The following is a 132,957-nucleotide window of genomic DNA, read 5'->3' as shown; positions in this document are numbered from 1 at the left end:
ATAAACAACATTTCAACTATTAATTTATAACATTTATGCCATTACTTTATAACATTTAAGCCATTAATTTATAACATTTTCGTATTCTAATAACGAACAGTATAGTTGTTGCAAACGAATGCATTACATTCACGGTATGCGTAAGCATTTATTTGAAAATTGAAAAACATCTCACAATTTTCAATTTATATTTTCATACTTGTTCCAATTTCTTAATAATAATTTGTAAGTGTAAAGGAATAGCGGTATTTTCTAAATAAACGTTCGATAAAGAAAGGAAGAAAATTTTCGAAACGATATTTAGCTTCTTCTCTACCACCCTCCACCACCCACCCCGCCCTTAAACAGTTTTATTTTCTGGGAATATTTGTAACCGCGCGCAATGCGGTTTGTAGAGTCAGTGTTTGCTACGCGATAGTTTTCTTTCAATATTTTAAAATCATAATAGTTTGATTAAAGTCGCGGAAACGTAGTCTTAATTTTAACAGACTACTTTTGAACATTCGTTTCCGGTATTAGAGTCAGTGCATCTCTCAAGAGGATAAAGACTCGCCAGTGGCTGAAGAAGGTAAGTAGTTTTATATAATATATTTCAATTTGTTCGCTTCTTTGTATTATTGAATTGAATTATTGTTAATTAGAAAATAAAAATGATCAATAATTTAAAAAGCTATAAATGCTTTTTTTTATAATTGGAATAAAGTGCTAAAGTGTTAACATTCGATTACAATAACATTGTCTCTGATATGCATCGAAAATCACTGAATTCTCAAATTTTTCATTTCAAACTTTTATATCACAGTTTCATTTTGCTACATACCTATTACGGTTTTTTAGAATTTCAATATCTATCATTACTAAAGATACAAATTTAATCAACTTCCATTTTTCATTATCTCCAATTTTTCAAACGATCACTCATCGAGTTATGTTCTGTAATAGATTTTTTGCAACATTCACTTCCACCATTGGACCTTCAATGGTTCCTGCCTGATATTAGTTAGTGTGGGAGATGGATGTTGCGTTGTGTATAATTTGTTTTACATTTGTAAAGATTCATGTAAGCGCAGCGTGGGAGATAGATGTTTCGCAGTTAGGATACAAAACAGCTATATCATTACGCAGGCCCATGGACAAATAGAGTCAGAACTTGACATTCTTGCCAATAGGTTGAACGTTGAGCTCGATGTGTAATGTTCAATAACTCGCCGGAGGGTCTCTTGCGTAGTCACCTCCTCGTGGTGAGACCTGGTAATTGGCATCGTTTTCCAAAAATTAATCAGTTGATTAATCATTGGAAAACGATACCAAGCTAAGAACTACGCAGCAGTCCGGTTTGAATCTCCAAATGCCGCGAACAGAATTTTGGATGATGCAGACTGGGCTGCACCGTAGGTCACCGTTGGACACCGTTGGACGACGTTGGACACCGTTGGACAACGTTGGACGACGTTGGACGACGTTGGACGACGTTGGACGACATTGGACGACGTTGGACGACGTTGGACGACGTTGGACGACGTTGGACACCGTTGGACACCGTTGGACACCGTTGGACACCGTTGGACGACGTTGGACGACGTTGGACGACGTTGGACGACGTTGGACGACGTTGGACGACGTTGGACGACGTTGGACGACGTTGGACGACGTTGGATACCTTGGAATGCGTGCGTTTTGGCGTTAATTAATAGTAAGATAGATACCTATGTTAAGTGCATTGTTAGCTCATTCTGTACAACGATACTTATCCATCTTGGAACGAAAAATTGTACCCGCGATTTGTCGGTTCGCGATCGCTCAGTTGTTTCAAACTGTCGCGTGGCGTACTCGCTCGTGCGTATTCCGGGTACGTGCGGGTCAACGTGCACTGGACAACTCTTCGGATTCGTAAGGTGGCCCAAGCACACCTCAGTCTTAGTGACTGCTCGACGACTGCTCGACGTTCGCACCGAATCGCGGGAGTTGTCGTCGCACCGCTGATGCTTGCGAATCTGTTGGGGATTCAGTCGTGGATCTGCACTCCTGTCCGATTGGTACTTCGGTACTCGGGCAGGGACCTGTAATTTCACGTCCTCCGTAATCCTGTTCGGGCCTGCGGGGGTGGGCCCCACTGTTCAGTTGAAGATCATGCCTTCGTAATCCTGTTCAGCGGCCCCTCCACAGGGGTGGGCCCCACTGTTCAGTTGAGGCCTCTGCTTTCGTAATCCTGTTCAGCGGCCCCTCCCCGGGTTCCACATGTTCAGTTGGAGTGTGTTAAGTTGCCGGCCTATGTGCTGGATCCACGGCTGGATCACCAGCGGATCACTGGCATCATCGGTCGGCGCCATCGACCGCGACTCGTATAAGTTTCGAACGGCGAAACAGGAATCGAGTTATGGTCAATACTTGGGCTTTCCGCTGATCCTTCGGGTTATCCGGTGCACCGGGGTACGACGCGTCAGTTTGTTAGTTCGTTCGTTAGCTTCATTTTTTTTCATTCGTTCCAAGTTAGATAAATGTGTCTTTGATACCGAATGCTGCCAATAGGGATGCCAATTATTGTACAATATATGTACGGATCTATGTAATCGTTGTGTGGGAGATAGATGTCGCGTTATGTATGTTTCGTTCTACGTTTGTAAAGATTCATGTAAGTGCTGCGTTGGAGATATGTGTTTCGTAGTTAGGGTACGAAACAACTATTTCTTTACGCAGGCCCATGGTCAAGTAGAGTCGTAACTCGACATTCTGCCAATGGGTTGAATGTCGAGATGGATGTATAAAGTTAAATAACCCATGGGCGGGTCTCTTGCGTAGTCACCTCCGCGTGGTGAGACCTGGTAATTGGCATCGTTTTCCAAAAATTGATCAGTTGATTAATATTTGGAAAACTATGCCAAGCTAAGAACTACGCAGCAGTCCGGTTTGAATCTCCAAATGCCGCGAACAGAATTTTGGATGATCCAGACTGGGCTGCACCGTAGGTCACCGTTGGACACCGTTGGACGACGTTGGACACCGTTGGACAACGTTGGACGACGTTGGACGACGTTGGACGACGTTGGACGACGTTGGACGACGTTGGACGACGTTGGACGACGTTGGACGACGTTGGACACCGTTGGACACCGTTGGACACCGTTGGACACCGTTGGACACCGTTGGACACCGTTGGACGACGTTGGACGACGTTGGACGACGTTGGACGACGTTGGACGACGTTGGACGACGTTGGACGACGTTGGATACCTTGGAATGCGTGCGTTTTGGCGTTAATTAATAGTAAGATAGATACCTATGTTAAGTGCATTGTTAGCTCATTCTGTACAACGATACTTATCCATCTTGGAACGAAAAATTGTACCCGCGATTTGTCGGTTCGCGATCGCTCAGTTGTTTCAAACTGTCGCGTGGCGTACTCGCTCGTGCGTATTCCGGGTACGTGCGGGTCAACGTGCACTGGACAACTCTTCGGATTCGTAAGGTGGCCCAAGCACACCTCAGTCTTAGTGACTGCTCGACGACTGCTCGACGTTCGCACCGAATCGCGGGAGTTGTCGTCGCACCGCTGATGCTTGCGAATCTGTTGGGGATTCAGTCGTGGATCTGCACTCCTGTCCGATTGGTACTTCGGTACTCGGGCAGGGACCTGTAATTTCACGTCCTCCGTAATCCTGTTCGGGCCCGCGGGGGTGGGCCCCACTGTTCAGTTGAAGATCATGCCTTCGTAATCCTGTTCAGCGGCCCCTCCACAGGGGTGGGCCCCACTGTTCAGTTGAGGCCTCTGCTTTCGTAATCCTGTTCAGCGGCCCCTCCCCGGGTTCCACATGTTCAGTTGGAGTGTGTTAAGTTGCCGGCCTATGTGCTGGATCCACGGCTGGATCACCAGCGGATCACTGGCATCATCGGTCGGCGCCATCGACCGCGACTCGTATAAGTTTCGAACGGCGAAACAGGAATCGAGTTATGGTCAATACTTGAGCTTTCCGCTGATCCTTCGGGTTATCCGGTGCACCGGGGTACGACGCGTCAGTTTGTTAGTTCGTTCGTTAGCTTCATTTTTTTTCATTCGTTCCAAGTTAGATAAATGTGTCTTTGATACCGAATGCTGCCAATAGGGATGCCAATTATTGTACAATATATGTACGGATCTATGTAATCGTTGTGTGGGAGATAGATGTCGCGTTATGTATGTTTCGTTCTACGTTTGTAAAGATTCATGTAAGTGCTGCGTTGGAGATATGTGTTTCGTAGTTAGGGTACGAAACAACTATTTCTTTACGCAGGCCCATGGTCAAGTAGAGTCGTAACTCGACATTCTGCCAATGGGTTGAATGTCGAGATGGATGTATAAAGTTAAATAACCCATGGGCGGGTCTCTTGCGTAGTCACCTCCGCGTGGTGAGACCTGGTAATTGGCATCGTTTTCCAAAAATTGATCAGTTGATTAATATTTGGAAAACTATGCCAAGCTAAGAACTACGCAGCAGTCCGGTTTGAATCTCCAAATGCCGCGAACAGAATTTTGGATGATCCAGACTGGGCTGCACCGTAGGTCACCGTTGGACACCGTTGGACGACGTTGGACACCGTTGGACAACGTTGGACGACGTTGGACGACGTTGGACGACGTTGGACGACGTTGGACGACGTTGGACGACGTTGGACGACGTTGGACGACGTTGGACACCGTTGGACACCGTTGGACACCGTTGGACACCGTTGGACGACGTTGGACGACGTTGGACGACGTTGGATACCTTGGAATGCGTGCGTTTTGGCGTTAATTAATAGTAAGATAGATACCTATGTTAAGTGCATTGTTAGCTCATTCTGTACAACGATACTTATCCATCTTGGAACGAAAAATTGTACCCGCGATTTGTCGGTTCGCGATCGCTCAGTTGTTTCAAACTGTCGCGTGGCGTACTCGCTCGTGCGTATTCCGGGTACGTGCGGGTCAACGTGCACTGGACAACTCTTCGGATTCGTAAGGTGGCCCAAGCACACCTCAATCTTAGTGACTGCTCGACGACTGCTCGACGTTCGCACCGAATCGCGGGAGTTGTCGTCGCACCGCTGATGCTTGCGAATCTGTTGGGGATTCAGTCGTGGATCTGCACTCCTGTCCGATTGGTACTTCGGTACTCGGGCAGGGACCTGTAATTTCACGTCCTCCGTAATCCTGTTCGGGCCCGCGGGGGTGGGCCCCACTGTTCAGTTGAAGATCATGCCTTCGTAATCCTGTTCAGCGGCGCCTCCACAGGGGTGGGCCCCACTGTTCAGTTGAGGCCTCTGCTTTCGTAATCCTGTTCAGCGGCCCCTCCCCGGGTTCCACATGTTCAGTTGGAGTGTGTTAAGTTGCCGGCCTATGTGCTGGATCCACGGCTGGATCACCAGCGGATCACTGGCATCATCGGTCGGCGCCATCGACCGCGACTCGTATAAGTTTCGAACGGCGAAACAGGAATCGAGTTATGGTCAATACTTGGGCTTTCCGCTGATCCTTCGGGTTATCCGGTGCACCGGGGTACGACGCGTCAGTTTGTTAGTTCGTTCGTTAGCTTCATTTTCTTTCATTCGTTCCAAGTTAGATAAATGTGTCTTTGATACCGAATGCTGCCAATAGGGATGCCAATTATTGTACAATATATGTACGGATCTATGTAATCGTTGTGTGGGAGATAGATGTCGCGTTATGTATGTTTCGTTCTACGTTTGTAAAGATTCATGTAAGTGCTGCGTTGGAGATATGTGTTTCGTAGTTAGGGTACGAAACAACTATTTCTTTACGCAGGCCCATGGTCAAGTAGAGTCGTAACTCGACATTCTGCCAATGGGTTGAATGTCGAGATGGATGTATACAGTTAAATAACCCATGGGCGGGTCTCTTGCGTAGTCACCTCCGCGTGGTGAGACCTGGTAATTGGCATCGTTTTCCAAAAATTGATCAGTTGATTAATATTTGGAAAACTATGCCAAGCTAAGAACTACGCAGCAGTCCGGTTTGAATCTCCAAATGCCGCGAACAGAATTTTGGATGATCCAGACTGGGCTGCACCGTAGGTCACCGTTGGACACCGTTGGACGACGTTGGACACCGTTGGACAACGTTGGACGACGTTGGACGACGTTGGACGACGTTGGACGACGTTGGACGACGTTGGACGACGTTGGACGACGTTGGACGACGTTGGACACCGTTGGACACCGTTGGACACCGTTGGACACCGTTGGACACCGTTGGACGACGTTGGACGACGTTGGACGACGTTGGACGACGTTGGATACCTTGGAATGCGTGCGTTTTGGCGTTAATTAATAGTAAGATAGATACCTATGTTAAGTGCATTGTTAGCTCATTCTGTACAACGATACTTATCCATCTTGGAACGAAAAATTGTACCCGCGATTTGTCGGTTCGCGATCGCTCAGTTGTTTCAAACTGTCGCGTGGCGTACTCGCTCGTGCGTATTCCGGGTACGTGCGGGTCAACGTGCACCGGACAACTCTTCGGATTCGTAAGGTGGCCCAAGCACACCTCAGTCTTAGTGACTGCTCGACGACTGCTCGACGTTCGCACCGAATCGCTTGAGTTGTCGTCGCACCTCTGATGCTTGCGAATCTGTTGGGGATTCAGTCGTGGATCTGCACTCCTGTCCGATTGGTACTTCGGTACTCGGGCAGGGACCTGTAATTTCACGTCCTCCGTAATCCTGTTCGGGCCCGCAGGGGTGGGCCCCACTGTTCAGTTGAAGATCATGCCTTCGTAATCCTGTTCAGCGGCCCCTCCACAGGGGTGGGCCCCACTGTTCAGTTGAGGCCTCTGCTTTCGTAATCCTGTTCAGCGTCCCCTCCCCGGGTTCCACATGTTCAGTTGGAGTGTGTTAAGTTGCCGGCCTATGTGCTGGATCCACGGCTGGATCACCAGCGGACCACTGGCATCATCGGTCGGCGCCATCGACCGCGACTCGTATAAGTTTCGAACGGCGAAACAGGAATCGAGTTATGGTCAATACTTGGGCTTTCCGCTGATCCTTCGGGTTATCCGGTGCACCGGGGTACGACGCGTCAGTTTGTTAGTTCGTTCGTTAGCTTCATTTTCTTTCATTCGTTCCAAGTTAGATAAATGTGTCTTTGATACCGAATGCTGCCAATAGGGATGCCAATTATTGTACAATATATGTACGGATCTATGTAATCGTTGTGTGGGAGATAGATGTCGCGTTATGTATGTTTCGTTCTACGTTTGTAAAGATTCATGTAAGTGCTGCGTTGGAGATATGTGTTTCGTAGTTAGGGTACGAAACAACTATTTCTTTACGCAGGCCCATGGTCAAGTAGAGTCGTAACTCGACATTCTGCCAATGGGTTGAATGTCGAGATGGATGTATAAAGTTAAATAACCCATGGGCGGGTCTCTTGCGTAGTCACCTCCGCGTGGTGAGACCTGGTAATTGGCATCGTTTTCCAAAAATTGATCAGTTGATTAATATTTGGAAAACTATGGCAAGCTAAGAACTACGCAGCAGTCCGGTTTGAATCTCCAAATGCCGCGAACAGAATTTTGGATGATCCAGACTGGGCTGCACCGTAGGTCACCGTTGGACACCGTTGGACGACGTTGGACACCGTTGGACAACGTTGGACGACGTTGGACGACGTTGGACGACGTTGGACGACGTTGGACGACGTTGGACGACGTTGGACGACGTTGGACGACGTTGGACGACGTTGGACGACGTTGGACGACGTTGGACGACGTTGGACACCGTTGGACACCGTTGGACACCGTTGGACACCGTTGGACGACGTTGGACGACGTTGGACGACGTTGGACGACGTTGGACGACGTTGGACGACGTTGGACGACGTTGGATACCTTGGAATGCGTGCGTTTTGGCGTTAATTAATAGTAAGATAGATACCTATGTTAAGTGCATTGTTAGCTCATTCTGTACAACGATACTTATCCATCTTGGAACGAAAAATTGTACCCGCGATTTGTCGGTTCGCGATCGCTCAGTTGTTTCAAACGGTCGCGTGGCGTACTCGCTCGTGCGTATTCCGGGTACGTGCGGGTCAACGTGCACTGGACAACTCTTCGGATTCGTAAGGTGTCCCAAGCACACCTCAGTCTTAGTGACTGCTCGACGACTGCTCGACGTTCGCACCGAATCGCGGGAGTTGTCGTCGCACCGCTGATGCTTGCGAATCTGTTGGGGATTCAGTCGTGGATCTGCACTCCTGTCCGATTGGTACTTCGGTACTCGGGCAGGGACCTGTAATTTCACGTCCTCCGTAATCCTGTTCGGGCCCGCGGGGGTGGGCCCCACTGTTCAGTTGAAGATCATGCCTTCGTAATCCTGTTCAGCGGCCCCTCCACAGGGGTGGGCCCCACTGTTCAGTTGAGGCCTCTGCTTTCGTAATCCTGTTCAGCGGCCCCTCCCCGGGTTCCACATGTTCAGTTGGAGTGTGTTAAGTTGCCGGCCTATGTGCTGGATCCACGGCTGGATCACCAGCGGATCACTGGCATCATCGGTCGGCGCCATCGACCGCGACTCGTATAAGTTTCGAACGGCGAAACAGGAATCGAGTTATGGTCAATACTTGGGCTTTCCGCTGATCCTTCGGGTTATCCGGTGCACCGGGGTACGACGCGTCAGTTTGTTAGTTCGTTCGTTAGCTTCATTTTCTTTCATTCGTTCCAAGTTAGATAAATGTGTCTTTGATACCGAATGCTGCCAATAGGGATGCCAATTATTGTACAATATATGTACGGATCTATGTAATCGTTGTGTGGGAGATAGATGTCGCGTTATGTATGTTTCGTTCTACGTTTGTAAAGATTCATGTAAGTGCTGCGTTGGAGATATGTGTTTCGTAGTTAGGGTACGAAACAACTATTTCTTTACGCAGGCCCATGGTCAAGTAGAGTCGTAACTCGACATTCTGCCAATGGGTTGAATGTCGAGATGGATGTATAAAGTTAAATAACCCATGGGCGGGTCTCTTGCGTAGTCACCTCCGCGTGGTGAGACCTGGTAATTGGCATCGTTTTCCAAAAATTGATCAGTTGATTAATATTTGGAAAACTATGCCAAGCTAAGAACTACGCAGCAGTCCGGTTTGATTCTCCAAATGCCGCGAACAGAATTTTGGATGATCCAGACTGGGCTGCACCGTAGGTCACCGTTGGACACCGTTGGACACCGTTGGACACCGTTGGACGACGTTGGACGACGTTGGACGACGTTGGACGACGTTGGATACCTTGGAATGCGTGCGTTTTGGCGTTAATTAATAGTAAGATAGATACCTATGTTAAGTGCATTGTTAGCTCATTCTGTACAACGATACTTATCCATCTTGGAACGAAAAATTGTACCCGCGATTTGTCGGTTCGCGATCGCTCAGTTGTTTCAAAGTGTCGCGTGGCGTACTCGCTCGTGCGTATTCCGGGTACGTGCGGGTCAACGTGCACTGGACAACTCTTCGGATTCGTAAGGTGGCCCAAGCACACCTCAGTCTTAGTGACTGCTCCACGACTCCTCGACGTTCGCACCGAATCGCGGGAGTTGTCGTCGCACCGCTGATGCTTGCGAATCTGTTGGGGATTCAGTCGTGGATCTGCACTCCTGTCCGATTGGTACTTCGGTACTCGGGCAGGGACCTGTAATTTCACGTCCTCCGTAATCCTGTTCGGGCCCGCGGGGGTGGGCCCCACTGTTCAGTTGAAGATCATGCCTTCGTAATCCTGTTCAGCGGCCCCTCCACAGGGGTGGGCCCCACTGTTCAGTTGAGGCCTCTGCTTTCGTAATCCTGTTCAGCGGCCCCTCCCCGGGTTCCACATGTTCAGTTGGAGTGTGTTAAGTTGCCGGCCTATGTGCTGGATCCACGGCTGGATCACCAGCGGATCACTGGCATCATCGGTCGGCGCCATCGACCGCGACTCGTATAAGTTTCGAACGGCGAAACAGGAATCGAGTTATGGTCAATACTTGGGCTTTCCGCTGATCCTTCGGGTTATCCGGTGCACCGGGGTACGACGCGTCAGTTTGTTAGTTCGTTCGTTAGCTTCATTTTCTTTCATTCGTTCCAAGTTAGATAAATGTGTCTTTGATACCGAATGCTGCCAATAGGGATGCCAATTATTGTACAATATATGTACGGATCTATGTAATCGTTGTGTGGGAGATAGATGTCGCGTTATGTATGTTTCGTTCTACGTTTGTAAAGATTCATGTAAGTGCTGCGTTGGAGATATGTGTTTCGTAGTTAGGGTACGAAACAACTATTTCTTTACGCAGGCCCATGGTCAAGTAGAGTCGTAACTCGACATTCTGCCAATGGGTTGAATGTCGAGATGGATGTATAAAGTTAAATAACCCATGGGCGGGTCTCTTGCGTAGTCACCTCCGCGTGGTGAGACCTGGTAATTGGCATCGTTTTCCAAAAATTGATCAGTTGATTAATATTTGGAAAACTATGGCAAGCTAAGAACTACGCAGCAGTCCGGTTTGAATCTCCAAATGCCGCGAACAGAATTTTGGATGATCCAGACTGGGCTGCACCGTAGGTCACCGTTGGACACCGTTGGACGACGTTGGACACCGTTGGACAACGTTGGACGACGTTGGACGACGTTGGACGACGTTGGACGACGTTGGACGACGTTGGACGACGTTGGACGACGTTGGACGACGTTGGACGACGTTGGACGACGTTGGACGACGTTGGACGACGTTGGACACCGTTGGACACCGTTGGACACCGTTGGACACCGTTGGACGACGTTGGACGACGTTGGACGACGTTGGACGACGTTGGACGACGTTGGACGACGTTGGACGACGTTGGATACCTTGGAATGCGTGCGTTTTGGCGTTAATTAATAGTAAGATAGATACCTATGTTAAGTGCATTGTTAGCTCATTCTGTACAACGATACTTATCCATCTTGGAACGAAAAATTGTACCCGCGATTTGTCGGTTCGCGATCGCTCAGTTGTTTCAAACTGTCGCGTGGCGTACTCGCTCGTGCGTATTCCGGGTACGTGCGGGTCAACGTGCACTGGACAACTCTTCGGATTCGTAAGGTGGCCCAAGCACACCTCAGTCTTAGTGACTGCTCGACGACTGCTCGACGTTCGCACCGAATCGCGGGAGTTGTCGTCGCACCGCTGATGCTTGCGAATCTGTTGGGGATTCAGTCGTGGATCTGCACTCCTGTCCGATTGGTACTTCGGTACTCGGGCAGGGACCTGTAATTTCACGTCCTCCGTAATCCTGTTCGGGCCCGCGGGGGTGGGCCCCACTGTTCAGTTGAAGATCATGCCTTCGTAATCCTGTTCAGCGGCCCCTCCACAGGGGTGGGCCCCACTGTTCAGTTGAGGCCTCTGCTTTCGTAATCCTGTTCAGCGGCCCCTCCCCGGGTTCCACATGTTCAGTTGGAGTGTGTTAAGTTGCCGGCCTATGTGCTGGATCCACGGCTGGATCACCAGCGGATCACTGGCATCATCGGTCGGCGCCATCGACCGCGACTCGTATAAGTTTCGAACGGCGAAACAGGAATCGAGTTATGGTCAATACTTGGGCTTTCCGCTGATCCTTCGGGTTATCCGGTGCACCGGGGTACGACGCGTCAGTTTGTTAGTTCGTTCGTTAGCTTCATTTTCTTTCATTCGTTCCAAGTTAGATAAATGTGTCTTTGATACCGAATGCTGCCAATAGGGATGCCAATTATTGTACAATATATGTACGGATCTATGTAATCGTTGTGTGGGAGATAGATGTCGCGTTATGTATGTTTCGTTCTACGTTTGTAAAGATTCATGTAAGTGCTGCGTTGGAGATATGTGTTTCGTAGTTAGGGTACGAAACAACTATTTCTTTACGCAGGCCCATGGTCAAGTAGAGTCGTAACTCGACATTCTGCCAATGGGTTGAATGTCGAGATGGATGTATAAAGTTAAATAACCCATGGGCGGGTCTCTTGCGTAGTCACCTCCGCGTGGTGAGACCTGGTAATTGGCATCGTTTTCCAAAAATTGATCAGTTGATTAATATTTGGAAAACTATGCCAAGCTAAGAACTACGCAGCAGTCCGGTTTGATTCTCCAAATGCCGCGAACAGAATTTTGGATGATCCAGACTGGGCTGCACCGTAGGTCACCGTTGGACACCGTTGGACACCGTTGGACACCGTTGGACGACGTTGGACGACGTTGGACGACGTTGGACGACGTTGGATACCTTGGAATGCGTGCGTTTTGGCGTTAATTAATAGTAAGATAGATACCTATGTTAAGTGCATTGTTAGCTCATTCTGTACAACGATACTTATCCATCTTGGAACGAAAAATTGTACCCGCGATTTGTCGGTTCGCGATCGCTCAGTTGTTTCAAAGTGTCGCGTGGCGTACTCGCTCGTGCGTATTCCGGGTACGTGCGGGTCAACGTGCACTGGACAACTCTTCGGATTCGTAAGGTGGCCCAAGCACACCTCAGTCTTAGTGACTGCTCCACGACTCCTCGACGTTCGCACCGAATCGCGGGAGTTGTCGTCGCACCGCTGATGCTTGCGAATCTGTTGGGGATTCAGTCGTGGATCTGCACTCCTGTCCGATTGGTACTTCGGTACTCGGGCAGGGACCTGTAATTTCACGTCCTCCGTAATCCTGTTCGGGCCCGCGGGGGTGGGCCCCACTGTTCAGTTGAAGATCATGCCTTCGTAATCCTGTTCAGCGGCCCCTCCACAGGGGTGGGCCCCACTGTTCAGTTGAGGCCTCTGCTTTCGTAATCCTGTTCAGCGGCCCCTCCCCGGGTTCCACATGTTCAGTTGGAGTGTGTTAAGTTGCCGGCCTATGTGCTGGATCCACGGCTGGATCACCAGCGGATCACTGGCATCATCGGTCGGCGCCATCGACCGCGACTCGTATAAGTTTCGAACGGCGAAACAGGAATCGAGTTATGGTCAATACTTGGGCTTTCCGCTGATCCTTCGGGTTATCCGGTGCACCGGGGTACGACGCGTCAGTTTGTTAGTTCGTTCGTTAGCTTCATTTTCTTTCATTCGTTCCAAGTTAGATAAATGTGTCTTTGATACCGAATGCTGCCAATAGGGATGCCAATTATTGTACAATATATGTACGGATCTATGTAATCGTTGTGTGGGAGATAGATGTCGCGTTATGTATGTTTCGTTCTACGTTTGTAAAGATTCATGTAAGTGCTGCGTTGGAGATATGTGTTTCGTAGTTAGGGTACGAAACAACTATTTCTTTACGCAGGCCCATGGTCAAGTAGAGTCGTAACTCGACATTCTGCCAATGGGTTGAATGTCGAGATGGATGTATAAAGTTAAATAACCCATGGGCGGGTCTCTTGCGTAGTCACCTCCGCGTGGTGAGACCTGGTAATTGGCATCGTTTTCCAAAAATTGATCAGTTGATTAATATTTGGAAAACTATGCCAAGCTAAGAACTACGCAGCAGTCCGGTTTGAATCTCCAAATGCCGCGAACAGAATTTTGGATGATCCAGACTGGGCTGCACCGTAGGTCACCGTTGGACACCGTTGGACAACGTTGGACGACGTTGGACGACGTTGGACGACGTTGGACGACGTTGGACGACGTTGGACGACGTTGGACGACGTTGGACGACGTTGGACGACGTTGGACGACGTTGGACGACGTTGGACGACGTTGGACGACGTTGGACACCGTTGGACACCGTTGGACACCGTTGGACACCGTTGGACGACGTTGGACGACGTTGGACGACGTTGGATACCTTGGAATGCGTGCGTTTTAGCGTTAATTAATAGTAAGATAGATACCTATGTTAAGTGCATTGTTAGCTCATTCTGTACAACGATACTTATCCATCTTGGAACGAAAAATTGTACCCGCGATTTGTCGGTTCGCGATCGCTCAGTTGTTTCATACTGTCGCGTGGCGTACTCGCTCGTGCGTATTCCGGGTACGTGCGGGTCAACGTGCACTGGACAACTCTTCGGATTCGTAAGGTGGCCCAAGCACACCTCAGTCTTAGTGACTGCTCAACGGCTGCTCGACGTTCGCACCGAATCGCGGGAGTTGTCGTCGCACCGCTGATGCTTGCGAATCTGTTGGGGATTCAGTCGTGGATCTGCACTCCTGTCCGATTGGTACTTCGGTACTCGGGCAGGGACCTGTAATTTCACGTCCTCCGTAATCCTGTTCGGGCCCGCGGGGGTGGGCCCCACTGTTCAGTTGAAGATCATGCCTTCGTAATCCTGTTCAGCGGCCCCTCCACAGGGGTGGGCCCCACTGTTCAGTTGAGGCCTCTGCTTTCGTAATCCTGTTCAGCGGCCCCTCCCCGGGTTCCACATGTTCAGTTGGAGTGTGTTAAGTTGCCGGCCTATGTGCTGGATCCACGGCTGGATCACCAGCGGATCACTGGCATCATTGGTCGGCGCCATCGACCGCGACTCGTATAAGTTTCGAACGGCGAAACAGGAATCGAGTTATGGTCAATACTTGGGCTTTCCGCTGATCCTTCGGGTTATCCGGTGCACCGGGGTACGACGCGTCAGTTTGTTAGTTCGTTCGTTAGCTTCATTTTCTTTCATTCGCTCCAAGTTAGATAAATGTGTCTTTGATACCGAATGCTGCCAATAGGGATGCCAATTATTGTACAATATATGTACGGATCTATGTAATCGTTGTGTGGGAGATAGATGTCGCGTTATGTATGTTTCGTTCTACGTTTGTAAAGATTCATGTAAGTGCTGCGTTGGAGATATGTGTTTCGTAGTTAGGGTACGAAACAACTATTTCTTTACGCAGGCCCATGGTCAAGTAGAGTCGTAACTCGACATTCTGCCAATGGGTTGAATGTCGAGATGGATGTATAAAGTTAAATAACCCATGGGCGGGTCTCTTGCGTAGTCACCTCCGCGTGGTGAGACCTGGTAATTGGCATCGTTTTCCAAAAATTGATCAGTTGATTAATATTTGGAAAACTATGCCAAGCTAAGAACTACGCAGCAGTCCGGTTTGAATCTCCAAATGCCGCGAACAGAATTTTGGATGATCCAGACTGGGCTGCACCGTAGGTCACCGTTGGACACCGTTGGACGACGTTGGACACCGTTGGACAACGTTGGACGACGTTGGACGACGTTGGACGACGTTGGACGACGTTGGACGACGTTGGACGACGTTGGACGACGTTGGACGACGTTGGACGACGTTGGACGACGTTGGACGACGTTGGACGACGTTGGACGACGTTGGACGACGTTGGACACCGTTGGACACCGTTGGACACCGTTGGACACCGTTGGACGACGTTGGACGACGTTGGACGACGTTGGACGACGTTGGACGACGTTGGACGACGTTGGACGACGTTGGACGACGTTGGATACCTTGGAATGCGTGCGTTTTGGCGTTAATTAATAGTAAGATAGATACCTATGTTAAGTGCATTGTTAGCTCATTCTGTACAACGATACTTATCCATCTTGGAACGAAAAATTGTACCCGCGATTTGTCGGTTCGCGATCGCTCAGTTGTTTCAAACTGTCGCGTGGCGTACTCGCTCGTGCGTATTCCGGGTACGTGCTGGTCAACGTGCACTGGACAACTCTTCGGATTCGTAAGGTGGCCCAAGCACACCTCAGTCTTAGTGACTGCTCGACGACTCCTCGACGTTCGCACCGAATCGCGGGAGTTGTCGTCGCACCGCTGATGCTTGCGAATCTGTTGGGGATTCAGTCGTGGATCTGCACTCCTGTCCGATTGGTACTTCGGTACTCGGGCAGGGACCTGTAATTTCACGTCCTCCGTAATCCTGTTCGGGCCCGCGGGGGTGGGCCCCACTGTTCAGTTGAAGATCATGCCTTCGTAATCCTGTTCAGCGGCCCCTCCACAGGGGTGGGCCCCACTGTTCAGTTGAGGCCTCTGCTTTCGTAATCCTGTTCAGCGGCCCCTCCCCGGGTTCCACATGTTCAGTTGGAGTGTGTTAAGTTGCCGGCCTATGTGCTGGATCCACGGCTGGATCACCAGCGGATCACTGGCATCATCGGTCGGCGCCATCGACCGCGACTCGTATAAGTTTCGAACGGCGAAACAGGAATCGAGTTATGGTCAATACTTGGGCTTTCCGCTGATCCTTCGGGTTATCCGGTGCACCGGGGTACGACGCGTCAGTTTGTTAGTTCGTTCGTTAGCTTCATTTTCTTTCATTCGTTCCAAGTTAGATAAATGTGTCTTTGATACCGAATGCTGCCAATAGGGATGCCAATTATTGTACAATATATGTACGGATCTATGTAATCGTTGTGTGGGAGATAGATGTCGCGTTATGTATGTTTCGTTCTACGTTTGTAAAGATTCATGTAAGTGCTGCGTTGGAGATATGTGTTTCGTAGTTAGGGTACGAAACAACTATTTCTTTACGCAGGCCCATGGTCAAGTAGAGTCGTAACTCGACATTCTGCCAATGGGTTGAATGTCGAGATGGATGTATAAAGTTAAATAACCCATGGGCGGGTCTCTTGCGTAGTCACCTCCGCGTGGTGAGACCTGGTAATTGGCATCGTTTTCCAAAAATTGATCAGTTGATTAATATTTGGAAAACTATGCCAAGCTAAGAACTACGCAGCAGTCCGGTTTGAATCTCCAAATGCCGCGAACAGAATTTTGGATGATCCAGACTGGGCTGCACCGTAGGTCACCGTTGGACACCGTTGGACGACGTTGGACACCGTTGGACAACGTTGGACGACGTTGGACGACGTTGGACGACGTTGGACGACGTTGGACGACGTTGGACGACGTTGGACGACGTTGGACGACGTTGGACGACGTTGGACGACGTTGGACACCGTTGGACACCGTTGGACACCGTTGGACGACGTTGGACGACGTTGGACGACGTTGGACGACGTTGGACGACGTTGGACGACGTTGGATACCTTGGAATGCGTGCGTTTTGGCGTTAATTAATAGTAAGATAGATACCTATGTTAAGTGCATTGTTAGCTCATTCTGTACAACGATACTTATCCATCTTGGAACGAAAAATTGTACCCGCGATTTGTCGGTTCGCGATCGCTCAGTTGTTTCAAAGTGTCGCGTGGCGTACTCGCTCGTGCGTATTCCGGGTACGTGCGGGTCAACGTGCACTGGACAACTCTTCGGATTCGTAAGGTGGCCCAAGCACACCTCAGTCTTAGTGACTGCTCAACGGCTGCTCGACGTTCGCACCGAATCGCGGGAGTTGTCGTCGCACCGCTGATGCTTGCGAATCTGTTGGGGATTCAGTCGTGGATCTGCACTCCTGTCCGATTGGTACTTCGGTACTCGGGCAGGGACCTGTAATTTCACGTCCTCCGTAATCCTGTTCGGGCCCGCGGGGGTGGGCCCCACTGTTCAGTTGAAGATCATGCCTTCGTAATCCTGTTCAGCGGCCCCTCCACAGGGGTGGGCCCCACTGTTCAGTTGAGGCCTCTGCTTTCGTAATCCTGTTCAGCGGCCCCTCCCCGGGTTCCACATGTTCAGTTGGAGTGTGTTAAGTTGCCGGCCTATGTGCTGGATCCACGGCTGGATCACCAGCGGATCACTGGCATCATTGGTCGGCGCCATCGACCGCGACTCGTATAAGTTTCGAACGGCGAAACAGGAATCGAGTTATGGTCAATACTTGGGCTTTCCGCTGATCCTTCGGGTTATCCGGTGCACCGGGGTACGACGCGTCAGTTTGTTAGTTCGTTCGTTAGCTTCATTTTCTTTCATTCGCTCCAAGTTAGATAAATGTGTCTTTGATACCGAATGCTGCCAATAGGGATGCCAATTATTGTACAATATATGTACGGATCTATGTAATCGTTGTGTGGGAGATAGATGTCGCGTTATGTATGTTTCGTTCTACGTTTGTAAAGATTCATGTAAGTGCTGCGTTGGAGATATGTGTTTCGTAGTTAGGGTACGAAACAACTATTTCTTTACGCAGGCCCATGGTCAAGTAGAGTCGTAACTCGACATTCTGCCAATGGGTTGAATGTCGAGATGGATGTATAAAGTTAAATAACCCATGGGCGGGTCTCTTGCGTAGTCACCTCCGCGTGGTGAGACCTGGTAATTGGCATCGTTTTCCAAAAATTGATCAGTTGATTTATATTTGGAAAACTATGCCAAGCTAAGAACTACGCAGCAGTCCGGTTTGAATCTCCAAATGCCGCGAACAGAATTTTGGATGATCCAGACTGGGCTGCACCGTAGGTCACCGTTGGACACCGTTGGACGACGTTGGACACCGTTGGACAACGTTGGACGACGTTGGACGACGTTGGACGACGTTGGACGACGTTGGACGACGTTGGACGACGTTGGACGACGTTGGACGACGTTGGACGACGTTGGACGACGTTGGACGACGTTGGACGACGTTGGACGACGTTGGACGACGTTGGACACCGTTGGACACCGTTGGACACCGTTGGACACCGTTGGACGACGTTGGACGACGTTGGACGACGTTGGACACCGTTGGACACCTCTGGACGACGTTGGACGACGTTGGACGACGTTGGACGACGTTGGACGACGTTGGACGACGTTGGACGACGTTGGACGACGTTGGATACCTTGGAATGCGTGCGTTTTGGCGTTAATTAATAGTAAGATAGATACCTATGTTAAGTGCATTGTTAGCTCATTCTGTACAACGATACTTATCCATCTTGGAACGAAAAATTGTACCCGCGATTTGTCGGTTCGCGATCGCTCAGTTGTTTCAAACTGTCGCGTGGCGTACTCGCTCGTGCGTATTCCGGGTACGTGCTGGTCAACGTGCACTGGACAACTCTTCGGATTCGTAAGGTGGCCCAAGCACACCTCAGTCTTAGTGACTGCTCGACGACTCCTCGACGTTCGCACCGAATCGCGGGAGTTGTCGTCGCACCGCTGATGCTTGCGAATCTGTTGGGGATTCAGTCGTGGATCTGCACTCCTGTCCGATTGGTACTTCGGTACTCGGGCAGGGACCTGTAATTTCACGTCCTCCGTAATCCTGTTCGGGCCCGCGGGGGTGGGCCCCACTGTTCAGTTGAAGATCATGCCTTCGTAATCCTGTTCAGCGGCCCCTCCACAGGGGTGGGCCCCACTGTTCAGTTGAGGCCTCTGCTTTCGTAATCCTGTTCAGCGGCCCCTCCCCGGGTTCCACATGTTCAGTTGGAGTGTGTTAAGTTGCCGGCCTATGTGCTGGATCCACGGCTGGATCACCAGCGGATCACTGGCATCATCGGTCGGCGCCATCGACCGCGACTCGTATAAGTTTCGAACGGCGAAACAGGAATCGAGTTATGGTCAATACTTGGGCTTTCCGCTGATCCTTCGGGTTATCCGGTGCACCGGGGTACGACGCGTCAGTTTGTTAGTTCGTTCGTTAGCTTCATTTTCTTTCATTCGTTCCAAGTTAGATAAATGTGTCTTTGATACCGAATGCTGCCAATAGGGATGCCAATTATTGTACAATATATGTACGGATCTATGTAATCGTTGTGTGGGAGATAGATGTCGCGTTATGTATGTTTCGTTCTACGTTTGTAAAGATTCATGTAAGTGCTGCGTTGGAGATATGTGTTTCGTAGTTAGGGTACGAAACAACTATTTCTTTACGCAGGCCCATGGTCAAGTAGAGTCGTAACTCGACATTCTGCCAATGGGTTGAATGTCGAGATGGATGTATAAAGTTAAATAACCCATGGGCGGGTCTCTTGCGTAGTCACCTCCGCGTGGTGAGACCTGGTAATTGGCATCGTTTTCCAAAAATTGATCAGTTGATTAATATTTGGAAAACTATGCCAAGCTAAGAACTACGCAGCAGTCCGGTTTGAATCTCCAAATGCCGCGAACAGAATTTTGGATGATCCAGACTGGGCTGCACCGTAGGTCACCGTTGGACACCGTTGGACGACGTTGGACACCGTTGGACAACGTTGGACGACGTTGGACGACGTTGGACGACGTTGGACGACGTTGGACGACGTTGGACGACGTTGGACGACGTTGGACGACGTTGGACGACGTTGGACACCGTTGGACACCGTTGGACACCGTTGGACACCGTTGGACGACGTTGGACGACGTTGGACGACGTTGGACGACGTTGGACGACGTTGGACGACGTTGGATACCTTGGAATGCGTGCGTTTTGGCGTTAATTAATAGTAAGATAGATACCTATGTTAAGTGCATTGTTAGCTCATTCTGTACAACGATACTTATCCATCTTGGAACGAAAAATTGTACCCGCGATTTGTCGGTTCGCGATCGCTCAGTTGTTTCAAAGTGTCGCGTGGCGTACTCGCTCGTGCGTATTCCGGGTACGTGCGGGTCAACGTGCACTGGACAACTCTTCGGATTCGTAAGGTGGCCCAAGCACACCTCAGTCTTAGTGACTGCTCGACGACTGCTCGACGTTCGCACCGAATCGCGGGAGTTGTCGTCGCACCGCTGATGCTTGCGAATCTGTTGGGGATTCAGTCGTGGATCTGCACTCCTGTCCGATTGGTACTTCGGTACTCGGGCAGGGACCTGTAATTTCACGTCCTCCGTAATCCTGTTCGGGCCCGCGGGGGTGGGCCCCACTGTTCAGTTGAAGATCATGCCTTCGTAATCCTGTTCAGCGGCCCCTCCACAGGGGTGGGCCCCACTGTTCAGTTGAGGCCTCTGCTTTCGTAATCCTGTTCAGCGGCCCCTCCCCGGGTTCCACATGTTCAGTTGGAGTGTGTTAAGTTGCCGGCCTATGTGCTGGAACCACGGCTGGATCACCAGCGGATCACTGGCATCATCGGTCGGCGCCATCGACCGCGACTCGTATAAGTTTCGAACGGCGAAACAGGAATCGAGTTATGGTCAATACTTGGGCTTTCCGCTGATCCTTCGGGTTATCCGGTGCACCGGGGTACGACGCGTCAGTTTGTTAGTTCGTTCGTTAGCTTCATTTTCTTTCATTCGTTCCAAGTTAGATAAATGTGTCTTTGATACCGAATGCTGCCAATAGGGATGCCAATTATTGTACAATATATGTACGGATCTATGTAATCGTTGTGTGGGAGATAGATGTCGCGTTATGTATGTTTCGTTCTACGTTTGTAAAGATTCATGTAAGTGCTGCGTTGGAGATATGTGTTTCGTAGTTAGGGTACGAAACAACTATTTCTTTACGCAGGCCCATGGTCAAGTAGAGTCGTAACTCGACATTCTGCCAATGGGTTGAATGTCGAGATGGATGTATAAAGTTAAATAACCCATGGGCGGGTCTCTTGCGTAGTCACCTCCGCGTGGTGAGACCTGGTAATTGGCATCGTTTTCCAAAAATTGATCAGTTGATTAATATTTGGAAAACTATGCCAAGCTAAGAACTACGCAGCAGTCCGGGTTGAATCTCCAAATGCCGCGAACAGAATTTTGGATGATCCAGACTGGGCTGCACCGTAGGTCACCGTTGGACACCGTTGGACGACGTTGGACACCGTTGGACAACGTTGGACGACGTTGGACGACGTTGGACGACGTTGGACGACGTTGGACGACGTTGGACGACGTTGGACACCGTTGGACGACGTTGGACGACGTTGGACGACGTTGGACGACGTTGGACGACGTTGGACGACGTTGGACGACGTTGGACGACGTTGGACGACGTTGGACGACGTTGGACGACGTTGGACACCGTTGGACACCGTTGGACACCGTTGGACGACGTTGGACGACGTTGGACGACGTTGGACGACGTTGGACGACGTTGGACGACGTTGGACGACGTTGGACGACGTTGGACGACGTTGGACGACGTTGGATGCCTTGGAATGCGTGCGTTTTGGCATTAATTAATAGTAAGATAGATACCTATGTTAAGTGCATTGTTAGCTCATTCTGTACAACGATACTTATCCATCTTGGAACGAAAAATTGTACCCGCGATTTGTCGGTTCGCGATCGCTCAGTTGTTTCAAACTGTCGCGTGGCGTACTCGCTCGTGCGTATTCCGGGTACGTGCGGGTCAACATGCACTGGACAACTCTTCGGATTCGTAAGGTGGCCCAAGCACACCTCAGTCTTAGTGACTGCTCGACGACTGCTCGACGTTCGCACCGAATCGCGGGAGTTGTCGTCGCACCGCTGATGCTTGCGAATCTGTTGGGGATTCAGTCGTGGATCTGCACTCCTGTCCGATTGGTACTTCGGTACTCGGGCAGGGACCTGTAATTTCACGTCCTCCGTAATCCTGTTCGGGCCCGCGGGGGTGGGCCCCACTGTTCAGTTAAGATCATGCCTTCGTAATCCTGTTCAGCGGCCCCTCCACAGGGGTGGGCCCCACTGTTCAGTTGAGGCCTCTGCTTTCGTAATCCTGTTCAGCGGCCCCTCCCCGGGTTCCACATGTTCAGTTGGAGTGTGTTAAGTTGCCGGCCTATGTGCTGGATCCACGGCTGGATCACCAGCGGATCACTGGCATCATCGGTCGGCGCCATCGACCGCGACTCGTATAAGTTTCGAACGGCGAAACAGGAATCGAGTTATGGTCAATACTTGGGCTTTCCGCTGATCCTTCGGGTTATCCGGTGCACCGGGGTACGACGCGTCAGTTTGTTAGTTCGTTCGTTAGCTTCATTTTCTTTCATTCGTTCCAAGCTAGATAAATGTGTCTTTGATACCGAATGCTGCCAATAGGGATGCCAATTATTGTACAATATATGTACGGATCTATGTAATCGTTGTGTGGGAGATAGATGTCGCGTTATGTATGTTTCGTTCTACGTTTGTAAAGATTCATGTAAGTGCTGCGTTGGAGATATGTGTTTCGTAGTTAGGGTACGAAACAACTATTTCTTTACGCAGGCCCATGGTCAAGTAGAGTCGTAACTCGACATTCTGCCAATGGGTTGAATGTCGAGATGGATGTATAAAGTTAAATAACCCATGGGCGGGTCTCTTGCGTAGTCACCTCCGCGTGGTGAGACCTAGTAATTGGCATCGTTTTCCAAAAATTGATCAGTTGATTAATATTTGGAAAACTATGCCAAGCTAAGAACTACGCAGCAGTCCGGTTTGAATCTCCAAATGCCGCGAACAGAATTTTGGATGATCCAGACTGGGCTGCACCGTAGGTCACCGTTGGACACCGTTGGACGACGTTGGACACCGTTGGACAACGTTGGACGACGTTGGACGACGTTGGACGACGTTGGACACCGTTGGACACCGTTGGACACCGTTGGACGACGTTGGACGACGTTGGACGACGTTGGACGACGTTGGACGACGTTGGACGACGTTGGATACCTTGGAATGCGTGCGTTTTGGCGTTAATTAATAGTAAGATAGATACCTATGTTAAGTGCATTGTTAGCTCATTCTGTACAACGATACTTATCCATCTTGGAACGAAAAATTGTACCCGCGATTTGTCGGTTCGCGATCGCTCAGTTGTTTCAAACTGTCGCGTGGCGTACTCGCTCGTGCGTATTCCGGGTACGTGCGGGTCAACGTGCACTGGACAACTCTTCGGATTCGTAAGGTGGCCCAAGCACACCTCAGTCTTAGTGACTGCTCGACGACTGCTCGACGTTCGCACCGAATCGCGGGAGTTGTCGTCGCACCGCTGATGCTTGCGAATCTGTTGGGGATTCAGTCGTGGATCTGCACTCCTGTCCGATTGGTACTTCGGTACTCGGGCAGGGACCTGTAATTTCACGTCCTCCGTAATCCTGTTCGGGCCCGCGGGGGTGGGCCCCACTGTTCAGTTGAAGATCATGCCTTCGTAATCCTGTTCAGCGGCCCCTCCACAGGGGTGGGCCCCACTGTTCAGTTGAGGCCTCTGCTTTCGTAATCCTGTTCAGCGGCCCCTCCCCGGGTTCCACATGTTCAGTTGGAGTGTGTTAAGTTGCCGGCCTATGTGCTGGATCCACGGCTGGATCACCAGCGGATCACTGGCATCATCGGTCGGCGCCATCGACCGCGACTCGTATAAGTTTCGAACGGCGAAACAGGAATCGAGTTATGGTCAATACTTGGGCTTTCCGCTGATCCTTCGGGTTATCCGGTGCACCGGGGTACGACGCGTCAGTTTGTTAGTTCGTTCGTTAGCTTCATTTTCTTTCATTCGTTCCAAGTTAGATAAATGTGTCTTTGATACCGAATGCTGCCAATAGGGATGCCAATTATTGTACAATATATGTACGGATCTATGTAATCGTTGTGTGGGAGATAGATGTCGCGTTATGTATGTTTCGTTCTACGTTTGTAAAGATTCATGTAAGTGCTGCGTTGGAGATATGTGTTTCGTAGTTAGGGAACGAAACAACTATTTCTTTACGCAGGCCCATGGTCAAGTAGAGTCGTAACTCGACATTCTGCCAATGGGTTGAATATCGAGATGGATGTATAAAGTTAAATAACCCATGGGCGGGTCTCTTGCGTAGTCACCTCCGCGTGGTGAGACCTGGTAATTGGCATCGTTTTCCAAAAATTGATCAGTTGATTAATATTTGGAAAACTATGCCAAGCTAAGAACTACGCAGCAGTCCGGTTTGAATCTCCAAATGCCGCGAACAGAAGTTTGGATGATCCAGACTGGGCTGCACCGTAGGTCACCGTTGGACACCGTTGGACGACGTTGGACACCGTTGGACAACGTTGGACGACGTTGGACGACGTTGGACGACGTTGGACGACGTTGGACGACGTTGGACGACGTTGGACGACGTTGGACGACGTTGGACGACGTTGGACGACGTTGGACACCGTTGGACACCGTTGGACACCGTTGGACGACGTTGGACGACGTTGGACGACGTTGGACGACGTTGGACGACGTTGGACGACGTTGGATACCTTGGAATGCGTGCGTTTTAGCGTTAGTTAATAGTAAGATAGATACCTATGTTAAGTGCATTGTTCGCTCATTCTGTACAACGATACTTATCCATCTTGGAACGAAAAATTGTACCCGCGATTTGTCGGTTCGCGATCACTCAGTTGTTTCAAACTGTCGCGTGGCGTACTCGCTCGTGCGTATTCCGGGTACGTGCGGGTCAACGTGCACTGGACAACTCTTCGGATTCGTAAGGTGGCCCAAGCACACCTCAGTCTTAGTGACTGCTCGACGACTCCTCGACGTTCGCACCGAATCGCGGGAGTTGTCGTCGCACCGCTGATGCTTGCGAATCTGTTGGGGATTCAGTCGTGGATCTGCACTCCTGTCCGATTGGTACTTCGGTACTCGGGCAGGGACCTGTAATTTCACGTCCTCCGTAATCCTGTTCGGGCCCGCGGGGGTGGGCCCCACTGTTCAGTTGAAGATCATGCCTCCGTAATCCTGTTCAGCGGCCCCTCCACAGGGGTGGGCCCCACTGTTCAGTTGAGGCCTCTGCTTTCGTAATCCTGTTCAGCGGCCCCTCCCCGGGTTCCACATGTTCAGTTGGAGTGTGTTAAGTTGCCGGCCCATGTGCTGGATCCACGGCTGGATCACCAGCGGATCACTGGCATCATCGGTCGGCGCCATCGACCGCGACTCGTATAAGTTTCGAACGGCGAAACAGGAATCGAGTTATGGTCAATACTTGGGCTTTCCGCTGATCCTTCGGGTTATCCGGTGCACCGGGGTACGACGCGTCAGTTTGTTAGTTCGTTCGTTAGCTTCATTTTCTTTCATTCGTTCCAAGTTAGATAAATGTGTCTTTGATACCGAATGCTGCCAATAGGGATGCCAATTATTGTACAATATATGTACGGATCTATGTAATCGTTGTGTGGGAGATAGATGTCGCGTTATGTATGTTTCGTTCTACGTTTGTAAAGATTCATGTAAGTGCTGCGTTGGAGATATGTGTTTCGTAGTTAGGGAACGAAACAACTATTTCTTTACGCAGGCCCATGGTCAAGTAGAGTCGTAACTCGACATTCTGCCAATGGGTTGAATATCGAGATGGATGTATAAAGTTAAATAACCCATGGGCGGGTCTCTTGCGTAGTCACCTCCGCGTGGTGAGACCTGGTAATTGGCATCGTTTTCCAAAAATTGATCAGTTGATTAATATTTGGAAAACTATGCCAAGCTAAGAACTACGCAGCAGTCCGGTTTGAATCTCCAAATGCCGCGAACAGAAGTTTGGATGATCCAGACTGGGCTGCACCGTAGGTCACCGTTGGACACCGTTGGACGACGTTGGACACCGTTGGACAACGTTGGACGACGTTGGACGACGTTGGACGACGTTGGACGACGTTGGACGACGTTGGACGACGTTGGACGACGTTGGACGACGTTGGACGACGTTGGACGACGTTGGACACCGTTGGACACCGTTGGACACCGTTGGACGACGTTGGACGACGTTGGACGACGTTGGACGACGTTGGACGACGTTGGACGACGTTGGATACCTTGGAATGCGTGCGTTTTAGCGTTAGTTAATAGTAAGATAGATACCTATGTTAAGTGCATTGTTCGCTCATTCTGTACAACGATACTTATCCATCTTGGAACGAAAAATTGTACCCGCGATTTGTCGGTTCGCGATCACTCAGTTGTTTCAAACTGTCGCGTGGCGTACTCGCTCGTGCGTATTCCGGGTACGTGCGGGTCAACGTGCACTGGACAACTCTTCGGATTCGTAAGGTGGCCCAAGCACACCTCAGTCTTAGTGACTGCTCGACGACTCCTCGACGTTCGCACCGAATCGCGGGAGTTGTCGTCGCACCGCTGATGCTTGCGAATCTGTTGGGGATTCAGTCGTGGATCTGCACTCCTGTCCGATTGGTACTTCGGTACTCGGGCAGGGACCTGTAATTTCACGTCCTCCGTAATCCTGTTCGGGCCCGCGGGGGTGGGCCCCACTGTTCAGTTGAAGATCATGCCTCCGTAATCCTGTTCAGCGGCCCCTCCACAGGGGTGGGCCCCACTGTTCAGTTGAGGCCTCTGCTTTCGTAATCCTGTTCAGCGGCCCCTCCCCGGGTTCCACATGTTCAGTTGGAGTGTGTTAAGTTGCCGGCCCATGTGCTGGATCCACGGCTGGATCACCAGCGGATCACTGGCATCATCGGTCGGCGCCATCGACCGCGACTCGTATAAGTTTCGAACGGCGAAACAGGAATCGAGTTATGGTCAATACTTGGGCTTTCCGCTGATCCTTCGGGTTATCCGGTGCACCGGGGTACGACGCGTCAGTTTGTTAGTTCGTTCGTTAGCTTCATTTTCTTTCATTCGTTCCAAGTTAGATAAATGTGTCTTTGATACCGAATGCTGCCAATAGGGATGCCAATTATTGTACAATATATGTACGGATCTATGTAATCGTTGTGTGGGAGATAGATGTCGCGTTATGTATGTTTCGTTCTACGTTTGTAAAGATTCATGTAAGTGCTGCGTTGGAGATATGTGTTTCGTAGTTAGGGTACGAAACAACTATTTCTTTACGCAGGCCCATGGTCAAGTAGAGTCGTAACTCGACATTCTGCCAATGGGTTGAATGTCGAGATGGATGTATAAAGTTAAATAACCCATGGGCGGGTCTCTTGCGTAGTCACCTCCGCGTGGTGAGACCTGGTAATTGGCATCGTTTTCCAAAAATTGATCAGTTGATTAATATTTGGAAAACTATGCCAAGCTAAGAACTACGCAGCAGTCCGGTTTGAATCTCCAAATGCCGCGAACAGAATTTTGGATGATCCAGACTGGGCTGCACCGTAGGTCACCGTTGGACACCGTTGGACGACGTTGGACAACGTTGGACAACGTTGGACGACGTTGGACGACGTTGGACGACGTTGGACGACGTTGGACGACGTTGGACGACGTTGGACGACGTTGGACGACGTTGGACACCGTTGGACACCGTTGGACACCGTTGGACACCGTTGGACGACGTTGGACGACGTTGGACGACGTTGGACGACGTTGGACGACGTTGGATACCTTGGAATGCGTGCGTTTTGGCGTTAATTAATAGTAAGATAGATACCTATGTTAAGTGCATTGTTAGCTCATTCTGTACAACGATACTTATCCATCTTGGAACGAAAAATTGTACCCGCGATTTGTCGGTTCGCGATCGCTCAGTTGTTTCATACTGTCGCGTGGCGTACTCGCTCGTGCGTATTCCGGGTACGTGCGGGTCAACGTGCACTGGACAACTCTTCGGATTCGTAAGGTGGCCCAAGCACACCTCAGTCTTAGTGACTGCTCAACGGCTGCTCGACGTTCGCACCGAATCGCGGGAGTTGTCGTCGCACCGCTGATGCTTGCGAATCTGTTGGGGATTCAGTCGTGGATCTGCACTCCTGTCCGATTGGTACTTCGGTACTCGGGCAGGGACCTGTAATTTCACGTCCTCCGTAATCCTGTTCGGGCCCGCGGGGGTGGGCCCCACTGTTCAGTTGAAGATCATGCCTCCGTAATCCTGTTCAGCGGCCCCTCCACAGGGGTGGGCCCCACTGTTCAGTTGAGGCCTCTGCTTTCGTAATCCTGTTCAGCGGCCCCTCCCCGGGTTCCACATGTTCAGTTGGAGTGTGTTAAGTTGCCGGCCCATGTGCTGGATCCACGGCTGGATCACCAGCGGATCACTGGCATCATCGGTCGGCGCCATCGACCGCGACTCGTATAAGTTTCGAACGGCGAAACAGGAATCGAGTTATGGTCAATACTTGGGCTTTCCGCTGATCCTTCGGGTTATCCGGTGCACCGGGGTACGACGCGTCAGTTTGTTAGTTCGTTCGTTAGCTTCATTTTCTTTCATTCGTTCCAAGTTAGATAAATGTGTCTTTGATACCGAATGCTGCCAATAGGGATGCCAATTATTGTACAATATATGTACGGATCTATGTAATCGTTGTGTGGGAGATAGATGTCGCGTTATGTATGTTTCGTTCTACGTTTGTAAAGATTCATGTAAGTGCTGCGTTGGAGATATGTGTTTCGTAGTTAGGGTACGAAACAACTATTTCTTTACGCAGGCCCATGGTCAAGTAGAGTCGTAACTCGACATTCTGCCAATGGGTTGAATGTCGAGATGGATGTATAAAGTTAAATAACCCATGGGCGGGTCTCTTGCGTAGTCACCTCCGCGTGGTGAGACCTGGTAATTGGCATCGTTTTCCAAAAATTGATCAGTTGATTAATATTTGGAAAACTATGCCAAGCTAAGAACTACGCAGCAGTCCGGTTTGAATCTCCAAATGCCGCGAACAGAATTTTGGATGATCCAGACTGGGCTGCACCGTAGGTCACCGTTGGACACCGTTGGACGACGTTGGACAACGTTGGACAACGTTGGACGACGTTGGACGACGTTGGACGACGTTGGACGACGTTGGACGACGTTGGACGACGTTGGACGACGTTGGACGACGTTGGACACCGTTGGACACCGTTGGACACCGTTGGACACCGTTGGACGACGTTGGACGACGTTGGACGACGTTGGACGACGTTGGACGACGTTGGATACCTTGGAATGCGTGCGTTTTGGCGTTAATTAATAGTAAGATAGATACCTATGTTAAGTGCATTGTTAGCTCATTCTGTACAACGATACTTATCCATCTTGGAACGAAAAATTGTACCCGCGATTTGTCGGTTCGCGATCGCTCAGTTGCTTCAAACTGTCGCGTGGCGTACTCGCTCGTGCGTATTCCGGGTACGTGCGGGTCAACGTGCACTGGACAACTCTTCGGATTCGTAAGGTGGCCCAAGCACACCTCAGTCTTAGTGACTGCTCGACGACTGCTCGACGTTCGCACCGAATCGCGGGAGTTGTCGTCGCACCGCTGATGCTTGCGAATCTGTTGGGGATTCAGTCGTGGATCTGCACCCCTGTCCGATTGGTACTTCGGTACTCGGGCAGGGACCTGTAATTTCACGTCCTCCGTAATCCTGTTCGGGCCCGCGGGGGTGGGCCCCACTGTTCAGTTGAAGATCATGCCTTCGTAATCCTGTTCAGCGGCCCCTCCACAGGGGTGGGCCCCACTGTTCAGTTGAGGCCTCTGCTTTCGTAATCCTGTTCAGCGGCCCCTCCCCGGGTTCCACATGTTCAGTTGGAGTGTGTTAAGTTGCCGGCCTATGTGCTGGATCCACGGCTGGATCACCAGCGGATCACTGGCATCATCGGTCGGCGCCATCGACCGCGACTCGTATAAGTTTCGAACGGCGAAACAGGAATCGAGTTATGGTCAATACTTGGGCTTTCCGCTGATCCTTCGGGTTATCCGGTGCACCGGGGTACGACGCGTCAGTTTGTTAGTTCGTTCGTTAGCTTCATTTTCTTTCATTCGTTCCAAGTTAGATAAATGTGCCTTTGATACCGAATGCTGCCAATAGGGATGCCAATTATTGTACAATATATGTACGGATCTATGTAATCGTTGTGTGGGAGATAGATGTCGCGTTATGTATGTTTCGTTCTACGTTTGTAAAGATTCATGTAAGTGCTGCGTTGGAGATATGTGTTTCGTAGTTAGGGTACGAAACAACTATTTCTTTACGCAGGCCCATGGTCAAGTAGAGTCGTAACTCGACATTCTGCCAATGGGTTGAATGTCGAGATGGATGTATAAAGTTAAATAACCCATGGGCGGGTCTCTTGCGTAGTCACCTCCGCGTGGTGAGACCTGGTAATTGGCATCGTTTTCCAAAAATTGATCAGTTGATTAATATTTGGAAAACTATGCCAAGCTAAGAACTACGCAGCAGTCCGGTTTGAATCTCCAAATGCCGCGAACAGAAGTTTGGATGATCCAGACTGGGCTGCACCGTAGGTCACCGTTGGACACCGTTGGACGACGTTGGACACCGTTGGACAACGTTGGACGACGTTGGACGACGTTGGACGACGTTGGACGGCGTTGGACGACGTTGGACGACGTTGGACGACGTTGGACGACGTTGGACGACGTTGGACGACGTTGGACGACGTTGGACGACGTTGGATACCTTGGAATGCCTGCGTTTTGGCGTTAATTAATAGTAAGATAGATACCTATGTTAAGTGCATTGTTAGCTCATTCTGTACAACGATACTTATCCATCTTGGAACGAAAAATTGTACCCGCGATTTGCCGGTTCGCGATCGCTCAGTTGTTTCAAACTGTCGCGTGGCGTACTCGCTCGTGCGAATTCCGGGTACGTGCGGGTCAACGTGCACTGGACAACTCTTCGGATTCGTAAGGTGGCCCAAGCACACCTCAGTCTTAGTGACTGCTCGACGACTGCTCGACGTTCGCACCGAATCGCGGGAGTTGTCGTCGCACCGCTGATGCTTGCGAATCTGTTGGGGATTCAGTCGTGGATCTGCACTCCTGTCCGATTGGTACTTCGGTACTCGGGCAGGGACCTGTAATTTCACGTCCTCCGTAATCCTGTTCGGGCCCGCGGGGGTGGGCCCCACTGTTCAGTTGAAGATCATGCCTTCGTAATCCTGTTCAGCGGCCCCTCCACAGGGGTGGGCCCCACTGTTCAGTTGAGGCCTCTGCTTTCGTAATCCTGTTCAGCGGCCCCTCCCCGGGTTCCACATGTTCAGTTGGAGTGTGTTAAGTTGCCGGCCTATGTGCTGGATCCACGGCTGCATCACCAGCGGATCACTGGCATCATCGGTCGGCGCCATCGACCGCGACTCGTATAAGTTTCGAACGGCGAAACAGGAATCGAGTTATGGTCAATACTTGGGCTTTCCGCTGATCCTTCGGGTTATCCGGTGCACCGGGGTACGACGCGTCAGTTTGTTAGTTCGTTCGTTAGCTTCATTTTCTTTCATTCGTTCCAAGTTAGATAAATGTGTCTTTGATACCGAATGCTGCCAATAGGGATGCCAATTATTGTACAATATATGTACGGATCTATGTAATCGTTGTGTGGGAGATAGATGTCGCGTTATGTATGTTTCGTTCTACGTTTGTAAAGATTCATGTAAGTGCTGCGTTGGAGATATGTGTTTCGTAGTTAGGGTACGAAACAACTATTTCTTTACGCAGGCCCATGGTCAAGTAGAGTCGTAACTCGACATTCTGCCAATGGGTTGAATGTCGAGATGTATAAAGTTAAATAACCCATGGGCGGGTCTCTTGCGTAGTCACCTCCGCGTGGTGAGACCTGGTAATTGGCATCGTTTTCCAAAAATTGATCAGTTGATTAATATTTGGAAAACTATGCCAAGCTAAGAACTACGCAGCAGTCCGGTTTGAATCTCCAAATGCCGCGAACAGAAGTTTGGATGATCCAGACTGGGCTGCACCGTAGGTCACCGTTGGACACCGTTGGACGACGTTGGACTCCGTTGGACAACGTTGGACGACGTTGGACGACGTTGGATACCTTGGAATGCGTGTGTTTTAGCCTTAATTAATCGTAAGATAGATATCTATGTTAAGTGCATTGTTAGCTCATTCTGTACAACGATACTTATCCATCTTGGAACGAAATATTGTACCCGCGACACCAGTCCAGTTTGGATCTCCAAAGGACACCGAAGTGAATTTTGTATGATCTAGACTGGGCTGACTTCCACCTGCAGGGTCAACATGGGACCCCGTGGGACACCGTGGGATGTGTGCATTTTAGGTTTAATTAATCGTAAGATAAATAGATATATTATGTCCATTGTGAGCACATTCTGTACAATGATACGTATCTACCTTGGAGCGAAATATAAAGAACTGTTCTCCTTTTACATTGGAACTTGCAAATGAACATTACATATTTGAATATTTTATAGCATCTTATATATGCAATATGCTTAAGGCTCAATAGAATGAGAGGAATAAAGGAAGTGAACAAAAGAGAGAAGCGAAGAATAGGAAATAATGTTTGAACCTTACCAATCAGGGAATAATTATACATATTTTATTGTATTTCACTAAGTTTTCTTCGATTGAATTTATTTCTTCCATCAAATTTGTTTCTTCCACTGAATTTGTTTCTTGTATTGAATTTATTTCTTCTATTGAACTTGTTTCTTTGATTGAATTCTTCTTCCCTTTCCATTTATTATGTTTCTACAATTCTCTCTTAGACCATAGCGATAAAACAGAAATACAGTTAATAGTTATAAAATGGCACCCATTGCACAATTTCACCATACAACATTCTTGTACACTCTTTTCGTCAATCAGCAAACTCCACATTTTATAGCAGCAATTTTTCACCAGAGAAAGAATATCTTCTCAAAAAAAAAAAAAAAAAAGAAAGAAAGAAGAAGTGAAAATTCAGGTTCACACGAAACAGACTAACGGACTATCGATGTTATCTAATGACTCGACCGGAATCCACCATCAAAAATTGGCATCAGGACCACCAAATTTTTTTGCCCACACCGTCTTAGATCAGCAACTAGAAGTGTACGGCCATATCGAACGACAATATCTTTTATTTCCTATTTATTTGCTTCATCCATATCTATAATACAAAGAAATATTTCATGTAAATAATAATAATAATGTGTTTATATACATATGTGTATCTACTATTAAATTTTTCATCAATACTTACATTTCTGATAATATGCCACAAAAGTCTTAGAAATAGCTTGGCACATAAATTGTGCTACATGACCATCACAGTTTATTTTTACTTTAGTGTCAATTCCAGGAAACTCTCCCTAGACAAGAAGAATGCATAACAATAATTAACATAATATTATTGAAATGAAGACATTCTTATTTTAGTCAATACGAGGTATCAGTATTACTATTTTGATATTCACAAATAATCTTTTTCGGAATAGGAGAGTATTGCGGGAAAACATAGAGAAAAATTGGAAAGCTGCATTCCCGTCATGAAACACAACGTTGTTAGATAGACATTCTTGAAATTCGATGGAATCGACGAATACATACTTACTTTGGCGAGTAACAAAATGGGTTGTTGTAATTTGTATTGCGATACTCGAGGTTGAAGCAATTCTAGGGAACATCAATTCCTATTTCAATCGAATTCAAACTACAAGTGCCTTTTGCTTTTAAGCGCACTATACAAACGGCTTGAGATCGATTGATTATTATTAAATGAGTTTCATAATTATTATTTTGGCCCAAGTTTTTATACAGGAAGAATATTCATGTTCTCCTAATTCTCAACTTTATTCTCTAATTCTACATGATGTTGATGCTCATGAAAGAATTGTATATGTATATGTTTATGTTAATATAATTTTGTTAGAGGAAATACATGCCATGACAATGTAAATACGATAAGTAATAATGATAATGATAATAACTGGTAATGATGACAGCTGATATTAGTTTTATTTTATAATCATTTATAGTCGTTTTTTTAAATAATCATTTATTACAGTATGTTTAGAACTGTATTTAAAATATTACGTTCCGTTACAAAATACATTATCTCGTTTAATGTAACGCATATCTTATTTTATATCTTCGCATCGATCTAACAGCCAGGAACACTACATCTCATATCTACAATTGCAACCACTGAACGTTTTATCAAATACAATTCCAGAAATGCAATGAAATGTATTTACCAGATATTTGTTGTGTACGTGTCGATAATAGTAAAATATTGAACAATCTTTTGGATCTCGAACATAGTCTTCCTGCGTGAATGCAGAATCCGATGACGATAGTGTTGGTGGTTTAGTTTCGACCATGCGATGAAGCAGAAGGTGGAATATATCCTTTCAACACCTTATTTATGGTGCGTAGAAGCGGATACTTATCGCCACATACACCATTGAAGTCATCGGTTTCGATGCTCCACAGCATGATACCACCAAGTCCCTTAGACATGACGTACTTGGCCTTCTCTTCAACAGATCTAGTAACGTACACATATTACTTTACATTCTTATTTCCATATCTTTTATCTCTCTTTTTACGTTCACATAACAGCGAATACTCACATAGTATCATCGTATCCAACCCATTGGTTACCCTTGAAAGCATAAGGTACACGTTGTTCAGGTTCGCGTTGCACCGTCCATCCTCGTTGAATATATTCGCAGATCTCGTTGTAACCAAGCATACCATCTTCTCGCGTATAACGGCCAGCTTTTCCAGGACCGATGGTTGCAGAGCCTATGCCATTCTCCGAGGGATTCGCCAAGGTGAAGGATCTACCGTAAGCAGGAATACCAATAACGAGTTTCTCAGCTGGTGCACCTTGTTCAAGCCAATATTCAACAGACCGATGCTAAAATGTAAATGTTCCCATACATCAGAATCGATATATCGTATATTTCGTTTGATATCAAACTCGAATAAAATTTAAATACAATCGAGAATGCAATTTTACCATGTTGAGCATAGCTTGTTTCCCAGATTCCTGCGTGGACGGATATAGAGGAGCGTTAATCGCTGCGAAACTGTTCCACGGTCCATTCAAGTCGTACACCATCAAATTAATTAAGTGAGGATATTGCGCCATTTGTGGAATATCATAAGATTTAGAAGCTAAGTTTTCAGCAGCACTAACCGCCACGCTGAGAATGTAATCGTGTTTGTCGAATTCTTCTCTCAGCTCTTTCAACAACGTGACATAGTTCTGTACGTCGATTGGATTGCCGCCACGTTGGTTCGGATATTCCCAGTCGACGTCGAAACCGTCGAAATCGTACATCTGCAGAAACGTAATCACGCTGCGGATGAATCGCGCGCGTTTTATAGGATTCGCGAAAATCTTGGAATACTTGGAGGAACCTTCGTTCCAACCACCTATCGCTATCAAAGTTTTCACTTCTGGATTCAGGTGACGAAGTCTGGTGAATTTTCCATAACCATCTCTACCGTTTGGTAGATCCATCCACTTATCCAATATTCTGATGTTACCATTCTCAGAGATACCAATGAAAGTATAGATTATATGAGTGCACAGAGTGGGATCTATGTCGGTTGGTTCGAATCTTCCAAGTCCAGGACGATAAGCTGACCAGCTACCATAGTAGCAAACGATTTTCTCTGATTATCGGAAACGGATTATCATTATTATTATAACTTAAGCTGCTTATTATTGCAATTCGATAGAACAGAATATATCGAGGATTACGAAATTATTTAACGATACTGATAACGAGGTTTAAACAGAAACTTATTGATCGTTAGTTTTCTCGATAATTATGTATTTGATACTTACTATCAGTCGCGTTCTTCGCAGTGGCATACGCCATAAAAGCAATCAGGAACAGCGCCTTCAACATCTGATAATAAACAATTTTTGTTAACCATTAGTGATAGAAATTTCATCGATTGAAATGCAAATAACGGAGAGCTCAATTCGAAATACCGTGTTAATGCTTTAAAATTGATTAATTAAATTGTTATCGATTTTAACAAGATCACACATATCGTTGTACAAGTACACTAGCTATAATTGTGGAAATAAAATGCGCGACAGAATTCTTTCAAAGAAGAGTTTGAGTAAATCTAGCGTTATATTTCACGTTTATATTTCGAATATACCTTTACCTTTAAATTGACACAGGTGTGTATGTAAGACAAATAGCGACAAACGGCGTCTTCACTTGCTTGCTGTAAAACTGAAATAAAAAATAATGCTAGAACGCATAAAATGAATAGCGCACTGTGAAAAGTATTGAAAATAGACAAAATTTACTAATAGAGTAAAAATTAACATAGCAAAATAGAACTTTTATCCACTGTCACATACGACGCTGTATAAATATTAAATATAAAACAAAGTTAAATAAATAAGAATTGTTAAATAAACGTTACCTGTTTCAAAGTTGCAGAGCTCAACTTACACTTGTCGCAGCCGGTATCGGTATGTCACAATTCACAGAGTGTAAGGGACTTGATATATCAACTAACTCCGACAAGTATCTTAAACGCATTTATCGAGTATTAGGTATCGACTAGCAATTTTTTCTCAGATATCTTGATTCAGACTTTTATATACTAAACTTCAAACCAGCCCGCTAGTTGATAACTGAATTAAACACTATACCATCCATCAATCGCTCATCGGAGCTCAGTTACAATCAGGGTGTGCCATGAAAATGAATCATTATCGTGTTTACTTTTTTCCTGTAATATCCACTATCAATCCACAGCTTATCGATCGCTACAAACCATCAGATGTTTGACTATGTTAAATGTGACAATCTTTTTTTACGAACGAAAACATTACGATAAAGTTGTCCGAAAGGTATTCAATAAATTTCAAATCGACGATAGCGTAACGTCGACGATATGACAATTATAAATACTGTAAAATCTTGGTAGCTCGAATCTCACGGGAACAGTTGAAATTTTCCAGTTGTGGAGGTTTCGACTTATCCAGTAAGTGAGTTTTCGAGTAAGTGAGATTTTTGACGAAAACTCGATTTACAGAGGCCTTATACATGGATTATATTTTTCGGTTTACATATATTCAAAGGCATAGAGGCGCGTAATTTGCTTTTTATTTGGCTGACGAAACACATTCAGTTTGCATAGGAGACATACGATGGCAGGATACTTCGAGTTCCAGACGCAGCGATGATAAAACCGTAACTTATGTGGGTGAACCTCGACTTGAAGAGGTCGAGCTTCCCTGAATCCGAGTTACAGAGATAAAACAACGTATCTAAACGTGCAGGAAATGATTCGAGTTAAAGGGAGATTATATTTCTATATTCTTTTATCTTTATATTACATAGATTTGCAGAAGTTTTTACAGCGTAGCGGAAGGAAATGAACAAAAATGTTGTCTTATAGATATTTTCGAATTACAGGTGTTCGAGTTAATGAGATTTCACTGTATTACATTTACAGATATATATATACATATAATATCGTGAGAACAATTGCTTTGAACGCGTTATATTTCCTGGTATTGCATTACTTATCAGTTGTTTCCGAGGAATTTGTAAATCCTCGATTATTTCTAAATCAAACGTTATGTTAAAGCTAATGTCACTGTCGAGCGATAGTTTTTAGAAAAATATCTGATAAAAAGACAGCAAAGTATACAGGGTGAGTTACTTGAGATTTTAAGTTGAAATATTTTCAATGCTGTTAATTATATCGGCAAGTTTTTCGGATAAAAGTTGAATAGCTTCGGAGAAGGAGATATATTTTGGTGTCACTAGTTTTCAGTTTCAATTACTAGCCATGTGATTTGTTTCTTAAACGAAATCATATATTTTTTAGGAACTTTAATCGATGCAACTCGAGATTCTCTATAGAAAATTATTAACTCACTTACTAATAATTTAGTAGATATTTTAACTTTTAGTTTGTAAAACTTATCGTATGGAAGATAAGGAAAACGGAAGTAGAAGTTGCTATTTGCTTCATGTTTTGTGCCCGCGCACATGATTTTTGTTAATCATCGATAATACGAGTAATGTTCCAAATATAATGTTACAAATATCAAATGTTACAAATATAAACAAACGCGAAGCCTTGAACGCTCGCAGCTATTGTCTGACTTTCGCCACCCTCGGTTCTAGGGTGAGGACCAAGAAGATGAGGGAAAAATACTCTAGGGTGTCATACGTGAAATCCTCTGCGGTATTACGTAGTAGGATATCGGGTCCCAAGGATTTCCTACACTCTAACATTTTTTGTACGATCGTCAGTATGGACGAACGACTATCTTACCCATATTTTAGCGTTTAGCAAAAAATTAATTTTATATTCCATACTATTCATACTATACATATTCCAGTCTATATGTATCTTTTAGCAATTTACTTATAAATAGTAATCGTAATAGTATGTAGTACTGTTAATAATGATAATATATTCTGTATATTTACACACGAAGACTACATAATATTTATACTACATATTTATAAGTTTTGTAACGTAGATTATTGTCGTTTAAAATAGATGCCTTTAACGACTTGTCTGATAATATTAATGGATGTGACAGTGACAATTGAATAGAATAAATATCTGTATGAGTATACACGGCTTTGTACGCAAAAAGGTATGACAGTATCAAGTTGGCAAGAACTTTGTGAACAATGAGCAAACCGTTAGTAACTGTGAAGGAAGGGAAATTGGAAGGCGCAGTATTGAAAAGTGCCCTAGGATTATCGTATATCGCTTTCAGAGGGATACCTTTCGCCGCTCCTCCTATCGGAAATCTTAGATTTAAGGTACGTTTTTGGTACTTGTTCTTGACTTATTTCGACTTTATCACGCCATGTCAAATATCATCTTGTGGTAATTCTAATATGTAAGAATTGTAAGGAATATGTAGCGGAGTTGAAACTCCGATCTTTTTGTAATTGTCTATGTTAAAAATGGTACCGTGGTCTCCTACTATTCCTATTTCATGATTTTCGGTTTTCGAATATGAACTCAATTCCCATAATTATATCGTTTAAATCGAAATCGAAAAATTGTGGAATTGAAATTATTTTATTGTATTTTGTTGAAACTATTCGGAATAATTATTTACCAGTGGAAATAACTTGAAGAAATTACCTAACGGTACAGCAAGTTTAAAGTACCGTTTAATAGAATCTGATTAATACGAGTGATTTGCACGGATAGTTAAAGTTGTGCGTCATGTAATGTTTTATTTATTCTCCATCCAAGTGTCCTTTTTTTTTCTTACAAAAATAGGATCCTCGACCACCTGCACCATGGACTGGTATCAAGGATACGTCCAAAGACGCGAAATACATGTGCCCACAGTTGGAAGAAAATCCGCCTTTCGATGTTATTGGCAACGAAGATTGCCTTTATTTGAATGTTTACACGAATTCTCTCGATCAATCGAAGCCAGTTATGTTCTGGATTCATGGAGGGGCATTTATGCTAGGAAATTCAAGTTTTCACGAATCGAGACCTGATTATTTACTCGCCAAAGATGTCGTAGTTGTCTCAGCTAACTACAGGCTTGGCGCATTCGGTTAGTTTTGGTTCAGTTTTACGGTAAAACAATGTCTATTTCTGTCGACATCATATATGCATACATTCGCAAAATATCAAAAGAGAGATTGTGCATACAATTTAGAAAGAAAATTTTTACTTTATGAATAAACAAAAAAGGTTTAGAATTATCCAGTTTTTTAAATTTCAAGGATTTTTAAATTTGGGTCACCGAATCGCGCCAGGAAATCTGGGTTTGAAAGATTTGATCATAGCTTTAGAGTGGGTCAAGGAAAATATTGCCAACTTTGGCGGAGATTCCAATAATGTTACGATTTTTGGAGTTAGTGCTGGAGGTGCTCTAGTACATTCCTTACTCGTATCGCCTCGGGCGAAAGGTAAAACGTGATTTTGACTACGTTCTTGATAAAATCTAAACTATCGAAATCATCGAAGATATCTACACAACGGAAAATGTAAATGTCAAAGATCAAGTCTTATTCGTGATTTCAATACGCCGAAATGTTCTGTGATTTATCGAGATATATCGAGATTTCGAAAAGATGTGTTAATCCCGTTAGTTCTATGTTGATTTTTAGGACTGTTTCACAAAGCGATTTTGCAGAGTGGTACATTGACGTGCCCCTGGGCAAATGCTGAGATTGAAAATGGTTCTGAAAGCAGCTTTAAACTTGCCTCGCTTCTTGGCAAAGATTCTAATGATCCTGTCGAAGTTTTTAAATTTCTACGAGCAGTGTCCACCGAGGACATCGTAAAAGCCCAAATTAGACTTTTATCTTCGGAGGCAACAAGTTTTCTTTTAACATACTTCATGAATTATATAATCAAACATTGAAGATTGGAACAAACAAAGAATTTGAACTCGTTATTTTGTATTGTAGAGAGAGAAGGCCAATATCCTACCTTTTAGACCCAACAGTGACGAAGTGGCGGAGAATCCTGTTTTACCAGAACCGATCGAACAGTTAATTACGAAAGAAGCAGATGTGCCTGTGATAATCAGTTACACGGCACACGAATATTTGATGATCATAAAAGGTGAGTATAGTAAAAAATTAAAAGAAAAACGAGGAAGATATTACAGATAATTGTTTATTGCACGAACAGTGATACTGTGCGATTTTCGTGTTTCTCAGATAAGAGCGAAAAAATAATAAGTGCTTTCAACCAGCATCTCTATGGTCATGTGAAAAATTTGGGATCATTGAAAAAATTAGGGGATGCCGAAATAAAAAAATTGTTCGTGTTGGTAAAAAATCAATATTTCGGTGGAAAACCGATCGGCGTGGAAAACTTAACCGAATTTTCAGAATTACTCAGTCTTATTAATTTCGGCATTCCCGCGATATTGTTGCTAGAGGATCGGGTGAAAAGAACAACCACGCCTAGTTATCTTTGTGTATTTTCATACGTTGGCAATGAGAAAACCCCGACGGATCTCCTAGTAACACGACAGATTTCTGGTAACTTTAATTTTTAGATCCATTGTCGCATAATTATCAGATTATGTATACAACTATCAAACACGATATTTAACTCTTATATTGCAGGAGCGTCTCATACCGACGATGTCACGTATTTACTATACTTACCCAAATGTAAAACTGAAAATCCTGATCCACCAGCGATTGGTACGAAGGACAGGATTACGTTAGAAAGAATGACTAGAATGTGGGCCAATTTTGCTAGAACTGGGTAAATTTTCAACGTGATTTTAAAAAGCGTGAATCTGAACTTTGGAATTTATATATCGTATATGTTTAATGTAGGAATCCTACTTCAGTGAAGGACGAGTTTGTCAACGTCACTTGGAAGCCTGCAACGAGGGACGATCTGTGTTATTTGAAAATTGACGACGAGTTACAGTTGCTGCCTATTTCACCACATCTTTTATCCTCTAAGTAGACTACATCAATATTCTTCTGTGTGGGACGAAAATTAATTTTGGGAGAATTTTCATTTCTTTTTATTCACATGTAATTTATAATAATACATGTAATCACTTTCTTACGTTTGTAAGAAAGCAAAGGGTGCAAAGGAAGTAATAAATACATTACATATTTTCTACGCTTGTAAAATGTTACTGACAGCTATTTACACGCATCGACCATGCAAACGCATCTTTCTTTCTCGTTTGCAATAAATTTGCGAGTATCTCGAAATCCAAACTCTCGAAATCATCGAAGATATCTACACAACAGAAAATGTAAATGTCAAAGGTCAAGTCTTATTCGTGATTTCAATGCGCCGAAATGTTTTTCAGTGCAATTTCGATGAAGAAGAAGAGATAAAGAATGGCAATGAAATAAATTGTAAATATGTTGTACCTATGCTATAAATATTCATCTCAGGCTACGTGGGGCTGATAAGAAACTTGTCGTTAAATAAATAAATATGTTTTTCTTTTCTTGCGATTAGAATTGTTTTAGACTAAACTTCAACTCGTCACTATCGCGTCGATAAAGTTCCTGTTTTTTTTTTTGTTTCATTTTCGTAATTATTAACGAGGTTTGGTGTATGATTAAATTATTGTTTGTGCAATAACACAACGCACGTTTCGATGTTTAAAAAACAACTTATATATTATTAATAATTCTATTCATCCGTGACTCTTTTAAAACACGAAAATAACACTTTTAGGTATAATACCATATACAGTTTCGGTCAAACGATTTTTAAAATATTCGTCAATTTATCGAAAAATACCGGTCATTCTCCGAGTGATATCGATGATGACTCATATGCACTCGTTCACGGCTTATTTATTCCAAAAAGCGAAAGCTTTTTGTATCCTCTCGTTGTGTGGTTTTCCTGGCGTCATAGTGACCACAGGATTTGTACGTTGCGACACTTGCGGTACGTTCGTCGGTGATTTCGATTCTGCTGCCTCTTTCTCGAATAATTTGGCGGTACGACTCACGTTTCCGGTCGGAACGAACTTGCTACGAATTCTTCCGATTAGTAGCCTTGGGTCCTCAATTTCGTCGGGCACTAAAAACATATCAATTCATAAATGTCGTAGCAAAATCATTTATCGAAAAATACTTGTTACTCGTTAGAATTTGATTAGTTAAAAAAGAGGAGAACGAAAATTATTTATTGAACACACCTTCATGCTGTCGATTAATTTCACGCGAAGCTTTAGTCACACCACTCAGTGTAGCTACCTCGATACTTCCTTTGGTATGTTTCTTTGGGTCCGAAACTTCAGTGTTTCCTGCGTCTGACATTTCGCTGATTTCCTCGAGCGATGTCCTACGACTTTCAAATTGCTCCACCTTTTGTAACACGTTTTTAAGGTTGCCGCTATTATTTTCGTTGTCCGCCTCCTCTTCCTTAATCGACGAAATACCCAGTTCGTTCACTTGTTGCGAAGACGCGGATAAATTGGAAATACAATCCCCGATCCCAGAATCTCGCGAGTCGCCTCTGAAAACCCGACGCGACTTCTGCGAGTTTACACTCGATTCTCGGTCCGTCTTCTGCTTCAATTCCTTGTCTATTTCCATAACTGTATCCTCACTGACCGTCTTCTCTTCGACGTTCCAAGTCGAGTTTTGTTTGCATTCTGAAGTCATTATTTCCGGAGAATTAATCTCATCACTGATCGTTGATTTTGTAGTAACCTCATCCCAAAGTAAATCCTGATAAGATTCCGATTTGTCATTGAAGTCGATCAAACTTTTTCCTTCCACGGTTACACTCGTCAAAATCGAAATTTCTTCGGTTATCAAGGTGCGCTCCTCGACCTGACATCGCGTCACAATTTCGGTTTCCTCTTCGATTCTCTCCATAGGAAGCAGTTCCTCTGACTGAACTTCGTTCTGGCCCTCAGTTTCCTCAACTGTATCAGTTTCTCGGGTCCCTCCGGATCCATTTCTCTGAGAACACGATCCCACGTGATCCGTTGTCGGTTCATTTTTCAATGACGACTCGTCAAGGTCCGACGATACGCGTGTTTCTTTCTTTGGAGACGGGTCTAACGTTTCCTCTGGCGAGATGTTCATCTTTGTCTTATAACAGAACGAATACAGGTTTCTTTCTCGAGTATCTAGCTCACTCGTGCTCCCGTTATTCTTTTCTATCGCGTCGTCAATGTCACATGACTTTTGTTCGTCCGATGAAACGTCAAAATCGATCATTCGTGGCGATTCAATGGGATTCGAGGGATCCGAGGTTGGCGAGGATTCTGCGGTCGCTGTTGGACTTCGTCTGCTGTTCGCTGAAAGTATCGCCATCCTTCCCAGTGCACGAATGGCATTTCCTGTTTTCTATCGTAACAAACAGAAGCGCACACACACGCAACACGATCAAATCCATGCTTAGATTAGTGGCAACTATGGTATCGAATTTTTGTGATTAGTTTTGATAAAAACAAAATAATTCCTTTTCGAATAAAAAAGGGTCGCATAATTAGAATAATTTAATCGAATTGCTCATAACAAAACCGATCCTCGTCCAGGTTTGTCTTTTTCCAAGAGAGCAAAAGGATACTTTAATATCTTCCATTTCGTTTTGATAAACTTGTTTTTTCTTTTCTCTAGCAAGATATTCATCATATTACACAATTGCTGTAAAGGTATTGCTGAGTCGTAATTATAAATTTATGGATCTCATAACAAATGTTGTTTCTATTGAATTTATTAGCTTTCATTCGACGATAAATCAAGACATTAATCAATCTTTATAATATTAATTCGACCACGTTGTGGATTTTCTTTTCGACTACTGGAATGTATTGTTATCTGAAAAGTCGAAAAATTTGACAGGGAACGTTTTTGTTATGAGTATATCAACTGTACGTGAAAGAATTTCTCGATACATCAATTTCACGGTTTTAGGAGAAATTATATTCGTCTTTGTTCTTTGAAAAGATTAATACTGTTTTCAGATATTAGTATCAAATTACTTACCGTAAATCGTAAATTACTTATCGTTTTCAAACAAGCTCAAAACACATTGCAATCTATCACAATGACGAACGATATGAAAAATATGTAAAGTAACGAGTATCGAATTATTAATTCTTACCTGCCACTTTCTTCGTACGATGAATTTCTTCAGCTTTTCTGTCGGCAAAGCTATCCTACTCATGGCTTCCGCGTGTTGCGCCATCCAAGCATGTTCCAAACATTGTCTCGCCGACATTCGCGATCTATAACCATAATAAATTAATTACATAGAAACCTCGATTAAGAATTTATAGAACATTTTGGACGCAGTTGAATCAGTAGTAAAGTATGATTCTACAATCCTTGTCGATCGTTTTAGTACACACAGATTGCAGATATTTCGTTAGAAGGTCGTGTAAATAATATCGAATACAAGAAGCACGTCAGATGTTTGAAACTTATGGACGTAAAAGCTTAAGGTGTAATATAAAAACTGTTTTTGCCTAAAATATGTTAAATGCATTTCAGAGCCTTGTTCGAAGTTTCCATTCGTAATTTCCACTTGTAATATTCTAATGTAAGCAACATAGGAATAATTTTCAACCTTTACACCGTAGTATCTATACATTTGCACGGTAAATTCAATCGTAAATCATTGTCGAATTTGGTTTTATAATTTACTTGTAGTTTTTTTCCAAAAATTTACATATTCTCCTTCGCTGTCACATTATATGCAACGACGAGTATGCCCAAGTTGCGTGGAAAAAATTAGTTCAGAAGAGTATAGAAACAAATGAATATTGAAGAATTTATCTTTCCTCTAACGCGAAGTTGGTATTTCACGCCAATTGAAAAAGCTAATTGTACAGTGTAAAGGCTGTAGCTAGTATATTTATCAAACGCGTACTCCTTCCGTTTGACAAGTAGGCTGCTGATGAAGTCCTTAGCGTCGTTGGAAATCGCATCGAAGGCCTCATCTTCCAGGTCGTAGTCAGCTCGAGTAATGTTGGCGAAGGTCTCGGCGTCATTGTCGCCCATGAATGGTGATAAACCGGTTAAGCTGAGCATTTACGACGTTGTTAATTATATAATAAACTTGTAAAGAGTGCAATTACGTATTTTAATCGCTTACAGAACGTAACATATTACACCGACGCTCCACATGTCCGATTCGGTACCGATCGGTTCGTAACTTATTATTTCTGGTGGAATGAATTCTGGTGTGCCGAAAAGGACTCTGATCGGTGTGTCTGGTTTGAGTGTCTGTGCTAGACCAAAATCGATGAGTTTTATTTGATGGGAAGTTCGTGTTCGACACATTATGTTCTCCGGCTGCAAGAAATTCATTTGTATTAACTAAAGAAAATTAATAAAATAATTTTAGCATAATTTGAATAATAATTTATGTTACAGCAGTTCGAACAATTTTTCCCTCAAAATTTAGCGATTTTTTAATTCTGTGAGATAGCGTAATTATTAAATTACTTATACTTAATGTAATTAATATAATTTACGGTAATATAGTAATAATTTTTAAATAATTTTAGAACAGTAAAATCTATATCAATGTTCAAGGTTTCAACTAAACAAATGGCACCTTTCCTTACCTTCAGGTCCAAGTGCACCACTTTATTCTGATGCATATATTCGACACCCTCGCAAATTTGTTTCATGAACAGTATACTGTCTCTTTCGGTCAGAGTAAAATCGTCAGCAACAACTCTCTCGAAAAGTTCGCCACCAGAAATACTAAGGAATATAACGTTTTACGAATCAAATTATTTTTTAACGTTTCTATAAACGGATAAATATATTTTTTATTTTAATATGGAAGCTTACTACTCCGTAACCATCGTGATTTCTCGAGGACTCTCGAAAGCAGCCGCCAAAAGGAGGAGTTTTGGATGTCGCAGCATGTTCATGATTCTAATTTCCTCTCGAACTTGCTCTCGATCCTTCGTTTTGATGGTCCTGACAAATTTTGCCGCGAAGCTCGTACCTGAAGATTTCTCCACCACCCTCCGTACAGTTCCATATCGACCTTTGCCCAATTCCTCCAATATTTCGTATCGATGATTAAACAATTGTCCATCTTCCATTTCCACTATTCGAGCTTCGAACGGTGGCTTGAATTCTGGAAATGTGAAATGTTTTATGGATTTTCTTCGTTACATACAAAATACTTAATACTTGTATACTTTGAATCGTTTCTCAGCTCACTCGTATTTCTTTATCATTTTCAAATTTCATAAGCTCGAGGAAAAAGTAAAATAATCGTTATCGATATGCGTGATTTTTCGTCTCAATCTTTTCATAGAGATTTCGTTAAAATATCAAACTTTTTATGTGTCAAAGCGAGAGCGTGATTGAAATTTAATAACTTGTGAGCTGCAACAAGTTTGCAAAATGTAGTCAGAGACAAAGATAAGTGGACAGGTAGTGGAAATAAATATCAACGAAATTGCGTTAACTGCAACTTCTTTACATAAACATGTAAGTATTAATTTGAATTATTTACTAAATAATCTGTGTACTACAAGGATATAATAAATAAAACTTAGTACTGTGTAGTTTTATTAAACTTCCATAATACCAACTTCCTGTCTGCTTGATCATATCTGCCTATTTATTTTTCTCCTTGGCTGTATATGTGCTATCATCATCTTTTATAACTACATATTTACCGTCTTCGTCGTCTTGCAAACACGTTTCCCCTTGTTTCGGAATTCGAACAAATTCAGATTCCTCTCCAGGTTCGCTAACCCCATGTATGTTTTCAGCTCTTACGCGGAAACGATATCTTTCACCAGGTACCACGGTGTCTGTTCCAACAGCTGGTAGCGTGAGACTCAACGAAAGACAGGATTCTGCGATCGTCATCCAAGTGTTTTCATCGGCACGGTTCATTTCCACGGTATAACCGGTAACCGTGCAACCACCGTCGTAGGGAGACGATCGCCAATTAATGGTCGTTGCCCCTGTAGAACAGCATATGTTTGGAACACTCGCTGGCGGGTCTGGTGGACCTGTGAAATAGATTTGCGAACCTTTACAATTCTTGTGAAATCATAGTATTTTGTTTTAGTAGACAATGAATGTTCATTGTCGTCTATAAGTTATGATATAAATGTTATGATATAAATGTTTGTAACGTTTATAAAATATTTAAGAGACAGTACATAATTTTACACAATGGACTTACATTTAATAAAAGCAACGAATAAATATAATCCATGTCAAAAGTAAATGACTATTACGAACATAGTGAAAAATGCGTAGAACAAAAGTTATTAAAATCCATTATATATCAGTTTTAAACTTTTGTTTATCCGTTACTGTACCTATACTATACTATGCTATACTATACTATTGTATAGTGTTTGTACTTAGTTTTATATTTTATAATTTTTACTTTAAATATTAGAAACTTGTAAGTAGAGCCTTCGGTATAACGGTTTGTTGAAAGTAACTGACAATCAGAACACGTGTCGCCTGTGTATTATTTATTTTTAAGTCGGCTAGTTTTTTCAAACTCATTCGCCGTCAAAGAATGTTTCAAGGGCGTCATGTTCAACAGTCCATTTGAAATTATAAACAAGAACCGCTTAAACTGTTTTTCTTCGGACGGGTCTCATTAACAATCATATGGAATCAAAATGTCTTGAAGCTAAAAAGTCATCAATCCGTGTATCTACATATATTGTAGATACATAAACGTAACGTGATACGTAAACATGAATTATTCGTTTTCATAAGATTTATGAAAGAACTTTACAACAAAGTTGCACGCTTTAAAGTGTTGTCTTTACGCTACATGCACTGACACTCGTTTATTATGACAATTTCATACAACATTTTGCAATACGTTCACTCGCTTGACAATTAGTAGTAAATAATTCGCCATTACCCATTGCTCTTCGAGTGTCGTCCTTTTCCTTGCGATCACTCGACAGAAAGAAACACTGTTAATGAATTTTGGAAATTGTTTAAAATATTCGGCGAAAGTGTGACGTGAAAAATTTCTTTGTATTCTCGGCGTCGCGAAGTATTCTACACAACTCTCGTCTTGCACAACGCTGCCATGACGCGCACGCACTTTTTCAGCACTGGTTCGTTTCATCGTGATCTCAAGGAAAGAGGAAGAGTAGACGAAGCAAATGGTGGGGATGGAAGAAGAAACGAGGAAAGAAGGAATTATTGCGCGACACGTCACGTGAGACTGTCGTCTGCCTTGTACATAAGAAGCGGAACTGGACCGTGTGACACGCGCTTACGCACGTGGAACAATGGATGTTTCGTTCTAAATTGCGTTTGAAGACACCAGGAAATGCGATAGAAATTAATCGAAATCGTTGATTTAATTCAGTCGAAAGTTCTTACGACTTCTCGTCTTTTTTACTTCTATCAATTTTACGTGTTTTCTAACGAATGCTATAACCTTCTAAATTGGTGAAAAATAAAAAAGATCAGAGAATTATTTGCCTCTTTAATGTCTATGAAACATGGTAAGCTTGGAAATTAATGGAGATGATTAAATAAATTTAATCGAAATTTCTTAAGATTTCTCGCCTTTTGTTTCTGCATTCGTATATTTTTTCAAGAAATGCAACAGGTTCGGAAATCAGTGGAAATAGTTGATTCTGTACAGTGATTCTAGGATTACTTGTCTGCTTAAACTTTTACGAATTTTTAACACTTTCGCAAGAGACAAACTCTGAAATCATTTGAGACAACTGTTTCAATATAATTAAGTTAATTCGGTCGAAGATTTCTACGATTTCTCATACTTCGATGAATTTTCTAAATTTTTGTCTCACTGAGTCACGTACTTTCACGTATTAATTAGAAATGTGCAGCAGTTTGATCGCGTCGGTAAAAACGTTTCCGCTTAATGCACTCGCTCCAAAGAAGTAACTATTTCCTTCTATTTAATGGACAGGTAGAATTTCTTGCTCTTACTAATGTTGCTGATAGCATAAACTATTCTTAGTTTCATAAAGTTCGCAAATGAAAACACTGATTCGTATTGTTGTATACTTACTTTTATGCTACGCGCACACATATTAACGGGCGTTTATTGCAGTATAAGATATCGGGAATTTAAACGAGTGATGTAACACCGCTCGCTTCAAAACTTTGTAAATACAAATGGTCTTCTAGTGTTTGTGGCTCTTCTTTATGTACGTAATTTGAACAAGTGTTCCATCTCTATTTGAGGCTACATTTACGTAATGCCAACGTAATTTTTTTCACAATAGCTTGTATCTCATCGTTCGTACATAGGTAGCAGTGCTCGTTCATCAATTTTAACACTTGACTAACCGCTAGCGGTTCAACAGCATACGAACATCCGATCGGCAGCTCAGGCGCAGATTCTCCCTGGCGCCGGCTCTGTTTCGGTTTAGACTCTCCAATACCATTCTTTTCGTTCATCGCGAACGGTAAGTTTTTCAAATTGGTATAAAACTGTGGGAGCTTACAAAGCAATGCAACTGACACAACTGAGCAAGGTACCTTAGTACTAAATAACAAATTACTGCTCAAATAATGAGAAAGATTGTTGGCGACAAAATGCCGATTAATAGGCTATCGGTCGGTAAGCGTTGGCGACAAAAACCGATAAATCGGCTATCGGTCGGTAGTGAAAGTGTTAATATTTCTTTGTCACGTACGTACCTTCAACAGCAACGCTGAAACACCGTCGGTCCTTTCCCAGTTTATTTTCCACGGACACTTCATATTTTCCGGCATTATCGGCGGTCACATCGTCCGATATTAAGCAGGACACTCCACCGCCGTAGGTAATAGCAGTCTTTTTGTTTGCAGTCAACTCTCGACCCTTTAATCAAAATTCTCGATTAAGCGCTTGATTGAACGTGATCAGAGATGGACGATTACAACTGACTGATAGGTGCTTATGAACGATTCCCATGCATGTATATAACTATGACATGACTATATATGAATTCGTAAGTTACTATATCTACATAACCGCAAGCGATTGTACATGATTACACGAAATTAAATACGGCATTGAAGATGCAATTTTTATTAACGTACAATTAGGCCTTGTTAAGGTAAATTTGAGCTTGATATTAGTATCGTGTTTTGAACATATAGTGACTCATGCAAGTATTCGGATGTCTATTACAGAAAATTTGCGTAAATATAGCGAAACTTTATTATAATCAGTATTGTAATCAGTTGCGGAAATTCATACTCTTATGCGCAAGTAAAGGAACGAAGACTAAATAAACATTTTGTTATCTCCTTGACGTCGTAACAAATACTTTGTTTTTAAATGTTTTTAAATATATTATGTATTTTTTCATTGTATGCGCATTTCTAGCACATTTAACAATATTCCCGTTAATGTATGAAAACACTGTGTGTTCGAAGTCTAATAATGAGATAAGATTATCATAATTATGTTTATCGTACACACATGACTACATATTGAACATAAATTTCGTAGAATATTTGCCTCTGACCATATAATTAACATATAATCAACGTTATCTCGCTAAATTTGAAATTTATTGAAATTTATTAATAAAATATCGATAAAAATATTACATCATCGATAGTTTATATGCCTTTGTGAGTTCTGTGAATTTACATTGGCAATTTTGTAACCTTTGGATACATCTTCGGATTTCGTTCAAACTTGACCAATATACTTCAATCGTATCTCATTCTAATGCCAATAAAATTTCAAAATTTTTCGTATATACCACACTTGATACACTCATGAAAGATCTTATGACTGTTTAAATTCTTTCGTATTAGTATCCAAATACTTCGTTCCGGGAGTCACAATATACCGATTTCATCTAATTGACGAACGATATCGTACGAACAAAGATTCTCTTGTTTCGTAACAGTAGCGTCTTTAATCACACGGAGGACAAAAAACTTCTTGTATTTTGTTCTCGAACTACATTAAACAAAGTTTGACGTTTTGACGGGAGAATCTGACCGAAGATATAAATGATACTCACTGCTCGAAGCCACTTGACGACTGGTTCCGGATGACCTCGATACGTGACCCTGAGGACTACTCTGTTTCCGCGGAAAACTGTGACGTCAGCCGGTACCTTTACGATACTGGCAGCCACGAGTTCCTCCGACCTAATAGTAACTTTCTCCTCCTCTTTCGTCACGATTTCTTCCTTCCTTACAATCGAATCCTCCTCCAACTCTTGCAGAGCACTTTCCATGCATATTATAGGTGTATTATCGTGTTTATTATAGTTATCTTGAATTTGTTTCGCATTGTTACCAGTCTTACACGGATCAGAAACCTCTGTTGAACTCGTTATACATTCTTCTTTGTTTTCAACTAATTTTGATATCTTTTCGTTCGATACTTCAGAAGATTTTTCTTTACAAATATCCTTTGCTTCTTCCTCGTCTGAAGACGACGAAATCTTGTGTTCACTCGATTTGTAGCGCACTTGTTGAGTAACTTTACGTTCCAACTTTTTCGAGCCGCGAACTTTTCTTTTATTCGTTTTGTTGGTCGTCAGTGTCTTCCTGGTATCGAGTAACGGACTTTGAAGAATATTCTTTCTCGCGGGTGCAGGAGACAGTTGTTTAGAACTTGAAGTAGATCTGAGAGGCAACGAGGATGATCTGATTCGCATAGGAGACTCGTGTAATTGATTTCGAGGGGAAGAGAGAATGTCTCTTCTTGTCTTTCGCACAGAATTGTTACGGCTACAGTTAATAGCCTTTGGTGGCTTTTCGTTGTTAGTTTCCAGCGTATCGTGACGTCTCGATTCTTCGAAATTCTGTACCGTTCGCTGCAATCGTAGTTCTGCTGTGCAACTAATCGACGGTCCTTTACCAGTCACGGATGCGGTGCATCGAATCTCACCGATATCTCGCGGTTGTACATCGTGTATCCTAAGAATGCTAACGTTATCGTCTCTTTCAATCTAAATGTAAAACCAGAAATACGATATTACAAATGAGAAGTTAATAGCGAATGAAATTAACAAATTACAAAACTGATAAACGAAGTTTCTTAAATTAGACGAGTTGACGCACCTTGCACCTTGAATTTTCTCTGATGTCCTTTCCATTGATCGTCCACGTGATTTCCATGGGTTTTCCACATTGCACCCGAGCACAGAAACAGGCAGTCTCACCTTTCGGTGTAATGACCGACACAGGAGTTTTCGTGAACTGGGGCGCCAATTTCGGAATACCTTTGTAATCTTGTGCACAAAGTAAAATACTTTTTAACACCTTTGTATCGAGATTATAAGTTGTTACATAGGTGAAACTTTAAAGGAAACGTATAGAAAATATTAAAAGACTAATAAAAAGGACGAGACATAGGTCTGAAATATTGCATGAATTAAATCGCGTCATTTTATCTGTTTATAGGAAATTTGAAAGTGCAAAATTACATAGACTACGCATAATATGAAAAAATATGTAAAACATCCAAAGTATAGTGCTTTGTATACTTGATAGGTAAAAGAATTTTCAAACGAAGTTTTACTGTTTTAAATATCTTCTTAAAAATATGAATTTGGACAAAAATTCAAGGTATAGTCTTAAGATATCTTGTCTATAAGTGTGGAACAGTAAAATTTTTCTAAAAATAAATTTTATTGATAGGAATGTACCTTGAACAGCAAACAGGCCGTTGCTAGACACCTCTCCGAAATTATTGCGAACGAGGCAAGTATACTCGCCAGCATCTTGTGGACAAACATTGGATAATCTTAGTGCGACGCCACCGTCACCATATATGACGTATTTATGGTAATCGTTGTCAGGTATCTCACGACCATCCTTTAACCAAGTCACCGAAAAAGGCGGTGTACCTGAAAAACATGATTTAATGCTCGTTGAATTATATAATCAACCATTTATATTAATCGACGCAATTGATTTCATCCCTTAAAAGTCGAAAGAATTCACGGGAGATGTAGTTGCTCAGAAGTTGCACCGGTCGACTCCATAAATTGAGAAATAGAGAAAACTCACGACACTAATTTAGTTTGGAGTTTGCGATTATTTACTATATCTCCCAGCGATAAATAAACTTATAGAAACAAATAATTCTTTTTTTGAGAAATTGAACGTTAATCATATGCAATCAGGAAATGAAAAGAAATTTACAAAAAAAAAAAAAAAAAGAAAAATGGAGTTGCTTAGTTTGGCTTTAGAAGAAGCTCGTGACAAAAGATGGAAAGCAACAAAAATTATACAATAGTTTACGATAAGTGCTAACTTATACTGTTCGTTGAGCTAACATTATTTTTATGTTTACTATACCCGCAAGTCTCGCCTGTAGTTCGTAACAGTGACCTTCCATGACAATCGATTCTTCTGGAAGAGATTGTAAGAATTTCGGTGGATCTTTGTCGCACGTAGACGGATTATGAGAATCAAGAACGGTCACCTGTTATCGAAGAAACAATTACGAAAATAATTATTTCCCATTGCAAGACGGTAATGTCGAGTTGAGAAACGAATAGAATCCAGAAGCATATGTCTATGCCACGTGGTTAGCGTATGTCTAAGATTATTTACCTGACAAGAATTCTTTGTAGAACCAAGGACGTTCGTTGCCACGCAGGTGTACTCACCCGCGTCGCTCGCTTTCACTTTCAAAATTTCGACTTTCGCAGTTGTCCCATCGAAGTACCTTTTTACTCGAATCGATCGTTCCAACGGGCGTCCATTTCTGGAAATTTGATCCTTTGATACTTTATGCTTTGAATAAATTGCAATTATAAATTAGATACGTAAACACAACATGGAAACTATGCTACGAGTTTTTAAAGCTTCCTCTCTTCCGTCGACGCGATTTGTCTTTGAAATAGGAACAGAGGAAGTCCTATTCTAAATGAGTAAAGTGTAATAAATTCTGTGAAAAGTTCTACAGGATTCGAGCTCGATACACAAATCGTTAGATGATCGGCTATTGTCGTAAGACCTTTTAGACGCTCCGAGATTTATGATTACGTTATTTGCTACATGAAACACGCCTAAAAAGATAAAATGCATCTCTAAATCTAAACGAATCAGAAATAGATAAATCACAGAAAAAGCTCAAAAAATCTGTACTTGTAAAAAAATGGCAATTGTTCAGACATAATTGTGCATTGGAAGACTTTGACAAAAATGATTATGTAATAATGTCGCAGAAGGGAACTTTCTTTGTTTTACCTGAACCACGTTGGTGTTAGACTAGGCGTTCCTCTAATACCGCAATCGAGATATAATCTTCCGTTTATTCTGCTAGTTGTGTCTAAGAGGCTTCGGCTAAAAGATGGATACGTTCTAGGCGATGCGCTCCTAGTTCTGATTGTTCTGGCAACCGACCCAAGTAATTGACGATCTTTTTGAACAAATTATCAAAATTGTAAAAATGAAATAACAGGTAATCCCATTCAGTTTTTCGAATGTTTGTGTAAAAAGGAAATGCTCATTTTTCTTGTAACTTAAATTAACGTATACACATCACAATTACGTGACTACGTAGTTGCGATATATTTGAGTAGAAAATTGTTAATTTATCTGATAATGTCATATCAGCAAGTTTGCCGTAATTTAAAGAATACGATAAAATATAATCTCAATTTACATACTAATTATTTCCAGGCGGGCACTGGCTTCGATACGACCATAATCATTCTCCACGATCACTCTGTACAGTCCTGCGTCTTCTTGGGTCACTTCGACGATTTCCAATATCTTTACGTCGTCTCTTTCCTTTATCGAGATTCTAGCAGTCGGCGTGACAATTATGCCATTTTTGTCCCATTTCACCCATGGTGACGGGTGGCCAACTACAGCACATTGGAATCGCACGGTTTCCCCTTCCTCGACCACGCGATTGTGCGGAACTGCGTAAAATTTCGGTGGACTGATCTTTGGCCGTCTTGACATCGACCTACTTCGTGGAAGAAGCTGCGGAGACCTTAATTCTCGACCATCTGTAATTGTTCCATTTTGTCACATTTCTCTTCCAATTTAAAGAGTTGATTGATACAAGCGACGTAAACCTTCTCTTTTTCAGCATTCAAAGCAAGAGTTTGGTCACCATCGTTTGAGTTAACGTGAATTTTGTTGTTAGGCCAGATATATTTTGGAAAATTAAATTAATCCGTAATTGCTACGATGAGAATAAATAATTGAAAGGACAAAGATGGATACATAAAATAATAAAAAAAGGTTAGTATTATGGGATTATAGTTATTACTTTATTTAAATTATCCTTATGTAACTATTTTAGTTAAATCATACCATTAATACGTACTTGTATGTACAACACTCGACAAGTTATCATGGAAATAAAAATTGCAGGAGTCTGACAAACTTCATTTTATCAATTACGAGTTAAACCTTTCCGAAAGTTTATTGTTTTATTATATTAGTAACTTATTATTATTATTTCACACGATTTATTCTTTTTACGCTTACGCGAAACTGCGGGAGACAAACTCCTGATCGGTGTTGAGCGTGGCGTCGACCTCGGCGTCGATCCGGCCGATAGAAGTCCTGCGGGCCTCGTTAATCTTTGGCTCAAAACATTCTCTTTCCCTTCAGGCACTAAAACGTATTTAAACAAAATGACTTACAAACAGGCAGCTTTTCATATTTCTGACACGTATTTCAAGAACGTCGGTAGCAAACGTGTTTCTTATCGCGAGAAACTTCAATAAAATCAGAATCTGGCTGTACTCGAGACACGATTTACTTTGCAGATACAGTGGTAATTGAATAACACTTAAACCGAAGGTTTCACGTATTTGTATCACTTGACGTTTCCATATTGCCTTATTAAACGATCGTGAATTAAACACGAAATTACCATCCACTATTAGGCAAGCTGACGTGAATGCTTTTCCAAGGTCGTTATATGCCACGCATGTGTATTCGCCCTCGTCTTCCGGATAAACATGTTGGATGCACAGACGCGCGGTTTCTCCATCAAAGTCAGCGGAGAAATCGCCACCCATTTGTAGAATCTGAATGTGCATATTACAAGCAAGTAAGAATCATCATTACAGAGACGATATAATCTTATATGAACTCGCAGTTTCTTTATTTTTCTCTATATATGTACTTTAATATTATTATTACTATAGTATTAGTTCATACAGTATAATGGGATATTAACACATATATAATACAATATCTCATATGCGCTACATAATTCTAACACAGGGAATAACAATATATGGAATATATAGAACATTTCTAAATTCGTATAGAATGAAATAATGATACATAGAATATCTCTAATTTCTTATATGTATAATGGCATAAAGTGGTATAAGGAATGTTATTATTAGACTGCAAATGTTTATGCAATTATAGGAAATTCAAATATACAAAAATGTACAGAGTGTACAGTATAATATATGAAAACATACAAAATGCATCTTTAAAGTAAAATTATATGAATTTCAAATTTACACGATGACATAAATTTCTATTTAGATTCTATTTCTTAAATTGCATAAAAGTATCCATAAAAATACGGATGTATATGAATATTTAACTATTATATTATATTATACTACATTTATATATATGTATTATAGAGTTTAATTTTCGTTTTACATTATACCATTCGGTGAATTTCATAACCAGATATGAAAATATTTCTTAGTTAGCAATTAATATTTACCTTTCCTCCACGTTCCCAACGCACCAATGGCGCCTCGGGAGTAGCGTGTACTTTGCATTCAAGGGTAACAGCATCGCCGTCGCAACATCTCAGATCTCGCAGCTCCCTCGTAACTATCGGCAAAGTCAGCACCTTTCTGCCAATCAAAATTCACAAGCGTCATTTAATAAATACGATCGAGATATTAGTCAATATTAGCCGTTGTTTCATAAAACGTGGCGGAATTTGGCACGTGCCGCGTCATGTAACAGGATTTATCTACGCAGTAATCTAGATATGTACCACTTACCCGTGTGTGACCCCTGATTTCTTCATTTTCTCTTCTTTGCCTTGACCTGAAAGCATGATACATGTATTATCCTTTCGTCTAAGCAAATCGTCCATGCTTCTTTCGAATGCTAAACATTACCTTTCGCGTAGATCTGCAAAGAAATCACGGCTTTGGCCTCCCCATGGCAGTTCCGCGCTATTACGGAATACGTTCCCGTAAAGTCGAGTTTCGCGTACGGTATCTCCAGCCGATACTGAGGTCCTTCGCCGACCAGCCGGAAGTGGGCTGCGTCCCTGTAGTAATCAGGCTGTAAAAGAATGAAAATTGGAAATAAAATATAAATTGAGAAACGTTGAAGAAGTTGGAAACAGAGAGTGGCTCACGAAATTATTGATACAATTAAGAATTTGACAAAAATGTATGAAGTAATAAAATAACATAAAGAAAGAACTTTCTATATAGTTGAGATTTTCAGGTAACAAAATCCTAAAAGATTAACCGTGCATTTCTAAATGAAAAATATTATAAGGTCCTTGTTACATGGTATTGGAAAGTTCTAAATATTCCACAAATGTTTCTTACATTCTCCATTATGTCTGAATAATCTAGTGATTCGCTGGAGAATGTAGAACATGGAATTTGAAATACAGTAGAGCCCCATTTAATGGAGCGAAAGTTCAGTGTCTGATTGTTGCCGACTGAATCTACTTATCTGAACACGAACTGCTCTTATTTGTATTATAGATGGAGATCATAGATAGGATAGAAACTCAAGTTGTATGAACCGTGTATATTATGTATTTCTTCACCAGGTTCAGAACGAATCAGAAATTGATCAGTCTATGTAAAAATATTAATTTCTTCCTCACAAACGAAATAACGTTTACAGTAAACGGATTAGATGGCTAAATAGCGTTCTGATATTTTCTTTACGTTTGAGTGCATTTGAATAGCGCCATCAAGAACTTGAATATGTATTCGTTGCTCTTATCCACACGCACTCTGAAATCTCACGCTACTAAACGCAACTTTTATTGCTGACTTCGATAACACGTAATCTGAGTGCGTGTATAAATATCCAACGCAAACTCGTGCTGGAAGAGCCATAGGAGAAGAAAAGAGAAACGCCACGAAGTTTTGAGTCCAAAAGAACTTTACCCTGTTAATGAGAGATGATCTCGAAGTACAACCTCGACCTGAATACCGACATTTCCGTAATTTACGCCCACATTGAGGTCACCCCTTGTGATCGAATGCTAAACCATTATTTATCCATTATTTTTATCGATTGTTTACAAAATCAACAAATTTATAAGTATTTCGCTACAGGTTTGGAAAATTTGCAATATTTTTATTCTTTCTGTGGTTTCTGAGAAAGAAATTATTATTTTCATTGTTTCTCTACATAATCTTCTGTTTTATAAATCTTTTGCTGCATTTGCAAAGCTTTTTAATATTTCTTACGCCGTTGTGTCTCTTTTTCAATAACAGAAATTCTTCATAAATTTGGCAGCTTGACGAATCCGGGGTTGAAATGCAATTGAAAAAAATGTTCTAGATACATAGAGACGAAGTCAGGTAGAAAGAGAAGGAAGGGCAGTTGATAAAAGTAAGATGGGAAACGTCTTCGTCGGGGCTCTAGTCCATATAGGGAGCGAAAGTTGAACAGATCGTTCGAGACTGATCTCGTTGCTCGTATGACACAAGTGCCAACGCGTATTACCGTTTTTTCATTACTAATTGCGCGTCTCTTCGCCAGACACGCCCTTCTTAAACCCTCGAAAATTAAGGTCGTTGAAAAAGAAAGACTCGATTGTTTCCTTTTTCGACCGAACCAATCTGAACATGCAGCGTTTCAACGCGCTTTAAGTTGCATTTAATTGTTCCGGATCTGACATCTCTAATATACCTCGGAATACTTTTCTCTGTCGTTAATAAATATTATTTACCTAGTTCTGATTTAGTTTCACTTGATATGATAAATGTTCGAAATACGTATTACGGGTTACGATGTTTGTAAAATATTTGTCAGGTGCTGAACATCGAAACTGACTTTGATTTATAGCAACATGGTTGTCATCACGAAATGAAGTTTTCAGTATTTCTAATGCTCGAACTCGAATCGTGACATAATGGACCTTCTGAGACCCATCTGTCTTTCACCTGTCGCGGTTCGCCTACGATGAAATTTATGCGGACGACACTTCCCGTTACGGAAGAGAGGCGCCATAAACCGAAGCAGAGCCGGCTACTACAAGGACTTCTTGCAATGTCATCTTATATAGATCTATATTTACGCGTGTAAAACAGATTGTCGACATACAAGATATCTGTTTGCTGGTGGACATATAGAGAGCAGAAACTTTCCGAGTTTCCGAGAATATTTCTGTTTTATGGATTAATAGAGTATTATTTCTAGGCTGTTCTATGATATACGTAAATAATATGTCTAAAAAAACTGTATTATTAATATTAGAAATTCGTGGAACAATTTTTAATCAGCCACGCATAGAGATAATATTTTCCTAGAGTATTATTTTCAATGTTTTCTAGAATATGTTTAAGTAGTAAATTGATGTTTTCATCAAAATTCATGGCAAGAGTTTTAATTAAATTCAAACGAAGAATTAACAAATCACTATTTTTTCATTCTTCTATACTTAAACAAAAATAAATTCTCGACTATGTTTTTATTAAAATGAATTTTCATCGAATGGCTGATAAAACTAAAGAAACATTTTTAATAAACCTCAGACAGAAAATTAATATTCTTCACGGGATATTATTTGTAACTTTAAACAATGATATTTTTATTAAAATCAATGTAATCATTTTTAACGAACCTCAAGAAGTTGTTTACATTTACGTCATTCGCCGTTAAGTTTCCATTTTGATGCCAATATTCATATATACATTTAGCAAATAAAAATATTATTAGATATTATTTACTAAATATATTTGTATATCTAATATATTCATCAGATAAAGAAAAGAGTAATCATGACGTTGAAAACATAATCTTTCACGGTATCCAGAATTTTTTGATCAACGAGCATCGATCCCTATCGCGAAATCGCCACTCGTTTATCCCCATTTAGCAGCTGCAGCTGCACTGAAAACAAACTTGGACGTATTTGGCGGTGCACATTCGCAGTCGCGACGCGTCGCGTCCCTCCGATCGACGACGGGACGAAAGAACGAGAGAGGAAACTCGGACTCGGCCAACATTACGGCGAACAGGCGCTGACATTCGCGCTTAAGCGTCGACCAGTTCGATGAATGTCCTAACGAGCTCCGCTGAGATCGATGGATGACTCACGTCACAGAGATCACGGCTTTGAGATCTTACAATCCGATTAGATCCTCGATGATATTTCAATAAATTGGTTATGGGTCGAACGATAGTTTTATCGATAAAAATAAGAACAGTGGGTATTATCATTACATGAGAAAATAATATCAAGTGAGACAGATTTACAGGAATTAGATGTCGAATGGAGGAAGTATAAGAGTAATATTATTACTAGAAAAGGATATCTTCATAGATATTGTGTGTTAATATTAATGTTAACATTAATGTGTTAATATTAGTATAGTGTAGATATTTGTGTAAATTTATATCTTTACGAGTATTCAATTTTTTTTTTCAAAAAAGTGAGATTTAAATAGAAGTTTGTTTTATTCTTTCAATGTTTTATATATTTATATATTTGATATGTTATTATATATTTTAATAATATTCTCATGAGGGTATTATATAATAATGATGATATATTCCCATAAGTGTGTAAGTGTCTGCAGTTTAGCTATTAGATACTAAATATGACAAATTTATGCAAATTAGGTGTCAAGTAAAGAAAAAATCTAATAACATTTGTAAAGAACGTGCGAATATTTATATGAATGGTTTCATGGATTTATGCGGTCTTAAGTACAAAAGAAAATAAAGGTATTAGATGGAAACTACGTAAAAACGACTTGACAGATTTATGTAAATTGGGTGTCGAGTATTGAAGAAAATCGATCATATTTCAAAAAGTAGAAACGCGACAGTAAAATTGATAAATGTGAATCGCATTTTAGAAAGACAAGCTAATTCTTATCAAGCATTACATTCATTACGCAAATAATAAACTTGGAATTTAGTACGAAGATTTAAAACGAAGCTTTGTGAAATAACTATAAAAAATATACATTGGTTCGATTATTGATCACTAAAAAGATTCTAAAATTACGTAAATTTCTTGAAAGAATTTTTTATATCTTAGCTCTAAAAAGAATGCATTCATAAGACAGTAAATTCATGCGCATACTGATTCTTACAAGTAATTTTTCTAATTCTTGGAGTTTTCAAAAAGTGTTACAAAAATGCAGTGGAAAAATTTTAATAGATAACGCTACAAAAAGTACAAGTATATTATAAAAAGTATAAAAGATGAGTTTCTGCTTACGTTCCGAATTTCCACATCGAATATATCCAAATCCGAAATAAAAGAGTCAGCGATACGAAGAATTAGCGTCCGAAAGATAAATGCCACTTTCTTAGTGAGGAGATTTTCAACGAGTACCCAGAATGGTCGAAATAAAAAATATCCATGTCACTTATCGATCTTAGAAGCTACGATCCAGAGGAATTGTAGGAGGACGAGTGGCTATTCGTTCGCCAAAGACACGCGACGACTGTTTTGCCGCCTTGTGCTATTGCACTACCGATCCATCGACGAAGAAAGTCGGCTTCGTCAGGATAAGTGGGGAGCCTCTTCTCTCTACGCTTTTCGATAATGCAGATATCCCTTTGTCACGCGGATACCATATACGCCTGTTTTTTCCGGTCACCAATCACTTCCGGTTTCCTTTTTGCTTATGCTTTCACTTGTTGACAAATACATTTTTCGTATTATTTATCTATTATTATTTGCGTGCCTCTTTCAATGTAAACACATTATATATTATACAAATAATAATTACGCACACATATATGTATATATAATATTTATAACGTGAGAGTTAAGTAATTGAACATTCAAAGGACATAGGTATGGTACTTAATTAAAAAATCTCATTATTAGCACAAGATCTTCCGGTCGTTTTTCATTTTGCTTCTAAGGAATGCTTAGCGTCAGACAGCGACGATGACGATTCAGCGCTAGAATGACGTCAACGTGTTTAAAATTATTATTAATTAGCATTCGTTGACTGTAGTTTCGCGCGTGCTATCGCCAGAATAAACTCGGAAGAGTTCGTACGAAACTCGTATGAACACGTGAATGGAATATAACTGACAGTAGCTTGCAGTAACTGTTGAACATGATAACGCGAGTTCGCGCTCACCATCCATATGCAGATGCGCTAGTTACGATAAATAGTAACTAGAAGATAATTCTGGATATAGTCGACAGATTTAATCGATAGGTTTAATATATTCTTTTGTTTTTATCCCTAGTCCATGTAAGAAAGTGCAATAAAGGTTTTTCGCCTCAGAACGATGTGATAGATTTATCCAAAGAATAAAATAATAGCTATAGTGATCCTACCTCTAAATACAGAAATAACAACAGTGGCATATTCTTTCATCAAATCTTTCGTATCACTCCTATCAATCCGGTAAACGTTTACTACATCGAATTGGGCTATTTTTTTCTTTGTCAATAGTAGTACAATAAAATTCGATCTAGCTTTTTAGATATTAGCATTGTTAACATGAAGTAGACAACTATACAAAGTACAACACCGCTTATAAGTATTAGAACATTTGCATAACTTAAAGTTAAAGAAGAAAAAAAAGTAAACAAACATTAGGAAATTATTGAAACCTTTATTTTAATTCATACGAGTTTTATCGAATTGATGCAATAAAATCAATTTTCTTTCGCGTCTATATCTGTTGCATTTTTTCGATCATTGTTTTGATATTCATATGATTGCTGTGTGAATGATTTCACAACTCCGATTCTTGAAATTTCTCATTTAATTCATCTCAAATTTTTCAATGGGATTTTGGGCCATTAGTGAGCGAACTACGATAGGCGAGGGGGCTGGTAACACAATATTATTAATTTATCATAACGATTGCAATAAATAGTTTCAACAAATTATTTCTGTACGTTAATTATTTCTGTACAATTAATCACATTTTGCATAAAACTATATTCAGAATCATAGTAACCTAAGTGAATCTACTGTTATTTTCTCTAAAATAATGTTTTGCGTTTATCGTTGCAAAAAATTCATTATTTTTTTCCAAGTCATGAAAACATATCGCCACAGAGGAAATTTTCACTTAATTATGGAACTAGACTTCGATCAACTACGAAACTAAATGTATAATACGTTCAAAAATTGAAATATGCGTAAAATTCAATTTCTCAACTTAAAATCCTGACTAATGATTTCCACTGCGCCATGATCTTCACTCCGCTGTGTAACAGGTGTCTCAGCACCCGTGAACGCCAGTGTAGTTCGAAGTAGTTTCATCCGTTCAGTGATCAGACTGCACTGACCGCAGTAACAAGATTCCCTGGGCCCTGGACGATTCCCATTGTCGTTGGGACCTTCCACGCGATTGAGCAATAAATTTCTCTCTTTCTCCCGAAGCCGGGTGTCTAACCTCACGTAACTTACTATTACCTTTTAAAGAGCCGTCTGATATCAATGCCGTTTCCCCGACGCATATAATGCTTGGCCCATTTATGGGCATAATGCGGTATGTTACGTTGTCATTTCTTTTTCGCAATCACCTTGACCCACATCATGGATCAACTCGGCATTAGGGACACGTCATTTCACCAATTGCACAACGTTTCTCTCTTTCTTTTTCTCCATCGTTCCCTGTCCGTTCGATCAACCACCCGCCGATCCGTAGATGTCTATCTGATACGAATCGATTTGTACGAAAGATTGACTCGAGCCTGGATTTTATACGATTTTCCTTTCAATTTTTGATCGACATTGTTTAAGAAAATTGGGGGCTAGTGGTGACGAAGGATGACAAATGGTAAAGACCGAATGAAAGTTGAGTCATTGATTTGTTCGAAAGCGCAGAGTTAAGTTTCATGCTGGTCGCGTGGCGAACGTGCTTCGTAAAATCTTTTTCCACGTTTTTATCGCTGCTTGTCATTTATGACTTTTCTTGATCGCTATGGAATCGGTATATACTCGATATGTAAGTTTGAATGAAATTTGTATGGGAGATAATATAGGAAGAAGTATTATTTGATACGCATTACTTTTCTACCGATGATTGTACGCACCAACCAGGGGTGAGAAGAGCTTCCAAATATGGGGGTTGAAGCTATAACTGTTAGAGTACGGATGTTCACACAAATGTATCATTTTATAAAATAGGTTAAAGTACTCGTAATCTAAACAAAGATTTGTTTCGTCTATTAAAGTAAGTAAATTTACTTTTTCGTTCCATCTTTTAAATTGAGTTTCATCCAAGTTTTTGATATAAAGTTTCATTTAAAAAAGAAAATTCCTTACATCGTTCAATTTCCTTCGCCTAGATTATTTACATTTTCAAATTAAATGTCTCTCATATGCGTCTTATATATTTCTGCATATTTAAAATCGAAACATCCGCAATCTAATAATAATTGTTTACTGTGATTTTAAACGCAAAGATAAGCATACGAACAATATCCAGATTGTTCGAACAAAATTATTTATTTTAAACATAAAAATTACGTAAGATTAATAGAACTGAATAAAAAATCTTACCCTGAGAAAATCGCGCAGCCACATCACTTCCGGTTTCGGATCACCCACCACCTCACAGGATATAATAACATTGTCGCCTTCAATCGCCTCGGTAGACAGTGGTTTTGTGACGAAGAGAGGTTCTTTCGAGTATCTACAAATTTTTATCAAGAGAATATGCAATTAATTCAGTTATGTAAATGTAAAATGATCTTCATTCGACTGATTGTTATACAGAACTTACGGTATGTCTGGCGTGGACACGATCGTTACAGTTGGCACTCCTTCAGCGGACATCTCGTCATCTTGCGTTTCAGTGCCAATAATGGATACTCTTGTTGAAGTCTCGGCAAAGCCAACTTCGTTTGTAGCTGTACAACAATAAACGCCAGCATCCCTTTGAGTGACCTTGGCCAAGCACAGCTCGACGGTACCATCGTGGTTCAAGGTCATTACTGCTCTTCTGCTTGGACGTAAACGAATTCCGTCGCGATGCCTAAACAGATGATTCAGTTTTAAGATTCACTCTTCGGCATCGATACACGTCGATGACATATTTCATATTTCGATCAATTATTTTATTTATTTAAAATCTCATCCATTTCCGAGAATATTATTTACGCTTCAGACGAGATATTTCCTGCGCTCTTTCATTAATCTAACAAGATATCTTGTCCGCAGATTCAGATAAAAAGGTATTCGAATTGAGATCTATCGTCGTCTCGAATGTACAAGGGTTAAAATAACTGCGTTTTATTTCTCTTTTGTAGAAAACGATATTGAATCTTAGATATTGTGAAACGATTATAATTTTAGACGGTGTTGCCAATGATCCTCGATGTTAAAGCAGCATTAAAATTAGAGAGAAAAAAGAAAAAAAACAGACGAGTATCTCTTTTATCTAGAGTTACATAAATCAAATTACGTCGCCAGATATCTCGTCCTTGATCAACTGCTTCTCAAGCTTACTATTTTGCTATTATTATGGAAATAACTCTTCTATAATTTTTACAGTATTATTAAACCGTGAAAATTTTGTCGATATCGTGGTTGCTAAGTGGATATTTACCATACGATGCCAACACTGGGATAAGCTTCTATTTGAGCTGTCATCCGCAGATCTCCGCCTAGTTTCGCGGTATAAACAGCGTCAAGGCCACACAGGAATTCTGGAGCAATGTAAGCGCGAATTCCTTTGTCTACTACCAGGATACATCGACAGGACACCGAACCACTCGCGTTCTTCGCCATAACCATGTAACAGCCGGAATCTTCCAACATGGAGTGAATAATCTCCAGAGTGTGGAAGTTCGAATCATTGTTCCAGAATACGTGACGATCTTCGAGAAAATAGGAATGCTTTTAATCTGTTGAAAATATTACGAACTAGGGAAACATTGGCAAAGTATATTTACCATCTTGTCGAATCTCTTCGGCATCCTTATACCATGTGACTTCTGGAGCCGGATATCCTGTCACTTGACACGTGAGTCTAACGGGAAAAGATGCTTGAACTCTTCTATCTCGAACTCTCATTGTGAATTGTGGTGGTCTGTCTTCTGTTTCGTCTCCCAAGCCTCTGCGTATCAACGCGAAAGTTTCATTTTAATCATTTCAATTATTAAAATTATATTAAAATTATTTAAAATTATTCCAACAGAGATTAGAGAAAGATAAAAAAACATGATCGAAAATTTACATATGTGCACAGTGTTACGTAATATTAGATGGAAATCGATAATCGGTTATCATTCGCTGATTCTAAAAGGAATTTCACCGAATAACACATCCTCATTTCGTATTTCCCATCTTCGCTTGTTGAAATTAGAAAATTTAATTATAATATTGCGAAAGAGTGATAGATAGACCGCTAAGGTTTATGCAAATTTATAGCTTCATTAACACTCACTGTAGAAATAGATAGAAAATTATAGAAATATAGAGAATTCAATAGAATATGAAACTTAAATAGGTTTCACTTTGTAAATAGAAATTGTCTCAATAAATACTTCAACAAATATTTTGCTGTGGATATGTGACATATTCTTATACATCACATGTATTTTCTACATATTTATATAATGCTTGAAATTCCTCATAAATGAATAAACAAAAATCCACAGTATTATTATAATATTTACAATTAACCGTTACATAAATTTCCTATTAATTTAGACACTGATTTCATATCGATTACTCATACCTCGATCTAAGTTTCTCATCAGCCTCAATGATCTTCGGATCATTAACAACGAGTACCCTAGCAAACGATGAAACCTTTCCAATCGAATTACCCGCCTCGCAAACATATCTGCCACTGTCGATTTCCTGAACATTTTCAATCGTCAAACAACACCTGGTTGCACTGTGATAAATCGACAATCTAGAGTCACCGTTGGGATCAATTTCCATCGATTCGTGGTACCATTTTATGTCTACCTTTGAATCAGCCCGTATCTATAAAATTTTATACAGATTCATAAATCTCTCGCAAGATTCTGACCAATAGTATGGAAACCTCGAACGAGGATCTCTAGCAAATTTTGATCAAAGTTGAATCGACGATATAGTAAGATTCTACAGTTTCTGTAACTCGTTTTAATGTACAAAGGTTGCAGATATTTCGTCGAAACATGATGTAATATTGAACGCAAGAAGCACGTTAGATATTTGAAACTTATGGAACAAAATGATTAAAACTCTGCTTTTTCTCAAAATCTGCTAATTGAGCCGCTCAAAAGCCGCGTTGATCAACTCTATAAATTAAAAAGAAGAAAAAAATATGATGTTGCAAATAAACGCTATTTCTTTTAAATTAACTTTGGGATGTGATCTTCTCGTAATAAATGAACTCATTAACATAATAAATGAAGTCATTAATAACGTACTCATGTACTGAAATTGAAAATTAATAAAAACGGAGTTGATCAATTCGGCCTCTAAGGTACTCGAGTGTGCTCTAAATCCTTTTTCGAGGTTTCTATTTGATCGTAAGCATGCATCGAGTACGTGTATTGAATTTAATGATAAATAGCCAGGATTAAAAGCGGGAAACGAACGATTGACTAATAATAGCGAACTTGCCTCGCATTCCAATTTGACTGTGGCCCCCTCGAGCACTTTGAGCTGACCTGGCAAAATCTTCGTGAACTCCGGAAGATCGACGATTTCGCTGACCTTGACGGAATTCGTCATAGTGACGGACTCGCCCCATCCATAACGGTTCCTTGGTGTTACTTGGAACTTGTACTCGCCACCCGGTTTCAGATTGAACGCGTCGAACGCGTTGATTGGTGTCATACCCAGCTGATAATGAAACCAATTTAATCTCGTTTCTCAATTTGATTTGATGAAATAAGAAGATTGGTCACGAAACAGAATTGGAGATAAAGAAATGAAATTTCAATTCATTCGTAAGATTGTTTCATGCAATTCATTAACGATCAAAACCGACACAAGTGACAAAATCTTCAATTTGAGGAAATTATGGAGGAAGTTAACGCCTTATATAGGAAATCGCGTGCTTTCAAACAATAAGATACGTATTTTATTAAAAGCAGCTATAAAACTTTGGAAATCTATGATAAAATTTTCTATGTAAAAGAAAAATACACTTATTCCACTTTTTCATTAATTGCAAGGGAAATTTGTACGAAATACCATGGTTTTACATGTATCGCAATGTATCAAATTGAGACCAGGGACATACGAGACTGCAGGAATAAAAAAGAATTTACGATCAAGATTTGTTAGTATGGCTTGGCTACGAGTTAAAGTAACAGAGATATTTCTTACTATATAGATTCCTTAAAAAGTGGCAGATTGTAACAGAGAAAAGATTTATGTTACTTCGCAAAGGTTCATCGTAGTTTTAAAGTATCAGACCTCGAACTGTCAAGAAGTAAATCGTGTTCAATGTTGTACAATTTTCGAAAATGAATCCTAAACTTCATCCTAAGATCCTAAGATTCTATCAGCTGATCTTCAAATAGTGTTAACGGTTTCTTAAATTTTAGTTTTTAACATTGTAATTCAATCCTTTTTTTAGCATTTACTGCTTGACTTCTCAAGATCTGATGTTAAAAGAACGATAAATAATATCGACGATACCTCGACCCATCGTGCACCACCGTCACTGCCCAGCAACCAAGCGTCGACTTTGTATGCGATGACAGGCGCTGGTCCTCTCCTTTCTGCTTTTCCCCAACTCAAAGACAACCAGTTCTTTCCTCCGTCAACTACCACCGGTTCGCTCGTAATTGGTCCTGGAACATCTAAAGGAAACAATTTACTCTCACTCTTTGCTCTATCTTCCTCTCAATTTTCATAAAATTTTCATACAAGTATAACAAGTTTGGAGCATTCCAAAGCGAGGGCTTTCTAAACGAAATACATTTTTTCGTACATTTTTGTGACAAATAAGAATATTATAATGGTAAATGCCATTTCTAATATAATTAATTATATGTTACAGTTTCAATAATATACAATGCTATATATGATGGTATTATAAATGAAATATTCATTTTTACTCGAGAAAGTTGTTATTTCTTTTGAATTTATGACATGCTCTAAACTTTTGAGTGTCAGCAACATTAAATTATTCTGCAGCACACTTTTCACAGTTACAGGTTTCAGGTAATTTTACACAAATCCAGCTGACCTCTATGTCCATACAAATATTCCAAAAAATCGATGATCAAGCAATCCTTATCAGACCACGATCGTCTCAAACGAGAAATCGTCGTGTCTTCATCGTCGTTCACGACGATTCCATGATCGTGAGGCTTCATTCTCGTTCTAATTTCACCTCACGTTTCATTACAGCTTTTCAGCGATAAAAATCACATTCTCCCTCTCTCGATTAATGATATTACTCACGAATCGATCTTGAATCATCATCGAGTAATACGAAAGCTATGATTCGATAAAATTATTCCTTATACGAACGTTCGCGAAATTGTTACTTTGGCGAGTAGCGTTTCAAGGAAGAAATTAAAAAAATGTCAAGGTTTTTATTTTTTTCTGGTGACTTCAAGGCTCGTAAAAAAAGTAGGGCATACGAGATGACTCGCGTCCCGACGCCGACTGAATTTTGAATTTGTGGATATACGAGGATGTTGGAGGGAGGCGAATAAGCAAGGCAAACGAAAATAACTCAACACGAGAGAGGTGTTTCCACCAGAGCTTAGGTAAGTACAGGTGTCGTAGGTGTTGTAGGTGATGTCACGCGTTTGCTGGTCGTTACACGATCGTTATATATTTCGTTGGAATTGTGTCACTTATTTCAGCCGATCGTTCATAAATCGTAACAGCAACCCTTTTCTTTCGTAATTTCTCGTTAATTTGTTTCGTTTTGTTACGTCCTGACGATAATATCGTTGATGTTTTGCTGTTACATTGATTTGTTGGCAATTGTATAGTCAGCTAAGAGACGACATTGACGATGATTTAGATCAACAGCTGTTTGTCTTCTGCCATATTGGATAATAGTTTGAAGTTAGCAACTTATCAATATGTTACATTATATTATTCTGTATTATAGTTAACTGCTTTTTGTGTGTATTATCATAATGTCAATAATTGTGAAACGATCATTAAGTAATCGTTACGCTAGTATTTATTTGTAATTTTTATTTGTAATACTTATCTGTCCCTCGTTTAGCTTCGCAGCGAAGAAATGCATTTAGTAATTTTACGATTAGTTTTTTGCAATTTCTCTATGCTTAAATGTTTAAAGTCCAAAATAATTGTTATGCTCTTATCAGACGATAATACGATTGTAATGTTTTTTTTTCTTTTTCTTCATTTTTTCCTTTTTTTTTTTGAAGAAAAGTGCAATTGACGTTTACTTGTTGTTGATAATTTCATTATTTTTACTACGTGCAATATAATTTTCATGCAATTTTTAGAATAGAGTAACTTACGTTTGCAACTGTTTATTTACTGTTTTCATTCTGTTCATGAACTTTTACAATTTTTCCATCGTTGTTAAGCGCTTCAATTTTTAGGAAAGAGATTTTTGAAAGCGTTGTATCTAATATTACAAATTCCGTAATACGATCTAGGATGTTTATTTATTGAACGGCCTACTTTGTAGGAATCAGCTGTTCCCACAACGTGCTATGTTTATTTTTGCACGTTTTCTGGCGTTTGGGGGAAGTACGTTGTACGTTACGATTAAAAAATTCAATCAGTTGATCAAACAGTTTAACCATTACATTTCATATAAAATATTTAAGTAATGTTACAAATATTTAAATAATATAGTATATTTATTGTGCAATTTTAGACCATCCAGATATTTGAAATTAATTTACGATAAACGTCGGGACCTTTGATTCTAATTTGAGAATCATGATTCCCTTCCAACGTGTCGCGGCTGTAGTTTTCTTCTCTGTGCTCAGTGTACGCATTTAATCATGCTATCCGAGTTTCTTTTCGTTTAATTGTGCATGTGATATATTACATTTGTTTCGTTTATATATAGTATAGCGCGCTATTATATTTTAAAGGTTTGGTCAAGGAACTGTCACACTTGGCCCTGTTCCAGCATCGAGATCAACCATTCGTGAATCGGAAATGTTTATAATTTTATTCGAAGGTTTACGACGATCTGATTGAAATTTGTTTCATCGTCTGTTTTGTAACCTGCATTGTTGGTATCTGACGTTGAAAATTTTAACGATAGCTATTTATGCGATTTATTCGTATTCCAAGAGATTTTCGCTATTATGATAAAAATACTTTCTCATTTTGTAATTTTTTATTTTGTGCTTCCGATATTGTTACTCTGTCGATTAAAAACTAATTTTAATACTTAATTGATATGTAAAGATTACAAAACGATTATTATAAATTATATTTCGTATTAATATTACATTAATTAACGTGTTAACATTCTCAATATAAATTTTGGGATAAAAATCTTTTAGCGAATTAAAAGTACGATAAATTGTACCTTATTCTCCGCTACGTCAGAAAAACGCGCCAAATTATTCAAAACCAAAATAGAATTTGATATCTCGTTAAAAGACCTGCGAAAATAGGATCAACAGATTTTCTACCTTTTGTTTGTGAATGCTCGACAAATGATCACCCTAAATATCGACGTCATTTCAAGGGAAACTATAGCCCGACTCTAGTTCATTTGGACTATGTCCATTAAAACCTGGGCCAAGTGTACGAGTGAAACTACAGCCATTGTCGCTGAACTTCTAATTATAATCACTTGATTATACGTGTTATAACGTAATTAGTAATGCATGACATTTTCGATACATCCCGGATGAAACGCATGCCTTCCATTTATGATTCCAAAAAGGAGATGCTTGTGAAAATCTCTATTGAAATTCAAGGCGTTCATAATTTCATATAAAATCGCGCAATCAGCAATAACATTGAAACTTTTGGATACAATCCATATTCTTCTGGAAGAATACATCATCAGCAGCCGAATGACACACTGATAATCCTTATAATCATAATCATTACTAAAACACAATCAAAATTGTAAATTTGTAACGTAATTTTCCATCGAAATTTTATTCATTTACAAACAATGCATCTTTGAAAATTCGTATGATTTTTAATAGAGTATATGCGTTTATAAATAAAGGCTATCATCCATCTTGACTTCTTTGCTACAAGTTTTATGCTTTTTTCTAGTCGGTAGTTTTAGTATGAGTCATTGTTAGTATTAGTCAACCTTTCACGAGACTAGTTGCAGTTGCTGGCAAAATGTTCGAATATATCTTTCCCAAATATTCGGAAGCCACAATTAATAACAATTTTTCGGTCGCATTAAATTAAGTAGCCAACTGATAGTAGCTAGTTACCTTATTTGTTAAAATGCAATCTCTCTTCTCTTTCCTTATCATTAAAGCGAAATATATGCTCTTACTTTTCACGTAGGGTAGATCTTCGTCGCGACTCTCGCTGGACAGACCAATGCAACTTCCGGTCTCGGTACGACTGCTCAAAGTGCTCCAATCAGGTGTCAGAGATCTTGCCCGTTGTTTTACCTAAATGACAATTAATAAAGTGATTAATGAAAGTACATTTCAATTATATATATGTCGGATATATATATGAAAATTTACCTTGATCGAAAAGAAACTTCTGTCACAACCGTATCTGTTCTTAAGCAAAATGCAGTACGTGCCTTCGTCCGAAGGTACCACTCTCTTCAGTGTTAGTCTCACGTAATCGTCGATAGTTTCTTTGTAAGATCGAGGACCGTCCGTGATGTCTTTTAATCCCTTCATCCACGTAACTGTGAAATAGCGAATGAATAAAGATCATAATATTTTAATTCTTGTAATTTTACTAAAAAAATAAAGTATAATTAAATTATACTTTACTTCTATTAACGAACTGTTCATTTAGCACTAGAACTATCGATAGTTAACACGAAGCTATTTCTACCAAAACCAGTGAATATGACTGGTCTTTAAAACAATACGTAATAATAGGACATTTTTATATTTATTGAGTTATTACTTTCTTACAGAAGAAATTCCATGTTATGTAGCACATTTTTGGTATTATTGATCCATCTGGGACCATGATCCTTAAACGAGGATTGACGTTGACACATTTATAAAATTGTAGAACCAGTCATTTTGACTGCTGTGGTATTTTTAGTGTTAAATAGCGAATCTTACCACGAGGTTTAGGTACTCCACAGAACCTAAAGGAAACACTGACGTCCTCTCCAGCAGTAACTGTAATTGATTTTTCCGAGGGTCTGGAAACGAACATGGCCGGCTTTTCACCATCCATGGCGCTAGGTGATATTACATCTACAGTAGCGATACTGTCTACGTGGCCATAAGCGTTAATAGCTCTGCAAATGTACGTGCCCTTTTCTGATTCAGTGACTTCCGGTAAAACCAACGTGTGAACACCAGATTCTATGAACGTCTTCGCTTTCGGGATGGAGACCGGTTCTCGTCTTTCGCCGTGGAACCATCTTACTTCAGGTGCCGGAACACCTGCATTTATCATTAATCGTAGGCATTTTGTTAGAAATTATTCAATTTGAAATAATACAAATATATTGAGATCTATTCGTTCAATTCGTTTCTCCAATTATTTTTAACATGTGCCAGTTTTAAAGGAAGAAGAATTTTTTAATTTCGAACTTTTTAGTATTTTTTACGTCACTAGTATATGTCAGCAGTTCAGGAATCACGTTGATTAAATTCATGAATCGATCCTTGAATCTGTAGGAAATAAAGAAAAGCGCTAATGTTATAAATGCTATTTTCCTTAAATTTACTATTATTTTTCCAAGTAATTTATTAATGCTTGACATTTTTCACTATTTATGCTATCTTCCAGCTGTAAATAAACTCATGGAATTAGGTCATTTGTTTCTTGAAAATCGAATTTATTCTAATGAAATTAGAAATTTACGAAGAATGGAATTGATCGAGTGAGACGAAATTGAATTCTGCGGCGAACAGCTGTGTACATGTCATAACGTAAATATTCATTAATTAAACGTTTAATACCTTTGACTTCGACTTGCAAGGCAATAGTACCGCCTTTGGGAACGCTGTAATCGCTCAAATAGCTAGAAAATCGCGGTCTCTTGTAAGTTTCGATGTTGAAGTAGTCGTCGAACGATTTCTCGTGTTTGGCCACGATTCGTCGTTCCCGTTCTTCAAAATATACAAATTAATCCGAATGTGATATTTGAAAGAGCTATTTTGTTAACTAAAATTACAAAGATTACCGTTGAATTGAACGACATGCGATATCTCTTCGGTTCGTAGATCGTTCATTGCTCTGCAGGTATATCGACCGCTGTCCGTTGAATTGGGTGCAGCAATTTCCAACCGGTAGATACCGTCGTCTAAGTAACATTGTCTGAATCGATCGCCTTGAAGAATGCAACCGTCTTTCAACCAGGAGATGATCGGTATTGGATGGCCACGAACTCGACATTCCAGGATCAACTCATTGTCAGATGGTCGATAAGTGTCTGTATCATGATAATTTTATTGTAATATCAATAATATGTTAGAAAATAAAATATTATTACATATTTGTGGTACTTTGGGTTTCAATCATGATTTTACATATTGTTGCGTTGTACTTTGTTCCGCCATACTAACAAAACACGATCGAAACTCGAAAAACCACAACTATGTTACCCAGCCATCGTGAAAGTTTAAAATATTAAGAGAGATTTACAGATATGTTTAAAAATAGATTTATATCTTTAAATACAGAAATATCGATACAATATTTTAATACTATTAAAATTTCCAAAGCTTTTCAGGGTTTTACGACCCAAAATGAAATCAATTAAAAATAAGAAATTTGTGGTTTCAAGTATAAAGGTTCTACAAATATCATAGAAAATTAGGGTTTCCAACATTTAGCATTACAAAATTTGAAAAATTCATGCAATTTTTTTTAACACAAGGGTAATCCGATTATTTTTAATCGTGTTATACACAACGTATAACCTTGCAACATTAGAGAACACAATATTTTTGTCTAATACTATGCTTTATCTTCCCGTTTCTTTATTTTTCGTTTATTCCACCAATATTTAGTAGTTAGAATACTTTTAGGTACATACCTTTGATAGATCTTGTAAAAGTGGGGGGTGACAATGTTGGTTGGAAATCGGGATAAACTTTTAATGTGGATTCGGTGGTCGCGATTCCGTGAATATTTTCGGCAACACAGGTATACAATCCGGAATCTTCAGGGAGTGCTTCGTGCAATTCAAAATAAGCCATACCATTATCGAATCGAGTTTTATATTTGTTCGTAGTTATGTCAAGCTTCTCGCCATCTTTTGTCCAGTAAACTCTCGGTTCTGGGTGTCCAAGTACGGTACAGGTTAATCTCGTCCTCATACCAACTCCTACGGTTCTATTCGTCAATCTTGTGCAGAACGATGGCTTCTTTCCCTTATCACGTGGTGTAAGCTGTGTAAGAAATCATTTTATATATGTAACTTTTAAAAATAGTCCTTCAAAAAATATATTATTTCTTTTGGAATTTAATTTTTTATTTTGTTGGTATTTGGAATATAATGAAATACGTTTGATAGCTTTTGAAGATATAAGATCATGCGTTTTATTATATTCTTACCTCGTCCTTGATAGGTGGCAAATAGATAGATAAATTCGAACCGCGATCGTCCAAATCAATTCGTGAAGTAGTCTTTGTTCTACTAGTGTATCTCGGTGGTTTGCTAACAGTGGCAGCTGTAATAGTCGTGTCACTATCACCCGTCGAATAGTCATCGTACTTCAACAAACTAATAGATCTTGTTCGTGTAATTTGATCGTCCCTTTTTCTTCTTCTTCTGTAATACGTCCCAGTATCATAGTAGTATCTATCGATCGGAGTATCCCTCAGTTTATAATCAAGAAAATCATCGATTCTCTTCCTGGTCAAAGATGTCAGGGAATCCCTCCAACTGTACGATCTAGAAGTGCTAGAGAGCCCCGAATCGAAACCAGAGTCATGTCGATAAGATTTGTCTCGTCTGTCCCGCCAAAATTCCACGTCAGAAGAACCAGCTTTCATTCTTCCAATTCGAAGCGCGTCATCCGCCATTTTTCTAAATAATTGATCCGATTCGCTTTGTCTTATTTTGGACCAAGTATCGTCTCTTAGTTGTTCTTGTCTTCGTCTACGAAGCCTGGATGCTTCTTCTTCCTGTCGTCTTCTTACGCGTTCTTCTTCTTCCTTCATTTCTCGCGCTGCTTCTTCTCTTCTTAATTGCCTTTCTGTTTCCCTTCTGCATCTCCTTTCTTCATCTTCCCGCCTCGAACGTTCAGATTCTTCTCTATTCTGACGCTCTTCAGCTCTTCTTCTTTCCAAACGTTCAATTTCCCTCCTCCTCATAGATTCTTTATCTTCGTTCCATTGTCTTTCAGCTTCTTTTCTCTTTCTCCTGCGTTCTTCTTCTCTTTGAAGTCTTTCTTCTTCTTCCCTGCGTAATTTCGCTTCCTCTTCCTGCCTTCTTTGTTCACGTTCCCTTCTTCTACGTTCGCGCGTTTCGTCTTCTTTTCTTAACCGTTCTTCTTCAGCTTTCCTAACTTTCTCGGCTTCTTGTCTTATCTGTTTCTCTTGTTCTTCTCTTCGACGCCTGATTTCTTCTCGTCTCTGGTCTTCTCGTTCCAGTTCTCTCTTTAATTTTTCTGCTTTTTCAGCTTTCCTGCGTTCTTCTTCTTCCTTTTTCAATTTCGCCCTTTCTTCTTTCCTTTTGCGCTCCTCTTCTTCATGTTTGAGCCTTTCTTCTTCCTCTTTCTTCGCACGCTCTTCCCTTTCGCGTTTTCTCTGCTCCAGCTCCTTCTTCCGTTTTTCTGCTTCTTCCTGTTCCTTGCGCTCATCATCCGCCTGTTGTAATCTTCGTTTTTCTATCCTTTTACTTAACTTTTCTTCTTTTTGTTCCAATACCTCCGATTCAATCTTTTCTTCTTCATCCACTTTCTTTCTACGTGCTTCTTCCTCTTGTTTCTTTCTCTCAGCCTCCTCTTTCTCCTGCTGTTCCTTTTCCTGTCTTAACTTTTCAGCTTGTGCTTCCTTCCTACGTTTTTCTTCCTCCTCCTTCTTAAGATCTTCGTCTTCTTTCAATTTCTCAGCTTCTTTTTTCTTACGCTCTTCTTCTTGTTTTAATTTTTCAGCTTCTTCCTTCTTCTTACGTTCCTCCTCTTGATTTAATTTCTCAGTTTCTTCTTTCTTTTTACGTTTCTTGTCCTCTTTTAATTTTTGTGCTCCTCCCTTTTTCTTATGCATTTCCCCTTCCTTTAATTTTTCAACTTCGTCTTTCTTCATATGCTCTTCCTCCTGTTTTAATTTCTCAGCTTCTTCTATCTTACGATCTTCATCCTGTTTTAATTTCTCAGTTTCTTCTTGTTCCTTACGTGCTTGTTCTTGTTTTAATTTCTCAGCTGCTTCTTTCTTCTTACTTTCCTCCTCCTCCTGTTTTAATTGTTCAGCTTCTTGATGTTTACGTCCTTCTTCCTGTTTTAGTTTCTCAGTTTCTCCCTTCTTTTTACGCTTCTTCTCCCCTTTTAATTTTTGTGCTTCTTCTTTCTTTCTATGTTCTTCCTCCTGCTTTAATTTTTCAGCTTCCTCTTTCTTTTTACGTTCCTCTTCTAGCTTTAATTTCTCAGTCTCTTCTTTCTTTTTATGCTCTTCCTCTTGTTTTAGTTTTTCAGCCTCTTCTTTCTTATTACGCTCTTCCTCTTGCTTTAGTTTTTCAGCCTCTTCTTTCTTTTTACGTTCCTCTTCTTGCTTTAATTTCTCAGCTTCCTCTTTCTTTTTACGTTCCTCTTCTAGCTTTAATTTTTCAGCTTCCTCTTTCTTTTTACGTTCCTCTTCTAGCTTTGATTTCTCAGCTTCTTCTTTCTTTTTACGCTCTTCCTCTTGCTTTAGTTTTTCAGCCTCTTCTTTCTTTTTACGTTCCTCTTCTTGCTTTAATTTTTCAGCTTCCTCTTTCTTTTTACGTTCCTCTTCTTGCTTTAGTTTTTCAGCCTCTTCTTTCTTTTTACGTTCCTCTTCTTGCTTTAATTTTTCAGCCTCTTTCTTTTTACGCTCTTCCTCCTGCTTCAGTTTCTCAGCCTCTTCATTCTTTTTACGTTCCTCTTCTAGCTTTGATTTCTCAGCTTCTTCTTTCCTTTTACGCTCTTCCTCTTGCTTTAGTTTTTCAGCCTCTTCTTTCTTTTTACGTTCCTCTTCTTGCTTTAATTTTTTAGCTTCCTCTTTCTTTTTACGTTCCTCTTCTTGCTTTAGTTTTTCAGCCTCTTCTTTCTTTTTACGTTCCTCTTCTTGCTTTAATTTTTCAGCCTCTTTCTTTTTACGCTCTTCCTCCTGCTTCAGTTTCTCAGCCTCTTCATTCTTTTTACGTTCCTCTTCTAGCTTTGATTTCTCAGCTTCTTCTTTCTTTTTACGCTCTTCCTCTTGCTTTAGTTTTTCAGCCTCTTCTTTCTTTTTACGTTCCTCTTCTTGCTTTAATTTTTCAGCTTCCTCTTTCTTTTTACGTTCCTCTTCTTGCTTTAGTTTTTCAGCCTCGTCTTTCTTTTTACGTTCCTCTTCTTGCTTTAATTTTTCAACCTCTTCTTTCTTTTTACGCTCTTCCTCCTGCTTCAATTTTTCAGCCTCTTCTTTCTTTTTACGTTCCTCTTCTTGCTTTAATTTTTCAACCTCTTCTTTCTTTTTACGCTCTTCTTCCTGCTTTAATTTCTCAGCTTCTTCTTTCTTTTGACGCTCTTCCTCTTGCTTTAGTTTTTCAGCCTCTTCTTTCTCTTTACGTTCAGCATCCTCTTTCTTTTTACGCTCTTCCTCTTGCTTTAATTTCTCTGCTTCTTCTTTCTTTTTACGCTCTTCCTCTTGCTTTAGTTTTTCAGCCTCTTCTTTCTTTTTACGTTCCTCTTCTTGCTTTAATTTTTCAACTTCCTCTTTCTTTTTACGTTCCTCTTCTAGCTTTGATTTCTCAGCTTCTTCTTTCTTTTTACGCTCTTCCTCTTGCTTTAGTTTTTCAGCCTCTTCTTTCTTTTTACGTTCCTCTTCTTGCTTTAGTTTTTCAGCCTCTTCTTTCTTTTGACGCTCTTCCTCTTGCTTTAGTTTTTCAGCCTCTTCTTTCTTTTTACGTTCAGCTTCCTCTTTCTTTTTACGCTCTTCCTCTTGCTTTAATTTCTCAGCTTCTTCTTTCTTTTTACGTTCCTCTTTTTGCTTTAATTTTTCAGCCTCTTCTTTCTCTTTACGCTCTTCCTCCTGCTTCAGTTTTTCAGCCTCGTCTTTCTTTTTGCGCTCTTCGTCTTGCTTTAATTTCTCAGCATCCTCTTTCTTTTTTCGAGCTTCTTCTTCGTGTTTCAATTTTTCTTCCTGTTCTCTTTTCCTACGATCTTCTTCCTCGCGTATTAATCTTTCCTGTTCTTCCTTCTTTCTATATTCTTCTTCCTGCCTCAGTCTTTCTTCCTCTTCTTTCCTTTTACGTTCATCTTCTTCTCGTTTCTTCTTTAGCTCTGCTTCTTGCTTCTTACGTTCTTCTTCTTGTAATTTCTCAGCTTCTTTCTGCTTGCGTTCGTCCTCTTTTTGTTTCAATATCTCAGCATCCTCCTTATTCTTACGTTCCTGTTCCTCTTGCTTCAATTTCTCAGCTTCTTCTTTTTTCTTACGTTCTTCTTCCTGCTGCTTCAGTTTTTCAGCTTCTTCCTTTTTCTTGCGCTCCTCTTGCTCCTGCTTCAGTTTCTCAGTTTCTCCCTTTTTCTTCTTTTCCTCCTCTTCTCTCAACTGTTGTTCTTCCTCTAGCTTCTTTTCTTCCTCTTTATGTTTCTGTTTGTCAACTTCCTCTTCCTTCTTACGTTCATCCTTGTCCTTGTCCACTATTTTCATTTCTTCTTCAACTTCTTCTTTCTCTTTCTTCTTACTTTTCTTTTTCTCTTTATCCTCTTCCCACACTACCTGTACATTTAGCAATTTATCTCGAAGCAAGTTCATATCATTCATTAAATTCAAAATAGGCGTTTCGAACTCCACAAGCCCTTCTCCGCGTAAACGATTCTTCCACAATGCTTCAACCTTCTTGGTAGAATCTTCCAGCTCATGCAAACTTATGTTCAAGGTTTTTAACACACCATAAATTTCCGTAATCTCCAAATGTGATGGTTCAGCTATAGGTTTATCAGCAGATTGTTCTCTAACAATCGCAATTGCCTTTCGAAGCATTTTCAATGATTCCATCGGCTCTTCTCCAATCTCTTGTTTATCTAAAACACTTTGAATTCCCTGCTTAAGTTGTTCAAGTGGCTTAGCCAACATATTCAAAGCTTCCTTCTCAATCTGAATCTCTAGACCTAGCAAACCTTTGTAACTTTCTATCTTATTATCAATCGACTCAATAGAATCGTTTATTTCTTTAATAGAGTGAATCAACTTCGTCGATATTCTTGTAGCTTCTTCCATAGAAATAGCACTCTCTTTCTTCTGCTTCTGCACTTCCTTACGTTGATCAGACAGGACAACTTCCAAAGCAGCTTGTAATCCTTTCAATGGTTTCTCCAAGTTTTCAAGATATACAGTTGAAGATTCTTCCACTGTCATAATCTTCTCTTTCAGTTGCAACAGAGGTTCAGCCAAGAATCCAATTATAGTTTCTGTTATATTTGAGGCTAATTGTAATTTTTCAGCAGCTTGTTCTTCAATAAACGATATACTCTTCTCAAGATTAGATAACGAATCCACAATAGCATCGATACTAGCTTCTTCTTCGTCTATACTCATATCAGTCTTATTTTTCAGCACTAAGAAACTTTCTTGCACGTCAGCTAATGGTTGCACCAATGTCTTCACTACCTCGTATTCACTTTCCTTCTCTGCTTTCATACCTTTAATAATATTTTCTTCCATTTCAATAATTGTTGATTTTATAACTTCCACCGGTTGCACCAATTTCTCAACGACAGACCAATCTGGTGTATCTATTCTCGATATCTCTTCAGCAAGTCCAGGCTCAGGTTCCATCACAACGCACTCTCGAATCTCAGCAATGGATCTTTCTATTTCTTGCAAAGGAACTGCCAAACATTCTGTGATCCAATGACTCGATTCTTCTGGCATTGGTTCCACTTCAGGAGACATCACTCGTTCTTCAAGTACAGAAATGCTTCGGTGCAGAGTTATCAAGGGCTCAGCTAAAGCAGATAACAAAGACACCTCATCAATTGGTCGATCTTCCACAGATTCAACCAACATACGATCTTCGATTAATGCAATCGAATTGCGAAGTTCTTCTAAAGGTTCAATTAGTGGATTTAGTGTGGTTTCTGACTTTTCCCCACTATCAAAAGATTTCTCTTTCGTAGATTCAATGGCTGTTTGCTCGTTAATAACAGACACAGCTACGTTCTTTAGTTCTAATAAAGGCTGTGCCATAGCCTTCAATAAAGAAATGTCCTCTCTTTCGGATAACGCCAGAGCAATCTCATTCGCGTCCATTGATTTTCTTTCTTCGACAATTATCGCCAAACACTCTTTCAATTCACTGAGCGGCTTAGCCAAACTCTTCAAAGTTTGTGTTTCTTCTTCAGAAATTGAAAGAGCCATTTCTGAAGGCGATTCTACGGTACCTCGATCCACAATCATCGGTTCTGTGACTTGAACATTTGCTTCTTCAACAACATCCGCCCAAGTCTTCAAAGATGAGGCTTCTTCTGAGATAGTATCTGCTGCTGGTTCGATAATTATCTGTTGTCGATCGATAGTAGCCGCACGTTCTACTAAATCGTGAAGAGTTTTTGCAAATGTTTCAAACGCCGCGACACTTTCAGTTTTAGAGAATTCTTTTGAAGATTCTGGTGCAAATTCGGCAACTTGTTGAATAGCAGCCACAGAAGTTTTTAAGTCTGTCAACGTCTGTGCCATTGTTTTCAATTGAGAAGCATTTTCAGCCTCTGACATACTTTGCGTGCCCTCTTCTACCATCATATGCTCTTCAATCACTGCGATTGATTTCTGGAACTCTTCGAGTATTGGTTTTAAAGTTGTCTTTTCAAATGATACTTTATCAGTTTCTAAACTCTTCGTATCGTGCTCTAACACATGTTCTCCTTGAATTGCAGCAACGAAACATTGTTCTAATCGTTGCAACGGTGGGATAAGTTCGGTTAATATCGTCATAGGTTTCTTCGTGTCCAATGTTTCCAATATTTCAGCTTCTTGAAGCCTAATCTCTGCTATAGTCGAAATGGATTCTTGTAATAACTTGGCAGGAACAGTAACTGTTTCTGAAACTTGAGCTTCAAGTTTCTGTGGTGTCTCTAATTGAATCGTTCCTATAATTGTAGCAATCACTTTTGGTTTTGAGATAGCCACAGAACATTGTTTTCTGAACTCTTCCACAGCTTTTCCAAATGCTTGCAACGCAGACGCGTTTTCGACGTCTAGGATTTGTTCGCCAGGTTTTTCTATCGTTGTCAACTGTTGCACCACAGCTACGGACGTTCTTAAATCACTTAATGATCTTTCTAGATTTTTTATTACAGCAAAGTCTTCAGCATCTCCTGTTAAACTTAAAGTTTCCTTGGCAAAAACCAGTTGTTTCTGAATTTCTGCCACGTTTTTGTTAAGTTCTTCTAATGTCAATTTGACTGGTAATTCTTGTAAAGCTGGTATTGCTTGAGAAATTTGTTTGACAGTTTCGTATTTTGTTACTGCTTCCTGCTGCATGGCTAATAAGAACGATTCTTCGAGTTTGTGCAATGGTTGCACCATGCTCAAGAAGAGTACAATTTCTTCTTCTTTCTTCTTCCCCAATAATTCACTTTCTTTGTCTATATTCAAAATTGTAGTTTGTAGCTCGTTAATAGGTTCAATGACAGTTTTTACAAAATCTTCGACCACTTTGTTCTTTGCCGAAACTTCTTCAGATTTCTTCACTTCGTATTGTTTGACTGCAGCTAATAGTTTTTCTCCAGTTTCTTCTATCGATCGTGCAAAAGCTTCCAATCGAGACTTTTCTTCACCTGTCCTCAATTCTTTTGTTTGATCTTGCTGAGCAATTGTTATTTCCTGAACAGCTGCCACAGACAATTTCATCTGTTCCAAAGACTTCTCTGCTGCTAGCATCATACTGACTTCACTAACTTCTCCTGAAATTGTCGCGGTTTCACTTGTTTGCTGTTGAATAGTAATTATAGATTTCTGTAATTCTTCCAATACAGGTTGCAAATTCAATTTATCAACAGGAATTTCACTCTTCTTCAACTCCTTTGTAGTCTCTTCTTCTAGCACTTTACCTTCTAGCAATGCAGTCTGTAAAGCTTGTTCCAATATATTCAATGGTTCTATAAGAACATTTAATTTCACATTAGTTTCCTCTTTAGGTATTTTCAATTCTTCCACCTGCTGCATTTTCTCTTCTTCAATGTGAGAAAGTGATTCGCGTAAAACATGAACCGTATTACTTATCATCTGAAGAATTTCAACACCAACCATCTTTGCTTGTTGCTTCTCAGCTTCTTCCAACTTCTTTTCCACTTTCTTCTGACTTATCACTGCTGAACATTTTTCTTCTAATTGCTCTATCGATTTAGCAAAATCTTCCAAGGCAGATTTCTTCTGGGTTTTTATTTCTTCAGTTCCTTCCGAAGAAAGCGTGATTACTTGTTGAACAGCAATAGTAGCTGTTTCTAGTTCTTCAAGTGCTTCATTTATATCCTTCGCAGTCTCCAATTTTGAAGACTCTTCAAGGCTCGTAGCTAACTGTTCTTGAATAGTAACAATGCTTTCTTTTAATTCTTGCAAAATTGGTCGAAGGACAATAGTGTGTGGAGTTTCTTTTTGAATTTGTTCCACGGATTCAAGTTTTTGGTCACTTGCTTGTTGAACCACATTCACCAAAGATCTTTCTAACTGTTGTAGAGGATGCATCAAAGGAGTCAACGTTTGCACATTCCCTTCTTGCAATTCTAACGTGCCAATTTCTTCAGTGCTCTCTTCCTGTATCTTCATAATAGTCTCGCGCAGCGTGTGAATCGGCACGATAATCGTCTCGAGAACTCGTGTCTCCAGTTTTTCAGCTTCCATCGATTCCATTACTGTCTCCGTCGCGTCCACTTGATGCTGACTGACCATAGCCATGCATTCTTCTAGTTCTTGCACCGATTTCGCGAAGTGTTGCAGCGCTGTCACCTTCTCTGTCTCCGACAGTGTTTCTTCTACGCCTGGTTCAGTGGATACCACACTCTGAATGATCGCGAGAGAAGAATTCAAGTCTTCCAGCGATTTTTCTGTGGCTTGCATGATAGAAGCCTTCTCGATGGAGTGCTCTGCCACTGTTTGCAATTTTACTTGTTCTTGTACCGATGCTACGCATTTCTGAAGTTCTTCCATGATAGGTTGAATATCCAGTTTTTGCAAAGGTGGAGCTACTTGAGATATTTCCTCAATTTTGTTGAGTTCCATCGAAATTGCCTGTTGAACAGTGGAAGATAGCGAAGTTTCTAATCTTTGTAATGGTTCTATCAGGATCTTCAAAGCACTTTCTGATGCAGCCATTTTGGAAGAATCGAGAGCTTCCACCTGTTGCAATTTTTCTTCTTCGATTTTCATGATAGTTTCCCTAAATAGTTGAAGAGGACTGACAGCCATGTCTAGTATCTCCACTTGAGACTCTTTTACTTTTTTGGGGACTAGTTGTATGCCAATCTGTTGCTGGGAAATTACTGCTAAACACTTTTCACCGATTTCTTCCACAGATTTTGCGAACGATTTTAGAACTGAAGTTTTGTTTACGTCAGATAAATCATCCGTTTGTTCAGTCTCCAATATTATCTCCTTAATAGCTGCTACTGAAGATTTCAATTGTTCCAAGGGTTCTTCTATAGTCTTCGCGACAGAACCTACCAATTTATCTTTCGATTCTTCTTTAGTAGGTTCCAAAGAAACTTGTTCTTGAATTACAGCAATAGACTTTTCTAACTGCTCTAAAACGGGCCCGACATTCAACTTCATAGAGGATTGGACATTCTTCAAGTCTGAAGTAGATTCTTCTTTAACGATACTCGTCTCTTGAACAGCCACTGACAAAGATTTTTCTAATTGTTCCAAAGGTTCGACCAAGGTATGTAAAACACCAGCGATTTCTTTCGTTTCTGACATAATTAAAGTTTCAGTCTCTTGTGTCTGTTGTTCGTCAAGTTTGGAAATGGTCTCACGTAAAATTTGAATCGGACTTGCTATATTATCGAGAGCTTGCTGTCCAAATTCTTGTATATCTATCTTAGCAACTTGTGGCTGTTGCAAAATACTAATTTCAACTTTCTGTTGACTAGAAATCACTGAAGACACATTTGCTATCTCTTCTACACACTTGGCAAGAGTTTTCAGGGCTGTTGTTTTCTCTTTATTGGTTAATTCTTTGGTTTCTTTTGCCTCAAGAGTTTGAATGGCTGTCACAGCAGATTTGAGAGTTTTTAATGGACTTTCTATTAATTCAGCAACAGAAGCTTCCACTTTTGTAGTGGACACATCAAGTTTTTTCGGTTGTATAGCTATCTGTTCTTCTATCATAACAATTGATTTCTGCAGTTCTTCCAATACAGGACTAACTTTTAATTGCTCCGTAGGTAAAGTAGTACTCTTTATTTCTTCAGTCTTTTCATCTTTCGATGAACGAATTTGTTGAATTGCTGTGCATAATAATTGTTCTAATTCTTCTAAAGGATGCACCAGAGGTTTCAAAGCTTCTACTACGTTTTTGCTTGTTTCATCTAAAGCTCGTACCTCATCAGTCTTCTGTTCTTCAATCTCAGAAGCTGTTTCACGCAACAGTTGAATAGGCTGACTCATCATTTCTAAAATTTGTTCCAATTCTTCTTTTCGAATTTCTTCTGGAGATTCTATCTTAACTGGAGGAGAACTGACAATCGCTGTACATTTTTCTCCTAATTCATTCACCGATTCAATGAATGTTTCGACTGCCGGTGTCTCTTCTATATTGGAAAATGTTCCTGCACTTTCAGTTTCAAAAGTTACTATTTTTTGTACCGCACCGATTGAAAATTTGAGATTTTCTAGCGATTTGTCTATTTCTTTTACAATTAACGCCTTATTCTCTGATTTGTACATTTCCTCATTCGCTTCGAGGATCATTTCTTCTTGAATTGTGGCGATGGATCTCTCCAATTCTTCTAGAATATTGGCTACTGGTAGCGAATGCAAATATGGAACATTTGATTGTGTTTCTTCCGTAATTTCTTCATGTTCTGCAGTTTGTTGCTGAGAAGAGATATTCAAAGATTGTTTCAATTTTTCCAAAGGATAAATAATAGTACTCAAGATAATTGCAGCTGTCTTTGTAGGCAAATCCAATTGTTCAGTTTCTTCCAATTTCTCTTCCTCGATCTTTGCAATCGCTTCACGAAGATTTTGTATTGGACTGACTATCTTCTTCGCGATATCTGCTTCTAATTTTCGCTGTTTGGTTAATTCAGCTGATTCTATGGAAGGCGGAGCAGAACCAAGTGGCGAGGTATCCTCTGGTTTCACTTGTTCTTGAGAGACCATGAGGACTTCTATCAGTTCTTCAAGAGGTTTCGCTGTGGTTTCCTCGATATCCAAATTTTCTTCTTTCGTTTTCGCCATCACTTTGATTTCTTCGACCACTTTCATACTCTTCGTTTCAGTAGTCTGTTGAATGACCTTTACGAGTTCAGAAATCGCTTCGTTTACATTTTGTGCGTTTCCACGTAGTGGAATACAATCTGTAGGAAGCTGAGAAGTTGCTCCTTGGATAGAAGAGAGTTCACGTTGAAGAGATTTTAGAGGTTCTGAAAGTATTTGCAAGGATACCATTACGTTTTCTTTCAGTGCTGGTGCTAACTCTTTTTGAGTCAAACGAAGAATCTTTTCTGTGGCTTGATCTACGTTTATTAAAGATTCCAACAGACGAATAAATTGCGTTTTAAGTTCTGAGATTGAAGAGGAAGATAATGTATTTTGAATCGACGCGCTGGTTGCTTTTAAGTCGTAAAGGATTTGTATGAGGGCTGTTAATTCTCGAATTCTTCGTTTTTCTTCTTCCGATCTTGAAGAAAGAGGTTCATCTAGAGCTACAGACACGAGACTGGTTAGTTCTTTGAAAGGTTGCTGTAGAGCACTGATCAACGAGCCTGTCTTTTGTATCAGATTGATTTTTGCCTGTTTTCTTTCCTCCTCTGCCTTTTCTTCTGCTTTTGCTAAGTCTTCTATTTGTTCTAAAGCTTCCATTATCTCTCTTTGTCTTTCTACTTCGTTTGATTCTTTAATTGCTGATTCTCTTGTTTCTTCTTTTGTTTTCTCTAGTGATTCTTCTACGACTCTTTCTGTTTTTAGTGTTTCCTCTACTTTTTCAAACACTTGCTCTTTGGCGTCATGCTTTTGTCTTAATTCTTCTGATTTTTTAGATTCTTCAATTTTTATTACTTGACTTACCACTTCTTCTTTTTCAATTTTTCCTTCCTCCATTCTTTCGACTGCTATTTCAGTCCTTTTTTTTTGTTCTGGCTCTATCGTTTGTGCGACTATTTCTTCCATAGATTCTTCAACATCAGATGCTCCCTTTAATTTTTCTGTTATAGCCACTTTTTCAGACGATGTTTTTTTTTCGTCCACAGTTTTAACCGGCAGTGCTACTTCACCTGTTAAAATTGCTTCTTTTACCAACTTTTCGGCTTCGTCAAGCGGAGCTTCTACTTTTACCACAGCTTCTGGCATTTCTCCCGACATCTGAGGTACAGTTTCGACCTTTTCCTCTTTTATCGATAATTTCTCTGTCATATCAAATAATATTTGGCCAGCACCTTCTTTTGTCTCTTCGGATAACACTTCAACTCTTTCCTCTGTTTTCGACAATTCTTCTGTTGATTTGTGTATTACTACTGATTCTCCTCCTTTCGTTATCTCAAGATCTCCAGCTTTTTCTTCTTCCATTCCTTCAACCGATTCGACTTTTCCGACTTTCATTACTTTAATACTTTCAATTTTACTCTCTTGTACTAATTCAGGAGATACAAGAGCCATAGCTGCTTCTTCTTTCATTTCTTTCAAAACTTCAACTTCTTCTTCTACCAATTCAGGAGATTCAAGTGTTTCCGTTCCCATTATTTGGAGAGTGCCGACTTTTCCCTCTTCAGTTACTTCAAGAACTTTAGCTTTCTCTTCTCTTGTCCCCTCAAGAAGTTTAACAGACCCCTCTACTTCAAGGGTTTCAACTTTTTCTTTTCCCATTACTTGGAGAACTTTGATCTTTTCCTCTTCAGTTACTTCAAGAGCTACAGCTTTCTCATCTCTTGTCCCCTCAAGAGGTTCGACATTTCCTTCTATCACACCTTCAAGCGTTTCAACTTTTTCTTTTCCCATTACTTGGATTTTGATCTTTTCCCCTTCAGTTACTTCAAGAGCTTTAGCTTTCTCTTCTGTTGTCCCCTCAAGAAGTTCGACTTTTTCTTCTATCACACTTTCAGGGGTTTCAATTTTTTCTTTTCCCATTACTTGGATTTTGATCTTTTCCCCTTCAGTTACTTCAAGAGCTTTAGCTTTCTCTTCTGTTGTCCCCTCAAGAAGTTCGACTTTTTCTTCTATCACACTTTCAGGGGTTTCAATTTTTTCTTTTCCCATTACTTGGATTTTGATCTTTTCCCCTTCAGTTACTTCAAGAGCTTTAGCTTTCTTTTCTGTTGTCCCCTCAAGAAGTTCGACTTTTTCTTCTATCACACTTTCAGGGGTTTCAATTTTTTCTTTTCCCATTACTTGGATTTTGATCTTTTCCCCTTCAGTTACTTCAAGAGCTTTAGCTTTCTCTTCTGTTGTCCCCTCAAGAAGTTCGACTTTTTCTTCTATCACACTTTCAGGGGTTTCAACTTTTTCTTTTCCCACTACTTGGACTTTGATCTTTTCCCCTTCAGTTACTTCAAGAGCTTTAGCTTTCTCTTCTGTTGTTCCCTCAAGAAGTTCGACTTTTTCTTCTGTCACTCCTTCAGAGATTTCAATTTTTTCTTTCCCAATTGCTTGTACTTTTATCTTTTCCTCTTCAGTTACTTCAAGAGCTTTAGCTTTCTCTTCTGTTGTCCCGTCAAGAAGTTCGACTTTTTCTTCTATCACTCTTTCAGAGGTTTCAACTTTTTCTTTTCCCATTACTTGGACTTTGATCTTTTCCCCTTCAGTTACTTCAAGAGCTTTAGCTTTCTCTTCTGTTGTTCCCTCAAGAAGTTCGACTTTTTCTTCTGTCACTCCTTCAGGGGTTTCAACTTTTTCTTTTCCCATTACTTGGAGAACTTTGATCTCTTCCTCTTCAGTTACTTCAAGAGCTTTAGCTTTTTCTTCTGTTGTCCCCTCAAGAAGTTCGACTTTTCCTTCTGTCATTCCTTCGAGGGATTCAACTTTTTCTTTTCCCATTACTTGAAGAACTTTGATCTCTTCCTCTTCAGTTACTTCAAGAGCTTTAGCTTTCTCCTCTGTTGTCCCTCCAAGAAGTTCGACTTTTCCTTCTATCACTTCTTCAAGGGTTTCGACTTTTTCTGTTCCCATTATTTGGACTTTGATCTTTTCCTCTTCAGTTACTTCAAAAGCTACAGCTTTCTCATCTCTTCTCCCCTCAAGAGGTTCGACATTTCCTTCTATCACACCTTCAAGCGTTTCAACTTTTTCTTTTCCCATTACTTGGATTTTGATCTTTTCCCCTTCAGTTACTTCAAGAGCTTTAGCTTTCTCTTCTGTTGTCCCCTCAAGAAGTTCGACTTTTTCTTCTATCACACTTTCAGGGGTTTCAACTTTTTCTTTTCCCATTACTTGGATTTTGATCTTTTCCCCTTCAGTTACTTCAAGAGCTTTAGCTTTCTCCTCTGTTGTCCCTCCAAGAGGTTCGACATTTCCTTCTATCACACCTTCAAGCGTTTCGACTTTTTCTGTTCCCATTATTTGGACTTTGATCTTTCCCTCCTCAGTTACTTCAAGAGCTTTAACTTTCTCTTCTATTGTGCCCTCAAGAAGTTCTACTTTTCCTTCTGTCACTTCTTCAAGGGTTTCAACTTTTTCTTTTCCCATTACTTGTAGAACTTTGATCTCTTCCTCTTCAGTTACTTCAAGAGCTTTAGCTTTCTCCTCTGTTGTCCCTCCAAGAAGTTCGACTTTTCCTTCTATCACTTCTTCAAGGGTTTCGACTTTTTCTGTTCCCATTATTTGGACTTTGATCTTTTCCTCTTCAGTTACTTCAAGAGCTTTAGCTTTCTCCTCTGTTGTCCCTCCAAGAAGTTCGACTTTTCCTTCTATCACTTCTTGGAGGGTTTCGACTTTTTCTTTTCCCACTACTTGGACTTTGATCTTCTCCTCTTCAGTTACTTCAAGAGCTTTAGCTTTCTCCTCTGTTGTCCCTCCAAGAAGTTCGACTTTTCCTTCTATCACTTCTTGGAGGGTTTCGACTTTTTCTGTTCCCATTACTTGGACTTTGATCTTCTCCTCTTCAGTTACTTCAAGAGCTTTAGCTTTCTCCTCTGTTGTCCCTCCAAGAAGTTCGACTTTTCCTTCTGTCACTTCTTCAAGGGTTTCGACTTTTTCTTTTCCCATTACTTGGAGAACTTTGATCTCTTCCTCTTCAGTTACTTCAAGAGCTTTAACTTTCTCTTCTGTTGTTCCCTCAAGAAGTTCGACTTTTTCTTCTGTCACTCCTTCAGAGGTTTCAACTTTTTCTTTTTCCATTACTTGAAGAACTTTGATCTTTCCCTCTTCGGTCGTTTCGCGCGCTTTTGTTATTTCCTTTTTCATTGCTTCAAAGGTATCGACCTTTTCTTCTTTCATTGGTTCCGGACATTTAACTTTTCCTGTTTTCTGTTCTCGAAGCTCCTGAATTTTCTCTTCAGATTTTATTTCCTCTATCTTCAATGGTTCTTCTTCAGGTGGTACTTTTTCAATAGTTAACACACTTTCCACTTCTTCCCTTGAAACTTCAATAATCTCATCGACAATAGTTTCAATCTGTGTAATAGTAATAGGGACATCAGGCGAAATATTCTCTTCTTTCTCTTCTGTCATAATTTTCTCTACATTCGCCACCATTTCAATTTCTCTTATAGAATCGTTCACACTCTCCAAAACATCCACCATAGCAGACAAGGTTTCGACAAGCGAAGATCCTTCAGAAGCTCGTTCTCTTATTAACCTGACCCGATGAAGAGACAAAGAGGAAGCCAACTCTGTCGTAGAATTAGCCAGAGCCTGAAGAAGAGTCACAGTCTGGACAGAAACAGAGGATATCGACCTTTGATTAATTTTTTCCTTTAATACATTCAAAGCTGACTTAAGTTGATTAGTCGGATACAAAAATCCTTCAACGATAGCTTCTTCATCTACCGCTTGCTCAGTGAACGTTTGCATGAAATGTGTTTCTGATAACGTAATTTGCTTCTCTAAAGCTTCCAGCGACTTCGAAATCACTTGATGAACAGATTTATCCACATTCTTATCCAAAACTGCAATTGTATTCTTCAAATGATTAAACGAACTCGACAGATTATATTGAAGAGTAAATTCGTTGCTAGATCTTCTTGAATAATCAGTCCCACCAATTTGTTGTTGAACAGAGATAGTAGCATTCTTGAGTGAACTCAATGCACCTTCAAAAAGTGTGGCTCCTTCTAAATTAGAAATTCTTTCTAAAATGGTTGAAGTTTGTCTTTGTAAACCTTCGACTGCCTTTGAAATAACGCTTCGTCTTTCGTCTAACAAGGCTGATTCTGGAACTAAACTTTTTCTGCTACTTTGAACGACCGAAAGACTGCTCAAAAATTCCACTAAAGGTTCAACAAGAGTTCGAAATTCTACAATTATTTCTCTTCGCTGATCTAAGAGCTCAAGCTCTTGCGAAGTTACGTTTACTGTGTTTAATAAATAATCCAAAGGCTTCACCAGAATTCTGGCTACATCTGTTTCCAGAGTAACATCAGCTTGAGCTTCAAGAATTTTCATTTGTTCCTCGATATTTTCTAGAGGTTTCGAAATCTCACGAAGAGATCCAAGAAGCTCTTGCCTAGAATGAATATCTTTCACAACGATTGGTACCGTATCTTTGATATCTCTGAGAAGATTCAAAATAGGTTCACAATTTTTCTTCAGATCAGAATTTTGATCAAGTTTCTCGATTGCACTATTGATCACTTCAGATTCGATCACGTTCAAAGGATGAATTAAATGGTTCAAGATTAATAGTTCTTGGGCACCATGCTGGTGTGACTGCTGGAGAACTTTCTGAAGATTGTTCAAAGGTTGGAGAAGGTTCCTTAGCACAGATACAGTCTGACTAACTATTTCTTCGTAGGAATTAACCGATGTTCCATAGGTTCCAGTTGTTACTCTCATCTCAGAAATCGTCTTCATTAGTTCTTCCACGGAATTAGCTAGTATAGAAACTGGAACAATGGTAGTTCCAGCTGTAGGTTCTTCAAAATCTTCCAAAATTCCTGTTATATCTACCTGAACACTTTCCAGCGTTTTAAACAAAGAAACAACCAAGCTTTTTGCTTCTTCTTCTTTCTTCGCTTTCTTCATATCTTTCTTTTCCTTTGGTAATTCTTCTATCGTTGTAATTAACTGTTCTGTTCTTTGAGAACTTTCTTCGACTGCAGTCTGTTCAGCTATCGATTCAGTAAACTGCGTTTCAAGCAATATCGTAGTGCTTTCCATTAGAGTTGCCTCAGGAATAGTTTCTTGAGAGACGTGTGCTGTAATTTCTTCTCTTTCTGGAAGAATAGTCTCCTGAGGAATGGACTCTTCTTGAATGGTTTCTTGAGACGTCGTTGCTTCCACCATCTTCTCTTGAGTCATTGATTGTACCATTTCTTTCAATTCTTTCCTGTAAAGAGCCTCTTTGATAGAAATAGGTATCTGATTTTCAATTTCTTCCACGATATCCACTATAGGTTGAAGTGTTTCTTCTCCAGCGTGGTCTTTAAGGATGTCCATGATAGTCTGCAGGAGATGCTTCATTGGTCTGCCCAATTCCTCCAAAGTTGTCAAATCTGCTGGTTCATGGTACATCGATATAGCATTTCGTAACCTTGTTAAAGGTTCACGAAGATCTGCCAAAGCCTCTATCAAATTTTCGTCACTTGGAGGTTCGGAATACGATGTTTCAATAGCAATTTTGTTTACGTCTTTCTTCAACTCATCGACGGTTGTACTTAAAGCAGATTCTTCTTCGTCCTTCGTGCTTTCTTCAGACGCATTTGATAACCAATGTTTCATAGGATATAAGGATCGAGAGATCCTATCTGCTAAACCAAACGACTGAACTTTCTGTTTCTTTGGTTCTTCCTTCTTCGGAATTAATTTTTCTGCTTCTCTTTTAGCTTTCTTTTTTGATGCCTCCCTTGCAATTAATGGCGTGTCTTTCTCTATTTCTTCGAGTAATTCCAAAACTGGAAGAATTACGTCTGTTCTTGCGTCGGTGTTTACCATAGTTTGAACCAGTCTCTTCAATTTCTCGATTGGACTTATTAAATCTTTTAAAATTTGCTCCTCTTCAGGTTCATGTTCTTGGGTCAATAAAGATCTCTGCAGGCTCAACAGACATTCTTTTAGCAAAGAAACCTGTTCTACAATCTGTTCGTCTACTGGATTCTTTAAATTAGCAATCGCTACTGCTGAAGATCCAATACTTTGTCTTAGATCTTCTACAGATATTGTGAGGCACGAGGTATAATTAGGATAGCTCTTTTCTTGCCTTTCTAACGCCGAAGACAAAGCAAAGTGAACATTACTGAGATTCTGATCGACGTTCAAACTGTCCAAAATATGTTTTGTCGCTTCTTCAGCTTCCACTAACTGAGATATTGTCTTTGGTAATTGAGCTTCAATCTCTTCTATCATTTTCCAAAGATCTTTTATCGAATTGGTATCTTCTTGTGATATAGAGTGTTTTAATGCTTTCGATACAACGATCTTCAGTTTTTCTACTGGAATCGACATTTTACGAATCACTGGAAGCTCCTGGAAAGTCCTTCCTTTGGAAACAAGAGCCGTTTGAAGATCCAGCAATGGATCCTTCAGATCTATCAGGCTATTTATCGTTTCATCTTCTCTCAAGGTCATCGCTGTATGAACTGCGTCAGATATATATTGTCTGAGCTCTACGAGACAAACAGCTATTTCGGAAGAAGCTAATAATTTCTGAGAACTAGCTGCTCCATTTGTAACAGATTCGACGTCTTCTATATTCTGTAGAGCAGTGCTTAAAGCTGCTTGCACATCTATCAAAGGATCCAGGACTCTATCTGTCAAATTGTGAGGCTGTTCCTGTATCGATTTCGAAGATGTACTTTCTTCCAATTCGCTGTCCGTTTTATAAATAATTCGCTCGATGTTATTAACCATTTCCAATATAGATTGCAAAGAATTCTCGTTCAAATTAATTATTGTTGATTTCAACTGAGAAATGGCGGGTTCCAAGAGTTTAGATATCGTTTCAGAATTTTCCGCGGTGGAAATCGAGGTTAGAGCGCACTGAAGAGAATACAAAGGACCTTCCAGACTTGTCAGAGATTCCAGGCCAATTTCTCGTCTTTGTGGTGTCCTCAGTCTTCTGTACATTTCGTCAATTCGGTCGAAAATGGAGCAGAGCCGAGGATCCAGAGTATCAGCAATGTTTTCGTACGTTTTCAACGTTTCCTGAAGGCTCAATCTCACTTCCTTTAGAATATCTTGCTTAGGCTCTTCGACTATCCTTTTCTGATCTTCCATTGGCTTCTTGTCTTTTACTCTTTGAATTTCAACGATTGTTTGTTCAGTGGATTCTTGAAGAGACTCGATCAATTTCGTTCGATGCTCGGATAAGATGCCCCTCGTTTCGTATGTCTCCAAGGCAGACTTTAACGTATCTAATTTTGCTTTTAATTCGCGCGTTGGAGGAATAAGTTCTTCTGCAATTTTAGAAGCACCGTCTGCTTTTGCTTCGATGGTGGAGAAACGACTGAGAGCTCGCGCCATGTCTTCTATAGACTTCGAAAGAGATTCAACCACTACCGTATCCACAGTTTCTATCGTTCCTTTAGTTGGATCCACAGAAACATCGTTCAAAAAGAAGTCTAAGGTATTGAGAATGTCCTGTAAGTTTGCTACCAATCTTGTAGTTCGTTTATCCACAGTTAAAACATTCCTGACATTTTCATCGAGCTTAGAAACTGCAGAAATCATCCTGATTAAAGCAATCGGTCTCTCGCCCTTTGCTCGTCCAGTTAGCTCATGTTCGAGCTTCGTGATTCCCATAAGAATCTCATCCACTGGGTCTGTCAGGCTCTCCAAAATAGCAATTAAATCCATCTTACGATTTTTCACGTTTTCCTGGCGTTCTATTAATTCCATTCCACGAAGAAGCTCTTCTGTCGGACCACCGATAGCTTCCAATAAAGAAATTCGAATGGTTTGATTCAAAGATCTGTCACCCGCGTTCTTCAATGCTTTTGTCTCTATAGAAGACACTTCTTCGCATAAGTTTTGAATGGGTTTGATAATGTTCTTCGTCACGATCATCTTACACTCTTCTTCGCTACCAGCGTTCAATTTAGTTTCCAGATTGTCGATACTCACTAAAGTGTCTCTAACAATAAAAACAGGTTCTTTGAGCTTCCTCATATTATCCAACAATCTTTCCTTGTTACTTTTCGATAATGACTTGTCAGATTCACTGGTCGTCTGTTTCTTCTCGCTAGATTTATCTGCCACGTCTTCAACGTAAGGTTCTTCGGTCTTGTTTATAGACTCTATACGTTGAAGCATCTCGGTATTGGCGCCTGCTGACCCACTTTTTCTCCGTTTTCCATCGATTTCGCTGCCAATGGACGACTCTTCCGAGCTACCTTTCTCTCTTTTATGCTTCTTCTTTCGGTGTTTTTTCTTCTTCGGGGCACCAGTGACGGAATCGAAGGAAGAATCCCCGCCAATTCCATCGTCTATGCTCGAGCCAGCTGTTTTCTCTGCACTCAGACTGCGTTTCCTTTCTCGTCCATCTTCGTACAATCTTTGAACTTGATTCTCTGAGATGGAAAGTCTTGCTGAAGACAGTGCATCAGCGAAAGTGTCGCTGTCGTCTTGTTTCAACGAGGAAACCGGTGACATTGGAGACACTGGTGAAAACGGTTCGTCTTTTTGAGCGCTGTGAAAGCTTTCTGACTCCATTTTGTGGCTCTTCTCGCTCTTTTCACTTTTGGACGAGGAGCTCGATTTTTTTCTCGGAGGTCTCGTCGGTGGTTTGTCATCTTCTTCCAGGCTATACCTGGCAGATCGTTTTAAAGAGCTGCGAGAGTCTTGATCCGGGGAGGAGAAGACACGAGTTACGTCGTCCATGATAGACACGTCCTCGAAGTCGGCTTCTGTACGAAGGTCGTCGCCATCTTCCGCGCTGACGAAATAATCCGGAGACACGTCGATTACCACTGCTTCCATTAAGAGGTTTCCGGAATTCGAAGACTCCTTAACGAATCGCATTGGCGGCAGTTCGATCACGTTGTGCTCTATAAAATATAGGGAATGAAGTCTTGAAGATTATAATTTTGTTAGTTTTGAAGATTTCATTGGTTTATTGTTAGCTTTCTTATCGGTTTTTGTGAGAATTTAAAAGACGCAATAGTTTTAAAAAACGTTAAATAGGCATTTGGCTATTTGTTTAAATTTAATGTCTAACATAATTGGATATAATAATACAACAAGCATAATATTCACTTTATTTCATTTAATTCTGACAGGCAAAGTTTCTGTAATGAATTTTGGAAATTTTGTACACTCCTTGGTTTGCGATATTTGTTTAGGCGAATTATAGTTTACATTTCGGAATATAAAAAGGGAATAGTATTGCAGCTAATATTCAATGAAAAATAGATAAATAAAACAGAGTCACAAAGCATCGTATAATAAAACTATCATAAAATAATAACATAAAAATGAAGTAATACGCAGAATTATATTTATAATAAATAAAAGTCTACCCTTTTCCTCTAGGTGCGTTCTATATGTTTTGTTATATTACGGCGGTAATAAAATATTTGAAGATTAAACTTTACACAGCATAGAAGTTTACCTGTTACGTGTTCAGATAATTGATCAGCGTACATCTCAACGATCTGAAGAGCTTCTTCCTCAGTGAGATCAGGTGTTTCGTATAAGCTAACGGAAACCTCTTTACCATCGAAACTGAAGGATACTTCTCCTCGATCGTCCAACGTGACGGAATGATCGGTTTGTGGTGTATCGTATAACTGGGACGTTCTTTCTTCGTGAATCGTTGAAAGTGACAAGTTCCTAGCGAGTTCGTGACCGTTCGGTGACAGTGGTTCTTTCGCTTCTTTTTGAACCGGGAGTTTATCTATGAAACATATATTTGCTGGATTTGCAACATATTTAGTGAATTTTTCATAGTCATAAAGAATTTGCTGTTGCTAAAAATACTCCAAAATTATTTATAACGTTGCCTAACTGCGTGTCAATGCAAACATTTTATTCTTCGTTTAGATCCTACAATGTTATAAACTATCGTGAAATTGAAATATTTCTGGCGATAGGATATTCGCTCTTTTTATTAATAATAGAAATTTGTCATATACAGTAAATTTTTTTAAAGCAAATTTCTTTAAAGCATCTGCTGTACCTCGACAAACCAACGTACAAATTATACCGTTTACACGTCTCGATATACGAGACGGTTACGTGTAAACATTTCATCTGATCTGATAAATGATCCTTAATTACAATAATTAGGATACCTTCGAAGCCAAGAAGGGACGCTGAACTGCTGACAGTTCCCATGCAATTTGTCGCTTCGCAGGTGTAAGTGCCCAAACAACAGGTGCCATCTTGTCCAGAAATGATCCTGTGAATATCTCCTGGCTTTAACTCGACTCCATCCTTGTACCATTTCAGAATCGGTTGAGGCACACCGATCACTTTGCACTCTAAATTTACCGCGCCCTCTTCCGATAATATGGCGCGCAAACTCTCAAGAAACTTGGGTTTCTTGTAGTGCTTGGGAATGATTAATTTGAGAAAACAGGAAGTGACGCTTTGACCGTGATCGTTGGAAGCTACACACTTCCATTCGGCCTAAATCGTTACATCGGAAACGATTATTATTTGTCCATTTAGTCTGTTAACGTTGAACATTGTCTTCTTCTTATTTTTGTAAACAGTTATTACTCACCTGATCGAGAAACTCGAGCTTTTGTACGTCGAGATGGCAAGTGCCAAGATTTTCCTTGGCAACCTGGTACTTCTCGCTCTCCTCCACTGGCTGGTCGTCCCTGTACCAAGCTAGGCTTGGCTCGGGCGAAATACTGACTGCGAAATTTACACAGACCAATGTTATTTGTAACTTGAAATTCTCTATCGATGACAGTCCCGTCTTTTATCTATGATCGTGTACCGTAACGTTTAAAAGGTTGAAAGTCGTACAGAATTTACGACAATATGATATCAGCATAGGAAGATATTTTTCTGGTAACTTTAAGAAGTTTAGTTTCTGATATAAATATCGCGTATTAGGTTGTCCGAAAAGTTTCTTTCGTTTTATAAGGAAATAATAGAAGCACAACGTTTTTTCTTTTATATTATTCTGTCGAACCACGTACGATCCATTTTCTTCTGTTGAGGAAAACACCGTGACATTTCACGGGCTTGCTTTCACGTTTGCGTGAAGCTGCATTGTTGTAAAATACACGTTTGCGAAGGAAAGACACTTTCCGGACAACCTAATATATTGATGTAGGTTTAGTAATGCTTTTATTCGTAACGTGAAATTTGTTATCTATGACGATCTTTCTTTTCACAGCTGTGATAATGCAAGTATTGAAATGTGTAAGAAATTTGGAAAGTCATACAGAATTGACGGCAAAATGATTTTTGACAATTACCTTGATGCTCTTAAGAAAATTGTAGCGTGATAAAGATGTAATCGTGCTTCATTCGTGTCTTCTAAGTCAAAGATTAAGATAATAAATTAAATTTTGCATGCAATTACCTTGCACCGTAAATCGGAAATCTTCGTTAATTCTCGCTTCGCAACTTCTAAGACCTTTGATGAAAATGGGCGGCTGATTTGTGCTTAAAAGTTGCAGACGTTCTTCTTCGTTTAATTGATTTTGTATATCTTCGATCGTTAATTCGGCTGTACTTTTTGCTTCTCCCATACAATTTCTTGCGATGCAACAATAGGATCCTGATATGAAATCGAATATTACGAGCATTAAAGAAACGATTATATGTCGATAAAAAATCAAATATTTGAAAGACGTATTTGGATGTTCAGATTGTACGATCGATACCTAAGGAGTTGGTCCCGGTTAATTGATAAACATCTCCTGGTTTTAGTTCCTGGCCGTCTTTGAACCACCTCAGCAATGGCGTGGGGAATCCTACAACTTTGCACTCAAAGGACACCAGACCTTCTTCTGTCAGGACAGCTTTCAAGCTTTCCATGAAGCGGGGTTTCCTGTAGTTCTTTGGAACTTGACGAATAAAAAATTAATTACACGATCTGACGATAAATCTCCAATGCCATTTAAATATCAATTAACAACGAATCGACCTTTGAACGATTTAAAGATTTAAAATGTTTCGGAAATCTTCATTTTCTTATTAGGCAACTAAGTGATTGCGGATTTTGTCAATACCACCTAATGAGAAAATCCGCAATCACTTAGTTGCCAACCCAATAATACGATTGAATCAATTGATTCTCGAAATTGCCTAATAGTGAAAATTCAAGTAGTTTTATTTATAATTCTAATTCCAATTAAATTTTTAGTTACAATAACAAAATTAGCAAATTTTAATCAAATTAAGTTAAATGCATCGAATGGAAAAAGGTGTTAGTGTTCCACTTACTGGACATTGCAACGTAGCAAGTAGTAAACTGTTTCATATCCTCAGCGCTGGTAGCGACGCACTTCCACTCACCCTCGTCCATGGCTTCCACAGGGCTTACCTCTATGAAATATCCACCAAGGCCATCTTCCATCACGTGGTATTTCTCGCTCGGCTCGATGCGTCCTTCTTTGTTGTACCACGTAATTGCTTTCGGCCATGGTGGTACTTGAACTGTCACATCGTAATAAATTGAATCATTTCAACGATTAATCGCATCGTTTATTTAATATCGAATAAGAAAAGAGAAGGTTTACATGGATGTACGAGTATGTGTGTATTTTACGATCCTTAAAACCTAGCAGAAAATGGAGAAATGAAATGTGATAATTTGAATATGAAATAATCGTCATAACTGGATAAGATTGATAGAAAAAAAAAACAAATAAAAGAAAAAGAAATTGCGAAAGTTATACCTTGGCAAGAAAGCCGGAGAGTGTCCCCAATCCTGCAACATTCGTCCTGCAGAATCTTCGTGAAAGTAGGAAGAGGACCGGATGGTGTTAAAGAATCCGCTGGCTTCAACGAACCTTCCCTACTGCCTTTCCCGACCACGTGTACCTAAAGAAATATATTTCGTGTATATGTCCGAATGTCGTGAAAATTCTTTTCTGAAAACGAGGGCAATTAATGGGAAAAGCGTAAACTTTTAAATATAATATAATAATAAAAATATACGGGTATATAATATAACATAAGAAAATGTAATATAACGGTATAATATTGTTTAAGCTCGCTTACTTTTGAAGAAGAATAAGCAATTCCCATGCAGTTTACTGCCTCGCAAGTATAAATGCCAAGGGAGGTTGGGTCATCGAGGTTGGCAGTTAAAGCGAAGACATCACCAGCCTTGATTTCTTTGTCGTCCTTGAACCATCTTAGCACCGGCGTAGGTACACCGACTACTTTACACTCCAAGGACACCGTACCTGTCTCTGTAAGAAGAGCTCGAAGCTCCTCGACGAATTCTGGCCTTTTGTACGCTTTTGGAACTGTAGATTAAAAATTGAAAACAAATCGAATGAGAGAATCAATTATAAAAAGAAAGTGCATGGTTCACTCATAGTACACGATCCAAGTACGCACACGCGATACAGAAAGTATGTGATGTATGGGTATGAGAAGTATGGGTAATAAAACGAATACGTTTAAGAGGAATTTTTATCCGGAAGAAAAGATTCCAACAAAAATTATGATATTTACAGTGTTAATAATCAACGTAAGGTTTGATTTAATAAACTGAATAAGATAAAGAAAGATCGTTTTTTTGTTTACTATACATAGTTACTCGGAATATTCCTTTCCTGTAGTAATTATGTAATTATTATTTATTATGCAAAAAATCTATTCGGAAGAAAAATTTTCTGTTAGAAAAGGAGCCATTATCTTAAATTAACAAATTATTATTAACTCTCTATTAACAATACATCATTAAATTGAATTAAAGAAAGCTACAAGGCAAAAAGATCGCACTTTCAAACATATTTCTTCTTATTTGATTTAAAAATGTTAAAGAAAAAGCAATAAATATTGAAAGTTACGGTCATTCGAAGAATTTCCTAGCACCCTCGAACAAAATTCACTATTTCTCCGTCCGAATGCCAAAACGCTGACCACGTACGGCTCGTATCTATTTTTGTCTAGAAGACAGCCGCGACGAATCGGAGTTCCGGAAATTCCGGAGTCGCAGGACACTCGCGTAATTTTATCGAATTCAGACTTAAACAGGAACACGTGTTCTTACCGATTACGGTAAGACGGGAGGTGCAGGATGATCGTCCGCCTCGATTTTCCGCCATGCAGGTCCAGTGTCCTTCGTCCTCGACCGTGACAGGTGCCACATCCACGCAATAGAAATTTCCCTCGTGGACGAAAGAGAATCTTGAACCCGCGTGGACCGGCTCGGCATTTCTGTGCCAAGTGATCTGGAATTCAACAACAACGAATCGTTGAGAGATTTAAGCCGCGACAAGTCTGCTGACGCCAACAACAAATCAAACGATACGTGCTTTCAGAGAAAACGAACGACAGGAAGATTCGTTCTACTTAATACTTTTATGATTATTTGTTATTTATTATTTATTATATAATATTATTTTATATATAATATCGATTATGAGCAATCGATACTCTATTTGATCCTTTGTAATCAATACTATAGTTAATCCTCTGTAATCAGTCTCCTACGTAATCCTCTGTAATTAATATTCTACTTAGTCGTCCGTAATCAATATTTTTTCTAAGGTAGGGTATATTTTATTTATGACAGGATAGGGGAAATTATAATCGATTGTACTTTATACTTCAATTTAAAATATGAAGATTACAGAAGAAGAAGAAGACGATAAGTGACTATTTTTAATTTTTCATGGGAAAGCAAGTTTAAGATTCAGTACGTTGTTGTACACGTTAGCATACTGTTTGTTTATTTAATTTTGTAGCTGAACCCGTATTATTCGTCATTTTAATAATTGTAGAGAAATATTGAATATATTAAAATGTTGCTTTGGTTCTATAGGAAAACGTAAAAATTCAACTTAAAAGCTGATCTTAAGAGAGTTATATCCTTGGATCTGAAAGGCTGTTTTTATTCTGAAGTTTGTACTATTCTCTAGTTATGAAATGTCATTACAGCTAGAAGATTAACAGGAACGAGTTTGTAAATTCGCAGTACTTTTGAAAAGCTTGAAAGTTTGTACTATTCTCAAGTTATGAAATGTCATTACAGCTAGAAAATTAACAGGAATGTCTTTGTAAATTGGGAATACTTTTGAAAAGTTTAAACGCAATATTAATGGTACTGACGTATGTGTGTAGCAGATTAATGATTCTAGAGGAATAGAAATTCTTGATAGTCCTCGGCATTTTATAACAACCCTAACTGGCCGCTCGTACTGCTAATATCAGCATCAATTTATTTCATCTATCTTTCATTAACCTACATTTTTATTTCATCGCGGTTCTGTTCTCTAATTCTATGAAAATTCATCTGAAAGATATATGAAATCTCGAATAGTAGGAGAAAGTAAAGTCCGATTTTTCTTTTAGACCTGTTTAACAGATGAATAGTCAATTGTTAATAGTTACAAATCACACAAACATATAATTCCTATTCTATTTAAATAAATACATAATTCGTCGTATTCAACCTACTCGATAATCAACATTTTAATAATTATTATTTATGACAAACATAGTCTACTTCTGACACTAGTCAGCACCAAAATTCCACATTTGAAAGTTATTCGTCTCGGTTTTAATCTCAAAGACCGCATCAATTATTTCAAAATTGCCCTCGCAATTTCAACGAGAAATTCCGCCGGGACCGTTTCGTGGCAGATTCTCTTCCCTCGAGCGTTACGCAACCCGGTCAGAGAGAATCACCGTGCGAAAAACGAGCATTCGAAAGTTTACGGGCTCTCGGGGAGCAGTCAGAACGCACGCAGATTTAGCCGATCTGCGGGCATAGTTTCAGGCCATAGTATACGCGCGCGCGTAATAATAGTCGTAATACGACGCACAGGACCGCGTAACGATCTTCGTTTTCTACCTTTCGTCTCTGAATCTCGGGTCATGGACCTCGGCTGGCTCCCTTTTAGCGCGCGTTTCCCGCTTCGTCCGCTGTCGGCCATAGAAGAACCAACAGAAATCCGTCGCAATAAGTCACCGGTTGATTTCGACTCAGCCCTTCCGGGTTAATCACCGACGTTGGCACGGATTCCTCTGCCTACCAATTTCGTCTACCAATTTTGTCTACCAATTTTGGAACGTATCAGGCTTCTTCTTTATTCGAATCTCAATTCGTCGATCGATCTTCTGATTTTTGGTATTGAACGTGTGGTAAAATTGTTTCCTTGTTTAACAAGTTTACCGCGAGATTACCGGTGCTCATCGTTGACCTGTGTTTTCTTATTAAATTGTTTAGAACGATTAAAATATGGCCAATCTCATGGACTGGACAATTTTCAACAATGCGAATGTCTTAGCTAATATTGTCAGAGAAGAATAGGTTCAACATGGTATTTGTAAAAAATTGAATATTATCGTGTGGTATGGTTCAGCGTGTCTGTTAGAAAATTATAAGATTATTTTCCACTTTATCGATAATTTGTTGCGTAATCTGTTTTCGCTGAGACGGATTAATTGTGGATAGATAAAGAAATCACGATGATGGTTAACTTCGCATTATCAGTTTTACTTCCATTTTTATTTACATCCTTAGTAGGATAATTGGATAATTTACAGATGGAAAAATTCACTTGTATAATTATATTTATTCTATTACCAAAGTTGTTGACTGTTTTACAAAGAGATTAATAATATTTATAGCTTGTAAAATTTCACCGACAATATTAATCCAACTGGGCAAGAAGACCTAGGAACTGTCATTATTTCAATCTCAAGTAGATACTACGTAATATTAACTGTCATAATATTCGTCAATTTACTTAATTCTATATACTTTATTATTTCATCATAGTAGTTAAGAATTGAGTGATCAGCACAATATAGCGATGTAAATGATTACCTGCGGTGTGGTCGAACTCCGGATTTCCACGAGGAATCTGGTCCTGGTGCCAACTTTAACTGCAAGATCTGTCAATCTTCGTAAGAAGACTGGTGGATCACCCTCTTCCGAAGCTTCATCGATACTGAGGTGAATTTTCTTGGAAGATCCTTTGTCGAATCCTTGATCAACTCTCGTAGCCACCAGAGCATAGTGTCCTGTGTCGTCCTTTTGCGATTGTTTCAGAGTCAACTGGACGACGTTGCCTCTCATTTGTACTCTATATCGATCGGATGGTATCGGTACATCTCCGCGTAGCCTACAATAAAATTGGAGTTTTGCCATTTAACGTACGTAAAATAATATAATATATAATATAAATTAATATAATAGATAAATATAATAAGTAAGATATATATGGAAATTTACATTAATTAATGTATATTAATTTGCTAATATACTATTTCATAATAGTAACGTATATTGATTTTATTTTTTATCCAACCATTCAATAATTTTAGCGGTAGTTTTGATATTCGGTTAAAGATAAATATTTATAAACTATCAGAAAATAAATGCATTTACGCATTCTATCCATAGACATACAGGGTGAACCATGTAATTGGGTTGAGCTGTAGTTTCGATTTCGTTGATAAACAGCGAATATCTATTAGGTCATCCCATAAGTTCGTGCCGACCTTTCTGTATATATTTCATATTTTAAAGAAAAACAAGAGAACTTTTATCGAGACGGAATAATGACAAATGGGAAGAAGTTGTACAACGAGAGGGGGATTACATTTTTTCATGAAACTGAAAGGTATGTAAACAATCTTAACATATGTAACCGCTCGAAAAACGGCACGAACTTATGGGATGACCTAATACGAGCATAGGTCCTATCATGTTATTCCATTGTACTCACTACGATTTATCGCTATCTTCAACGAAATCGAAACTATACTGCGACCCAACTGCGTGGCCCACCCTGTATATGTTCACTCGTTCAACTTGTATTTCATGAGCAACGTTATAAGCTCGTTCATTCGATTTTTATTCCAACGCGCTTTAATCCGAAATATTATAAAAATCTCTAATTATCACAATTCTTCTAACAGAGTTCTGTTGTTTTAGAAAATTGTTCGAACGTTTGAAAACGTAGCAATACACAGGGACAAACTCAGATATAAAAAGAAGTAGCAAAAGTTCATATTTTAATTCAGTTAGTCTTTCTTCGTTACGATACTATTCAGTCATCGTCATCGTTCTTCGTCTCTATTTTCTACTAATCGTAAATCTTTAGATGTCTTACGATTCAATTCGATCGTCTGATAACCCTTGACTCCTCTTTTCTACAATTATCCAATCATTCACAGAATCATCACAGACAGGTACGCAGATAACGCGAGTGAGTTACGACTTCTCGGTATACGTGGGCGTTCTATAAATATCTTTGGAACGAATCGCGTACATTGAAACAACAGACTGGCGGAAACGAATTCACACCCTATGCGAACATTCCAACATTCCCAGCTTCCTCGTCTTGCACAATTTCGGCATTTACGACTTGCATCAATCTCTATTTGACCATTACGTGGGATACTAATTTTGGTTGCTCGAAGAAAAACTAACGAGACATTGGACGCTATGTTATAATCACGTAGAAGGTCACGAACTGTTCGAATTTTTACAATTTTTACGATCATGCATGACTAGTGACTTCATTTGTATAGCATGAACAAAAATAATTTCACATGATAATAAACGACGTTTGTCGCAACGCCGAAAGGGTGAATTCCAGTTTATTCGTATTTCGTATAATTGTTCGAAGTTTGTACGCGTAAATTTTTACGAAAATGGATAAACATTTTATAGCAAAAATTGGCAGAAAGACGGTAAGTTTTATTACATTTTTGGAACGAATGAATTCTTTAAAATATTATTCACGTGGTCTAAATTTTTACGTTCGAATCATTTCTCTAAATCCGATAATTTCTCAGATATTCCGTCAGATATGTTTCCAACCCCGAAATTTGTTTTCGTCAAAACTATGCTTTACAAATTACAAGTTTCGTATGTGACGAATTAATATTTAAGGATCGACTTTTCATGTTTCTCAACGATGGTTACGTGTAGTACCATGTCGTCATCAACGATTAAAAGCTTCGAGATTTACTGATTTCTTTGCTAAAGTGAACTTTGCTCGGAGTTTTCTTAAATTAAAAGTTTCGTCACTCGTGCCATTTGTCCCCTGAACTTCTGATTTAAAAGAAAACACAGACGATTCGACTGCCAGCGAGAAAGCGAAGAGGAACACTTTCTAACGAAACGAGGTCGGTTTTGCAATATCCAAATGCCAATTTGTGTGTCTTGTCAGGGCGATGGCCGAAGTCCAATCGGACCCTCGTATTCGTCTATCTTTTATTTCTTCGCCGTCTGAACGAAACGATCGACTATCGTTTGCGAGCGAGCTCGATTCGTGGTCACTAGTCATAGTGAAAAAATCTTTGCTTGCGCAATATGTACGCACATTGAAAAGCGCAACCCTTTGCAAGCTCGGGGCGCGTGCATGGGCGCCTCCTCGACGACAACGCGGTGAAACGCGCGCGCTCAAGCTCGATGACGCAATATCTATTTTGCCTAACCGTGAAACAGATTACGCGTTCCATAATATCGATCGATCTTATCGTCGTTTATGTTTCAAAAGCTGCAGGAACTTCGCAGTGAAAACAAATAGAATGGAAAACCGATGGAATTTTCACAGAAAATAGCACGAACTTTTTGGAATATTATGCGACCGGAGGACAATTCGTGAAATTGGGAAGAATTTAACGTGGTTGTTTGGTGTTTGCGCGTAGGTTTGGATCTGTAGTTTAATTGGTTTGTTAACCTAGAGTTTTAGTTAAGCGATTTATTTTAACTAGAAGTTAGAACGTTGTTTATGTAACTTTATATTCTTGTGACTACGATATTTGCATACTATGTACACTCTGTAGGTTTCTACTTGCTTAAATTTCTCTCATAGACGCCAAATATGCGTGTTCCAATTGTTACATTTGTTTTATTTTAATCTTGTAACGAGGAGTTTCTTATTCTATTGATATATTAAATAACGTAACTAAATACTATGATACATTAGAAATTTTCTAATTCTGCTTCACAGCTTTTACAGAAACAGCTATGAATTCTCGAGAAGAAAGGCTATTTATTTATCTAGGAATGACAATTATTTAATATGTAACACCTTGGTGCCAAATAAATGAGAAGAAACACCGAATTAATTAATAAATTGTTTGCAATGGTACAATTATGTCAAGTAATTATAATATAAATTCTAAGGTAACATAAAGATTCACATTAAACTTAAGTAAAATAACAAACATAGACGTTCTAGACATTAACTATAATAACATCTGAAGTTCGTGTCAATCTTCCATCAAAATAAGTCTATTTAACAAAAAAAAATTGCTGTTATATCTTACTTCATTCACAAAGAAAAATAATTTCACAGGGAAAAATAATTTTTTAATAATTCCATAAATACCTCATCGTTGCGTGCACATCACGACAAGTAAATATATTCGAATCCTGTCAAGAGATTTGACATTAGTCGAAACGACATAACGATAAGAAGGAAACGCAAGTGGAAGGAAAATGGAAAAGACGAAGTATCACGTCGTGGTCAAAGCGTACCTAATTCCCTTACGTCAGTCACACGCCGTGGTTGCACCACTGATCTCTCGCGTTACGGTATTTCTAGATCGTTACGAGATATTTCAGTGATTCGAACGCTGTAACACGGCCTGCGAAAAATTCGATCGATACTCGCAGTTGCCGCGATCTCGCGACGATCGAACAAAGTTCGACAAGATCGACAAAGTTCTCGCTGTCGAGCATACACGCTTGATTAAAAACACGACGAAAATAGGGCAGTAGAGCAATGCCAAGAGTTTGAGGCGCTCTAGATCATTTGTTTGCCGAAAATACGTTGGAAGCGTGCAACCGATTTTTATTTAGATACCTTCGGACGATAGGAACGCAGAATTTTCCTATTAGAGCGCTCGAAATTCAAGATACCACGAGGTACTTTGTAAAAACGGTATAAAATTTCGTTAAACGCACGATGTATATACTTAGGGTGTTTATGAGTGAAAGAAGCTCGTGTATCGTGTAAATAAGCTTCGTTTGTAGCGTCTAAGACTCGCGTTATTCGCATAACCAAACCGAAACTCAAGGTTTCTCTAATACGATTTAACATCGAATTTTCTATCCGTTTTACGTTGATGTTTATAAGAATAGGATTTTATAGAATAGAAACTCTATTTACATTTAATTTTGATCGCATACTCGACGATAGCCATCTTGATATTTCTATAGTATTCAGCTTGTAATTGAATGAATTGAATGATGAGAATAATTGTTCTACGATGGACGACTGGAACTCGATGGAAGAATTTAAGCCGTAAAATATCTCGATTAGTATCTCGAGTCACAACACATTAGAATCTTTAATTTTACGGTAATTATAGCCTAATTTCGCTTTGTATTTTCGATTTTATATAGCAAAGATCGTTGATGATTTTTATTACCAAGAAATTGGAACCAAATCTGTGACATGCAGCTATGGCGAGGAAACTTTTCGAGAATAGTACGACGATTTTTAGAGGCATCTGTTATTAGCTTCACTAAAAAAAATTAGAGTTAATAACGTTAATACGAGTCCACTTACAGAATAGAATCCAACTATCTAATCAATAAAATTCCACGTTTTTCGAGCACATTGTCCTAGATTCTGCTAATGCAAACAAACGAAACAAAGGAGAAACCAAATGGACGTAAAGAATTTCGCTTTGGATAACTAAACTACGGATCTTCGTACACTCATTGTAAATTTTAACCAGTAAGAATGTACAAAATACACGATACACAAAATATATAAGATATCAAAGACATAGCACTCGTTGGCATGTTTGCCAGACGTTAGAAATCTCAATTTAGATATCATTTTTATCTTCGTAAAGATATGAATTTGCATAAAAATGTACAGTCTGCTAATAACTCTAAATCCTATATTGCACCACTAGAATGATACCAATAATTGTAAAATCCTACCGGTATCCAGAACGGTTTCTAAACGATCCCGTAATGGCAGGTTTGTTGCCATTGGCGCACTTGCAGCAGTCGCTCCCCATGTCACACGTTCGTTCGTTCGACGCTCTTCCTCCTTGAATCAAGATTCACCACCACTCGCGAAACAATAACTATCACCACCAATAATCACTCGCGAATTTGTCAAACCAACCATCCCAGACGAAACGCGACAGTTGCGTGCTTCGTATACGAGAACTAAATAAGGGACGAAAAGGTGGATGAAATCCGAATCGATGCATCGATTCTTCCGTGTCCTGCGGTTCTGTAATCGCATTGATACTTAGTCACCGATCGATTTTTATTTCATTGCCGATCGCGTCGACCTGTCACACGTTGGCATCGCCGTTGCGTTATTTATCGTTGTGGTGATATTGCTGGTGTGCACGGTGACAGGGGCGCAAAAATAAACCGACAAGCGTTGCTTCGTGTCTCACGACCCTGACACGTCTGTTCGATGACTTCACTTCGTCTATCTCGATGACACCGATCGTCATTCTATCCACAGCTTCCGACAATACGTTCCAGCTGGATCGCGAAACTTGCTCCTTATCACTGGTATATTATACTTCACTCTATTCTTCTTTCGATTATATATCTTCGTTCGACGTTAAAACTCGCTGGCGTGAACCACCATGCAACGTTACAACCGTTGTTATAACACGATCGTTGTCTCGAAATTTGGGAATTATTATGTTAAAAAAAAGAAAGGTACTCGAGGAGGGTTGGTCGAACTGTGTGGAGGGGGGTAGCGTGCGATCGTCGAGCGATCTGTCAGCTATCGATCCTGATTGTTTCTCTAGACCTCTCTGTTCTAATTAGCGGTCGATGCGTGTAAAGCTAAAACGAATTGGAAGAGAGAGAGAGAGAAAAAGAGGGGGAGTTGGAAAGAGAGGTCCGAGCTGATTTTTAGCCGCTCGTCGATCGTCGCGACGCTCCCTCGGAAGACTGATAGCGAGATGCCAGCGCCAGATCGTCCGCGCCCGATTTTCCACCTCCACATCCGCCACCTTCCGCTATAGTTCGAAGGAAGCTATAAGCAACGAGGTGCGTGCAGCATCCTAGAGTCGGAACCAAGGAGCAGCGCCACTTTCGTCTTTTCGCGAAAATTTTCGAGCTCGGTCGAATTTAGCCTGCATCGAGGGGTAGAAGGGGGATGGTCGAAGAGAAGAACGTCAAAGCCGTGTCGGAATTTTCGTAACTCGCGAGAGGAACGCTTCCGTCGTCGTAGTGACGTAGCGTCTGAATGGTCAGGGGACCGTCACTGGCCAACTCGTCGATGAAAGAATAAACGATCGTTGAACGTTACTGCTACGTTTCTTTGCTATCCAAAGGAATTTCAAGTTTCGGTGGTTGCTTAGTAAAAAGAGCGCAATTTCCTTGTGATATTTTTCCTCGAAATGATTTTAGGAGGCACTTGAAATTCTTTTAGAAGAGACATTCTATCCTTTTGTTTTTAGCCATTTGACTTACGATATTCATTCATACTTGCGACGTGAGTTACAGTTTTGATTCGATAGAAGTTGGGATTCGTATTTAGTTAGTTTCATTTTAATTCTTTAGATTAAAGATAATTAAAGATACGCGTTATGTGCAGTATTTCAATATTGCGTAATCCTACGCGATGTTATAGAAGGGGAAAGCTTAAACAGTTCACTTGGATTGTTAACAAGTAAATCATAAAGCGAGAAGTTAAAATCACTGTTTTCTGAACGTGTTAAGTGTGTGCACCCGTTGAGAATTGTTTGGACTTATTTGTTAACTGGTTCTCTGCCCGTCTTACAGAAGTATAAATAGTAATTTTAAACGTCTGATTTCCAATTCGTATTATCGAAACGATTTTGTCCTGTACCACGTATCGTTCTTGTCTCTTCTATTCTTTACATAGTGTTAAGAAATTAGCCTGTATCGAGGTCAAGGTTTCTGCTGAAAATCTATTTCTGAAACCGTAGCGATGACTTAGAGAAAAATAATTTCGATGAAAAAAGGAACTTTCGTACAATAGACAAAATATACTACTGTACATTGTCGCCATACTAACACACGTACAGCGGTACACTGCCTGATAATGGTACGTTATATGGTAACTTTTCTTCGACAAAACGTCTCGTCGCATGTATTCGAGGAGAAGGATTCGGCAAGTACAGGTGAAGTGAGTCAGATGACGAATCGTCCTGAAAAAGACAACAATTACTACCATCGATCCGTCACCCTTGTCTTATTTAAGCGGCGAGGCTAGATGAGGTCACGTCTCGCGTTCCCGAAATAAGCGTTCGATGGTTATGCACCGAATCTTTCACCTTCCTAGGCAGCTTCATATATTACTCATTACTAAAAAGACTACCTGAAATTCGGCGAAGCTAAAAACATTCTCACTAAAGCTAACTGCCACTGATAAAGAACATCGATTATGCTACCATACGAAACTTTTACATCGTGTTATACATTATGAAAATTATCGATGTCGAGTATTTGAAGGTTTTGCAGGTTATTTGCAGTTACAATTTATTTTTATACCCAGTCACTCATTTAAATAACACGTTTCTATATTCTTAATTTTGAATATTTTTCATTTCGGTACTCGGAGATTGGTTCAAGATTATCGAATGTGCTTTTGCAAGTGTTAATCGTTAAATTACGTATTACTCTCGCGTAGTTTTCTTTCCCTGTCTTTCAGTTACACGTAGAAAAATTGGAAGTAATTATCTATGATCGAGTATATATGTTTTCCTTCTTTTACTGAAGTTTCGCTTGGAGAAATTGGAGGAAAATCATCCTCGGTTAGCTACATATTTTATTCTCTTCGTTTTAGTTTCATTCGAAAGGATTGGAGGAAAAATTGTCTATAATTAATTATGTATTTCTTGGTTCTCTTTTTTTTATTTCTTAGTTGAAGATATCGGAGAAAAATAATATTTTTTCTCTTTCGTTTGATATCGCTTGGAAAAATTGGGAAAAATTACGTCCGATCAATTACGTCCCTGGCATTGAAAAATTTACGCGAGAATTATATGCGAAAACTCGCGCAACGAAATTACACGAGACGACGGTGTAATTTGGTCCTCCGCGAAAATTAAGTGCGCGACAGCTCGAAATAAACTGCGTTTGATCCTTGGCACGTTTCAAGGTTTCCACCCGAAATTAGGGCCAATAGTCGAGAATGAACGATAACGGGTAAACGACGATGCTCGATCATTATAGTACGGGACGAAACAACGCCCAGGGGTCGTGAACTTTCGAGTTGTTATCAGTTGCTTCAATCCGCGTTTCTAACTTCCGATCGCAACAGCTATTCCGTCGATTTCATTTTCACGCTATAATTATCCTTGTTACATAATTTTATTATTGTAAATGTATTGAAATAAATAATAAAACGCATGGAATTACACCAAAAATATAATTGACAAATTTTTAATGATAGTAAATAACATTATATAAATAGATATAGTTTGTATAGTAAAATTAAGGATCATATTTAGGCTAAAGATTTTTATGAATTTTTAACAAATGCAACCCTTCTGCGTTCTTTGAATTATTTTCCACCGAACTATGTCTCTCTATTGTTAGAATATTTCTTAAACCAGAAGAGGAATCGTTATTGATCTGTATCGTGATTTTTGATTCTGGTATTATGCTAAAAATTTCCTTGAAACATCGAGAAAGGAAACATCTCAAAAACGAGATTGTGTCGTAAAGAATTCGAGTATTCAAAGTAAAGTACTAGTTACGAAGTTTAATAGACAAAATTCGATAGAAAGAAATCTCTACCTTAAATTCCATTTTTTTACTTATGTTCATCGAAATACAAAATTGCATAAACGTTTGCAGTCTGATCTTAACGAACTAAGGATGTTTGGTTATTACCAAACTATCGAAATTCGTCACAAGGTTAGCGAAATCTTATAATTAGAATATCTATGTTACAAAGTTCGAAGACACCGAAAGAAAATATACCGAACGTTATGGAGCACGAAATTAAACTTACAGTTCGAATCGTAGTTCGTCGAAAACGTCGGACCACCGTAATTTCGGTTCCACGACGATGTCTTCGCCGACGCGTCCTTGAACCGGAAGGACTTGGTCCGGCTCCAGCCATCGCGGCGGTCCTTTGGCTTTCGTCGTTTGATCTGTAACGAATTGTATAATGAAGTTGTATAATGTGCCGTTACTAACGCGACTATGAAAATACAGCTTGAACGAATGACAACGTTTACGCGTGGAACGAGACGCGTTCCAATCGAAAAGCACGTGACAAGATATCGTCATAACGTTATTCCGTTAAACCGCAGGCGAAAATCTATTATTCGCGAACGGTACTTGGTATTTTTGCTTTCACGTGGTATCAAAAATGGCTACTGAATCAGTAGTGTACGTTATACAGTAGGTCACGACAGAAATTTCTTAGTAATATATTATTTTTATATAATAATATATTATTTTATAAAATGTCTTGAAAAATATCATGAGCAGTGTAATTAGACGTAATTATCATGACGTAATTATTACAAATGTATGCTTCAAAGAGATAAAAAATTTAAACGATTCATTGTTTGGTATATTGTAAAATTACTATACCTAGGGACTAATTATGTGTTTAAGTACAGCAGTTACAGTGCTGGACATACGTATAGAGACAGTTGATCGTTTACATTCACTGGAAAAGTCTAATGAGTTATACTTTATTTGGTATTTTAGATTATAATGCACGTAGAAAGTACCAAGAGCGTAAATTAATTCACTGTAATTTTCCATAAAATCGCACTTTGCATTTATCGTTATACAAAATTTATTACATTCTTTCGAATCGTGAAAATATATCGCGGCAGAGAATAAACTTATAATACTATAATTTAATTGATTGGGAAACTAAAGGCACGATAGTTTTGATAGTTGAAATACATGAGAAAATCTACGTTGTCAGAGCATTGACGTTCATCGCTGTAAGGAATTTACTTCACTGATTACGCCGAATATAATGCCAACGAAAAGAAAAATAATAAATTTAAATAACAGCATAAGTAAAAGATATAAAAACAGTAAAAAGCATTGAATTTGTACAAAATATCAATAAGTGTCCTAATACTTTCGACCGGTGGTGTAAATATAGATACCTGAGTGGAGAAAGCAACCAAGATGGAAACCGTCTAAGAAAATAAAACGAGAGTCAACATCAAATCTTTGCTATAATAAATTTATTTCTCCATATCCATGTTCGCAAGTCTCTTTGGTAATTTCCACCGCGAGAGGCAATTTCGCTCGCGTGTGTCTCCATCGAACTCGACAGGTAACAGGTAAATAAATACATTAAAAAATAAACATGGCGCGACTGTTTCGGACACTTGGTTTCGTTCCCAACACTACATCGACAAAAATTTTCTCAAACTATTTCATGGTCCGATCTCTTCCACGCTACGATTAAAGTTGATTTTTACTCTTATTTTTAACGCGGATTTCGTTCTCGTAAACGCGTGTTATTACCGGTCCCTGGAGTACGCGGCACGCATAAATCCCGACTCTGCCGCCAGCCTCTGTCGGGACCACCAATCTCGAGATTTTTATGTAACAGCGATCGCGAAACAACCTACAAACGATGTTAAACGCGTCTACGTTGCTCACGCGAGAACGAGCCTCCACCTGGCACCCAGCAGAAAGATTCAACGACCAGCGATCTAAACAAATTTCGTCACTGAACGTCATCGATCGAAGAGGATCCACGTTTTTACCGAAACTTAACGAACCGAGAAGTTTATCGAAGCTTTGTTGATTCTTCCCATCCGGACGCATTTCTCCACCCTCACGATCGTCCACAACTTTAAACCTTTTCACACGTTCTTCGCGTAAGTTTCACCGAATCTTCCCATCACAATCTCCATTTTTGTCCATTCACATTTCGAAAGATAGTAACGAGACGTGATTTTTATTCCTTTTTAATACCATTCCATATCGGTTCTCTCGAGATCTTCAGCAACTTCAAACCTTTTCACGCGTTCGCCACGCGAGGTTCATCGAATTTTCCGTTCACCAATTTTTACGAGTTTCAACAGGTACAAATTTGCGTTTCGAAAAATAAAGTAAGAACTCGGTCGAGACGATTTTAATCGTAAACTCTTTTCTCAATACTCTGGTATCGATTCTCGCGATCACGGACAATCCTGAATCTTCTCACACATTTCTTCAACGCGCGATTCATCCAATGTTTCGTCCGCGGTTCCGATCTTTACCGATTCACCTTTCAAACGACAAAACGAGACGCAACTTCGTATATTTCTTTTCCTCTAAATACTCTACATCGATTCTCGTAACGTTCGACAACTTTAAAAGATTCTCGCGCGTTTCTCACGCGCGACTCATCGAACGTTTCCTTCGCAGTTTCGATTCTGACCGATTCACGTTTCGAAGATAGAGGCCACAGACTCCTTACCTGTTAAGGTCATCTCGTCAGATGATACGAAAACCGATTCTTCCTCGCATTGACATCACTCGCGGAAGAGAGCACGCAGCACGTCGCGTTCGATTCGAGGAAAGAGGCAACCTGCACGTTGTTCCGGTCGCGGGCTCCGGCGCCTCGACCGCCAAAGCTTCCGTTCCTCCCTCCGGCGACCTCTTCTTCACTCTGATGACCTGTGGCACAGCACACCCTGCGCCACGAAATCTGACGGCAGGAGGCCCTGCTGCGGTCTAAAATCGTCTCGACACGCCACTCTCGGCTTCGTCGTTTTAACGAAACGCGCACATGCGCCGTTTAACACGCGTTCGGCCCCAACGCCTCTTTTCTCCCTTTCTCCCCTTTCCATCGGCACGCCCCTCTATACCCCTCTTTCTTTGGCCTCCTATCTATCCCTGATGTAACCCGGCGCATCGCTGTTTTTTTATCTTTGAATAACTTGTCCCGTATCTTGCTGCGTCTTCGCCTTTCTTTTTCTTTATTATTCCTTTTCTTTAACGTCGTTCTCCCTTCTGTTTCAATTTCATTTCGAGCGATTTATCGAGGAAAATTTGTCGTTTAGTGACGTTTTCTTGCGGTGTGTGAGTGTGTATGTGTACGTGTGCTTGCGTAGAGTAAGATTGGATGGAAAATTGAAGATTCAGGTGTTGAAGATCGCTTCCGGTGTAAACGACGGACTATCGTTGCGTCTGAAATATCGAAGATTAAAATATTGACGGTTTAAATGGTGGAGATTCAAAAATTACAGACCGAAATGTTGAAGATTTAGATATTGGAAATGAAAATATCGAACATTGAAATGTCGAAGAACATGCAGTCGTCGCTCGTCTGCGTTAGACCTCAGACTCGATGTTGATGCGGTGTTGTTGTGATTTCACAGTGACGATGCTACTACGTGTTAATAAATATATTGCATATGCCTTTCGATAGATTTAGGCCTGATGCAAACAAATAATGCAACATAGTTGTAATATTGCAACATTCAGGCGGTATAACTCTACGGTTACGTACTTCTAATGGAGCAAAGCTCACCAGCGATATTATTATTAGAAATAATAATTTCATTTATTTCAATGGATTTTCGACGAATGAATCTTTCACGGCATTTTTTCGAAATTCTTGGATTTTCTGTAACACGCGGTGACTTAAAACTGTTGGTTTGTAACTTATAAGCAAGTTAGTAGGACGCTACAACAGTGTCTGTTGCTAACGTAAATCAGCAATAACAGCAAGAAGAATGATTTATGAATCGCAAAGAGAGTGATTGACGATTACTAAGATAAAATGATCCGCTTGTTAAATAGTAGCGTATTGTTAGCGATGAAGTATAATGTTATCTTCAAGGAACATAGAATGTTTGGCTTAGGACATAGTATATCAATTGTCTAACGATGTAGGATGTGAATTTTATAATTTATTCCTTTACGAAGGAAATATCTATAAATTTATTATTTATTTTTCTACAAGTTTTACAATTGTTCAGTAATTGTCAGTCATTGTTTGATCTACTCGATAACAAATTTTAAAGTCACGAGATTTAAATAGGAATAATGGTATTTCCATTGTCACGATTTTGATTTTAAGGCTCGCTTTTGTCTTAACGTAGAGTGTCAGAATTAGATAAGGGACGACAGATTCTTGGCCAGCAGCGAATTGTCGTGGTCATGATTCGATGTGAAGTGGCTTTCCGCTAGATTAGTATGGTAAGCACACAGTGTACATAAATATTTCGATGTGATAAGTTTCCAATCATTGCTGGTATTTCTCATGTGAAAAATTTAAAAAATGACACAAAAATGTACGAATTAAAAATATTAACGTAACATACATGTACGACAACATTCGGAAATAATTGTATTTTAAACGATGATTATATCAGTTAACTGAAATAAGAAATACATGGAATTGGATAATTGAAGAAAGAAAAGAATCGGTTTTAAATTCAACAGTTATGTACACATTTATTGCGAGTAAGAATATTCATAATAAATAGGAATAAATAATAATAACAATAATAATATACCATTATCGTTAAATATAATCTCTTAAAATATACTATTATCTTTGGTACTCGTTTGGTATAATTCCTCAATGAAATACAACGATTGGCTCCTTAAAAGCAAGGCACCATCGATAGGTACACTTGACAGATTGCCACGATGTATCTCGAAGTCTACAAACTTAAATCAGCACGCTGCAATGACGCTGCATCGAAGGTCAGGAATTTGATCTTCGAATAATCATCGTTCGGATTACGATCACCTTTTTGCAGCAATTTTCGCTTTCTAGAGTTGAGAATCTCTTCGATACTTTGACCTTCCGTGTATATAACAATTTTTCCTAGAACATCACTGGAATTCATTCGAATTTTTGCTTCAAACAATCCTGCAAATTTCTATTGCAAATTTCATCGTTGTTTTTGGTTCGAATCCAATCGAATCTTATTCTAAATTTCCCATAGCGAACTGGAAACGTTTCTACGTACTTCGATAGCAGATTTTATCATTGCTCTGGTTTCGAATTCGTTCCAATTTCTATTACAAAGATATAGAAATTCTCGTGAATTTCTATAGGATATTTCGTCATTCCTTTGGTTCTGAATCCATTCGAATTTTATTGGAAATTTTCTGTCGCGAAGCGCACATATACAAATAAATCATTATTGCTTTCGTTTGAACCACCATCCTTCCACCACTCTTCCCCTAATCTCTTCCGACACTCTTCTATAGAGCAACAACGCGATGAAAGGAATAGCCATAGTCTCCTTCTTAAACAAATAAACATAAACAGCCGCCAATAATAAAGTTAGGTCAGTTATATATCCTACCGTTGACCTAACGTTATGCTTGGCCTCTATTGCCAATTGTTCTTCGTTCAGCCGACTCTCACGCCAAGCTTTCTCAGGATACTCTCTCTTTGCACTGGACCCACGTCTGGAAGACCTATACTTTTTACTCTCAAGAGCTCTCTGTAAACGTTCCATCTTCAATTCCACCGGTGTTTCGGCTCTATTCCTGTCTCTAGAACTAGACCTTGAAGATGCCTTCGACGAAGGTTTCCTCGATCGACGAGGACCTTCATCGACAGATCTCTCTCGGACAAATCGTTGTTCCTCCGAGCCAGTTCTCGAAGGAGGTCTTCTATCTTGTGACGGAGCTCTGACTCTGGTCTTGGAGGAGGACCTTGAAGAAACTCCTCTTTCTACGGACACGTTTCGTGACCTTGATATAGGTGACTGACTCCTTGAACTTGGTCTACTCGTTCGTTTCTCCTTTACAGGCTTCGTGTCCCTAGCTGGAGTCGTTCCTCGAGAACCAGCAGCTCTTTTAACCTGCGATTTCTCCTGTCTATCAACTTCACTTTTCTTCGTCTCTTTCGTCTGTTGAACCTGTTGAATTTCTTTAACGCCCTGCCTTCCATTTAGTTTTTCAGAGATCATGCTTATTACAGCACGATCCTTTATCTGATTTAAATCTTGGTCCTCGGAAAACGAAGATCTTCTAGAGCTAGCTATACTATCTCCAAGCCTCCTCTCTTCCGAGCTTCTATAATTAAACCGATTGGAGTGTTCCCTGACGATCTCGGTATAGTGATTAACCATCGCCATTCGTGCCTCGATATCCTCCTCGTCGACCTCTTCTTCCGATGTAGTGGTCCTTGCCTTTGCCTGGATTCTGCGATTCTTCGCAGCTTCGCCAGCTGATAATACACTGTCAGTGTCAGATTCGGACATGAGAGGTACCTTAAGAGGCTCGGATGTGATTGGTGCCTTTACTTGTTCTTCTTCATTCCTATTCACAGCTTGAACATTCGGAGGAAGTGATTTCCTAATTGGTTTCTCAGGAGGAATCGGTCTACCAAAGCTGTTCAGTGGAATCGGTTCTTCTTTAGGCTTCTTCAGTATAGATTTGGGAACAACAGTAGTTGGTGATATAGGAGCAACTGTTTTAGGAGGCGTTGGTGGTGTGATATCTAAAATAGGTATCCTGTGAGGAGGAATCGATGGTGGTTCAGGTTCCACGTGTGGAACAGGCCTTCCTCTTGGATGATACGTGTCTTCTTCTTCCACTACCAGCCTGCCAAGAATTCTGGTCTTCAGAAGCTTCAAGTCTTCACTGTCAGCAGTGCTGACCTCTTCCGATGATTCTTCAGATGTTTCGATACTCTCTTCTTCCTCATCTTCTATTTCCTCTTCTTTTGTCTTTTCTTCTATTTGTGAGTTTTGTTTCGATATCGGAGACAAATTATCTATTTGTGAGGTGTCTGGGAACATCTCGTTGCGCGGAGTATCTCCATTGGCGCTGGGCTGCCAGGGTATCGATTCTTCTGGTGGTTTCTCTTCGACCAATGGTATGTTGGCGTCGTGCCACCTGCGCAGTGGTATGGTCGTGTTTTCTGGCTTGTCCAGCCCCCATGAAGTGACAATTGGATTCTCTGAATCGCTAATTATATTGGGATCAGACATTGCTTCGACGTCTGGCAATAAATTAGGAATTAGTATTTTTAATGGACTTTTAATTTTTTCTGGTAGGCCTTCGCTTAGCCTTCTACGATTTTTCTTTGACTGCCAATTCATTAGAATTGGCGAAGTGACAGTAGGATTGGATAGTCGTCGTTTAAAGATGTCAGTTTCCGTCTCGGTGGCTGATTTAGTTTCCATTGTTGCAGCCAGCTCTCCGGTTGTACGTTCCACTTGCACTTTTCTTTTGGCTACTTCGGAAGCTTCTTCGGCTGCCACTGCACGATAGAAACGTTCCATGGCACGTTCGTGAAGAAGTTCTGTGGAGCTCACTGCTTCGCGGAGGGTTTCGACTACTTGGTGTTCCACGCTGAACAGTTCTGGGAGGGAGAGAGACATGGGTGGCGGTATCAGGTCTTCGATGTCCTCTATGATGTTCCCTGTGATTTGAGGCGTTTCTGTGAATCGAAAAATTACTCTGAATTATTTTACTGCTCTAAATCCTATATAGAAAAACCCATCATTGATTTTCAGAATGAAATTTTTATTGATATTTTGCATTCTAATTGTTGGAAATGTTCAATTAGTGATATCACAATTTTAATGTATCGATCTTTTTAAACCCTTCTTTTCCAATAGATATTCTTATCTTTAAAAATGTGTCATTTGACGTCATTCTGAATTTGAGAACATTCTATTTCACATATTAACATTTTTTAATATTCGTATATGTATATATAATCTCTTTCTATGATTGAATGAAGTATGAATTCTAAAAAATCGGATATTTAATGTATTGAAATCTAATGTAACTTTATTGCTTCTGAAGACAGTATTATCTTATCTATATTATTATAGAAATGAAATAAATTTCTATTTTCAGTTATAATCTCACCTAAACTCTTTCGTCTTCCAGCGATATCATCCAGTTTCTTATCTTGATCTTGAGGGTATAAAACTAGCATAAACTCTGAACTTCCATGTATAACAGTATCATCATCCTCCCTAGGAGTGGTAGGTGATGTTGCTTTATCATCTAACGAGTGACTTTTAACGATTTGTGGCTCGTCGACGATCGCCTCTTGATTCTTGAAATTTAAACTCAACGATGAACGAAGAGGTGAGTAACTTAAAGAAAATTCTTCTTCGTGTTGTTCTTGAATTTTAGACAACGGTGACATACTGCGTTCTCTGGACATCGAAACTGATCGAGATCGTGATTCTCTGTACGCTAACCGTTTATTAGATTCTTCTACCTCTGGCGGTGTTACTGTTACGGTGGCAACAGTTATTGGCACTGACGAAGGCTCCTTATCCTGAATTAAGTTCTGTTTTAAACATAAGAAAAATTTCCATTTATTTACGAAATAAAATTTGTTTGGAATATTAGAACTAAATATTTATTAATATTTTAATAGGAATTATAATAGCATTTTATTAATTTATATTAAAATCTACTATCACTGTATTTACACATATCACAGAGATCACAGAGGAAAATATGAGAAATATATTTCGGTGATTTTTTCCGAAACGAAAAATTTCATTCTTTACTGTCCTCATTTTATTTTTTAAAGTATTTTTCTCCACATAATGGGAAAAATGAATTTGTTAGATCCAAAGATATATCTTTTAAAAGTAGATAATAAATTCACAAAGTTTTATACAATGATATGTAAGAATACGACTAGAGTTATGGCAATTAACATTCCTCACATGTACCAGACGATTTCTAACTCAATTTTTCCAACGTTAGAAAAATATCTTAAATGAAACATCTTCAGTAAAATATAAAAGAATTGTTATTGCTATTTACAATTGTTCGTGCCAGTTTTATGCTACAGGTTTTCAAAGAACATTTTAAAAGCCATTTTAATATTTCTGAAATAAGAACAAGATTGAAATATAAAATCTCGAGAATTGTATCAGAATTAAAACCAATACAAAATAAAAAAAAAGACACTTGCCTCAGTACTTGGTAGATCCATAGCAACACTCGAACGAACCACGTGATTTCCAACCTGGCCTTCAACCTTTGAAATGGAATGATCCTTCGATCTGGCCGGAGGAACAGGTGGTGGTTCCGAATTGTCTACCGTGTCCAAGGCAAATTTCACCCTACTATCGGCTCTGGATGGTCGACCTGTGAGTCTCTGAGCTGATACTGATCTACTAGCTGGTCCAAAATGTACGTCATCATCTTCGTCCCGATTTCGAGCCTCGTCTCTTGTCAAGCTTCTCGTTCTTTGAGTAGGCACTGCGAAACTGACTTCTCGTTTCTCTCGCGATCTAATTTCTCTATGACTCTGCGACTTTCCGCTCAACGAGGGCGCCATTATGCTGAACATTCGAAGAAATATTTATTATTTAAGATTAGTAACACAGAAATCTTATTTAAGTCTAGAAATTGTGAATTATATATGTAAATTTTACTTTGCTCCACTTTGGACTTTTCTTCTTTTTTTTTTTTTGTAAAGAAAACGTGAATATTCCATCTCCAAAAAATGGTACTTTATTTAGAGCGTTCGGATAATATTTGCATAAAATAAAATAAAATTTTATAAAAATGGGAGAAACGTGAGTATTATGTTTCCAAACAATTTTACTTTATTTAATCGTTTAATTGTGAAACCAACACACCCTCTTTTTATATCTGGAATGAAGATTACGTCGCTCTCCTCGCTGGGCTCGCTCACACCATACGGATTCTCCGCTTTCACTCGAAATTTATACTCAGATCCTTCGATTAACTCGGACAACGTTGCTTTGGTCTGCCTACTCGTGATTGCCTTTAACCACACGTCCCAACCGACCTATGAAATAATTTTTAAAATGAACAAATCATCGATTAAAACTAAGCTGCATCTTTATAAAAACAATTCCAATATTATTCTTTATCACCAACCCTATAGTATTCGACAATGTATGTGCCAATTTTGCAACCACCGTCGTCTTCCGGTTCTGTCCACGACAGCGTAACCGATCTCCCCAAGGTCATCGTTACTGTCGCTTTTCCAGGTCTTGCGGGTCGATCTAAAATCGAAAAGGCAATTTACTTCACATTAAAAGTTTCATATAAAACATAATTCCAACTTTACATTTCTACAAATTGAAATAATTTACCTATTTCGATTACAAAGAGAACACTTGTCTTATTTATTAAAATAGAATCCAAAGTAATCTCAATTTTTTACTTCTAAGAACTTAAAATAATATATCTATATCGATTTATTTATAACAACAACCTGTTACAGTTACTAAAAACGACGACGTATCCTCTCCAAGCTTATTTATCCCCTTAACAGTATATTCTCCTCTGTCAATTCGTTTAGCATCAGGGATCTTCAGGATCGATTCACCGTCCATCGTTTCAAAAATGTGTCTTTCGTCGCTTGAAACCACTTCACCGTCGTGGTACCAAATCACCGATGCTGGAGGTCTTCCAGCTAATGACACTTTCAATCTAATTGTTTCATCTTGTTCGAAAAGAAGTCCATCTTCGTATTGACGCGGAAGTCGTATCTTTGGTGGTGCTAGTTTTAAGAAATATAATTTAAAATTTGACTTTATACCGATTTGCTAATTAAATCGTAACAGAGGAAGCGATTTGTGAACCTTCTAGAATCAGTCTCGCTTTGGTGCTAGCGTGACCAGCTCTGTTAGTGGCGGTGCATTTTATTTCTCCCTCGTCGTTGAGCGCGGTTTGATGAATCAGGAGAACGCTCCTGCCACTGTCCGTGATGATCCTCGTTCGCCTGCTACTGAAAATCTCGAAGCCATCTTTGAACCATGCGATTTTTGGCAGCGGAGATCCCGTAAATCGCACCACGAACTCAGCCTAGAAATAGAAACAAACAACGTAGAAGAATTAATATTATTGTAATTAATACTCTATTTATAAAAATTAATAAATCAGTCGATCAATCAATTACATATCTTGAGCTCTTTTTCAAGAATAATATCATAATATCAGGATATTATCGCGTTAACAACAATTTATCGTCAGAACTATCAGGATTCGAATGATACAGCGTACGTAAGTAGCTTCGTCCCTGCCATATCTTCCCACACTCTGCGTATAATAGATCGTTCATGTTCATATACTTTGATCTAATTAATTGACAGGTGAAATGCCAATAAATACAATGGTGTGACAATACTCTTTGTAGTCACTATATGTTATCAACAACCCAATATAACCTCAATCCTAACCTCAATCATCTTTCTATTGGAATAAAAGTCAGCATTAAATTTGTTCAATTACGTTCACGTTTAGTTGGTTAATTATAAGAATGAAAGATTCTTTTTGGACGGTTTAGTTGCAATCGAAAGAATTACCTGCTCATTTTCGAGCACGGTGGTGTCCTTGACTTCAAGGTCAAAGTGGGGCGCGGATGAAGCGGATCTCTGCAAGGTCACAGTCAACGGATCCGAGATCTCGCTGGGTCGAGACAAACCAACCGCGTTCTGAGCCCTGACCCTGAATTGGTAGCGCCATCCTGGTTCGAGGCCGCTCAAGGTCAGTTCCGGAAAGGTGCAAAGCCCTGGTGTGCTGCGTACCCAATGCTGCGAGCCGAGCCTTCGATGTTCGACCAAATAGCCGACAATGGCCGAGCCACCGTTACTTGGTGACCTCTCCCAACGAATAGCAACCACATCCGGCTGCGATTCGTCTGCCCCTGGTATCAAAATTGGCTTTCCTGGTGGCGCCGGAAGCCCTAAAATCACGGATAGCAATGCTTTCTGTATCTTTTTCATGTCATTTATTCGATGCTTAGCAAAAGAATTGTTAGAGTTTTATTATTACTTTCCTTTTATATTCTTAATAACTTATTATTAGTTCTCCTTGACGTTCTTAATGAGTTATTGTTAGTTCTCTTTGGTATTCTTAAGGGTATTGCAGTTACAGTTTAAAAATAATTAGTGAAAGATAATGTGCTGTTATTTCGAACAAAATACGAATAAATACATAGTTTTGTTTAGCGATCAATGATTTGTGAATAATTATATTTGGTAATAAGAATCAATTATTTTTGCGGATTCGTTGATGGATGAAAATATGGTAGGGTTAAATTTGTAAATTTCGTTCGATAACGTCACTTTTCGTAGGCCAGTTTGGTTAATATTTATTGTTAGTAGAATCATTAGCGACTATCAGAATCATTAGAATAACCTGTAACTCTAAAAAGACAGCGCATTAAGTTATTCCATTTTTACATAACCTCCACATTGAGTATATTTAAAAGAATCTATGAAATCTACCATGATGTTCTTATTTGTCAAAGCTTCATCAAATTCCTTAAATTCGTTTTTCAAACTTTGGGATCGGGTCATGTGGAATTTAGTAACTCGTTTTTTTTTTTTTAAACGTTTGTTTACTTAATATGCTATTTTGAACATAACATGGCTACCTGCTATCGCTTCATGTATATGTTGTGAATTCTTTTCTTTTTTTAATTATTTCTTCGATAATACTTGGTTACATTAAAAGTGAAAAACAATGAGAGTTACGGTATATTTTGGGGAAATGATTCATTAGCCTGAATAATGGTATTTAAAAGAATTCCTCGGTTAATAAGTACACAGAAAGCTCGCACGTGCCAGAACGATGCTCGCATATGCGTAGAACACACGTTCTCTAATACAGGTCCGCAGGTGGCGCTCCCAAAATAAAATTTGAAAGTGTTTGGCAATCCTGGGGCCGCTGCTTCGTTGTCTTCAGGTCGAGAAAAACTATGCGAGTTTGTGATGTTGGACACCGGCTCGACGTATCTTCGGCGCTCTTTTACAACGTGCCTATCGTCTTTGAATCGATTCTGTGTCTATCCAAATGTTATGACAATCGATTATCATCAAGCATATGTTTGAAGAAGAAAAGAAAGAGGTTGTAAATACTTGGTCGTTTTAATTGATCATTTATAGCCGTGTTAAACATCATACTAAGTTGTTAACGACTTAGTTGAAATTATAGATCGAATTTTATAATTCTTGGAAAAAATTAAATCGTTTAGAAAATTGTAATATTTGTAATATTTCATTAACGCGTGTCGTTATGCTACAAATGCTAAGAATCAAACTGATTTCTTTGAAATCTTCTATTTTTTGGGAAGAGTACATATATTTTTCCAAGAATTAATTCCTCAAGCGTATAAAAAGGAAGATTTTATTTTTATGAGAAAAATGATGTATACATACGTAGGTATTAGATGTTAAAGTTAATTACTCGTCAAAGGATTTTACCCACTGAGAAACGTTTATTCGTATTAATATTCCATACATCTTCTAAAATAATATTTGAGTCGAACAAAAATTAAACATACACACATACGTCATAAAAGATTAGTAAGTAAAGTATTAATGAAAGCGATTATCTTTAAGAGATTAATTAACAGGGACATTACGTAGATTCTCATTGATCCTCACAGATAATTGGTAAGCATGATACAAAGTAGGCAAAAATATGTTTCATCCGATAGATTGTATTTTCATTTGTTCCTTCCACGCTGCCTGCCCATCGCTAACCGACCCACCATCGGCTATTAAAATAAACGCCCTCAACGCGTACGAGTTAATTTTGGATAACCGGTTGATTTGATAGTAAATAAATACACGATCTTCGAATAAACCTCCATAGAAGCTGCCACTGACAGAGATACAGTCTCTCGTAGACTATCACGGAAAATTTCACCGATATCCTACCAATCGTATCAACAATTTTCAATATCGATCAACATTTCACCCTCTGTAACAACGTGACGTAGAAAATCGACGATCCTACTGACCTAATGAACTTGCTGATTAGCCTAATTCCTCGTCCATTACCGATCACTCAAACGTTGCGCGGGCATGACAGATCTGTCGGCAGAAGCAGCCTAATTTTAGCTATCATCCCACTATCGAAGCAAACCAATCGAGAGACAGGCACACTGAGCATCGTCACACTCGCCACACCGTTACCGGAAGCTCTGTGTCACCGCATAGAGCCCACAGTCACCATATCTCACGTTCCTTCAAACACCTCCCAGGCCCTCCATAATTTCATTCGAAAAGTCCGAAAGCTCTAAACTAAATGAACGAAAAATTGACAAAGAAAATTTGTGGAAATGCATCATGTGCAAACTAGAAACTTTTATTCGTCTATCGAGTCTCGATCAAGATGGCGATCGGTTGTCGCTGTTCCAAATGACGCGTTCTAACGATCTCATCCCTCGAGATCGGTTCGCGAGACATCAGACGGCACAGTTCAAGCAACGTAAACGCGTTTGCACAGAAGCAATGTGTCTACCTGATCCCTCCCAACGTGGTCTCCTAGTGGCAGAGACTGGCTGACTTTTGGAGTAGTGGCTCTTCGTGGTGGCGTTGCCCATGATCGTTCCTCCTCTTCCTCTTCCACGTCGAGCCCGGCTCGACGATCACTCCGTTCCTGGCCAGTTTTTCGACGGTTCTTGGACCATCGAGCGTCGAAAGATCCTCATCGATCGACCGAGAGTTTCCGTGGTGATCGGTCGAGGAAAGTGGGGAAAGCCCTCGAGGTGTCTCCCCGAACTGTCTTTCGAACGATGGCTGAACCGAACTCGCGAGAGAGTAAGAAGGAAAGAGAGAGAGAGGAAGAACGTGTTCGGCTCGATATAGCACGAGGCTCGGTGCAGCACTGCCGGACCTCTTCGTGGCCGACGACCGTGGCGACGCCAGCCTCTTCGGGCTTCCTCCTCGAGCTATCTTTGTCCCACTGTATCTGGCCTCTTTGTTTTTGCCCGAAATCCCTCGAAATCCTATGAAAACAGCCACAACTTCGCTGTTTAACGGCTGACTCTGTAGCTACGGTGATTGAAATCGGCTGTTTCGATTGTTGCCGAGTTATATAACGTGTCTCCTCGGTGAACATGACCGGACGTTGCTGACACCTCCTGGGAACGCGGGAGTTAAGAGTACAATCGTCAGAGTGTTTGAAATGACCAATTTGTAATTTTTGTGGAAATATAGATACCCAACGCGTTTCTTTGGGGATTTACGACTTTTATAAGTGTTTTTGGAGGTGATTTGAACGATATTTTGGAAATTTGACGACGAAAGTTCTGTAGAGATTTTTCTGAGGTTTAATATTTCGCTTGAGGTTCGTCGAACGTTTGGGTTAGGTTAGTTCGTCCATGCATTAAGTATTTTGTTAAAGTATACCCTTTGTTCTGATTTTTTTGATACAAGTTTCGTATTATATTCGTGAATAATTCTAGCGATAAAAGAAATCAAGTCCAACAAATAGATCAATGCTGTTGCTTTCAAGTTCGAGTTACTGAAGCGTTTGATAATTTTGACGATAATTATTCCGTGTTATTATAAGGGGAATACATTATAAATTTTGTGCTTGTAGAATTTCTACTTTATCATTATTCACAGATTCAATGATTTTATAATATACAAGGCGTTCAAAAGCCACACAGATCACCTCCATAAATTCACAACTACAGAAAAGTGGTGGTGTTACAAATATTGCTTTTTAAATACCATAGAATTTACCATCGTTTATGTCATCTTGTTGCTACGAGTGAACTTAGGAGAGCAAATATTAATTGTTTCATTTACGTAATGAGATTACAAATTAATAAAAGGTGAAGTTGACTAGTCGGTACAACTTCTCGTTCAAAGGCTCGTATAATAACGTCATATATGGAAAAGTTATGAAAATTAAGCTCTAGCTATATCCTTCTCTGTGGAAAATTTTAAAATTCATAAGGAGCATCCATAATCTCATTTTTTTATTAGAAACAGTTCTCCTAGCGTTTGCGAAGCTGCATTTCCGGTGACGTAAAGAAGTGCACGCGTTCGTGACGTCACTGCCCGATATTCTTACGCCCTGTGCTCGCTTCCAACGAGTCGATATCTCCCTTTGTCTTTTTTTTTCTCCTATACTCCCACTGGAATGTATCATACGCTTATATTTACGAAGGCACACCTTGCTTTTCACGCTGTTTGGTCAACGCCGGTCACTGACCTTGCCGTTCGCGCGTGCCATCGAGAAAAATAAAATGCTTTTGCATTATGCATTAATTGCTAAAGAGCTCCAAATCAGGGAACAAATCGCTGGCATCGCGTATAACAAGATTCTCTGTTCCGTTCTTGGTTTTAATTAACTCGTACGGTAACGCGAAGTTATAGTTATTAGCGTGCCTTTAGAATTTTTATTTCTCTTCTTATTCACAGATTCAAACATTCTCTAGTATAGGTACGTATATAGTAATAAAATTGTAATTATTCTCTTTATGAAAGGCTTCAGACCACATAAGGTGGATTTGTAATTAATTTTAAACAATATTTTTAAATAGAATTACGCGTGAAAGTGTTATAAAAATCGAGTATATAATCGATCTTTAAAAAGAAGAGAAAAGTTTTATTAAGTGGGAAATTTTTCATTGAGAGAATAGAAAGAAGAGAGAAGATCAAGGTTTATATATGTAAAATATATTGTGTTTTCAGTGTGTTACCACATAGTTAGGTATCAATTTACACGAATGACGAAAGAATTTGAGGTTTCGTGCTGGACACGGGAACACGATTCCATCGTCCTTCGTAGTCATCTTGTATACCTCGAAGTGGGACCATTTGACATCTTGTACTGGTCAACGATGATGACATAAAAATGAAGACGATCTTAATTTCTTTCAGTGGTGGTTAAAAGATCTCTTACATTATTTACTGTTATCTTTTAATTTATAAAGGTTTAAGATTTATTTTTCAAATAATAAAAATGGTATCGTATTTTTATAGCATTTTTGTAAGCTAATTATTGACGTGGATAAAAACATTTATTCCTGTAATTAATTAGCGTGTTGAATATTTGTAATGATAGATAATTAGTAAAAAAGGTAAACTTTGTATGGCTTTGTTCTCGGGTAAGTTTCACCAAGTACACAATAGGTCCTGAGCCATTCACGATTGTGCCCCGGGTTGAAATATTTTACCAGCGTGCGTGACTTTAGCAGAAGAGGTCAATCGCACCTATAAATCATGCTGTAAAGAAATATTTTTCGCCAGGGCCACGAGAAACATATTATAGCTTGAACGTCGCGTCGGTGACTTCATTGTTTGCGATTTCTGTCTTTTTGGAAATATACCTTCTGCGAATTCTTGTGGCTTCAAAAGAAAAAAAAAAGAAGAAAAAAGAGAAAAAGAAAGAAAGGAGAAAAGAAGAAGAAACTTTTTAAGAAATTCTTGTTATTAACAAAAGCAAGTCTGTGAGAAAGAATAACGCATAATTGAGCATCCACATTCACGAGAACCGATTAAAAAGTCGATTTTGACAACTTCACTTGATGTGCAAAATTTTTATTTACTGGAAGAATTAAACTTGTAAGAAATGGCATATTAACAGAGTTTATTATTAATACAAAATACGTATCTTTCTATTAAAAAGTGGTCCAATCTGCTTATTCTGTCTTGAATTATTTTTAATTTATACACGAGATTTGTTTGTCCAACTTTTTAGCATAAATACCTTGTTATGTAATACTTGGAAACTAACAGGAAATAAAACTAAAAAGAATTAAATGACGAAGATAAATCAAACACCGCCTTCGTATCTAGTCGGAAGAACAAAACTCAACGTCGATCTTCACCAGGTCGAACCAAAAATTCGCAAAAATTACCAAAAATTATCTAGTCAAAGGGACAAGACTCGACATCAACTTCTATCAAACCGAGCCAAAAATTATCTTCGTACTCGAGCAAAAGAAGAGATCTGAATGTCAACCTCCGTCAAATCAAGCCAAAGATTGCATTTGTACCGAGTTAGAGGAACAAAATTCCAGATTCAGCGAACAAAGGTGGAAATTACTTTGGTACTCGGTCGAAGGAAGACTCGCTCTCGATATCGATCTCTGTCAAACCGAGTGAAACAAAGCAAAACTAGAAATCGCCTTAACATCCAGTCGAAAGAAGAAAATTTCCGATCGACCTTCGCAAAGTCAGACCAAAACAACTCCATCCTCGTCCTAACACATTCTCCATCGCAAGCACCCTAACTTCTGTGCCGTCCTATCGGATGGCTCGTCTAATTAAAAATCCGCTCTCGTCCTCGTACGCAGAATTTGCCAGGCACTGGCCATTTTTTCAGTTGCGGCCGGCATTTTCGCGGCACGTTCACGCGGGAATACAAAAGAGGACGCGACTTCTCGAAGAAAGAGGTCGCGAAGGCGGGAAAAGGAGACGGAAGAGCACGAGGAAGAGAAAGGAGAAGGGGAAGACGGTTAATCGGTGCCAGAGTACCGTTGTACCTGAATGGAGCAGCGAGATGGCTTTCGGTTTCCCTGCAGCCTCCGTCGCAGCTGCAGCTCCGCTCTCCGCGTCTCTCTTATCTATCGCGAGTGCGGCTTTTTCCGTGGACACGTGACTACACGTGTGTGCACGCGAAAGCGCGCGACAGTTTTTCTTTTCGCCGCGAATCGACCGCGTTACGCTCTACGCATTTCCGCCTCCGATTCCGCCCGGGGGACGACCGTTTCCAACCACGTGCACCTGCAGCTGGAACACGAGGACTCGTGCAACAGCTGCTAACGCCTTTGCTGGCTCGTGCTTACCGTTAACGCGCTATAGTCAAGACTATGCGTCGATTCTGTGAGTCAAAGACGAT

General features: G+C 40.1%; 4 protein-coding genes and 2 long non-coding RNA genes across 9 annotated transcripts; 2 read left to right on the top strand and 4 right to left on the bottom strand.

Annotated features, from left to right (window-relative positions):
• Positions 1-33,391: 33,391 nt before the first annotated feature.
• On the bottom strand, positions 33,392-33,673 carry LOC126916349 (uncharacterized). The gene is made up of 2 exons (XR_007710545.1): positions 33,519-33,673; positions 33,392-33,425 (listed from the first exon to the last, which is right to left on the bottom strand). It is a non-coding gene; the product is annotated as an uncharacterized LOC126916349 (long non-coding RNA).
• A 578-nt stretch (positions 33,674-34,251) lies between these two features.
• On the bottom strand, positions 34,252-37,028 carry LOC126914972 (chitinase-3-like protein 1). Its single transcript, XM_050719332.1, is given in 7 exon segments — positions 34,252-34,639; positions 34,641-34,805; positions 34,891-35,180; positions 35,283-35,944; positions 36,120-36,183; positions 36,452-36,522; positions 36,748-37,028. Coding segments are annotated over 5 exon segments (1,386 nt in total). The 5' UTR covers positions 36,452-36,522; positions 36,748-37,028; the 3' UTR covers positions 34,252-34,434.
• Positions 37,029-38,813: 1,785 nt separating this feature from the next.
• On the top strand, positions 38,814-41,898 carry LOC126914759 (esterase FE4-like). Its single transcript, XM_050719202.1, has 8 exons — positions 38,814-39,093; positions 39,566-39,854; positions 40,027-40,212; positions 40,414-40,619; positions 40,717-40,873; positions 40,972-41,298; positions 41,386-41,530; positions 41,605-41,898. Exons 1-8 carry the CDS (start codon positions 38,959-38,961, stop codon positions 41,738-41,740), a joined length of 1,581 nt encoding a protein of 526 aa, XP_050575159.1. The 5' UTR covers positions 38,814-38,958; the 3' UTR covers positions 41,741-41,898.
• Positions 41,786-117,106, bottom strand: LOC126924933 (titin homolog). Of its 2 annotated transcripts, XM_050740378.1 has the most exons (53): positions 116,852-117,106; positions 114,416-114,557; positions 105,304-105,601; positions 102,520-102,700; positions 101,517-101,767; positions 101,192-101,336; positions 100,737-100,949; positions 100,175-100,357; positions 99,871-100,068; positions 99,055-99,191; positions 98,621-98,957; positions 97,939-98,223; positions 91,228-97,375; positions 90,761-90,837; positions 90,503-90,727; positions 89,989-90,373; positions 89,149-89,343; positions 79,452-89,022; positions 76,476-78,602; positions 75,955-76,309; positions 75,100-75,348; positions 74,876-75,025; positions 74,024-74,353; positions 73,460-73,632; positions 73,261-73,381; positions 69,468-69,631; positions 68,442-68,663; positions 67,561-67,814; positions 66,773-66,936; positions 66,427-66,697; positions 65,602-65,853; positions 65,379-65,511; positions 57,798-57,966; positions 57,678-57,723; positions 57,389-57,524; positions 56,567-56,723; positions 56,176-56,304; positions 55,341-55,688; positions 54,919-55,090; positions 54,280-54,433; positions 54,022-54,148; positions 53,367-53,567; positions 52,780-52,949; positions 51,729-52,667; positions 50,404-50,566; positions 47,412-47,753; positions 46,567-46,861; positions 46,335-46,476; positions 45,860-46,059; positions 45,635-45,787; positions 44,867-44,990; positions 42,945-44,106; positions 41,786-42,826 (listed from the first exon to the last, which is right to left on the bottom strand). In XM_050740378.1, exons 1-53 carry the CDS (start codon positions 116,862-116,864, stop codon positions 42,594-42,596), a joined length of 29,511 nt encoding a protein of 9,836 aa, XP_050596335.1. In that variant the 5' UTR covers positions 116,865-117,106; the 3' UTR covers positions 41,786-42,593. The 2 variants fall into 2 exon arrangements, with proteins under 2 accessions (XP_050596335.1, XP_050597142.1); XM_050741185.1 differs by lacking the exons at positions 90,503-90,727; positions 90,761-90,837 and having other exon boundaries at positions 79,452-89,056; positions 89,183-89,343; positions 89,989-90,117; positions 91,549-97,375.
• On the top strand, positions 49,794-53,888 carry LOC126916265 (uncharacterized). 3 transcript variants are annotated; one of them, XR_007710519.1, is made up of 4 exons: positions 49,794-49,907; positions 50,011-50,168; positions 53,122-53,286; positions 53,359-53,888. It is a non-coding gene; the product is annotated as an uncharacterized LOC126916265 (long non-coding RNA). The 3 variants fall into 3 exon arrangements; XR_007710529.1 differs by having other exon boundaries at positions 49,986-50,168; XR_007710515.1 differs by lacking the exon at positions 49,794-49,907 and having other exon boundaries at positions 49,940-50,168.
• Positions 117,107-118,805: 1,699 nt separating the features above from the next.
• On the bottom strand, positions 118,806-129,325 carry LOC126918577 (titin). The gene is made up of 10 exons (XM_050726635.1): positions 128,620-129,325; positions 125,673-126,052; positions 124,950-125,172; positions 124,580-124,867; positions 124,240-124,367; positions 123,975-124,147; positions 123,302-123,674; positions 123,057-123,112; positions 122,230-122,726; positions 118,806-121,792 (listed from the first exon to the last, which is right to left on the bottom strand). The coding sequence occupies exons 1-10, from the start codon at positions 128,699-128,701 to the stop codon at positions 119,535-119,537; spliced, it is 4,458 nt and encodes a 1,485-aa protein (XP_050582592.1). The 5' UTR covers positions 128,702-129,325; the 3' UTR covers positions 118,806-119,534.
• Positions 129,326-132,957: the final 3,632 nt, after the last annotated feature.

The sequence above is a fragment of the Bombus affinis genome, chromosome 1 (assembly GCF_024516045.1).
Source record: "Bombus affinis isolate iyBomAffi1 chromosome 1, iyBomAffi1.2, whole genome shotgun sequence".
Classification (NCBI taxonomy): Eukaryota; Metazoa; Arthropoda; class Insecta; order Hymenoptera; family Apidae; genus Bombus; species Bombus affinis.
The sequence above is the reverse complement of the archived record's forward strand: the minus strand, read 5'-3'. Positions and strand labels throughout refer to the sequence as shown.

Coding starts and splice junctions, on each gene's coding strand:
- LOC126924933 (XM_050740378.1), bottom strand. Junction 66,698..66,772: donor CGAAGAGATTCGACAAGATG/GTAAATATACTT, acceptor ATTTTCTCGAAG/ATCGTCACGTATTCTGGAAC. Junction 44,107..44,866: donor TCGTACGAAGAAAGTGGCAG/GTAAGAATTAAT, acceptor TTGTTACGATAG/AAAACAGGAAATGCCATTCG.
- LOC126914759 (XM_050719202.1), top strand. CDS start 38,959: ATGAGCAAACCGTTAGTAACTGTGAAGGAAGGGAAATTGGAAGGCGCA. Junction 40,213..40,413: donor CGTATCGCCTCGGGCGAAAG/GTAAAACGTGAT, acceptor GTTGATTTTTAG/GACTGTTTCACAAAGCGATT. Junction 40,874..40,971: donor ATATTTGATGATCATAAAAG/GTGAGTATAGTA, acceptor CGTGTTTCTCAG/ATAAGAGCGAAAAAATAATA.
- LOC126918577 (XM_050726635.1), bottom strand. CDS start 128,701: ATGGGCAACGCCACCACGAAGAGCCACTACTCCAAAAGTCAGCCAGTC. Junction 123,675..123,974: donor ATTCCAGATATAAAAAGAGG/GTGTGTTGGTTT, acceptor TCGAATGTTCAG/CATAATGGCGCCCTCGTTGA. Junction 121,793..122,229: donor TGGAAGACGAAAGAGTTTAG/GTGAGATTATAA, acceptor TTCGATTCACAG/AAACGCCTCAAATCACAGGG.